Source organism: Sceloporus occidentalis, unplaced genomic scaffold (genome assembly GCF_023333645.1).
Source record: "Sceloporus occidentalis isolate IW3139 unplaced genomic scaffold, rSceOcc1.0.p SCAF_62, whole genome shotgun sequence".
Taxonomy (NCBI): domain Eukaryota; kingdom Metazoa; phylum Chordata; class Lepidosauria; order Squamata; family Phrynosomatidae; genus Sceloporus; species Sceloporus occidentalis.
In genome coordinates, this window is record NW_028317042.1 from 3,623,447 (window position 1) to 3,767,625 (window position 144,179).

Below are 144,179 nucleotides of genomic sequence, written 5' to 3' on the forward strand. Positions count from 1 at the left end.
GCCTACCCGCGTACGATTTTTGTGTGGTCTCACATTGTCACGAGGAAGGTTTGGAGGGGTGCCAATTCCTGGGAGGGAATCGAGAGGGCCAGGCGGCAAGTTAATAAGACTATCTCACGTTTTGTTGTTTTTCAAGGGGGTCTCGTGGTGAGGCATGTTGATTTGGAGGGCGATTTGTCGGGTCTCTTTCGTTGTGATGGCGTCCACTTATCGGAGGTGGGTTTAGATTTATGGAATCTGGCTATTCAGTCAGGGATAGAGCGGGCCTTGGAGGTTTTGGGGGGCCAGTAACGGTGCAAGGGGTCGCACGTTACAGGCTGTGGCGGTTGGTGTTTACATTTTGGTCATTGTTAATATGTGGTTGGCTGGTTCGGTGCTTGAGACAACTATCTAAGGTATGGTTGTACTCGTGGTGCACATGCCTCAGGGCGGAAGTGCAGAACACTCCCTGGGCGCCTTGCTCAGGTGATACGTTGGGTGACGTGTGGTTGCTGGGCTTTGGACGCCGGCAGCCTCTACAGGTGACGTGGTTTGTTACGCCCTTACCAGCCCTATAGATATACGGTGTTATATGGTTGGCTTGTAGCCAAGAATTTGTGGTTTATAACGTTTAAGAAATATGATAATGAGTGTCACGGTTGGGGATAATACCGGGATTTTGACCGTGGCCAAATTTATCCAAAATCGAACAATAAAGCAATTTTAATTACATACATTGTCTATGTGTCTTATTTGGGGAATGGGGCCGAAGTTGACGATACTAAGGTCATGTGCTTTGTTAATTCCCTTTAAGTATTTAAAGGTTTTTATTCACACCTTCTCTTTCCAGCTGCTAAGTGTGGGCCCGAGCCCAGTGCCTGGCTTAGCCTTGCTTACGACGCACATGTCCCTCAACACTTCAGGTGTCCAAATTGGGTATCTCTAGTAGTGGCAAAATGCATGGCTACACCAAGGAGGGGCATCACAAGTGAGCTTCAGAGCTTGAGAGTCTCATGAAAGGGTCACATGGGAGCTGCACTGGAGGTCTACTGTGGGATAGTGCATGAAAATCAAGACTGTTACACAAAAACAAGGGCAGGTGGGAGGTGTGGAAGAGTGGAGTACAAACTGGAGCTGAGCCAGGTCAAACACCTCTTGTTAAATTTTTGATCTTTTGGACTTTCCGTACGCAGCTGGCAAAGCTAGTAAGGTTGCTAGGTTCAATATTCCTAGTTCCTTTACTACAATAAGGTCTAGACAATATTTAATGGACACTCGGAGCACAACAAACCTAAAAGATGAAACCCTCTGTAATTTTTTAGGCACAATATGTTTAAGAAAATCATGTGATTTAACATGAATCAGAGACGTAGTCTGTAGACCACAGATGGTTGCTGTGGCAACAGAATTTGTGATGGTTCTTATAACCATGACAGCAATAGAATGCCCTTCAAACTTGATGCTCCCAGCAGAAATGAAAAAAACAACCCGTTTTAGCCCAGAAACCAAATACTATTTCTATCTACTCATTTTAATTGTACAATTGCAATCAGAAGCCATTCTGTAAACAAGCACATCCTTTTCAACTACAAAAACATCTTCTGTATGAGCTCTCCACTGGTTTCCGCTGATTGTATTATGAACTTTTAAATATTTCTTTTAGGCTTCAAAAGACAGTGGAGCAGAATTTCTCAAAATCATATCAGAACAGGTTTCAAAAATTTGTGCAAGTAGCTTATTGTGGAATTGCTGAACTGGCAAATGTCCAGGGTATTGGGGCTTGTAGATGCTCAGCAGGCACAGTGCCGCCTCTGGGTGAGATTGAGTAGAGGCATGCATGGTGACACACTGCACTCATGTCGCTGAGCGTTGCAATGGAAAGATATGTGATGTACAGACTTACCTTTTACAATATTTTCCGCTATGTTCCAGGGTTACTGCTTGAGGGAAGATGACGCCCTACTTATTGTTTGTACTTATTACTTCTCAAGGTCCTTATCTCTTTGAGAGCCCCCCCCAGCCCATATTGTTCGGCTGCTCTGTATCCATTTATATATCCATATCCAAATAAATGGCATCAGTACCTGACTATGGATGTTGAGGGGGCCCGGCACTTTAAGGCCAGTGGCTGTCAGATGACATAAGTGTGGGTGCTGGCTGGATATGCTTGGCTGCATGCTTATGCAGCATGTTGCCAGTCATCTCCAGCCAGTGAATGCCAGCGAGTGGCCCACTGGGCATTAACATGGTGTACTGGATGCCAGTCCGGACCTCAGTCGCACACAGTTGTATGAAGGCCAATATATAGCCACCGATGGCGTTTATATGACCACTAGTCTTTCTGTACACATTTTAAATTCGTTTTCCATTCATGCTACTTCCTGGCCAATGAAAAGGCACAGTATTAATCTATGTACATTTTTTTTTACTTAATATCAATTGTACATTTGGAAAAGTAGACAATCAAAAACAACCGATTTGTATAAAAACATCCAATATAGAACCAACACATACCCTGACTTGGCTATTTAAACCCCAAATTCCCCTTGCTTTTTCATATTGAAATGCATGTTGTCTGCATGCATATGACTTTGTGACATTGCATGATATACATCGGATTAGCATGTATGTCTGTTCATATTTGTGCTAACATGTTGGTAGACCTTGCTTGTGATTCAGCACATTACAATGTCGGGCATTGAACGTGCCCCCAGGCAGACGCTCGGAGCTCTGGGGATACAACATTGCTAGCAGGTTGTTGTATGAGATTGGCGCGTGTAATAATATGTTGTAGTTCAGTTCACATACCGCCCCAAGGGCCTGTCACACACACACCAGTAAAGAAATATTTTACCCCAGTGACCTCTTTAAAGCATAGTGAAGCATGGAGTTTATTAAAGAACACCAAACAGTTATAATACAAACAGGCTCTTAATGTGTCCAGAGCCAGAATACACCATGAACTTAAAGAGTAAGGTATATCTCTACACCTAGTGCTTTAGGCTCAACTAAGTTTATTCAATAACAAGACATACATATCATATAAAAGGTAATAACCAAATATATACAGACATAACATGCGTGTACAGTCAATAATATTAAAAACAGCACACCTTAGACATTAAAACACTCCAACTCCCCAACACTCCAACTCCCCAACACCCCAACTCCCCAAAACTCCAACTCCCCAACACTCCAACACTCCAACACTCCAACTTCAACACTTCAACTTCAACACTCCAACTCCAACACTCCAACTCCAACACTCCAACTCCAACACTCCAACTTCAACACTCCAACTTCAACACTCCAACAATCTTCCATATATTGATGTGAAACTTAGTACAAAGAAACAACAGTAATTATGACAACAGCAAAAACAAGAAATAATTTCAGTGGCGCAAAAATGTGGTAGGAATGACTAGTAGGAGTGTAGATAAAAATGGGCTGAGGGGACCAGGAAAGAAAAAACAGAACTGGGAATTAGTCCTCGTCCTACTCTGGCTGGTGTTCACTTACAAACATGATAACACTCAAGTAAAACCAGGGTGTATTCCAATAGTAAGAAATTGAGTTTTCCCACCTGTGCCATTTCAAACTCCTCCAGAAGAGGGCTAGGGACAAGGAAAAGCAAGACATGGAGTTTCCTGCAAAGCTGTTTGCAGTGTGTCTTTGTGTCCTACCCACACAAAGGAGACTATCAATAAAGTTGGTACCCTTGCCACCTTTAGAGGGGTCCTTCTACACAAACTAGTCACTTTTGGAGGCCCACATGAAGCAGAAAACTGTCCTGGTGATGGCTTGACTTACTGTAGTCAATGGGGGCCACATGCTGCCGCATGGAAGGAATCACATTAAGCAGAACCAGAACTTTCAATTTTTAACACAATAAAATAGAACTTATAACACAATATGCAATATTGGTAATGGCTAATATATCTATTACTATAGATTACTATAAAATCTGCACCCACATACCCCTTATTCTTGTCAGCTGTGTAACCTTGAGTTTCTTTATAGTCCTTCTGGATCCTTAGCAATGGATGGATGGAATTCATTCTCTTTACCAATAAGACCTAATGGATAAGGTCTTCTTTAATTACACATCATGCGAGCAAAACCTCCATCTCCTGCTTTAGCATTATTCGTTTTATGATGTCTTCTGGACGCTTTGATTAGCATTACAATATAAAGCTAGACAATGTCAAGGAAATTCATTGACTCCCACTTGGTCTCTTGATAAAGGTTGGTTATTATCACATTCACCCTTTTATATTCTTTTGTTCCTGAGAGTCACATATATGGGATATTCATTTTAAACAACGCTGCATAGTATCAGTTATGTGTTTTCTTTCCACTGGTCTGTGACAAATAAATCCAGCATAACAGTTAAAGCGAGTTAAATCAGTGTTACTGTTAAAGTTATGTATATATATTTTACACGCTTTCTATCTATTACCATAACGCAGCGATCATTCCAGCCATCAAATGATTTCAAGCAGCTAATCAGTGTTGCGAAAATGAGACCACAGAAGAAAAAAATTATTTTTTTGTTCACCTTTAATATAAGCATGCTTGCAACACTGCAGTGTCATTTTAGTTAAAACAATCCATATTTTAAGGGTTTTGTTTGTCAATCAGTGTAATTGTTTTGGAGAAGTTTAGTTTAAGGGTTTACAGCAGGGATAAGAGCTGTGCCTTTGTTTTGAAGAATTGAATAGTATTGGATCAATCTCCTGTGCTGAATTCATCCCCATCTTCTCCTTACCCCAGTGATGTATTTACCTTGGGGGGCTGCACCAGGCCTGATACAGGGCAGTGCTCCCTGCTGCCCCCTCCACGCCTATCTTTTTCCCTGTGGAGCTAAGGAGATAAATTATGTAAATAGAATGGCTGGGGAGATCAAAGAGCAAATCAGCCCATTGAGCCCAAGTGGACAATCTGCCCCTGGTTTTGCGATGGGAGGACTGGTAACTACCCTAGACATCACTGGCTCACCCACCCAACATTGTATCCTGTAACCAACTTGTAAATGTTGCCAACATTTTTGAAGGATGTTACAATGATACATTTTAAAGTGTCCAAGATATAATTGAATAAAAGGTTGGAGGATGACATTAATAAAAACATGACAATGCAAATTACAAAGCAAACATATAAGTGACTAGCACACCAAATCAAGCCAAATGGACTTCTGTAGATCCCTCACTCATTCATTGATACTAGATACCTTAAAATACCAAAAACAGACCCAACTTGAGAGGCGTATGGTACAAAATGAAAAGAATAATTGTTTAAACTGAAGAACACCCCTATTTTCATATTTAAATAATTAAGTAGACCCCAAGGAAATATTTCTTGTTCCAAAAATTCTCTCAGTGAATGAACTAAAAATGCATTTGGCCCAGCACAGGTCACATTGATAAATAATCTTAGGACCATCAACTCAATGAGCCATTAATGAATTAAATGTTAAATGCTTTCCCAGAACGTCTGTCTTTTTGTTTGTTTGTTTTATTTGTAATGGAATGCTTTTATTGAAAATTAGGCAGAACACGGTACAGCTGAACTGCAATAAAACAACCTTGTAAAACAGCTTACGAATTTGTCTCTTCATCTGTTTCCATTTCATTGCATATGATACACTTTGTATATCACAACCACATTACAAAAGGATTTGAAACATATGAAGAATATGACTGAATCCTTAAAATTCTATAATATCAAAGTATCGTAGGAAACAAACAAAAAAAACCATATTATTAAAAACCGAAACAGAAATAGTCAACATCTCGCCTATGATTTAATTGTCACCTGATAAATCTCTTGGCACTCATAATTAGCTTAGAACTGAGGTAGGTAGAAACCAAGGCCGTATGCAGGAATTGAATCGGACCTTTCATGACACATTTTCTTAGCATTACTCCTATCATTATATAGTGATCCAGACAAAGACAGTGGTACAGTATAACTCGTCATTATATAGTTCACCACACACCTGCTAAAACCAGTCCAGATTCAATTTCATAATATCGTATGGCTTCTCAGTCACCTATGATGCAATATAGCTGTCGAGTCAACGAATGCTTAAGCTGGGTTTGATCCAAGCACTTGGTTGAGTGGAGAAATGTGAACTGGCTAAATCACCTCCTCCTGTTTTGTATTTTAGTCTTCTGAATACTCAATGACTGTTTGGTTGAGGCTACGCACTGGCAAACTCACCCACCTGGTAAACAACTCGCCTAGGTGCAGGTGAGTTGTGCTGGGCTCAGCCAAACTTTAGGTTTATAATTTATAATGATTTATAATGGAAGGACCCATAAAAATAACAGATGCCAGATCTTTTATTAACTGCAAAGTACCTGCAATAATGACAATGATACTAACATGATTGTGAAATTGACTCAACGGGCTGCATACCAAAACAGTTGGAGATACTAAACAAACTTAGATCCCAGAACCTTCTAATCTTTGAGCAAGCGACTTCTTGAAGACAGTTTTTTCTACTTTTTAAAGTTTGATATGTCATCTGATGACATGTCTTATTTGAATAAGACTGTTCCAAAAATTCTTGCTCTGCCTGTCTAGTCTGATATAAATCTACTTCAAATAATTACATGATGCTCAACAGCAGATATTATTATCTTTAATACTTATTTTTATTATCTTTTTAGATCATTTTGTCTGCAAGAAATTAACAATATTTTGTTTATAATAGTACAAGAGAAATGATTCCCTTGTGCATTTTTTCCGTCCCTTGTTACCATGGCACTTTGTAATACTAACACAATTCCACGTAATAGTTCCATTATATCTCTGACATTCATGTCTCATTCTGCAATGCAGTAAAATCCGCTCCCAAAGGGAAATCGTCTTGCAATGCATATTAACACTTTCATCACACATCAGTGGTCTCCAGTGGAAAAGGGTGATTAGCTGTTGCAGGATGAATGAGTTTCTTCTTAGTTTGATGGAATACGGTGGCACCAGATTGTTCCTGCCAGCACAATCATCTGTTCCATTTATGTTCAGTGGCTTGGAACATTGAAGGATTTGTAGGTGCTGAGCCACATGCTTGATGCCTCAGGTTACCTTTCTTGTAATCTAAGGTATTTGGAATAGAATGGGCCTCTTGGTCTTACTTGTATATTCAGAGCTGGAAGCCACAAATATTCAGTGCATGAAACGCAACAGTCTGTGTCTGTATTGACAAAAGATATCAAACATTGCTATGTTGGCTTCATGTGCAAATTATTGTCTGAATGTGTTTATTTGCATATAATGCTGGTTGTTGATGTTGTGTTTTTTTTGTTGAGGATATCAAGCAAACTATGAAGGATACCTGGAACTGAGGCACTGGTGTATGTCCCCTTCAGCGTACATTTGGGGCAATGCTATGTTTCCAACTTTCTGGGGACAGTTTGGGGGTGTCCCTTTTCTATTCCAGCATGACTGTGCCCCAGCGCACAAAGCAAGCTCCATAAAGACATGGTTGGATGAGGTTGGTTTGGAAGAACTTGACTGACCGCACAGAGCCCTGACCTCAACCCTATCAAACACCTTAGGGATGAACTGGAATGGAGTTTGTGAGCCAGACCTTCTCGTCCAACGTCAGTGCCTGATCTCACAAATGAATGGACAAGAAATCCCACAGAAACACAACAGAAGCTCTTATAGCTGCAAAGGGGGGACCAAATTCATATTAATGTCTATGTATTTAGAATGCGAAGTCCCTGTCAGTGTAAAGGTCAGGTGTCCATATAGTGTATGTTAGGTTGAGGGGACTGTACTGGACATTCTTATTAGACTTGGGCACCAGGGGGCTCTTCGTGTTCGTCTTTGTACTCGTCTTCGGAGAAAAAAACCCCTTCGTATTCCGCGAATATTCGCCCGTTCCTGTCTTCTTTTCGGGCGAATATTCGTGGACATTCATCGTGCTCGTTTCATATTCATTTTCTCCTGGCTGCGTAGCAGGGGTTAATACGGGGTTAAGAACCCATCGGAGAAGCAGCAGCAGCAGATGCGTTCGCGCCGTGAAGGTACGTGTGTGCGACTCTATTGGTCGCCGGAAGGGGGCTCGTCTGGCATCAACAAATGAATTGCAGGACTGCAGAATGCACGTCATTCGTTGATGGCAGGAGAGCCCCTTGCCGAAACGACCAATAGAGTTGCACACACGTACCGAGGTGTACTGTACACAAAATGACCTAGACAAATGCTCCAAGGAACTTGGCCTCCTTTTTATCATACACAGTCACACATCCATAGATGTTTCATAAAAGAATAGGGATTATTTTACATTTTTAAATTGATTTTGGACCACTTGTAATACATGCCTAACATTTGCTACCTATTTATAATGGCATACTTTGCAACAACCCAACTTTTACTGGACAGGACTGGAAAAAAGCAGGACTGTCCACAAAAATGTTGGGTGTGTTGGCAGGTAAGCGAATGGAAAAATGTTGAACAAGAACTAAAAATTAGCTTAGGGTTAATGTACGGTTATTTTTAAGATTATTAGCAGTGCACTGTTTTGGTTAAAGATATATTATGTCTAAATAATAAATTAATTTTAATTTTAATGGGTTTATTGAATTTTATTTTAAAGTTATATTTATTATTATTATTTACTTTATTATATTTATTTAATGTTGTAGTGCTACCCTACCCAGCTATACCTATGTGCACTAGCATACCTAGTTTAGCTAAATTTGATGGGACAGGAAAAAAGCAGGACTGTCCCTGAAAAAGTTGGGTCTGTTGTCAGCTATGTGGATGGAAAAATGTTATAGGGTGAAGTGTGAGTTATAGCGTTAATGCTAGTGAGTGTAGAAGTGAAGGCCAGGACAAATAACAGGAGGAAAGGTCCTTGTGATTTGTGAATTTTACATGTGTGTGTGTTATGTGTGTAATGTGTTATGTCACTGTGTTATATGTGTTATGTGTGTTATGTGTGTTGTCACTGTGTGTTATATGTGTTATTGTGTATGTTATGTTTGGTAGGTTGTGTATCAGATGGAAAAAAATGAAATGGAAATGGAAAAGGAAATGGAAAAGGCGAATGAGTGGGCAATTGGTGACCCACTCACCTGTTTCACCCCAGGGCAAAGCATCCAAACAACTGTCAGTCCTAGACGTTTGGCAGCGGACTTCCAGAGCTCAGACACAAGGCCCTAGCGTAAGCTGGCCACTCCAGCGGAGGTAGCAGGCGTTGCCACACCGCAAACAGACGCAGCCAGGGGGGAGAAACTACCCTTACCATTAGGGACATTTTGGGCATGACTCCAGCCAGGAAACGAACTGGCAAAGAAGAGATGCTGGCACCACCACCACCACCAGCAGCAGCAGCAGCATTGGGAAAGGCGAATGAGTGGGCAATTGGCGACCCGCTCACCTGTTCCACCCCAGGGCAAAGCATCCAAACACTGTCAGTCCTTGGCGTTTGGGAGCGGACTTCCAGAGCTCAGACACAAGGCCCTAGCGTAAATTGGCTACACCGGCGGAGGTAGCAGACATTGCTATACCGCAAACAGACACAGCCAGGGGGAGAAACTACCTTGAACATTTTGGACATTTGAGGCATGGCACTAGCCAGGAAGCGAACTGGCAGAGAAGAAACGCTGGCACCACAACCAGCGGTGAAAGAAAAGAAAGAGAAAGAAAATTAACTTTCCAAGCTAAGAGCTGGGTAACCCAACTTGGGCAGATTGAATTTAAGAAAGGCAATCTGCTCCATCAGATGAGGTGCCATGCGTGAGCGCTGTGGACTCAGTATGTTTCCAGTCATAGAAAACACGCGCTCACTTTGAACAGTGGTTGGCGGACATGATAGAAGCTGCTGCGCAACCCATGAGAGTGAAGGCCACACACTCTTCTTTTCATCCCAGTAGCTAAGAGGATCAACATTAGGTGCAGAAGGAACTTCACAGAGGTAAAGTTTGACCATTTCAGCAGCACTACTCTCCTTTCTGCTGCTAGCTCTGTCAGATGGTCCAACTATACAACCAAGTGCCTCTTCCCAAAACGCAGCTGCTCCACTCAGCTGTGTTGTTGTGCTGCTTGTGGCACTGCTGCTGATGCTGCTGCTAGGAGTAGCAGACCACATAATCTCTTCCTCCTCCTGCACCTCTCCCTCCTCGGACAGCATTCCCATTTTACGCTGCCAGTCATGCACCTTGTTGACCAATTGCTCCCGGTAGCTACTGAGAACATTGTATTTCAAAGCTAGCTTTCCCTTAATTCTTGGATCGCAAAGGCACGCTAGCATCATTTCGGGACACTCTTCCATGCGTTTGCGAAGTTGTACTTTTAGCAGATCCTTCAGCTTCCTGACTATGGCTGCTACGTCAGGATGTAGAGTGCCACCTTGAACAGCCTCATGGTTTTCAAGGAACACATCCATCTTGCTGCCTAGATGGGAGAACACTGGGATTACCTGGGCCAGACTGGCAGGGTTTGATCTTAAATTTTCAGTGGCATCCCTGAATGGTTTAAGGACTGCCACTAGCTGGGCGATCACTGTCCAATATCCCTATTCAATGGAGATGTAATCCCAATATTATGCTCTGAGGCAAGATTATGAATTGCCCTCTGCTGCTCCAAAATCCTCTCCAGCATGTCTAACGTGGAGTTCCACCGTGTACTGACATCCTGACGTAGGCAGTGTACGGGAAGACCTGACCTCTCTTGCTCTTCCCTCAAAAGTTGGCTAGCCTTAACACTATGGTGAAAGTGCCCAGCAATCTTTCTGCAGCGGGACAGAACTACTGCTGCCACATTAGTTCCTTCTGACATTGCTGCCTTCACTACAAGATGGCTGATGTGGGCTGCACAGCGCACACCAACAATATGACCATCTCGCAGCGCTTTCACCATATTGGCACCTCCGTCAGTTACCACAAAACCAACTTCAACATTGGTGCCTGCCTCTGCTCCCACCCAAAGGCTAAACATTTTCCTCATCGCATGCAGAATATTTTGGGAAGTGTGCTTTTCATTCATCACTTCTGCATGGAGAAGGAATGATCGGTAGCCTGCTGCAGCAGCTTCCTTGGGCACACCGGGCTGCCACCAGTGTGCTGTCAAAGAAAGAAAGGCATGCTGCCCACTAGGTGCACTCAACAAATCTGTTGTGAAATGAACAGACTGACCAGCAGCCTTGGAAAGCTCCTCTTTCACTGCTGCAACACAGGACCGATACAATGAGGGGACAATGTTCCTTCTGAAAGTGGAACGTGACGGACTGTATATTGTGGAGCCACAGCAGCCATCAATTGTTTGAAAAGCTCCCCTTCGATCATAGAGAAGGATGGCCCTCCAACAGCAATGAACTGACCAATCAGTCGCGTTACTTTATTGGCCTGCTGTTTGGGCATTGACCTTTTGGATTGGAATGCCACAAATTGTTCAAGGGTGGGCTGGACATGCAGTGCTCCAACCTGCCTTGGTTTCTGGCTGCCAGCACTAGCTGCTACTGCTGCTATTTGCTCAGAAGCAGCTGTTGGGGTTTTTCCACGGCCACCAGCTATGCTGTCTGCACTAAGTTTTACTTCTGCATCTTTCCCCAATAGCACAGCGTTGTGTTGAGTGCTGAGGTGATGCTTCATGCTAGCACTGGTAAAATGGCCAGACACTTTCCCTCTGCTTATTAGCTTCCCACAATGTTTGCACATAGCGCCCTTCTTCAACATTTTCAAAGTGCTCCCAAATTGGGGCGCGCATAGCCTTGGATTGTGCCTTGGGTGCTGCTCCTACTGCTCGGGGTGGATGAACAGAGGCAGAACTAGTGGTGGTGGGACTGGTGGTAACAGTACTGGCCATAGTGCGACTGTTAATTGCTTTAACTTTAGATTTGGTAGGTTTTGCTGCTGCTGGTGGTTGTGATGGTGATGATCGTAGCGGAGAAGGTGGAGGCTCAGAGGAAAATTGTGCACTAGTCATTTGGACACTGCTCCCTGAGGAATCTGATTCCTGACCACTCATCTCCTCTACTTCCTCTGGCTCATAGTCTAGTTCTTAATTAGCCAGATCGAATGGAATTCCTGCTAGGCTGGAGCTAAGACTGATATCATCGTGAGACTCGTGACTAGTAGTAGTGCGAGCAGGAAGAACAGACTCTGCACTTGGCCTCTCAGTCTCAGGCTCCTCTGCTACCTCGCTAGGTGGAGTTCCACTATGTGTAGCCCTCTCTCTAACTGTCTTTACAAAAATATTGTAAGGACTTGGTGGCTTGCTAGAGGTACTAGGAGGACATGGCGTGGCGGTACCGGTGGGAACAGTAGGCACAGCACTAGTGGTGGTAGAGGCGGTAGAGGTGGGGGTGGTGGTGGTTGTGGTGGTGGTGGTTTTCCCTACGAAGGAATGAGATCGCTTTGGTTTGGGACCCCTCTGAGTCTTGCTGCTAATTTGGCTCTGCTTGGTACCTTGCATGCTGCTTGTGGATGGGGAAAATGCTGCTTGGGACAAAAGCCACTTCTTTTTACTCACTGGGCTAGTAGAAGTACTAGTTGTGCTACCCTTTAACTTTGAACGTGCTTCTGGTGCTTTAGGCTTTCCGTAAAAAACCATAGAGCTTGTGGGCCTAGCTGCACTACTACTGCCTGCTTTTGGTGCCTTTCCTTTACTTGATGATCCTTCAAGCAATGCTTCCCCAAATGATAAGCAAGAGCTTGGCCTACTTGGCCGACTAGACCGACGCAAAGGCTGCATCTTAGAACTGGTGGTGGTGCTGGTGGTGGTAGATGGAGCTTGTCCCTCCTTAGTCCCAAAAGGAGGATCCATTTCAAATTTTGTGTTGTGTGTGTAGTGTAGTGTTTAAAAACACTTATAGATTATGAATTAGAAAGAATTACTTATATATATTATAGATTATTAATTAGAATTTATTATATTATGTTATATAATAAATATTGGAAGAATTACTTATTATGGATTATAGATAGAAGAATATAGATTATGAATTAGAATTTAGAATTACTTAGATTATAGATTATGAATTAGAATTTATATTATATAATCTATTATAGATAAGATTAAGAAGATTAAAGATTAGAATTATTTTAGTACTACAGATAGTAGCTTAAGGCTTTGCTTAGTACAGTTGTTGTCGTCACACAGTCAATTTTTCTTGAAAAGAAATTAGAAATAAAATAAAATGTCACAGCAAAACAGTTAGCTTCACTGCTTGCTGAAACACACAGCACTTATGCGGCTGCACTCACTAGCCCAACAAGTTCACTTCACTGATGGACTGAGGTGAGCAAAACAAATGAAATAAAATGAAATATTATTAATTAAGAAAAGTTGACTTGGTCTCTTGCTGTTGCTAAAACAAAGCACAAACTATAGAGCTGCAGCACCAGTACTAATAAGATTAGCTGAACTATAAGCTAGTAGTAATTAATTATTAATTTTATTTATAGCTAATTTAATTAACTATTAAGATAAGAATTTTTGAATTATTGATATTAATGATTTTAGATTAGACACTAGTAGATGTCTTGAATGTCTACAGTACACTCTACACTAGTATACTATTACTAATACTATACTAACTATAGTATATATAACTGACAAATATATATATAATTTTATTTGTATTCAATTATTAATAATATATTCTATTAAATTATTTATAAATTCTATTATTTAATTTATTTAAGCAGGACAGGCAGTAGGCACTAGTGCCAGCCCAGGGCAAGGGTACCCCAGTGCCAGTGAGGCACTGAGTGCACTGTCAACTAAACAGCACTACACAGTTGATGACAAATTAAATAAAAACATTATTAAATTAATCAAATTATTATTATTAAATATTAATTCAGTAGAACTGAAGTGAGGATGAAGTACACTGTGAGAAATGGCAGGCTGAGGCTTACCAGTCTCACACAGAACAGAACAATCTCTCTGTAACGCTCGGATGCAGAATGGATCTCTCAGGCAAGCTCTGGACCCTTAGCGTGACGTCACAAGAGTGAGCTGATTGGAGAGACGAGGATCAGCTCACTCCTGTTTGAAATTTTGGCGGCTGCGCGGCAAAAACGTTTCTTCGTGGTTGTGAGTCTTCGTCTTCTCCTACGTTTTGCCGGCACTGTATTCTCTTCGGCGCGTCTTTGGCATGAACAAAAAAACGGCCTCTTCGTGCTCGTTTACATGTTCGCCCGAAGACGAATGCGCAAGTCTAGTTCTTATATCAGATTAATCCAGTGTCAATGCCATATATTTTTAATATATAAACTACTAATTCAATTTAGGGTTCAATTTGACTTGTAAATATTTGGCCTAATTTTACTCCAGACTTGATCAGCGCCAGAAGACTCAAATGGCCCTACAGGTTACATTTTATAAGAGCACTCTTTGACATTTTGTCTTTTTTCTCTCTTGCTTTTGACATAAAGGTAAGCTTTATCCAGGCTCATCTTTCTAGAGACCTGCTTCATATGCGTAATGCATTACTTAATAGTTATTAATTACCTGTGATTGACTTACATAATTTATTGGAAAGGAAGTAATGAATTGCTCAGGAGCAGTTGGCCTGCAATGAAACCACTAGACACCATTTTGTATTTCTGGATAGAAACTGGTGCTGAAGAATGTTTTGTTTGTGAGGTTTTGATCAACAGAGACCACCTGCTTTCCATCATTGCATATGGTTTGTGACCTGTCTCGGCATTGGGGATATACATTTGCAGGAAACAGGCTTATCGGCTATGGTTTGTGCGCTCCTCATTGAATCCACAGCAGGATGGATATCCAAACAGTTGTTTCACACAAACGTCTGGCACAGTGATTTCATACCTAACAAACATGTACGAAACAGAACAGACTGTACCTTCAGGATTATTGTAAATCAGGAGACTATTAATATAAGTAAGAAATTAAAAAAGGGAAAAGCTTGGAAAAAATGGAAATATGTGAAGTGATTATTGTCATTATTTTGTAAATCTTCCAAAATGCATAATAGCCCTATCCTACACCACCCACCATTGTATTACTTTTCTATCCTGGTCCACGATTTGTAGGAAACATCCTATTTTGTCCCTAATTTTTGCCTGCACCCAAGAATGAAAAGCTTAACCCATTAATGTGCAACAGCACAGATCTCCATCCATGTTTAATCTCTTGACCCCAGTACTTAGCACTGGCGCATATATTTCCACACACACTGTTACACTGACACACACTTACACACACACATTCATGCTAGCACACATTCTAAACACATTTACATATATACTCATGCTAACCCACACACATATACTCTCATGTAAACACACACCCTCTAACACACAATTACACATACACACTCATGCTAACACACCAGGGGCAGGCTGGCCTGAGTGCAATTGGAATGAAATATAGTTGTTTTGGTATGAAACAGATACTAATACTTGATCAGCGATAAGTGATAACTCATGTATAGAGGAGGGCTGGCACTTTCTGGTCTGGGGGCAGGTAAAGACCATTCCTTACCCTCTGTCTTACTCTTTCATTCATCCTCCCTCTCCTCACCTCTTTACCACCCTTGAGTATTCATTCTAGCTGCTCGCAGCTATACTTCTACTGCGGGGTTCCCCAAGTTCCTGCCTCTTGCGAATGGGCTAATCCCAATCTGACAGGCCCTTTTTTTTAAGTGGGGGGGTTGACCCTCTCCCCCCCTGGGCCAGACTACCCCTGTTTATTGTTTTTTATATACTGTCTGTGGACTATGGCTCTCATATCGTCAAACCGGCCTACTACATCACATAAACAGGCATGAAGATTTAAGAAGACATGGCTGTGTTTTGTTATACTTTGCCTGTAACCAAAGGCATGCCTGCTGCCTTAAACTACAACTCTAATCATGCTCAGCGATGCCTTTATAATAGGAGCCGTAGTCTGCAGGCTTAAACATTCCCGAGGCTGCTTGTTTGTAATTCTAATAGCGTTCATCAGCCGAGGGCTGCCCTTTATCCCACGCAGGAAATAGTAAAATTATTTTACATAGAAATGTGTTTTGTGCAAATATGAGGTTAATTAACTGCCTTTTACTAGAAAACCAGAATTCACTGTTCTTAGACCTTGACATTTCACAGTCGGTAACGTAGATGCCTCTTCTTCGGTGGTCCAGAGGGGTTGCCTGGCAACAGATGCTTCAAATATCACTGCAGTGTATTCTATAATCCTAGCTGACTGGATTTTACACCTAAATCATTATTCGGTGAAAGAAGCAGGAAAACGAAAGTCTATCTTCCATGTAAGGTTTATTAGTTTTTTAAAAAAAGGAGTTTTTTTAATATTTAATCTCATTTTTCTTTTTATGATTCAGACCTTGTTGCTTCATTTTTAGGGGCCCGCCAAGACTTGAATGTCATTTGAAGCCTGTCACTTCAAATATTTAAAAATGCCATTTACAAATATCTGTCATTAGATATGTCTGTAAAAGCGGAGTCCTATTATTTGATACAATCCTTAAAGGACTGTCTTCAAATAAATGACAACATATACGATCAGTGATACTTTGATGAAAAAAGTAGCTGAACGTTGCAACATCATTAGGTAATGTGAGTTGCAAAAAGGGCTGAATAAGCCCTGCGTGATGTACAGTTAAAAAACCTCCCAACATTACCAATGCATTGTTCAGGGCCAACTCTTGCAGGAGAATCTAATTGGGGATGGCCCTTCATAATGCTTAGTGAAGTCAGGGAGTTCAAATGTTTAAACAAACCCTCAAATGAGCAGATTAACCACTTGCCCAGCATAGCACTATCCTGTTGCCCTCTCTTACCCTGTGCCGCTTTGCCTCTTTGCGCATGTTCCTCTATGACTGGCTAGCAGTCCTTGCGCAGGTTGCACAGAGCACAGATCTCCGCTCCTGGGTGACACAGATAGCAGTTGGGTGACAAGTTTGTTACCTAGACTAAGGGTTACCAGGTTTGGCCTAAAATTGGCCCCAAACGGCTAGTGAATAAATCTGTGCCTCTCGGTGTGCACGTTTGTTGAGGTGAAGATTAGGTTGACCATCTTCACTGTTTATTCTTTCCACATGAAATGAGTCATTGGAACGGAGCCCTGGGCCTTTTATATCTTCTGCATGGGTGCCCAAACACAAGTGTTTAATACCCTTTAAACTTTTTAAAAGCTTGGCTTACATTATTTTATTTTAACAAAAACATTTACAATTTTCTTCCTGTGTGGCCTTCATTCCTCTGCTTTTGTTTGCTGTCGCTCAATTTAACCTTGAATTAAAGAACTTATTTGTGTTACTTTGACCCCTCTACGTCATCACTTTGGACTCAGCGGTTAGCAAGACATTCTGCATCAAATAAATATTGTTTACAAATCTGCCTTTAAACACGATTTCACAAAGTACAGCCTCCAATAGTTTATTCATATAGGAAGCTGGCTAGTATTAAAACACAGATGTTTAATGGTATGGTCCACATGTCCATGATGGGATTTTGTTTCCTGTTAAATATAATTTGTAATAAAAAAAATAGCTGTTTTTTTTTTTCTGGAACACTGGGGGTCATGACAAAAACATGGAACAGTACAACAGACCTGCAAGCCCCCAGCTGACATTTCTAAACAGCTTCTGCCTATGGCCCAACCACTTTTTGGAACATCTGGATCAGATGGCTAGCAAGACAAGTAAACAGTATAGATTCTCAATTAACAAAATACACTGCACATTCTTTAAAAGAAGATTCGCTGAACTAATACAAATGTATGTTCCAGAATCCACTGTCCCAAAGGAGTGGCAATGGTCCGTTAAAACATGGCTCTCTTCCGGGATGCGTTGAGGTACATTTTCAGACTGTGTCTACAAAGGGCATACCACCTTTAAAATTCAAAATACTTTTATCATGTTTAATGCTATTTTACTTCATAAGTATCAAAAAGAAGAAAAAGCTGCATTTGCTTATTATTGACACCTTCCCATTTTTTTTTCTTTTTCTATGGAAAGCATACAAATATCTATACACCCCACCAGCAGAAATTGATGCTAGTGGTCAGATCAGGAGATTGCTGCTTCTGCTCTTCTTGTGACATATCGGATTCAAATGACCTACTGCAATACACATGCGTGCATCAAAATCAGTTTCTCTTGATATAAACATCCCCTTGCTATTCCGCGACCACAATGTATAGAAAACCATTTGTCCTCTATAGATTCTATGTAGTTGACAACCGTACTACTTGATATATTTTTTCCAAAACAGTAAAAACAAACTCTATTTAAAAGTGGAGCTTCATTTTGTACTGTTATTTGCTGATTTTTTAGTTCATAACATGGTTGTATCACCAAGAGAATGAATTACCTTTCATGAAACAGGTAAAAAGCATTGGAGTCCAGCGCTTCAAGAGATCTTCAGCAGGTCATCAAAGGAACAGAGCTAATGTCTTTTAAACCCAAACTGCATAGGTCTGCTGATAGCCTAACCTCCCTCTTTCCATGTCTGCTGAAACATTAGCGTTTTGTCCGCCTGGCTAAGCATTATGGGTGGCGTAGTCCACAAATAGCTCTAGTATCCAACACTGTCTCAGACGCATACATTCAAACAAGGTCAGCACTTAGGGTTCTAATCAAGGGAAGGCTGGTATCTGTTGGCCCCTTGCCCCCTCAGTAACTAACCTATGCACTGGCACACATTTTCACACACTCTTACATTTACACACACATACACACTCATGCTAACACCAACTTACTCATGTAACACACACACACAATCACTCTCACACACTCATACTAACACACACTCCCCCCAACACAAACTTACACACCCATGCTAACACACACTCACTCTAACATATATGTATATTAACTCCCTCACTCACTTCCTTACCTTTTTCGGAGCCTTTTTGTAATAGCTGCTTGCTTTATGTCATCCAGCTGCATTTCTGCCTTCACAGTTGGACCCATCCAAATCACACCGGCCATATTTAAAGAATTTTAGATCTAACTGTGGAGCAAATACCCCTTGGCCCAAGGCTGACCCGCCCCTGGTTCTAACTCCCTAGAAGCTTTGCTGGAAAGTTGAACATTTCATTGATTGTTCATTGCCATGTCCTCTTAGGGACCTCTTGAACATGTTACTAATGGCAGTGATGTCACAATGACATCACTTAGTTCACTTTATTGGTTTTTTTTTATTATTGTTTATTGTATTATTTTAGTGATTGTTTTTATTTTTATTTTTTTAAATCACTAACAATTTTTTTTTCTACGTTTCGTTTTTCAGCATGGGAGAAAAGCGAGCAAACATGGTTTCTCACTCGCCTCCCTGCGATACCCCTGTACCGATCACACTATGATCTGTGCCTCATCGGAGTGATCGGATATGGACAGACCCTGCAGGGGATATCCTGTCCTCCGATGACCTTCTGGGTGACGCCAGCACTGATCGCGTGATCGGGCATTTAAAAATATAACAGTTTTCCGGCATTCGCGCCGGAAGCTGTTACATGAGATCAGCCCACAGAAAGCCAGCGATGCTGGCTTCTGCTGACAGGGGGGAGTCCAGGCTGCCAAGCCTAATCTCCCGAGTAGCGGCAGGGACGGCCGCTGCAAGAAGGTCAGTATGTACCGGTACGTCCATATGGGGTTTCTTTAGATGTGTTTTTTTTACGTACCGGTACGTCCATAGGGGACAGAAGGGGTTACTGATGTTCTATGGACCTTAACAAACCTTGCCACGGACACCGGTATCTTTGACACTTTGCCTATCCATGGAGCCCTGTAACAGTTAAATCAGTGAGATCTGTGAACATAACCCCTAGTTGTCTTGGCCCCCTCACACTTGCCTAATAGTACTTAAATAAATGTTATACCAGCACACACACCAGCTCAGTATTTACCTATATGGTAGGCCAGGCCCTGCATTCAAACCATACACATTTGCACTCCAGATTATCAAGGCAGTGCTTCTGAATCTTTTGTTTCTACCAAGTACCCAAGTACATGATTTTTGCCAACCAAGTAGCCCGACTGTAAAGCACCTACCCCTTGTATAACTATCAATGATGAAAACAGTACTAACATTTTAGTAAAAGGGTACACGTACAAAAGATTGAGAAACACTGTATTAAAAAAACAGCTCTATGAAGCCCGTTAGTGAAAGAGATCACGTCCTTTTTATATCAGTTCAAAGAAAAAATAAAACAAAAGAAGTAGTCAAGAAGCAAATATTTCCAGCAGAGAGTAACCATCTCCCCACCAACGCAACCTAAAAAATGAAAAGATGCTTCTGTATGATCAAACATATTCTCGCTTAGCACTTTTTGACATCAGAGTTTAAACAAATACAGCCTTGTGAAGAAAATATCCAGGTATCAAAGAGGAATAATGGAATGAAACGCCTGAAGGGGTTAAACGTGAAGTCCACTTTTGGGATTAAAAACCAAGTGTATCTCCACACAGCTGTTTTTAAGAAAGAGTATTAAAAATACAAATTACAAGTGAACACTCGTGTTGTCCTGTCCCACACCAAGTCTCATTCTTAAGTCACTGAACAGACACAATCCCTCTCCCATTTCTTGAGACACACAGGACAGTTCAACTGTCAGATGGCTGCAATTCTCCCCCAGGTTTTTTGTTTTTTTTTAGGAGTTCTTAGAAAGAATATGCTTCCACTCCACACCGTCAGAATAACTTTTTTAACAGAGAATCAAAAGTAAAATAATCTTTCTTTGTTACAAGCTCCACATCTGAACAGGAACCGATAATATAAGCAAGAAAACAAAATGAAACAGTCCAAAACATGAACTTCTAAACTGTTAATTTTTCAGAGACATTAACGTTCTTCCGAGAATGGAGCTAAAAACAAAAACAGAAATTGGGAAGGGGAACAAAAAAGTGGCGGTCTAACTTGATAGGATGTTTAAGGTTTGTGTAGGCACAACCCTTACATTAGTCCTTGTATTCTTTTGATGTTGGTGTCATTCCGGCAGTCGACAGCAAAGTCTGAGTTTGCTCATGTTGAAATACACCTGTCACCGCGTCAAGTAGCTTTCATATTGCTGTTTTAAAAGCAACCACTTTAACAATTATTTCAACTGATTTTGAGTTCCATATGTTGTGTGTAGAAACCAAAACAGCACGCCTCATGGCTTATGATCAAACTTCCCAACCCATGGAAACTTTTGTCTTGGACTTTCTTGACATTTCATGCTACTTCCAAATGTCTTTTTGTTCCACACAGAATGTGATTCTGTTCCTGGTGGGTTCAGGTCTACTTCACAAAATATTTTGTCATGATTGTAATGAGCAATGAGCTGTCAAAATCGTATTTTTGTCTTTTTTTTTTTGCTTACTTCCGTATTCCCTGTAGAATGGCGACTGTTTCCTGTCATAATCTGACTTACTATTTTATATTGTCAATCTGTTTCTCCTAATTGGAAAGAGGAACATATCCTTGTATGAAGGTACGAAAGTTCTCTTTTCAGAATGATTCAGCTAGGCCGTCATATTTGTGTGTGTGCCGCGCTTTCAAATTTATACAGCTAACGCAGGAAAAAAGTGGAAAGAAATTAGACAAAAACAAGTGTCTCAAATAAACTGGTGAAAATAATATCCCTAACAATTGATTATACTAAGAGTTGGTGAGCTGAAGATATGTGGGATCAGAGTCTATTGTTAACATTCAAATGTCCAGCCCACAGGGTAGGATCTCCTTTTCTTCCCGAAATCAGCTCTTTATTGCAATTACTGACTCATAGTTTTGTTGCTGGAGGCAAAAGGACAATAAAAGAAAAACAGATCTTTGAGTGGCTGCAAAAAGTCCTTAGGATGCTGTCCTTTTTAATTTTATTTTTTTTGGCACTGGAAAGGGAGAGTGTCATTCCTTCACTAAGCAAAGTGAATTCTGCTGGTATTATAATCCAGTGGCTCCCAGGGCCATCCCTGCACTGTGGCTCATACATGGAATTGTCTGCATGGATTTGGGGAAATCATGGCTGACCACTCGACCGTTTTCACCGCTTCCTCCTGCCGTGGAAGGCCTGGGTAAAGTTCCCATCCGTACAGTTTCTGTAACCGTTTGCTGTGGAATCAAACAGAAACCCTTTTGAGAAGAACAGGGGCGTTCAACCCCTGTCCCTTACGTCAGACGGTATTTTTTTTCTTTACACATTGACCTAGATTTAGAAAAAGACTAAGCTAAGTCTGCGAGCAGAAAAGAAACGAAATTGCCATTTGATATGCTATCAGGTGGAGAAATAGTTTTGACAGTTTGATAATTATTAGCAGACAGCCAATTGTCTGTAGAATTGATTTTATTTAAAAGGATTAGTAAAATAGTTAGGATTTGCCTAACTGTTGAGAAGACCTTTGGGGAACATCCTTATTTAGAAGATAACCTTGAAGATGCAAAGTGCCTAAAATTTAGCTTTTTCCAGCATATCATGTAAATATATACGCTATATATTTATTTACTGTATAGCTTGGTTTACTTCAATGTGTTTGCATGGTGATATAAAATGATTATTGAATACCATGTTAAATGGTAGACATAAATCATATATAAGATTATTCCAATTAATAAACAGTCAGGATGGGGCAGAAAAGATGTGGGTGGGTAGGGAAGCACGTGAATAATTCTTGCACGATCTTGCCCCTTTACAAAACAGAAATACAATAATAAAAATGTTTGAAATAAATAGTGGCTTACATTTTATTTAGACATATTTGGGTATGATTTATGGAACAACACATAGGGGTTTATTCACAAAAAGGACTGTGTGTGTAGAAGAGTTGTGACTTCAGTACTCTCATCTCACTATTCATTATGAGGGTCCACAAGTGATCTTCTGGTGCAACACTCTCCTCCAAACACTCTTTTAGTGAATAAACCTATTATGGTGACTATTTCTGATTAGTCTCTACCTATTTCTGCTGAAACCCTTATTTGCACAGGATACACTGCCATGTGTACTGTCTCTGTGACTCTGTAGGGCATGATACCTTGGTGACTATGACTACACAAATATACTTAATGGGATGAACATCTTATAGAAGATCTACATTTTTAAATGGTAATATAAATATTTGTAAGGTTATAGATAGAAGTAACGAAATGTCCGCCAGATTAGATGCCACCTTCATCTTCTTTGATTCGCTCCTGGACTTGTAGCAAAACTCGATAAGAGCAACCAACATGGCCAACCCTAGACCTCCGATCAAGATGTAGAAGACTCCTGCCACATTACTCAAACTCAAAGCGCTTGTCTTGTCCTGGAATCAACCGAAAAAAAAGAAGAAAAGGAGTAGACAGAAAGAGAAAGAAAAAACATGTTATGAAATGTAGAGGTGAACAGTCCATTTCCCCAAACTGTCTGATCCTTCCACATCCACGATTTTTCATAAAACACACATACAATAGAAAACATCTCGCAGGCCCATGTCAACTACTTCCCTTCTACTTATTTTGCAGGTTGCAATTAAGAGGTTAAACCTTTTTGAAGTTGTCCAAAAAAAATAATAATTCTCAGAGATAATCTGGAGAGCAGGGTTCCGCTTAGCTAAGAAGTGATGGGAGGCTTTTCTATGGATGAAAACTTTAAATGCTGTATGACACTGTTAAAAACGTGTCAGCAGAATGCAAGCTCTTAAATCACTTGGAATTAAAAATCTGTTGAGCAAAGCAAAAAGAAAAACCTTTTTTCTGATGGTCTTGGTAAAACTGCCACAACTAATATCTGATTCCAATTGAGGTTGAGATTTGGGAATTTAATTATCCTTAGGATAAAGTTGCCTATGGCCCTGGTATTACGGTATGTTTGATCCATGTTGGTTACTCTTAGTAGGAAATAATGTAGTCTGTTGCTTGTCAAGACTTTACAGCTCTATTGAAATTTTGCCATGTTCCTCAGATTCTGGATGATTACCAGGTTTGAAGAAATGCACTGATGGTCCAGTGGTTTCATCCACCAGTCAACTTTCCAAAAAAGTTAAAAAAAATAATAGAATATTGGTGAATATTTGGTGTATTTTATGGAGCTATTGGAATCCTATAAGGAATAGTGGCGTCTCCTCACCAACATGTAACTTTAAGTTTGAACCTGTATTTAGAGTATATACATACTTCAAAAAGGTTTGTCAACCGCCAGACACAGCACACATAAATTCTAAATGCCGTGACCCCATTCTAAATAACTGATCCCATGAAATCCTTACACCCCACCCTGTATCACAATGCACTCTACATCCCACACCGTGTGGTCATCTGAACCCGCTTGCCTTGGAAGAACTGCTTCAGATCATAGGCATGCACCACAAAGCCGACAAAAAAGAGGAATAAACGCTTTCCGCCCGCTTCTGTATTTAAGAGCCCCACTAATATAATTAAACTAAAAAAATAGGTTGACGTGTATTGTTGGGTGTGATAAATGTGTTCTCTCTCCCCCTCTCTATCTCTCTCCTTTGTATGAAACCATATGTAATGACAGATCTTGGTTGTATATATATTTTGGTTCGTCTTATACTGTTAAATCTTGTAAATTAACTTTTCTGTTGCCCAAATGTAAAGTAAAGCCGAAAAAAATGTTTTGTGGTGGACTGAGGTTTACAGTTGAACTTCACAAGTTCTCATAATGACGTGTTATAATAATTCACTATTCATTATGAAGCTAAGAGACAGAAAAGAAGAATAAAAGCTAACCCCCCCTCTCCTGTATTTAAGGCCCTACTAAAATAATTTCATTAAAACATACTTTAAAGTGTATTGAGTTTCTTACATAAATATAAAAAAATGGGGTACACATGACCTAAAAACTTAATACATTTATATATGAGATTTTCTTTGTGCTAGTCCTCATAGAATTCAAGCTTTAGCGACCATTTATTGACAGTTTTAGTTAAGGGCTACTATTCAAAATCTCAATAAATTAAAGACTGACCAACTTAAGGTCCAAGTTGACTGGCAACTTTGACAAAAACAAAAACCCAATGCAAACTCCACAGGAGTAGAGTCTATATCAACAGGGTTTGACACCATCCCGATACAATTTTTCCAAAAATTCCAATCTCGAAGGCTATTGACTCAACTTGACAGCATCTTAATATTTGGTGAACAGATGACTTGGTGATTGAGTTTGGTTTGACAAGTGCTGTCAAATTAGCTCTGTAACTCAACTGTCAACATGGACTTTAGTGCCCAATGGCATGTATGTGTCCAATTGAGGTAACTATGTCTCCATTCTCTATATGAAGGATATCTTTTTGAGTATAATTTAGGAATTATGGTAATTTTAGAACATGACTGATTAAAAATATCTGAAATACAGGCTTACTCTGCTATCCGAAAGCAGAGTGTTCGTATGAAACCCTAAAAGCAAAAATGCTCTTCGGATTTCTTTTGATTCCCGAAAATAGGTACCAATGTAGGTCTTTTGTAGAAGCTAAGTGGCAAATTTTCAATAAATGGGGGATACCTCTACCTAGCTGCATGTGTTTTATCAGAACATGAAATAAGGATATGAAGGTTATTTGTACACAGTGTAGATATGTGGGTATTTAGATGATATGTTTAAGTATATGCTGCAAGAATAACCCCAGCATAAAGGTATCTAAATTCTCATTGGCTCTTTCTGCGTTTTGTGTAGTTATAAAGGACATTTAGGTCAAAAATTTCAAGGCATGACCCCCCTGAACTTCACACATAATGTGTTTTTAGGATACATAAGGTATTGCTTAGTAATGGCCAATGATAATTGTTTTTTGATGTGGGAATTTGAGGAATTCTATTGCAGTTGGACATCCCTTTTGTTGAGTGATCACTGAGGTCCACTAGAAATAGCCACAACCAGGTTGGGAGAGCTATTTGCGAGAGCGAGGTTTAAATCATTGACATATCTCCATTTCTTAATGCACACATCACAGCAGAGCGCCCTCTATATTATTATTATTAATTGTTTTATATAGCGCCATCAAATTCCGTAGCACTGATATCTGATATCTAATATAACAGTTTATCTTAGTCTGCCAATTAACATTTTATAATACCTTTTGAATGTATGGACGCTGGGTACATTTTTTACACTATAAAAAAAAAATAATAATGATAATGTATATTTGGGGACGCTACTGCATGCATTAAGTCACTTAACTTTTGAGTTACGTTTTGAGCTCAGTTGACTTTTGAGCTAAATCTTATAAGAAAATCAGAAGTACCCTACAAAAAGCTCTACAGGATCAGTGTGGCCACCAAGTTGGGTGTATGCCTCATGAACTAGTGAGATGAGAGTTGAAGATTTCAGATTTATAATCTGAGATGTCGCTTTCTATGATAGTATACTGTTACTATGACTTGCTGGAACAGATGTCTTAATAATAACAAATGCATGTTATTTGTGTACATTGTGGTTGAGTTATTTTATAACCAGGGTGTCAGTCTTTGAATAGGCCGTAATGTTTCTTGGAATATTAAATGTTTGGTAATAAATTGAAAAATGGGCTGCATTCCCCCAGAACAGATTGTATTGCAGCTGTTCCATTCTAGAGGGTGGGATATGAGAACATAACAGCTCCCAGGGAATAAATGAATGCATAGTTTCAAGGCGTGAGTTGAACATTTAAATTGACATTGGAATAGCTTGGGAGTGGTTAAAACTGTAAAATAACAAGACTTTCCATAAATTAGACCTGTCACCAAACAAACCCCCAAAATCTGTAATGTTAACCTATCAAGCAAAAGAACTCACAAAGTTTGCCTTCATGAAAGGTGGGCTGGCCGTCACGCCTCAACCCTGCCCACTTCTGCTAAGGTGGGTGGTCCTATCTCTGTCCACTCCCAGCACTTACCCTGCCTATGACCCCACCTCTACATATAGCCACACCCAAAGTGAATGAATTAACCTTAAAAAATCTGTATGTTCTGTCTCTGTCCTGTCTCTTGAATCTAACGTTCACTTTTGTGTGTCTGACCAATCTTCTGGCAAGAAGTCCACTTCAAACAAGGTTTAGGAAAAGTAAGACCCTTCGTCTTTTGTTAAACTATGAATGGACTGGCTGAGGTCTATAGCAGTTTCTGTCCAGGAACTGCTAGTTATAGATCGATTCGTTGGTACACAAAATGAATGACTCCAGTTTGTCACCGCTCGAAGATCTCAGTCTGTTTTATAAACATTTCGCTATTGAACAGAGCTCACAAAAAATGGATATCTCAACAACAAATCAATATTTTGAAAGTGATGGAACAAGTAACAGTTCTCTGTGCTCTATTCCATGAAATACGATTTACAGATCGTACAGATTTACGATTGTGTACTTCCCTTTTGATGAGTGTTTTTTCCCTGGAATCCTAGCTTTTTGTGTACTTTTGGGTACTTTTTTCATATTTCGTCAAATATTTTGGATTAATCTGGTGTCCTTTTTCTCCTTACCACATTTAGACTTAGTAGTGATGTCACTGTACATATGATTGCTGAGGGCTTTATTGGTATTAGGTTAAGATTATGTTAGCATCACAAACAACATTCCAAAAACATGTACAGATATGGAAAACATACTACATTATATAAGGCTGTGTTTAAATGCAACAAGTTTATCACGCTTCATAATATGTACTTTCACTGGTTGTGATTTCAGACATTCTCATCACTTATTGTTTTAGTCACATAATTCATGTGTTTGTATCAGTGGATGACATTTGTGTTAAAAAAATGTTTTTTTTTTTTACAGAAGAATTTTAAAAAGGTCATTCTAAAATCTAAAATGTGCAAAAAGAAACCAATGAGAATAGCAAATAGAAAAAAAAAATAGAACAAGAAATCAATAAAAAAATAAAAATAAATAATATGTTCAAAAATTCCCTGCTGTGGCAAAGGACATGTGTAAACCCTGTTAACCAATCAGAAGGCCCCTGTAGCATCATGTGATTCAAGGCGGGTACTCTGTGAGTGGGATGACTAACCTTACTTCCGGAGTCTTTGCTTCCACATTCCCCTTTATCGTACCACCATTTGCTTTTCAGCTTGTCTAAGACGCCTTGCTCACTGAGTTTCAATACCGCTAGGTTTACAGCACCTCTTCAAACCAGGGGATATAACATAAATAACATTACCAATGTTATTTTATGTTATTCAGCAGCATAGCAACATTTCATTGAGGCATTCATTGACGTATGCGTGTACCATGACAAAGTGATACGCTTCAATACTCCATCGAGCTCCCCCACCCTAACCCTCTCATTCCCTCCATCCCCTAGCACCCCTTTCTTTCCCCTCTCTTCCAGCCAAGCCAGATGAGTATTAACTATATCACTTTGAGTAACCAGCAACACCCGCCCCTGCCAGTTTTCGTGTTGCACCCGGTGTCTCAGAAGCCAATAGTTTCCATTTTGTTTGATTTCTAGTCTCCCCTTTATGGCCTTTTTTTTGGGGGGGGGGGGGTTGTGACCGTTTCTGGGATGGGCAAATACTAGGTTTTGTCAAGAGTGCAGTTCATAATGGGAAATCCACTAATGACTATTGGAAAATAATATAATTTTACATTATATACAGTATTTATATCTTATGGCTTTTGAGTCTTCTGTTCTCAGTATGTTTATGTTATCCATATGGTGAATGTATAACCATTTTAGATAAATCCTAATACCCTGTTTAATTACCGACCATTACCCTCCACCACACTTTTCTTTTCACTTTATCTTTGTATATATTTTTTAAATTAAATCTAGGTTTTTTTCGGAGTTGTTAGTCTTGTTGATATCGCCTAGCACCCATGTCGCCATCTGTATAAATTGTATGTTAAGCCTGTGAAGCTTGGGGTCTCTTTAAGAATTGAGGTTCATGGAGCCGGGGCTTTGGCAATCAAGGTGTACAGGGCAGTTGCTGGTTACTATCCATGCTGTTTTTTACCCGCTAGTTTGTTCTTACTGGGGCTGACCTTGGAATCACCTCCCCCGCTGCCGCATTCTCCCTTGTCGTACCACCATTTGTTTTTCAATTTGTCCAAAAGCCCCTGCTCGTTCAGTTTTAACACTGCCAGGTTTACTGGATTTCTTTAAAAATGAATAGATAACACTCGATAAGTTACAGCTTGAGAAATCACTCATGAGGTCATGAGACAAAGGATAGGTGAACCAGCTGCAAGCCTCATCCTTAACCACATGCACCCATCCCAGGTTGATGGAGATCCAACACCTTCAGCTTTGAACAGAAACACATTTTTGTTGACTACTAAACAAGGCCGGTATCTCTAGTTGACTATTAAGCTTCTTAGAATACAAACCTTCTTATTTTTATTTCTTACTGGGAATTCATTATAAAAATTAAGAAATTATTTGCTTAATTAACACTTATGGTATCTTACTGGCTTCAAAGGTGTCATTTGTCACAAAGTTTACAGGGTTAAAAGGTTAATTTACCATTCCTGTGAATTATGAAATTACAAATATAGGTGAAATAAGATCAGGAGCTAGAAATTTATTTTTGCGTTTCTACAAAGCAAAATGATATGGGGTGTACTCTTTAAAAAGAGTAATCACGTAAAAGAAAGGCTTCATTTACATTTAAATGTTCGTTCTTTGGCGTGTCACTTAATAAAAACGAAATAGAAAAGCCATAATAAAATAGGCTATTATCATTTTCTCAGTAATACATTAATATAATGGGCTGTTAAATCACTGAGCTGTTAAATAATTTTAATAACGGGATATTGTGTAGGAATCCTAAAAGGATTAAAATGCTGCTGTAGGAACCCCAGGTCAGATGTGACCATCCAGTCTGCCAAAAAGGTGCCCAACTGAGACATCTAAGGCACTCTAGGCCGTATGGCTTTCACTAATGGCTTACAAATGGTAATCACTAATCTTGGCAGGGGGTCAGAATGCTTTGGTAGCCCACCTATAATGCATTGAGCTGGAAAGAGGTGGACAGCACCGTGGACAGACTTTGTCCCAGGACCTACCAGTAACAATACCCTACTTCTTCTTCACCCACAAGTTGGGGTATGAGTAGCTGTTATTACTAAGAAGTTGATTTTTCTATTTTAAAATTCTTTTTTACTATTAGTAATAAAATCATTGGACCTAATATTTTATTTTATTTACTTTTTGTTCAACTTTTGGTACACTCTTAGGCTCTTATTTAGAAGCTGTTTTGTGAAGGATCAATGGTGCCAAAGAGACACTGAATGGATGGAGGTTTAGAAAACAAAATAAGATTTTGTTTATCATTATTATTTAAAAACTGCATTTGGAATCAGGATGGACCTTGCAGTGGAAAAGGAATCAGATGAGAGGTTCTCGCTGGACAACATTAAATGTCAACAGCAATCCTGATTTTTATCCCATCATTAGACCACTGTTTTTTTCCCTGATCTCTGGCAGCGGGGGCTGGGGTGAGGTTTATTTTTTTGAGAAGAAGATGGGGGGGGGGAATATAAATTAAAACTGGATCACCAATCCTTCTGAGTGATTCTCTAAAGACAAATAACACACATAGATAGACAAAAACCTTTAGCAGCGACAATGCAACAAGTGATGCTTTTGAGAGAATGATGCAGGAAAGAATGATTCTGGCTCTGCATATTTTAAAATAAATACATTCTGCTAAGTGTGTCCAAAATGTTGCTGGAAAACACAATAATATCTACCAAAATTCACATATAGTGTCTTTCCACTGGGTAAAAAAGTGATTAAGTATTTTCAGTCCTTATACCTTTTCAGCAAATATAAGATTATAGAATTATCTGCACACTAAATTTACCAAAACTGCAAACATTTTGACTTTTAATTACAAAATATATCTCCATGAAACAATAAAATGCTCACCCTATTTTAGATGATGAGATGGGCTGTAGATTTATCTATTATTGTGTGAACTATGTTTCTTTCTTTCCTACAAATAATTGGAAGTGAGACTAGCAGACACGGTTATAATGCTTACGCTGTAATGCCAACAGACATTTCAAGGATAAGCCTTCGTAAGAGATTTAAAAATAACTTCATGACCGAAGATTTTTTTTACAGTGCGTCAAACACCTAAGCTTACATTATCCAGGTCAAACGGAAGATGTCTAAAGTATATATTGGTTTTCAAAACCAAAGCGTGTTCAATGCTAAACCCTTTGAATGCCAGGCGATTGACATAAGTATTTGATTTCAAATGTATATGATGCCTCTGAATTAAGGGGGTCTGATGTCATCCTAGACATTCTTGGAAGGGTCTGTGTTTCTGTTGGTGGCTATGTCATCATCGGAGCTGTAAGCAATACTATTTTCTTTCTTTCTCCTATCTTTAGATTGTACTTTTTGTTCTTGTGTTGGTAAAATTGATTTGGAGATATCCTGTGTAAGCGTAAAATAACAGAACTGTATTACTCACCCCATTCGCTGTTTTATAAAACGTTGTGCTATGGGATATGTATATGTTAACATGTATGATGTTAAACATCTGGGTAAGGTGACTGGCCATGCTGAGACAAGGACATTTGGTATGTATGCGTGGCTAAGATGTGTAACGTAAATATTTTAGTGTATGAAATTTGGTTCAGTGTACTATTCTGATTAGGCTGAGAGTGCTATGTGTGACTGAGTGGTCTGAGTGTGTTTTGGTTGAAGTTAGCGCGGCTGAGAGTTGTCAGTATGCTTGAGTTTGCATCAGCAATCGGCATACCTGGGAACTTCTGGGCTCCGGCTACCCGGAGCCTTCCCTTGCGGGATGCGGCCAAGACTGCACACTGACGTCAGTGGGTGGTCCCGCTGACGTTGGTGGGAGTTCCTGCTGACGTTGGGGCGTTCCTGCTGACGGCAGCGAGAAACACCCCCATTTAAAGGAAAAATGGGCGGGGAGCGGGGCGTGTCAAGACCCCGCTCCCACGACCCAGAGGATTCGGGTCTTGACCCGGAGAAGCAGTGCTCACCCGGCAATCTCCTGGTCAAACCCGGAGAGTTCCCAGGTATGGCAATCGGTATGAGCAATAGTTAGGCGGTTGTGAGTTATGATAAAGATAGTGATGTGATGTAATAAGACACTTGGGGCTGGTGTTCAATTATTTCCGGGGCTATTGTTTTATTTCCTTCCAGCCCTGGATGTAATATAACAATACGGTTGGAAGACTTGCAAGAATTTATCAACTGCTGCCAGCCATATCAAGCATAGCATGACTCCAGTGAAGACGTTCCTAATTTAGCTTGAAAGGGGGATAATAATCCTTTCCAAGAGATTTCTCTGCGGATTTACATCCAATTTATGTTTAAGTTAACCATCATGTATGTATGTCTCTCGACACATTATGGCTTATTTAGAGAAGTTCAATTTAAATTGAAGAGATACCCAAAGAGGCTTAATTTATTTTTAAACATGGGTTGGCTTTTCTGATACCATTTAATTTGCACAAACCTTATTCTTATACTATGAAGGATGTCCTTGTCTGTTTAAAGTGTAGCTGTTGTTCCTCTAAAAACTAATTTGAATACCTGGGCTCCGGCTCCCCACAGACCTCCTTCTTCAGGGGGACTGATTATATATGAGTGTGTGAGGCCGATCAGCTATGTGGGCGGGACTGATGCAGTTTATGGGTGGAGCTGATGACATTTGTGGGCAGGGCTAGCTCCAAAGGCTTAAAATTTGTATTGGGCGGTGGTAGAAATTGGCTGACAGTGAGTTGTGTCTAAATGCATCTCCTGTGACCGAGATTTTGTGCCGTGATCCAGAGACTTAGAGACTCCGGGCAAAACCTGGAGCTTTTCCACTCTGTCTGCTGGAGGACCTTAATTGGATCTTAAATTATTGTGATTACTTAATTTTATTAATAGTGCCAACATTAACAGGTATACTAATCGATAATGCTTTTAAACAATTTATAGCCTGTTCTGCAATTTTTTTTATTGAAAAGTCCAATTGCCTACAACTACTCCTTGGGCATCAGGCATTTATAGTGGATTAGAATGTCAGCTTCTTTGAGTCCCACCTTCTCTTTAGGTGGTGCCTCTGTTATGTATACCATCTTTTCAAATCTGACAAATGAAAGCTTTTGTGTTGTTGTAACCCCAGAGTAGATTTTGACCATACATATGCAGAGCCAGGTATGAAATAGAGAGCAGCAGAAGAAAAACAATATGCAATTATTAGGAAAGGATGTAGAATGGGACATCAGAAGAGGCGACATACAACCCCCACAAGAAAACATGAAGTTCATGGAAAACAATAAGACCTACCTTGGGCAGGAAAAATAAACAAAAACATATCAATGGTCCTTGGAACCTATGGACCACAAGTCCTAGGATGATTTGGAAGATGAAGTTATAGACCATAGCTGTGTGAATTGCAGAGGTCCCCTAATCACTACTTTCATTCATGGTGAATATCTATTTTTCTTCTAGGAAAGTTTGGATTGATTTGCCCCATTACAGGCAAAAAAATAAGTAAATAAATAAATAAATAACTGTGGCTGATATATGATAAGCCCAGTGATGTTTATAATATATTTAAATGTCAATAGCAGTTTTGGTGTCACAGACTAAACAGCATTATTTAAATATATTATTTTCTACATACAGCTAATGGGAACTTGGTGCATAATATTGTTAAGGAATAATATCTGGCCATGTGATTTAAAAAACAACAGCTGTCAACAGCTATAAACGGATACTATGAAACGTGTCCTCAAGGCTTACATGGGACATATTTTGTTCCTAAAGACACAAGCTGCAGAAGTCCTCTTTTTACAGTGATTGTTGCAAAAAGCATATTCAATAAATCTGTGCTCGCCAAGATTCCACGTTTACTCTGATAAGGACTTACAGGGCCTCGATGGGTTTCCAAGGGGAATGACACCGAAAATATGAGTGGAATGAGGACACAATAAATGAAATATTCAGGAGAAGATTTCTCAATGTACCCCAAGTCTACAGCCAAAGAGCAATACCAATGCACAGGAAAGCAAAGCTTAGGTAACATACCTCAGGGGAGACCCCTTAGGGGTTGCAATGCCATATCCCTTGGAGTCCAAATTACCTCCCACCTTCATTGTGTCACACGGTTTTCTCTGTTCAATGTACTCATTCATGGTGGACTCCAAGAGGTATGCGTATTTGCCCTTGGACTTTCTCACTCTGTTCATTCCATCCTCAGTTGTCTTTACAAAAACCGAGGGCTCAGCTGACCGCATGTAAGTCCACATCTTTTCAAAGACAGCAATTTTAGATCTCTAGGGAACGAAACAGAAATATTAACACCACATGAGAAAATCAAATGCGTCCATGAAACACTCAAAAAATAACATACAAATATTTGGTTAATATTTGTTTTCAAAGTTCTGCCTGCGCCTCTAAATCGATAAAAGCTTTAACCTATATCGGTACAATGTTGGTTTTTTAGGCTCTTTTATTACCAGGGCTCATGGGAAGTACTTTATTCATTATTCTCTGCCTGGTTCCATCCAATCCCCACTAAAAAAAAGAGCCATCCCCATCCCCAAGCACAGCTAGCCCTGACTCCCTGGGTAGTGCCAACCTTCCCAGCTCCTATAATGAGCAGAGGAAAGGGAGAGTTCTGGGTTAGCAATCCCAGGAGGTTGAGGGCATGCCTACATCTGGAAGTTCTACACCTGACCAGCATTATTCTGATTAAATGTAATGTTATCTCATTACTATTGTACGCCATTACTTGCGTTTTTTGTCCACAGTTTGGGGCAACTCTGACCCAGTTTAAAGAAACACTAAGAAGTTTTGGCAACCGTAACTTTCTAAGACCTGAGTACTTTGATTATCTTCATTTAAACCTAGCGGATATCCTCTATTTCTCTAATTGCATCAAGAAGGACCTCACGTGATCATATTCTATGGTCATCTGCCCAAGTGGGAATGTTGAATGTGAACCAAAAGATTTGTATCTACTGATGAACTTGGTTTTACCATTTTTATTTGATCGTAAATGTATTAGCCACTGCTGTAAAGAAAACGGATCCCAATGCGAAGAACTGACTCAGCTTCATTAAAATGTACTCATTTAATATATTCACTGTCATTCTTTCCTTAGCAGTCGCTTGAAGAAAAATGCTGAAGCACAGGTAACAAATTGGGCAAACTCTGATATATTGGTAACATGAAACGTTGTAGGAATGGTTTTACTGTCAATTTCATGGTAAAGAGACATCACGAGCACTTTGATGTATATATGAATAATTGATAACGAGAAGTAAGATCACAAGACACTGAAAGATTATGCAAACAGTTTTAAGAACATAAGAAAGAAAATGCATTTCTTGGATTCTGGTTATGAAATCTTAAAATTGGAAACTGAACATGGATTTTTTTTTTAACCTGACAATTCTGTAAAATGAAAAGAAGAACTAAAAAAAATATTAGGTTGATTCCAGATATGACTACACTTTACACGATACAAAAGTGAAGTAGATTTGAGGCTCAACAGTCAAGAGTTCCAGTAGGAAGTAAAAGTTATTTTCCACCTTTTGTTTTAAATATATGACCATTCTCATTGCTGTAGACTAGCAGCTAAAACTTCTTGATTGTTTCTCCTTCCTGCGTTATTGAGATGATGCCTGCCCTTTCTTAAAAGCTCACAGTGTGCCTCTATGCAGGGGCAGATCTAGGGTATTTGGCACCCGGGACAGATCCTGTATTTGGCACCCCCCCCCTGTTGGTCCTTTGCCCCCCGGGTAACCCCCGGGTGTTTTTACTCACACATATTTGCAAAGACTTACACACTCATGCCAACACACAGGCACACACATACTCACTAACACACACTTACACATTCATGCTCACACTCAAATCCATACACACACTTACACAAACACATTGATCCACACACACTTACACATACACACCCATGCTCACACATATATACACTCTCACAACTCCAACACTGTGCAAGCAGCTTACATGATTCTCTTCCCTGGGCTGGTCCAAAATTGTTCACAAATGATTGGTCCGACCTGGACCGGCCCCTTGTGAACAATTGTGGACTAGCCCAGGGGGCAATTGTGGCACCTCTCTGATGAGAGGATCCCCCCTAAGTACGCCACTGCCTCTATGATTTCTCTATAATGTATTCTGTCATGCACAGCAAGACCCAAGTCCCTTGTAATTGAGGAAGTAGATGGAGCACAGTTACAATTACATGACCATCTAAGTTCAAACAAAAGACCATTACATTTATATGACGATACAGTCCTTACAAACGTTCTACCTTAAAAAACTCTTTGGTGGATCCTGAATCTAGAGTCCCATATGCAATCTCTGTTTGTTTGGCCAGATCATCAGCGCTCTCTATCGGAGACACCATCCTCTCGACAGTCAGGAAGGCAGCTAAGTTAGCCGTGTAAGATGAGATGATGATCAGGGTAAAAAACCACCAGACACCACCAACGATACGTCCTGAGAGAGACCTAAATAAACATTAGACATGTTAGAAATATCTGTTCTACAGCCATGCTGTATGCTTTTTAAGGTAAATGGCAGAAGAATATCCTGGTTTAAGTTCAGGAGGCGGCCAGTCCTCTGCCACCAAATCACAGGCAGATTTCCTTATTGGACAATTACGCTCCTTATCGGGCTACTGCTCAATAAATGGTTTACAAGGAAGATCTCAGATCTCCTTAACCAGCAAATTTACACCATGGGGGACTGTGCTGAAGCTTAGGGTAGAGGACAAGATTCTGTTACATAACGATGCAAAAAAAAAAGAAGAACCTGTGCAACTTTTTTAATAAGATAAGTGCTGTACAACAGACTCTAAGGGCCAAACGAAGGTAGTTTGCAAGAATCTTTAATTTGACCGACCAATCAGCCATAACATTAGGACTACCTGCCTAATATTGTGTAGGTTACATTACATTTATTTATTAAGCACCGGCAGATTCCACAGCGCAGTTACAGTCAGCAGAACAATTTATAAACACATACAATAACAAATTGGTGCAAGGGAGAAGAGGGCCCTGCAGATCGTGAGAGGAGCGAAGGGGGCATTTTTTGGATAGGAGGATAGAGATGAGGGGGTGCAGAATTGTTGAGGGCTCTATAGGCCAGGGTCAGAAGTTTATTATATGCAAAACAAGTGAGATTATCCGCGATAATAAAAATAGGATTAATCAGATCCATTGTCTTTTTGGGGTCTGAAGTACATTTTCCACCTTTTTGAGACACAAATGGAAATCCCCCAGTGTGGAATTTTGCCCATGTTTTGGAATTTGATGGACAGGTCATTCATACACGTGTTTCACACACACACACAGATATATATATATATATATATATATATACTGTATTTTTATATATGTACGCATACATAGACAGTATAAATATATATATATATATATATATATATATATATATATATATATATATATATGTACTAGGCAAAATAAAATAAAAGCATTAACATCCCATTGGGTATTTTCCAAGTTTAAGCATGTACCTTATACATTCATACTGCTGTATATATCTTTATAAGAAAGTTCTATTATAGAAAGATAATATTAAAGAAAACTAAAATAGAATAACATCAACAGTAACAGAATAAATTTGAGAATATTTAGCAGAACCTAGACGTGACAAAGATGCTGTCCTAATGATATGTAAAACAAATTAATCCTCATTCCAGAATATATTATGTTGTCAACTTTCATCTCCTTCAAGAACATATTTTAGGCAGATCAGGTTAATTCCAAGCGAAACTGAGACATATTTTGTCATTGAAACATGTTATTCATAAGGTATGCAAAATATTCTGTCCATGAAGCGGTATACCCACTTCATGATTAATTCATGCCAATAAAAAATGTATGAGTGAATCTGACATAACAATACAAAACAAAAATTGAGCTGGCAATATATAGATTTTTATTCAACATTTGATTAAAGAGGAATCAAAACATATTCTATTTTGTATGCAATATTATTTCATATTATGTCTACATTCATTTTTTTGGGGGGGTATGTAGGCTCTGGTGTGATCCAAGCAAGTTTCTTAAAGTGTGGTAACCTTTTTTTACATACATATATATATATATATATATATATATATATATATACTATATATATATACATTCACATATGGTTTTTCACACATACCTTCTCCATTTTGGCTTCATATTTGTTGAATGCTGTTCTAAGTAAGCGGCATTGATGTTACACATTGACTTAATAAAATCACATGATGTTCACATAACATGGCATATCATTATAACGCTTGTCCACCAACTTCCTGTATACTTTGGCCGTGCCACTTGTTTTCATCAGCTGCAATTATTATTATTTATTGTTTTATATAGCGCCATCAAATTCCGTAGCGTTGTACAATGGGTAGATGGGACATAACGACTCAAACGTGCTTACAATCTAGAGGGTGTTGAGATATAAGTAAATGAGTAGAATATGATGGACTGGACTGTGTGACCTTGAGTGTCTGCTCAGAGTTTACTTTGAGTCTTAGGTCAGAAAGCATACACGTGATTGGCTGCAGCTAATCACACTGATTTTTTTAGATGGAGCTCCTCTCCCATTAACTAGAATGAGTGTTCTACTGAGCATGTACAAGAAGCATACTAGGGTACACTCCCTGTGTTCAGTTGATGCAGTGGAGGAATTGAGTCAGTCTCATTTTCTAACTCCATCAAATACATGGAGTGAAATTCAATGGAATCCATCCAAAATATTTTCCAAAATACACTTAATATTGAAATAGGGAATGTTCCTTCATTCTCGCAGTTCACCCTTGTGTGTACACAGTTTAATAATGTATACTTAATCTTAGATATATCTAATTTCCTTACGTATATTCCTCAACTGTCTAATGCTGTTTCAACACAAAATCTCTCATCAGGAGGTGACCTTTAAAATATATATAAATCCAGCAAGCCTGCGGCTCTCTCAGTTTCATAGCTCCATATTCTTCTCAGTTGGGTGAGATTTAATTAACACTTTGCCCCCTAAAATAGGAACACAGCAACGTTGGTTTTTTTGTATGCATGTTTATGCAGGCAGGTAGGGACTGGATACTTTTACATGCTGCGTTTAACCTTTGCTTGCACTGTGTTTTCTGGAATACAAACGATCTATGTTCTCTTAAGAAATACAACCATAAGAGAAAAAAAAAACGTACAGAGTTCAATATCTCCTGCAGGGTGCATAGACTCTGCATCGGGGAGTATTCGCACAAACATTTTTAACAGTCTCTGTGGGAGTTCACGGGGAAGGTAATTTGCCGCAGTCCTGCTAGGTCAACATATAGCTAGCAATTAAAATTAAGTTGAATTTATGCTAAAGCTTTAGAATGCTGCTGTAACATGGTTTACTATAAGGGTGGAATGACCGAATTGATCTGTTTTTAGGGGACAATCCCTTAACATCTGGTCCCGGTTTCTATTGGTCCCTGGAATTGTCCCCTAAAAACCTCTTATGGACAGTGTACTGCCCCAAACAGCATCACCTTAAAAAACTGCATAGTATAGTACATGCAGTCATGACTTTGTTAACAAAGAACTCATCTTACGAGCTGAAACTGTCCCCTGAAACCTCGCATTTTCCACCAATTTTGGCAAATAAGGCAGCCAATCACCCGCAGAAAAGCACCACCATTAAAGTCAACTGGGGAGCCCCAAATGTGCATGGATGCAATGGTTTTCATTAGACCACATGGAAGTATTTCGAGAGTAAGAGCTGGAGCTGTCTAGCAATGGGGACTCTTGTGTGCGTGATGTTAAGCAGAAGATGCCTTCACACACATCTCATGTAAGCCAAGGAACTGAGAGGCAGAAAGACAGATTTACTATATGGAGAGGATTCTTATGAATCTGAGCAAACAAATAAAAACAAAACTCCAACTCCATCCAACTGGTCATGAGATGGGAGATGAGGGGGAAAGCATAGCTACACTCCATGCCTCCTCAAATGGCACAGGGAGTAGAACATTAGTCTATAAAGCCATTCAAGTTATTGCAAGCAGATCTTTTTTTAACTTCTTTCAAACTCACCTTGGTGAAATATCACATCCTTGCTGCATGAATGCTCCCAATGAAAACCATAGACTATTAAAAATGCCAAATTCATTAGTGTGGTCAGTGCTGCCTTGGTCTCTTCCTTCCTCATATTCCTCATTGTGCCATTCATAAGGACTAAACCGGCTCACCAGAAAAAGTACCACGCTCACTCCAATGTAGGCAAATACGATGCACATCCAAATTTCATAGGCTAGAGGGTCAAGAAAAGAAAACACTCCAGGCTTGGATTTCATAGGCTTCTTGATCATGATGGAGATACCCAGACTCATGAATGGTTTGGAGAAGTCAATAACCTCTTCCCGGACCAGTGTGATTGTCAGTGGTGCAACAGCCAAATCGGCTCTCTAGAAGCACAACGGGAGTGAGATAGAGAATTAATAAATTATTTGTCAACAGTTTTTGTGTATACATGTTTATATGAAGATTTCAGTGTTACTTTGTCCTTTTTGGTATAAGTAAATTTATTTATTAAACAGCTTGTTGCGGAACTAGCATAAAAGTAAGCAATATCTCTTCACCCCACCATTAAAATGACTGCCTGAACCAATCAACAACCAGCAATGTAATAACTAGGAGATATAACAAATAAATACAATGGGGAAAGATTTTTAGCCCTGTTTTCTACAAAAAATGGCTGGTATATAAATACCTCTCAAAATAGTGCTATCAAGATTCCAGATAATGGCTTTATGTACCACAAAGTATTTACATTTATTCCCCGAAAAAGCTAGTGGTTAATCATCACACTGTTCAATTAACAGCTTCCGTTAACCTTCCAATTTGGATAGGCTATGGAAACATCGCAGCGCAACCCAGTTCACCGCGAAAGGAACCTCTAGTAGCCCTTAGGCTCACTGTCAAAGATGAGTGCTGAAATCCTTCACCCACTGAGACAGAACATGTGAGAATGGGAAAGGTTACCAAAATGGCTGCAGGCCGCAACCCAGGAACCATAGGGAGGTTGCCATGGTTACCAGGCTGCCACCGAGGGAGGCAAAGCTACAACATGTCCATAGCCGTAGGGGGCAAGAGGAAAAGAAATGGAGGGGGGGGGGACGTGCACAGTAGAATTCACAAAAAAAGAGATCAAGCCAGACAGCACTGTATAAACTCCAATTGGTTATGTAAACCTATTTAATAAATAAAGCACAACGTTTCTCTTAATGCTCTCCTTTTGGGAATTTGCAGAGGAAAAATGCTGGAGGAAGGCAAAGCACATAGTTTTACTTTAACCGCTTCTCTGCTTTAAGGATGCCCTACAGAAATAACGTGGGAAAGTTATCCTTCTACGATAACTGTATTGCTGTCACATATTTTTCCATTCTACCCAATAGCCAAAAATTGAATTTTAAAGTGTTTTGAAGACCAGCACTGGTGTTGGGACCGTATTCAGCTCTCAGTTACCCATTATTATCTCTCTCTGTTTTGTTCTCCTGAGAAATCCCGGTGAGACTATAGAGTCCGACAATTTCGAGATGTCAGATTATCAAGTGGAAATTTGGAGCAAGCAGAACAGAAATTAAGAATGTCAAGTGCCTTATCTGACTAGGGAGCTTAACAGGTGTTAGGTATTAAATGTCGGGTGGATAGTTGGCCAGACCATCGGATGTCAGCACTGAGAATCTATATATATATATATATATATATATATATATATATATATATATATATATATATACTTAAATGTTATTTTTTGCCTTTAACTGTCTGACTTCCAGACATAACCTCTTTGGTTCTGAGTTTCGTAAAGAAGTTTCTATATCCTGCTGCTGCCATAAACCTGAATTTATTTCCTTTTCACAAACAGTTCCAAAATAAAACATATATCTTAGACATTTAAACCCGAAAAGGCCCATTTCTCACACAAGAAACTACCAAAATCTGAATCCACTCCCTTGTGATATCCCATCTGAAGTATTGCAACTTCCTACTAACCGGTCTCCCTCGCCTGCTTTTCACTGCTCCAATCTGTCCTCAAAACACTGTAGCTAGATTAATCTTCCTCCATCACCTCTGCTCCTCTGTGCCATTTGCTCTATTGGCTCCCCATACCTTCCAGAATAAAATTCAAACTCCTGATCTACAGAGTCCTTAATAACTCCGCACCCCCTATATCTCTCTCCTCTTAACCATATACACCCCTAACCATCCTCTTGGTTCCTCTAAAGACCTGTGTCTCTCTTCTACTATGATGACCTCTTCCCATTCACTTCACGAACGCTGTACTACTGCTCTGGAATTCCCTACCCTGCAGACTTTCTCCCTTGTATGCAGATTTCATTCTAATCAAATCATCTGAATGATCAACAATCTCAACAGATTATCCTCGATTCAATCAACTCATCCCAAGCCGTCCTCTCCTCCGATTTCACTTCCCCCTCATCCACCGACTAGATTGTTAGCTTGCGGGAGCAGAGCCCTCTTTGGCTTTTTTTGTGTTAAAATGTATTATTATATATATAATGCAATTATATCTAAAATGTGTAATCTACCTAAAATCTTATCTAATGCAGCTGCCTCTGGATTAACCTAGTGAGACATGGTGTTTAATGCATATACCAGATCATTACGTCTGAGAATGTCTAAATTATACAGGTAGTCATTGTTCTGAGGACATACCCCATATACCAGCTCTCCAACCATGCCGTTCCAGCCTTTTGTATCCGAATCTCGAGCGCCATACTTTCCGTCCTTCACTAACTCCAGCTTGTATTTGTATCCCACGTGTTTGGCTATCTCTGCCGCCAACTCTACGCAGTATCCCTCAAACCTATCGTTGCCAACAAGTTCGTCTGCATTCTTTTTGTACATAACGTATGGAGATTCCTATAAGACAGGAATAATGGCAGAAGGAGAAAAGAAAAAAACAAAACACATGCAACATGTACATTTGCACAACAACAACAAAAATAATGTAATAGTTACAAAAAAACTATAAGTCAACCATTTCTTTATATGCCATAAATTACGTTTAAATGTATTTTATGTGAGATAGTAAAACATTTACTAGAAAAGTATACAAACCAGTATAGTGGTAACAATGTACGTCTTGTTTAGGACCCCTATGGTGTCATTTCCACTTTGGGAGTCTGTTGCTAATGGGATAAGTTTATCATCTTCATTCCAGTTTGCAATCTGTTAATTAGAAAAGACATGTTATTGTGAGCAGCAATATGCTATGCTATCCTGAGCTTAGTTAAAGTCTGTTGTAAGTTAAAACATTTTTAATCTTAAAATATTTTTCTGCTATTAACTTATTGATTTAATTGTAACAGTGATCAATATTCTAATGATGAATCATTATCTTAAGTATGTCGTTCCACTTAGACAAAACATTGAGGTCTGAACAAATAAACGTGTTTGTTGCTTAAGAAAGTGAAACAGATACAGAAATATTTAACCCCTTAATGACAAAGCCCGTACATGTACGGACTCAAAATGCATTGTTTTCAATGGGTTTAGGGACCGCCCATTGTCGTTAAGGGGTTAAAAAGTTTTTTTTCATTGGTTATGGCAACAAAATATCTGGACCAGTCCTTGTGTCACATAACAAACATTGCATGAAAAATTATTGAAGCAAAATTGTACATTGCACTTGTCTAAGAAGTGTTTGTCTGCAGAGTAGGTGGGACAGCACCTTTAACTCAAGTTCATTTTATACCGAGTGATTAGTATCTGTATTTAAATAACGCCAAATACACCTAAAGTACAAAGAGTGCCTTAAAAATGTGTACTATTAAAATTATGCTTAAATGTTACTGTTGATGAAAAACTTAAAAAGAAATCATACATTTAGCCACAGATAACCTGGTATTGTTTTCTAGTAAATCTAAATAAGTAGTTAATTCATTGATTCAATTGTTTTTGCATTTTAAAAAGCCGTGGCTAGCAAAAGCCCAGGAAACTGGATGAAGCCCAGTGAACCATCTTAAATATTGCAAGCACAGACCCTTCATAATGCATAGTGAAGTCTTAACACAATTAATTTCACCCAAATTCACGCACCATGCATAATGCTGCAGATTACAATTATTTTATGATAAACATGAAATGCTTCAAGAGGAATGCAAAGGACATGTATTCTGAACATGTGTGTTGGACAATACTTATCACGGCCAGTGCCATAGTAACACCTCTTCCCTGGAAGCAAAATACACCAGATACATTGAAAGTAATACAACATGAAAGTCTTATTGTGTAAGCAGCTTCCCATCATACTAGATTACCATCTCTTTCATCGGGAAGCAATCTGTGCCTGAATCATGTGATAAGAGGGCTCTTAGTGAGATGCATAGGACGATGGCATGAGCGAAGGATGGTTGGCTGGTCATCTCGTCTAAACTAATGTTGGAGAACAGGTGATATAGAAAAATGAATAGACTTACTAGACTGCTATCAAGTTGCACTTCCAATGCTGAACCACCACCCCCAAAGCTTAAAGAATTGTTGAGGAGGAACAGCTGAACAGACTCATTTTTCTGGAAAGCTAGTTTTAAGACAATCAAATTCTCCAAAAGTAGGTCTTGGAAACTTAATCTTTAAGTGAGGTCTGAGGACTGTCTTTGAGGAATTTTAATTCAACGTTCCCTTACAATTTTTTCACACACTTTCATCTCTAGGTCAACTCAGTCTATATTATTATTGTTTTTTAATGTGGTTATTTTTTGTAACTGATAAATATACTGTATTTTTCATTGTTTTATTACAATGACGAGTGTAGAGATTATTTTTTTAAGTAAAATACAAAATTTTCTTCTTGGATATATTAAATGTAGGCGTATGAAAAACTATGTATATCCAGAATTTCAAGTAATGTTACATATTGAGAATTCAACAGGTCAAACATTCACAGGGAAGTTTTTCAAGGCAGTGTTTCTTGAAATTTTGTAGGGAACAAAACATGATTCCATTTACAAACAGCATGGTGTCACTTTCTGATGGTCTTGACATCTCACACTTCTACTAACCTACCTGATGGATGCCATCATGTTTTAACTCCAATATATGGAGCGTGTAGTTCGTCCGCCGACCCTTCTCATTGAATTGAACATTTCCTGAAAGTCCTTCCAATCGGACCTTTTCAAAGTCACAACAGAAAAAAAAATTACTATGCTATACAGAACTGAACAAATCATCTACAATATGTGCTGTTTTGTATGTCCATACAGTTGAAATGTAATTATAACATCCCATGGCCACTAGGTCCACCTGCACCCAAGACCTAAGCCCACTGACCTGTGTGCCTAATTATTTGCAACTAATGTAATCCAAATGACTGGTATTTATTCAGTATGTATCATGTTATAAAAGCAATAAAAATCAATAATGGACAGAAGTTTGTTTTTACAAGGTTATAGATTCACCGTAATGATACCTTAAGTTGAACTGATAATTTGCTCTTCTATTGGGACCTGGCTTGACACAAATGTATGGCTTTGATGTACCTGTAGAGCTAACAAAAGCTAACCTGCTGCAGAGCTCTCTGAATGTCAATGCCTTGTCCCCAAGGAACAGCCGGGTTGGCTAAACAATCGCCAGCATTCCCGCGGCGTGAGATGTCTATCCGCTGTCTCCTTAGGTTCTGGAAAGCCTCGGCCATTACACGCACTCCATCATAGGTCAGAGCAGAGGTGTACTGTATGAGCGAGAAACAGAGGGGAATTTAGAAAACACTCCTGTAAGAAGACGACAAAGCAAATGAAATACTGTAACGGGCAATCTGATTTTATATTTTGCATTCCTGAAGGACAAAAAATGGAGACCATAATAAACCTTCTTAAACCTTAATTTTTAAAAATCCTATCAGTGGTAGTCAACAGGTTAGCATTAAACAATTAGAACAGTTGATTTAGGAGATCATTTTTGGGGGTGCTGTAGGAAGACAGTAGGTTGGCTAAATGTTAGCGTCTACCCAGTTCTCTTTTGCTGTATATATACACTTTCCATTGTGCATTTGTGCATAGAAGACCCCATCGTGTATTTACAACCCCATGGTACTCGGTAGGATAAAAGGCCCAAGTATACCATTTGTATGGCTTATTGTAAAATTACATAAATACATTTCACTATTTATGAGACTTTTAAGACAATTACTGTTGTGATGTCTCCATAAAGCACACTAACCAGCCTCTATGGTAATCAACTCTCAGAACATACTAGTTATTATATACCATTAAAGACATAAGTACAGCATTCAATCCCTGGCATGTATTCCTGTGCTGTGTCGTGCAGCGTTAATGGAAAATATTACAGATGAAACACTTTTAGAATATGAATGCCCTCAATTTAAACAGTGGGGTGTTTTAGATATATATTTGTAAGCGCGGAGAGGCATTATCTGGGAGGTAACGCAGCAAAGAATATATTAAAATAGATGTCTCCAATGCAGATACCAGCTGACCAAAGAGCTTGCAATGTACCTTAAATGTCAGGTATACAGAAATAAAACAAGCTTATATATAAAATATCCAGAACAGTCCAGAGGGAGAGTAATCAGACAGAGGGGCCACATGATTGATAGGCTACAGGTAGCTCTCCCTGGTTATCCTTTCTATTCTTCTGTCCTTCTTTGTCAACCCAAGTGGCCAGAGTAACAGCGTATCCAGTTAGTGGATTGTGGTCGGAGCATTGAGGCCTCCCTTGAGGGGGTATATAAAAGACGAGCTATCAGGGATCACCCTTCTGTTCTGAGAAATTTACACAATGTTCCCCTGTTATGTTCCATTAGTGTAGCTGTTGGTTATGTTGCTTGTGTCCTCTTGATTGCGTTTGAGTGCTGCATGGGACACATCTTTGTTGGTTAAAGTTTATGTTCATGTTTGATGGAATTTGTTCATAAAAGTGATGTGTGGCCAGCAAGGCAATGTGTTAGGTTAAGTTGCCAGTTCTCTAATAATATCTGTGGAATGTTTAACAATATGCCATGATCATTATTATTGTGTTCAACCCTTTAAGTCCCCTTAGGAGGTACCTGTATGTTCGTAAAACTTGTGGCAAGAAGCTCATAAGGACCTATGGCATTGCTGGCTTCCTGCCGAACGATCGCATGTAAAGGTGCTCGCTGTGAGCGCCGGTACATTTTCATTTAAGAAATGTCTGATCTCGCGATCAGGCATTCCCATCTGGTAGGTGTCACTCTCCGAAAGTTCATTTGATGAGAGGAGAGCCTCAGCACGGTTTTTGTAGACTGTGCTGGGCTCTACCTGTGCTCCCCCTGCTGGCTGATTGCAATTATTGCAATCTCCAATGCAGGGCAATACTGCCTGTCAGCACAAACAGATTTGCAGAAGAGGGAGAAAAATTAGGGCAAAAATGAAATATAAATGAAATAAATAAAAAGTTGAAACCAATAAAAAAATTGCCTCTTAGCCCTTCCTCTATAAGTAAAAATATATTTAAATAATCACTACGCCTAAACCCCTTAAATCTAAAGTATTAAAAAAAGAAATTATATTAAGTAATATAAAAAAACATGTTAGCAAGATTGCAAAAATTAGATATTTTATTTCTATTTTAATATAGGTGTTTTTATCTATTATAATGTTTTATTTATTTCTATGATTGTAAAAGAATACCTTACTATACAAAACAATGTATAATTTGTGTGGGTTCATCAAATGTGGGAATGCAAGGAAATCATCAACCTGTTTTTAACAGGATCAACAATAATTATTGCAAATTTTATCTTATAATACTTTATTTTGGTTCAAGCAACCTTTGCAATGGTAATACGAGGAGAAGGTAGAGAACTCCAGGACAGGAAACTGATAAACCGGTTGTGCGAAGGATTTCAGTTTCCTGGAGATCTAACAGTCCTTTGCTTTTAAATCATATATATCTCAAAAACTTTACTTTAGAGAAAAAAAAGAACATCCTCATTAAACACTAAACTTGAGGATTCAGCAGCCAAAAGCATGTGGTGATGAGGATATCTATGAGGTTATAACTAATTAAACAGCAATGATTATTTTGGCTCTGCATATGCCGGTGGGAGTTAATGCAAAATGTTTGATCTTGGTAGTTGACATGGTTTGATTTTCGTAGATTTAATGCACTCAGATTGATCGAGGAGAGAAGACAATAATAAAATAATGATTATTGATCACAATGACACATTATTGAGTGGTGGGCAGATTTCCAGTAAGGCAGCTGGCAACAAAACCATAAGGTTCAGGGATGTTATCATGCAAGTGTACCTTTTCCTCAAGCCACACACTTCATTGATATTCAACTGGGTTTACTATTGTTCCATACAAAAAAATATCCTTCATCCATCTAGCATTGCCTTTTGGATTTAATTTATGTTAATGTCCTTACTTGTGCATAATTATGGCTAACAATGTAATTAGTTTATTCTTGACAGGCCTGTCTATTTGAAATACTTCAAATGCTATAAAAAATGCGTTCAGATCCAGAATGGCTTGAAATACTATATTCAATTAAACTATGCAAGATTTACAGGGATTTCTGGAATATTTATGTTGCATTGTTACACCAATACATACAAGACAAAGGAAACCGGTTGGAAACCACCAGCCCCGTAAGTATAGGGTATAATTAAGCATTTATGGCATACTTGATTTGGAAGTTGCACTAAAGTTTAATAAAAGCATTTCATTTCTTGCCTTTGGTTTCTTCCAATCCACCCGAGGCTGTTCCCGACCATCATAGTTTTTCCATTGCTGCATGACTTGGGCCACCATGGGGTCTGAGTAGTTCACCAGCTGAAACCCTGTCACGTTGGCTCCTGCTTCTCTGAACTTATCAAGTTCAATGTCCATGAAACCCTGAGGGTAAAACAAGCATCCTGATCAGAGACGCACACAATGTATTCATTCATTACGTATACCATTAATAATGCCTTATGAGGTTACGATTTATATTCAAGTCTGTTTGTGTATGAGGATCCAGGGAAGAGAGCTCCAACCAAGAGCAAACATAACGGTAGTTAGGCATACTGTTTGAACTCCATGTGACCAATAGGAGAAATGACAGGATGGATACAAAGTATTCTCATTAAGAGTGTTGGAATGTAGACACAGTTTTATATTTACAGGAATAAAACTAGATATATTTTCTCTTTTCTGATTAAAGCTAACAAACACAAGTATGATGTTTAGTATTTTATAAATTATAATAACAGCTGAATGGGAATGTCACTTATGCTCATTGCTTCTTCCTGTACAGCTCATACAATGTGGATTTTTTTTTAAAACAAAATCCATTATAGTTGTTTAGATTTAAAATCTTCCTTTGTCTTTTCTTTCTCCTGTAACAAAGCCTGCAATTACTCAGCAGCTGCTAAGATACATATAGAACGCTGCGGAATCACATTGTGTGTGGGTTCCTCTGGCAACAAAGTAGGTAATTCAGTCACTAAACACAGAGTAACAATGGATCCATTTAAGCAATGACCAAGCAAACAATTTCCATCCATACAGTCCGCCCCTGCAAATTCTAGTTCACTTACCAGGTTTGCAAGAATATAATGATATCCAACAATATTTTTTTCCATCTTGACTATCTGAAATGAAGAGGAATCTAGTTAACATCAGGTCGGATCTGTTCCACAGCACCCTTCCAGCACCTTCATGAGTGTGAATATTTTGACATGTGAGGTATCATTGACCTCTGAGGTCAGACAACACTTTGGACGGATCTAGCCATGTGTTCAAGGGTAGACTAGTTTGTGGGAGCCCTGTATTAGAAACATTTGGCAAAAAAGTGCTTGCATTCTTGTCTTGGTCGATGTTGGGAGAAACTGTCAAGTCTACTGATTCAGAATTACACTAATTTTAATTAGTAAGATGCAGAGATGAAGACTAACGCGGATATTTAGCTTTTGGATAGTCCTAGGTCACAAATCCCTGTGTTAGCCTCAGATAGCCAAGATATCGGTTGCTGAAACACCTCTCAGGAATAAAATGGTCGTCAATTGCTTGCGTATAATTTGCATTCAATCCGATTAGGGAACTTTGTTACAAAACTTCCATTGAAACTCTGAGTCATACTTCTGGAGCAGCTGGTGGCTTTACTGCAATTACCCTCTCTGGTGGACAAGTAATTTGAAAAGTGGCCAAGTCATCTTGCACTATTCTCTCCCATCGACCAAATCAGCATACTCCTGAGAGCAAATTATATTGCAAGTTTTAGCAATTTGTGGTGCAAAGTCTAAGATAATCTGCCAGAGAAAAACCATGGGAAATCTGTATTTATCCGCATTAAGCCATTGAAAATTGTGATCCGTAACTAAAAGGACAAACGCATGGGTGATATGTGTAACGTAGAAGGATAAATTGCTTGCCCTCCCAAGGTTGCAGCTATGAATGCTATTTAGAAATAGCAGTTTTGGTGCAAAGTTTGACAAGCTGTCTTATCACCAGGACAACAAATGGCATGGTCCAATCAGAAGGAGCATACCACTTGTAGAAACAGTGATAACACTTAAAAAAAAACAAAAAAAACCTATACACTAATATTGCCGCTCATAAATTACCTTGGATCTATTCATCAGAGACATTATATGAAAAGAAGGTATCTGAGTTTAATTTGCCTCTAAATGAAAAAATTGGAGATAAGTTCAATAAAGGACACAATGCACTTACATAAATAACTAATATGGGCCTGTTTGCAGTTATATGTATTTGTTTTTTTAAAAACATGAAATATTACAATTTTCTAACAATCCATTTCCATATTTTTATGGAAACTATCATAATATCATCTGTATTTTTTTAATATCTTAGAAATCTCTCCCATAATGCCTTTCAATAGAAAGTATAATTTAACAGATCTTCTGGTGTTTCCTCTAGTGTGGACTACTTGAAAACCCCCATGACCAGAAGGAAATGAGCCTGTGGTGGCTAATGTTAACACCACCTGGGTGAGTATGGCGTTCAGTCGTTCCGACTCGCAGTCTATCACCACCTGGCGATCCTTGCTCTTATCTAGGTCCTGAAAGAGTAGGCGATAACCCTCCTCTGTGGTGGTAAGAATATTCACAGCTGTCACTTGCCAATTTTTCTCTGCTGCTGTGTCCAGTACTTTCTGAAGAACAGATAATCCTAGTAACAGAGGGATTAAAGACACATATACACTATTATACAACATGTACTGTTATAATGATATATAAAAAAATATAAAAAAAATCGGTATGTAAATGGAATGAACTGGATTTACCCAACTGGCAGTAATTTTGTAAAACACTTACTAAGTAGCAACTCCAAATATTGGTGGCAGGGCCTGACTGGGGATGACGAGTTGGCGCTGGCACCTTAATTGACCTTACATTTTTATGCTCATTCAGCCAAGCATATGAGTATGGAACATTGTCAACCAGTGGCCCCCGGGCAATGCCAGGTCTAATTGGTGGCTTATTTTACCCTTTTACTTTAGAGGAGCAGTCATATTCCATATTAGCCATAATCTTAAAAGGGAAGTCACAAAGTACAGTAAATATTTTCTTGAAGCCATAAATATAGTACTGTAATGTTGGTTAGTTTTGCTTTATCTGCAGACCCATAGGCTTCCATTGTTGTTATTATTATTAATTGATTTGTATAGCACATCATATTCCGCAAAACAATATGGGTGACTTTTCCTGCTCAAACACCACCTAGATTCTTTATGGTCATACATGGGAACCCTCTGAATTTCGGCCAGAGGCTCCAGCTGAAGCGCTGCTTCTCAGGATCAATCCAAGGAAACTCCAGGTCGTGGGAGAGGCACTCGCCCCAGACTTCAGTGGAACCACCTAACGACACCAGTGGGACCTCCTATCCGCTTCCCGCAAGGGGGCTCTGGGCAGCTGGAGCCAGAGAGTTCGCAGGACTAATGAAGAGTCCTTTCATTAGTCAGAGTATCCAGCTGGGTGATTAACATAGAGCAATTCTATTTTTGTAAACAATCTTTAGCGCTGAAGGCTCACATGCAGTCTAAAACCAATGCAGGAAGAATCTAGAAAGCGTTTTACAACCTCATGCAACAGGTGAACGGAGGATTCCAAGGTAATCTTCACAGAGGGATCATGGGATATGAAGGGAAAAATATCAATACAAATCTGTTTTTAAAAGCAGAAAATAGTAATAATAATACAAGAGATATTCAGGATTACAGTACTGGATTGAATTATGGTTTTATATCTGATGTGACAGTTTAATAGGTTTCGAAGATTTAGCAATGATAAAATTGTAAGAAAGATCCTACGAGTACATGTAAAAATCCTCACGTACAAAAGATAACAATAGAGATTATTTCATACCCCCCAACATTTCAGGTGTCCAAATCAGGACCCCTGGTAGATGTCAAGAGATGGAGGTGTGGCTATACCAGGAAGTAGGTGGGGCAGGAAGAGTGAGACCACCTTCCTTGCTTAGTGGAACTGTCACCTTGTGCTACTGGTGTCGCACGGAGGTCACGTGGGAGCTGCAATCAAGGTCTGTGCTGCACATTCCTCTATTGATTTATCACCTTTTGGGCCAGTCAGGGGAGATCAGAAGATCTTCTCATCTGGTCATGGTCCTGACTGCTGGCAAAAGCAGGACAGTGGGGCAGCTACTTAGGGTAGTGAGACAGTGTCCAAAAATCAATACTGTTGGGAGGTTTGTTATTTAGTATCTCAGTAGGGCACCTCTATCTAACATCTCACAGCTGTCACTGACAACTTTGTTTTTATAAAATCCCATTTTAAATAAGTTAACCGCTAGAGAATATCATTTCAGTTCTATGATCTAATGAATAGTCCATTGGGACCAGGTCATATATGGGCTACAGTGCTTTTTTTCTTTCTTCTGTCTCGAGAACAGCTAGAACTTTAGTAAAACTACAAGGCCATTGGGTGGCCAACCTTAAGCACATAATGGACACGAGTCATATGCCCAGGGCTGGCCCGACAATGGAGCCGAGTGGGGCAACCGAGCCCCAAGCCCTTTTTTTTTTTTTAAAGCGAAAGAGAGAGAAAGGGGTGCCGAGTGGTTTTCGCTTACCAAGCTGTCAGTACCCGCTCGGCGCCCCTCTCTCTCTCCTCTTCGGCGAGTCTCCCTGTTCGGTCTCGGTGCCGGCTTGTAATGCTGAGTGCCAGAAGATTACCTCATTTCCGGCGCTCAGCATTACAAGCCGGCACCGAGACCGAACAGGGAGACTCTGAAAGGTAAGTACAGGGGGAGGGTAAGGGTAGATAATGGGGGGGGGTAAAGGTAGATAATGGGGGGGCGGCAGGGATGGAGGGAGAGGAAGGGTAGATATGGGGGCGGGCGGCATTTTAAAATTCGCCCCAGGCGGCATTTTGCCTTGGGCTGGCCCTGCATATTCCCTAGCACAGATGCAATCCACCTTGCAGATGTGCATGTGTAATACACATCTAAGGGCTGTGCACAGAAAAAATAAGGGAAAAATGAGACCCCTATTATCCAGTCGATCATTTTTCAATTATCAAAACATACAATATCCCCCCCCTTACCTCGGTCTGCATCATAAATGTAAACAAACTTTTTCCATTTATAATACTCGATAACACTAATGAGAGCATCTTGGAGTTCCGGCCTTAGCTGCAGGACGAACTGATTGGAAGTGGCTACAGGGAAGCTGGGGGTGACGAAGCAAACGTGGAGAGCACCACAGAAAGAGGTCAGCATGTTGACTGTCTTCCGGTCATAGAAACCAAAAATGGAGTAAACCCCTTTGGAAAACTGTGAACAAACTGGTAGAAAAAAAAGATCAGAGTTAGATCAAATAAACTGAAATACTGCAAAATTGATACCAGTACGTAGCATGCTGATAGGGATGGGGTTTTAACATTTGGAATAGTCATTTGTCTCTAACGCTTATTCATTTAGTAGGAACCTTAAAAGGTACTTTCCCACATAAGGAAAACAGTAACTAGGCTCTAGTTTGTTAAGCAAATAGACATAAGTAGATCTGTTTCCCCCCCGAAGGTTTACTCACATAGAAAAATAAGCGTTCCTGTTTATATGGCACCAACCATATCAGTGCCGACTCTGGTGTCACATGGCAGTTGACTATTCCCAGCCAAAATGGTACTAATGGTACATTTAGGTTTTTTTTAAAGTTTAAATGTAACTTTGGAATCTGCCCAGTTGAATTTCCAATCTGCCCAGTTAAATACCCTGCCTATAGAAATTCCTATTAGATGCATCACTGTGATGATAATGTACCAATATTTCCTGCCATTAAAGTACCATATTGAGTCATAAAAGCACACAGATTGGACGTGATGTACCATGCTAAAGTTAATGAAAAGGTATGTAGCTTAAACTGACAATGTGAACAAAAATGTGAACAATTGTGTTCTTAATGTGTAAAAATATGCGCTCTCAGCAGCAAAGCTCAGTTATCACAATACAACTTACTACAGATTGTATGTAAATGAAATATTAAGTATGTAGAATAAAATATTTGGTGTTGGGGTTCAGAAAAAACCTATAAAACAGTCAATAGTTTATCCCTCCTATAGGGTATGGCATTCATTGTGCATTTGATCCATACATTATAACTACAATCAACACATTTATGGTAAAGAACTGTCTGATGTATCGACTCCTTCAAGCGACAACCTAATTTGCATCACTTTTAAACATACCAGATCATCCTCACATTCGTCCTAGCACCTTACATTAACAGATATCCCCTTTCATGTTTACATGAGTGAATGACTAGTCAAGTTTCAGCTTGATTAATCAGCAGCCCCTGTAGCGATGTGAAGAGGTTAACAGACCAATTACCAATGGAAACATCGCAAAAAAACTCAACTGCAATTTATTAATTAACGTTCTGATTCATAATATGACTACTTAGAGCTTCCTCGCTATAATCACTGACTTAATTCCCCTTTAAAAGTTACATGTGAATTCTATAGCTCTACCAGCTCAGAGAAGGTTCCCAATGTTCTGCAAGCCATACTAGCTGCGTGAAGCTAAGTGCATTATAATGATAGGGTTGCGTCCCCCCGTCCGTTAAAGGTGGGAAAGAATGCTTACAACTTGCAAAAGGTATCAAAGGCTTTCTGAAAGACCGAAAGGATGGTAATTTTGCAAAGACAGTTTGACGCCTGAGTTCCCTGTATGCTGTTTGATGGCTTTTGATGTAGTGTTCTGGGCTCTCTGCAGGTCACAAAGAGCTCTCCGTCCACCCTCCAAAAAAACATTGCAGCTGTACTGAAGCATTTTTAATTCCTTTCTGGAGTGACTTTGAGGAAGGATATTGTTAAAGGGATGGTAAAATCTTTTAATGGAGAGCTTAGAAGTTATAAATCTGAAGCTGATCCTCCATGTTAACCGTTCCAAACAGTTGAGACTAAAAACTAGTTAAAAAGTAACTATGTACCCCCAAATAGTTTTTATTGATACAATATTTAACACATATTGTCAAGGCAGATATATTCATTCCACATATGTCCAATACACAAGATACTAGCAAAGCACGGCATTTCCGACCACCTCGTAAGGTAATTCTTAATACACGTCTTACATCAATATTGTTTTTTCCATTCCTATATAAGTTAGTATCAAGAGGAACGATTAGCAGGGCAGGCAGAAGCTGCCAAATAAATCAAGGACTTGTGGAAATATCTGCATAAAAGATTGCCCCCATTTTTATCTATAAAGTAACTATGCATTTAATCTACGATCACCACACTGGCCATTTTTCCCAAAACCTGCTGGGTACCACTGCCGGTCAGCAACATGTGAAATGTATGTATTCTGGAAAAAAAGGCTGATGTGATGAACTTCATGATTATGACTGGCAGACTGTAATACCCAACCTTTGAGGAGATACTGAATGTTTACACCTCACAGGAACATTAAAACCAGCATCTTAACGGAGCCCCTATTGCTTCTTAGTCTTTAAGTTGTGTACCTGTGAGAGAGGGAAAGCTTGATCCTCTGGCAGTAATGTTAGATCCATCTGGGGGGCTCACTACTTTGATGTTTTGGGTTAGGGGTGTACCTAGTACACACTGTGATTGGGCTGCTAAGGGCTCCATAGATACACATCTGCACTTGCTTTTTCCACAATGTCCTGTCCTATGGCTAGTTGATGGTCTGGGGTAGGGATGGAAGGGGCAAAATACCTCTTCTGGGAGTGTGGAACCATCACCATCACCACTTTTGTGGTTAAAGAATGACACAGCAAGCTTTTAACTTATCTTAATGGAGCCCCTACCGCAGTATAACCCTCAAAAGCCCCCAGGTCCTAGCACTTGTCATGAAGGTTTAGTTTTCCTGATCATTATAACCTTCCAGACTTTAATTGTGCAGCCTATATTATTTACAGATTTCTATATCATGTGTTTATTTCTTCTTCCTCAGACTTTGCAGAATAACTGCATTCTGAGATATGACATATTGCCTTTCTCTGCAGCAGTGCGGAACTAAACACGGCCGACAGATGGTTTGGTATCCAGATGTTTGGAAAGCAGAAAATAGACAAAGAATAAGAAACAAAATCAAAGTACTGTTTTTTTGTGTTTGTTTATGGGCACTTCGGGATGCGTGATGTGTTTGTTGATCATTTTGGAGCGTGACAATATGATATGAAACAATGGAATGCATGTTCAAAGAGCAGGGGCATCTGTAATCAGTAGCGTAAAAATAGGGGGTAGTAGAATCGGGCCTGCAATCCATTTTTGGTAGATATGTTTGGAGCATGGAAATAAATTACTCCACCACTATAGACTTTTGTCTGATCCCTGTGTTTGAGGCACAAGATGTCAATTAAATGGTCAATGTCAACCATGTCCCACCAGGCCCAGACTGAACCAAAGAGTACAAAATGTCACTGTCATGGCATCATAGTTATGACTGCCTAAGCACACTGGCAATGCATATTTCCATAATCTCTTCAACAGAGAAAAAGTAGAGCAATTTGAGCTTGTCTTTCAGACTTCTACTAAACAAAGAGCCACCTGCGGTTGTCTGAGGAGCTCATTTGTTTTTTTCTCTAAAGATCGACTGCACTGTAATCAATGCGTTTAACTGCCTCGTTCTGTGGGGGTGATGGTTAAAAAGTGAATCTGGTGCAAATTTGCAGAAGTGGTAATATCACCATGGCAACTAATGCAATACTCAGTTGTATGTATATTAGTTGCCATGGCAACACAACCCTCTTTTTAAAGACTCCACCAGAATCACATTTTGCATTTTTCTTTTTTCTCTTGTACATCGCCGAGAGGCAACCTTAATGGTCGCCTCTTCTCTAAGTACTTAAACATGTATTGGTTTCTGAGGTTTAGAAGGAACTTCAATTCTTCTTGGTTTTAATCCTCAAAGCTGCATCAAAGAGTCAGTAATTTTCTCACTGCAATCTTTGTACCCTCTATGCTTGGCTAATTTCTGCTTCCCCAGGCAAGTATCATCACTTTAATTTATATTATCAATTAACAATTATATAATGAGTCCATTCTTATCTGGGGTGCCTGCAGTCAGTTTCTTCTGGATATTTGCCTGGACAAATTAAGCAAATTAACCTATTTCGCCTGTAGTTTTAACAGCTTCATTTCTCAGCAGTAGATGTGTTGTTGCGATAAGCTGTGTTTAACCCCTTAGTATCTGCGTTAACAGAGCAGCTTTTCAGTACTTGGTGTAAGGTCCTAATATGTAGTGGTTAGGAGTCACTCGACAACTGAATCATAGAGAAAACCACTGCTTGTTCATCTCTCCCCTTGCCGGCATAGAATATTTCATGTGGTTACAATATCATAGAGCATTATTCCTAACCCCATAGGAGTTCATGGTACATCTCTGTCCATATTAAATATTTTCCATTTGTAACCATTATTTTTCAATTATCATTTGCTTTACGCAACCACAAATACATTTTTGCTAGAATTCCTACAAATTGTCTTTAAGAACGTAGCAGAGGCCCTTTCATTATCCCTATAATGATGAGGTTATTTCTTATTTTTCAGCTGGCGCTCAATACAGTGTAAGCCACAGGGGTTTATTCAGTAAATTGTGAGTTTTTACGAGAGCCAAACATTTTAGCTCTCTGATATCATTGCGCAGAAGGGGCTGCATACATATAGCGATGGTGTAACATTAAAAAATAAGACCATCTAGTCTGCCCTATGTACAGTATAGCTCTTTGCCTATCCCAAGCCATGTTAAATCTCTCCTGCAAGAAGGACTGATCTAGCTCCAACTGAAACACAGCAAAAGATGATGTTCCACCTATTCTAATTAAACACTTTTGAAGCAAAATGTCACATTAGAAACATTATTCCTAATGCCATATGTCTAAACCTTTAAGTACAAAGAGGTATGAGATGAACTCAAGCAACATAATAGCTTGGCAGAGTCTCAAATTTTTGCCATTACGGAGGAAAAATCTCCACTGACATATTAGTGGGAACCAAAATCTAAATCTAAATCTAAATGTCCTCTTAATGGAGAAACCAACAAACTGAGCCATACAATGAGGTGCAGGTGTTATCCATCTAGGCAAGGAGGGCCACATTTGGAAATACGAAATGAAAAATAGGTATGAAATCACTTCTGCCCTACAGCGTGACCCCACTAAGAGCATCTTAAGTCCTAGTTCACATACCATTACAGAAGAAAACTCACCATTGGCATTTCAGCTTAATACTGCCCTCAAAGACAGTTCAGAGGCAAAGCGTAAGGCATATTTTTCTGCATCAAGTAACCAACAACCATAGACATACATTTCAGTCTTCTTAGGCAGGACCAATGGAGTGCAAATAAATTCCCTTAAAGCACAAGTGAGCAAGGAGGTTCATGTCTTGTCATCATTCTTACACATGGGGTGGACCCCAAAGATCCCTAAAGGTACAAAGAGGTATGAGAGCAACTTCAATAAGAATGGATAGATTCTTAATAGCATGCCTAGGTGTATCCCTAATAAACTCTGAAGTCACTCAAGTTCTAGCTCACTTATGTAATTACAGAGGAAAAACCTCCATCGACATTTGTCTCCATTGTTGGTTCCATCATGCAGTAGCCTCTCTTCTGCACTGTCCTTGAAGGAGAATCAGACTGATATGTCAATGGAGGTTTTTCCACTTTAATGTCACAAATGAGTTAAACCTGGAGATTCTCCCAAGTGGGAATGCACCATGGGCAGGATTTTAAGACACTGTCTGTTCTACACTCTTTGTATGAAATCCCTTCCTTTTATCAGCAATTCAAGTTGTAGACCTCCATAATCATGTGGCCCTCGGATGAAACAAACAACACCCCATTGATAAAGCTTATGGGGCTGAAATATGTTGGAAACTGGCTTTCCTGGACTGTCCTTGGGGGGGGGGGGGTTAGAAAGTTATGCTGATGGAGTAGTTTCCTCTTTAAGGGAACTGGGGAGATAAAAACTCCTGAGTGGGGATGCATTATAGGACAGGGAATCAAGTTGGCGAATGCTCTTGGTTGAGATAGTCTTACACCTTAATATATGTATTGTCCAAATCTTTTCCTAAATTATGTTTTATACATGTAAACATTTGCCTAGTCATTTGCCGGGAACACTTAATTGTCTTTTACACAAAAGGAAGCATTGAGAGGCTGTTTCTATGGTAACTTAAAAAACACTTTTTTATGTTCTTTAATCTTCACAGGAAAGAATTAAGAGACAACATTAATAGAGAAAGTGGCATATTTAAAAAAAGTTTGTTAATAGCTTCACAACTTTTTTAATTACAACATACAAACGAAAGAATTTAAATAAACCTTGAAACCCTGCCCTTATCCTTAAAGTCTTCTTCCAACTATTATCAGTTCCATTGTTTGTATGTTGTACTACAGCGCAAAGACCACCTTTTGAATCAAATCCCTCTCACGCAGATTCTTGCACAAGTACCTTTGATGATAAAAGCCATCAATATCTCTAGCGTTCAACATCTCCATTAACTTCTTGTGCCAGATGCTAAAGATCCTGCCATCCTGGATAAATGGCCTCACTTCAGATATCCCCTGATCCGTAACATAACATGAACACTATGTGAAGTGACATGGAATATAAACACACTTCGTTTTCCAGCTGTCTCTTTAAAAAGCGTTCGCTAACAAGGTCATAAATATTTATGTCCCGCATGTCCCTGGAGTCCTATCAATCCGGCGCTTCATGATTAATAATAGATTAAACACTTAGACTGGCTTCCATGGAACACCTTCGCTTTGTGATCTCCTGCGAAGAACTGGAACACAAGTGACAGTCATAACAATTACATGACCTATCTCCGTGCCTGATCACCGGGCCAAGTAACGAGCGGACAACTAAAATCAGACAACAAAAATCTACTGAGGTCTCTCCAGATGTTCACATTACGTTAAAAATCGGTGATAAATGGAGAGCATGCCGTTTTTGCTTTTTATCAATAATAATTAGAATATTTTGTGGATGAATGACAGATGATGACTATCTATCCATCTCATCGGCAAGCTGAAAAATAACAGCATCTCTGTTATTAAATGCATTGTAAATATATTTTAAAAATCTGGTAAAAATCACTTAAATTGTGATATTTATTGTGTTTTTAAATAGATTTTAAGCTTGCGGGTATCGGTTAGTCTTAGTCTGTCAGTTCTAGTTTTGTCTGAACTGCTGTGTAAATTGTTGGCGCTATATAAATAAAAGATAATAATAATAATAATAATAATAGATAAGGTACCAGGACCTACTAAATTATATATTAGACATAATATTATTTTGGGGTTTATTGTGTAAGAGGCATCAATGAGAGATGTGAGTAGCAGCAGCCAATCACACATAATTACTGCTACAAGAGCGCTACTATTCCCTCTTTTCACCCCTCTTTTGTTTTATTACCCATATAATTCCTTTAGATTGTAAACTCTTGAGCGAGGTCCGCATAAGCCCACCATTCTTGCCAGGAACTTTGTATTAAAGTACCGTAAAGCTAGATGGCAAGCTCACGGGCAGGGTCCTCAACTCCTGTTGTGACTGCGTGTGTAAATGTATATTTGTTAAGTTTGTGTCCAAAAACCCATTAAAATTGTACATTGCTATGTAATATGTTGGTGCTTAATAAACGCTAATAATAATAATAATAATAATTAATATCCTATCTGAATACTGATGTTGAGAATATATGCAATTGGCTGCCCAAAACTCTGAACTAGCTGTCAGGGAGGAGGTTAATATAACAGAAATCTCATTTTCTAACTACTATAACAAAAAATTCCCTGCACCTATTTGCATGCAGTTAAATGCACTGGAGTCCATGCAAAATTGAAAAAAATGCATTAAAAATACAAAATGCTAGGGACTAGACTTTAGATCTTTACACCATGTCCAGGGTCCCTGGGTTCCCAGGGTCTCCGGCTCAGGTGCTTCATTCTCCATGGCCATACCCACTCCCAATCCACTAAAGGTTCTATGGGGATAGCCCCGCCCATATGCAGGTTGCACTTCGTCCATTTGCATTTAGCCCCGCCCCCTTCACAAATCCACTCCCACAGAAGAGGAAGAGCTTTGGGCCACCTACTCTGTGACATTCCCATGTATGTACTATGATGAGACTCAAAGTATTTGCCCCCAAAATTAGCAGAGGCATGTCTCTGAACACTCAAGGTTCCTCTCGGAAGTTAGATAAAAATGATGTCCGCAGAGCCTGCTTTGGAGACCTTTAAAATTGGTTCAAACTTTAATAATTTTATTGTATTTTGCAGACTAAATAGGCAAGCAGGGGTAATGATTTCAGTTTAAAAAACTATGATTTCCATTTTCACTACTTTCCATTTTTATCTTTACCAAAATCCTATTTCACAAATCTGCCCTGTCGTGTTTTTTCCCCACGACTATATATCTGACATCCAAACACACACAGCTACACTACATTATCAAATCCTTTGTTCGAACATTTGGATGTAACTGTCTGAAAGCTGCATCTGATGTGCCACTCTTGTCAAGATTTAAAAAAAAAAATAAAAAAAAAATCAAGCTGTTTCCCTGGACTTGATGTACTCAGAATGGTTATGAGTCAAGAAAAGGGATTCTAAACATGCCAACAGCTCTTAAACTTATGCCTGCAAGGTCCTAAATCATATGGTGACCATATTCATTTTAGTGGAACCCTCTTAAATTAATGAACTCTTATTCATACTAAGAAGAACACTTTAAATTATACAAAGCTACATAGATAATATAGATATTAAATATTAAGCCCATTCATATCCTTCATTTATGACTCACACGCATGGTCAAAGTTTGAGGATGAGTATTTTTTTGTAACTTTTGGGTACTACCCATGTTGCATATCCACTGAATACCCCACTGAACATGAGATAACAAGAGTAAGATTCGTATGTTGCAATACGAATTAGAAAAACCATCAGACCCCCTTCTGTGCCTCTGCTTAATGGAATAGTTGAGATGTTCATTAATGACATCTAGCGTTGGGTTGTGATGTCATATGCCTGCGCTCTGCAATGAAGTCATGTAGGGGCACTGCCCTGGGCTGGTCCTCGGCAAATGACCACGGTAGATGATTTGCCAGTCATGTATAAGTAACACAGCACTCCATCCTTTCTCATGAAATAATAATTAAGAAAATAAAATTTTAAGAGTAGAATACTTCTTTAATGTGTTGAAAACAAAGTAAGTGGAACACTAGAGAGAGCACCTTTACCTACATTCTTTACCGGCCCCAGACTTCACTTTTGAATTGTACTATAAAATACTATTATCCATATAGTAAATATGTAAATTAGAATAGTAAAATGTGTAATCTATATTTAAGCAGAGTGGGGCTACATATTAACATATAGAAATATGGATGAATAAATTATCATTTCTGTGTATGTTATACTGGTATCTGTTCTAATACAGGCTTATGGTTGCATAGAAATTTGGAGGTCAGATATACTATAATTTTAGTCCAAAATATTTCAAGATCCTGCCACATACAGTTATTTTCTAGGAAAGTCGAGATACAAATGTAATTGCGGTGACATTGCCATCAAACACTACTGCGAGAGATGCTTTTCCAATTCCTTTTTCTTATATTTTTCACGTAATGAAAAAATATAGCAACTGAAATGAGCTCCGAATTATATACCGTCATCAAAGTCACGAAAGAAAGTCCAAAAAATACGGTTTATTTTAATGTTTACGTTTTCTGTAATCTAGAATACCTTACTGTAGCTTCTATGGAAGGCAATTTACTAAGGTGTTTTTTTGCCTTGGGTTTCTGGCAGAGATTTGTTAGAGTTTCTTCCCAGAGGTCAGTATCTTGGTAGTACTATGATTTAATATGGTTGTGTTTATCCATAATAGCTATGAGCTATTGTCTTTGGCGGATCAGTAACGCGGTACTGTAACCGATGCGTTAGCTCATTCAGAATTGCTCGGGGCTCAAAGAGCCCAGGTTTTTGCTACCAAGTAAAGTTAATTAAAACTCAGGACATTAATGATTGGCTTGGCTCAGAGTGACAGGAGAGAAAGATTGCGAAAGAACTAGCCGAAATTTTCCTCCCTCCGCTTTCATAATTGGGTCTTGTGTCTTCGCCTCTACAAGGCAACTTTAGTGCAACTCTACAATCTGTCAACCTGAATCCCCATTAGGGGGCAGTATCACAAACTCAAAAAGAAAACATTTCTATATATTGACGTATTAGCGATAATGAATAAAACTTGGTAAACATGGCAAATCACCAAGAATGGTTAGGTGCAATGCTTAACCCCTTAAGGGTAATGGGCGGTCCCTAAACCCATTGAAAACAATGCATTTTGAGCCCATACATGTACGGGCTTTGTCATTAAGGGGTTAAAATTGTGCATGCTGTATTTTCGATACAGATACTTCTGTTTTGGATGTGTTACCATAACGTGAGATTTCACTATAGTTTTACCAAAGGGCAGGGCAGCACATGGAGTACGTACCTTTGACGTGGGAATGTCTAGGCTCAATAACGAAGCTGATGGCAAATTCAGGAGCTCTAAGCTTTCCAAGTTCAGACTGACCATGCAGCTCTCCTCTGAATTGGTGAGAATGCTGCTGAATTCAGATGTCAAGTTGAGGGTGATTTGAGACCTTACTGCATTTATGTCCAACAGTTACCTAGGAGTCTGTTGACTTGATCCCCAAGGAGGACTTTTGCTAAACTATAATGACCTGTCCTAGAGCCTTAAATATAGAGTTATGATGTTTTTGAACATTTTCATTGGAAAAGTAGTAATCTTTTGGGCAAATCGTAACCTGACTATTTTCCATATAGCTATTTGCAAAGATGACCACAGGCATTTGATAACCAACAGGCCCAGCCAGGCCAACAAACACACTGAGCAAAAGCCGGTGGCCCATAGGGCCACGGGACTTATCAATACTGCTGCTCCATCAGCAGGTCAGGTCTTGCAAAAATACATGATGGCCATATCCAGTCGATGGTCACACGTGTCATTTAGCTGGCCTTGATATCCAATATTATTAAGCTGTATTATAAATACCACATGCAGTTTGCATACATCAGTACCTGGAACAGCTAGTTTTAGGTACATTTGTAAAACATTACAGTTTTCAGCGTTTAACTAAAACGCAGCTAAATAATTAAGGTTGAAGTGAGGTGAGCCAAACATTTCTCATATTAGCGGATGTATTACAATAGTGATGGGAAGTCTTCATGATACAAATGATTAAATTCAACTTTAAACTGTAACGTATCGGGGCACGTTAGATAATTATGACTTTGCACATCCTCACATTGTGATAAGTGTGAAATATGAGCTCACCACATTAAGACCACCTTGATTTTAATCACAAATCCTCTACAGAAAAATACGGGCTGTGCCTATGCAGGGTGATTAATCCAATTAAATTCGTAAATTGCTATAAGTAACACAGAAACTGTTAATTTCAGAGAAAATAAATGCGGAATAATGGATATTAGGCTGGTACTTTGGTTGTGTAGAAAAAATCTGAGCTTTATACATTTCTTTATAAACATAGAAACAGATATTAAGATGGATGGACACATAGGTGGTTAAAAGTAATTATTACACATTCTTATACTCATTTAGATTTTCCCTGCAAATGACATCATTAGAAGTTGTTTTTCTCTTTTATTTACAGTTCTGTCTCATTCATACCAATGACACCACGCAAATCTGCATGCTAGAAAATATAAATGCTAATTCAGGATTAGCAGTCGTATTGAAATCAATAGGAGCTCCTGCTGTGCGTACTCACAGGGGTCTGAACTGGCGGTAAGTATAGCACATGTCGGTAGCTTCCTACATAGAACATACACACACACTGGCCACTTTATTAGGTACACCTGGTCAATTGCTTGTTAACACAAATAGCCAATCAGCCAATCACATGGCAGCAACTCAATGCATTTAGGCACGTAGACGTGGTCAAGACAACATGCTTAAATTCAAACCGAGCATCAGAATGGGGAAGAAAGGGGATTTAAGTGACTTTGAATGTGGCATGGTTGTTGGTGCCAGATGGTCTGGTCTGAGTATTTCAGAAACTGCTGATCTATTGGGACTTTCACGCACAATTATCTCTAGGGTTTACAGAGAATGGTCCGAAAAAGAGAGAATATCCAGTGGGCGGCAGTTGTGTGGACGAAAATGGTGTGGGGGAGATTTTCTTGGTATACTTTGGGCCCCTTAGTACCAATTGAGCATTGTTTAAATGCGACAGCCTACCTGAGTATTGTTGCTCACCATGTCCATCCTTTTATGACCACAGTGTACCCATCTTCTGATGGTTACTTCCAGCAGGATAAAGCACCATGTCAAAAAACTCACATCATCTCAAACTGGTTCCTTGAACATGAAAATGAGTTCACTGCACTCCAACAGCCTCCACAGTCACCTGATCTCAATCCGTTAGAGCACCTTTGGGATGTGGTGGAACAGGAGACTCGCATCATGGATGTACAGCCGACAAATCTGCAGCAACTGTGTAATGACATCATGTCCTATGGACCAAAATCTCTGAGGAATTTTTCCAGCACCTTGTAGAAAGTATGCCACAAAGAACGAAGGTAGTTCTAAAGGCAAAAGGGGTCCAACCTGGTACTAGCAAGGTGTACCTATTAAAGTGGCCAGTGAGTGTAGGTGGGGGGCAGTGGAAGGGCAAATTCTGCAAAAATCCCCCATGTATTTACAAAAGCAACACCTCTAACAGCTAGCTTATTCATGTAATGGCTGAAGATGGCCTTTAATGAATGTCCCCTGAGCAGCACCTAAGCCTCTTTGAGAGGCTTTCATGCCAATAGGATCCCATCCACCAATTCATGGGAAGGTTCAATAGAGGAATTTAATTACTATAAAGACAGAATAGATCGATCCGGATTTCTATCGAACTTCTTATGTAAAATGCCTAAACTTAATTCTTCAAGCTGTCTCTACCAAGTTTCTCTCTGAGTCTTCTTTCTGAGTTTTCATATACAGTTTAAAGGTGCAGTCCAACTCTGACAAAAAACACATTACATTCTAGCATTTTTTTCCACCACTCCCAAGCAGATCTGTCATTTTATTACCCCCCCCTAAAGTTTAATGCTTTAAGAAAAAAAAAACAAGGCAACAACCTATCACTGTCTGCTTTTGTGTCACATGACAATTAAATGTGCCGAGGACAAACTATGAATGTGGCAAAATGTCACTTTTTCTGGAGTGGTATCTTACCTAAAACTGCACTCGTATGAAGGGGGCTGTTATAGTCCCAAATTAAAACACCCTAAAATATATTAATATTATCTGAAAACTCATGTTGCCCATTGTAACCAAAGAGGAAAAAATAACAAGTTCTCTAAAACTGGGAGCTTTAAGATACAATCCCCATCAATCATAGATGTGTGGTTAAGGCGGTCAAAGGGGCTTACAGTCCTAAAACCAGGAAAACAGTTAATAATTTGATTATCTATGATCTACAGCTCCCGACCTTTAAAATATCTACCATGTTTGTTTAATCAATGAGAAAAGCAATCAATCGTGTAAATAGCTCTTGTTTCTTTTTATGATTCCCAATGTACCGCTTAGATTGCAAGATTATTAGAACAGGGATTGTCTACCCTCAATGTACTACTTGTACCATTACATAAAATTATCGTCAGGTGCGGCAATTTTATTGCACTGTATAGATTGCACTATGAGCGCTGGAGTCAAATATTTATAGAATGTAGACAATAACTGGTTCAACCATTCTTTGGTATTAAGTTATCTTTTACCCTTTAAATATAAAAAATACGTCAATGTTTTATGTTAAAAAAGTCAAATATTAATGCATGTGCATAAAAAGTCATCACGTATCGAGCACAAGTCTCCGGCCATAAACATAATCTCATCAATTATACCTAACCGTTTCTTGTCTGTGTTTTAGTGCTTGATATCGCTGCGGGGATATAATTATGAGCTGAGAATGCACAGAACCGCCTGCATGTCATAAGAATAGCAACTCTCGGTGTTCCATGATATTGGCAGAGGGCATCCGTTTTTATGATCCTTGTATCTTCTGCATAATGGACAAGGTCAAGCTATAGCCCACCACTGCTAGAAAGAATAACGTATTTCTCAATTGACAGCATATTAGCTACCAAGATCAAAACGTCCACAGGGATGAGCTGACACCAGAAGATTGAAAGCCTCAGTTAAAGCAGACAAGTATTAACTACCGCCTGAGTGTCAACAAATTAATATTTTGTTCTCAACCCCGAGTATCACATTTGATGCACTCCTTGAGTTGGTGTTCCAAGTATATGAACTTTTCCTTCTGCTGCAGCTGGTACATTGAATTGACCCAGACGCTCAGATGGTCAATGAAGAGATGAAGTTTGTTGTTGATTACAGAAGAAAGACCGGAGAATACTAGGAGGACCAGGGCATTCAATGGTTGCGTTTGCTTCCAGTGTTTTTTTTTTTTCCCTCCAGAAATAAAAGGACACAGAGCTAATTAGCTGAAATCAAACCACACATTAGCCTTGGACCTAGGATTACAGGACAAACCTAATTCAACAGGAGTCTGTTCTCTGTTACAATTTAACTTTTTGCTTTATTGGTTTTTTTTTTACAAACAGAAAAAAATCCACCTTTAATAATTATAAAGGGAAACCGAGAATGGAAAAGATAAACTATATTTAAAGTATTACATGCATTAAATAAATAATAATTTACCTTATATAATAGAAGAGTTTTTTTCTTGCGTTTCATTTTTTTATTAAATTGTATAAAATACCCATAAAGCAGGTTTAATATAAGACATCAGTGACGTATTCTAGCCTAGGCCGGCAGGTCAGCTCAGCAGTACCTCTGCTGCCAAAGCTGGGGCAGATCACCCTCTTTGGTGATCAGGTCTTCTAGTATACCGCTGCTCAGTGGGCCAGTTACAGGGGAGGTCTTTGATCTCTTGGCCCATTTACACTACGGAGGCTGTGCCGACTCATCACAACCCCATAGACACAAAGCGCAGGGATATGATGGTCCTAGGGCAGCGCAGAAGATAAATGCATCCCTGTAAGGCATGGAAAAATCCTCTTTTTCACAAATAAAATGTAATATATTGTAGAAAAAAAATTTAACGTTTTTTTTAAAGAACGGCTCATACTCATGCAAGCTAATCACAGAGAGCAGCTCCTGGTTTTCATATAGTATGTATGTGTATTTAAACCAATTAATCACTCTTTTTTAGCAAATGTATGCATGCCTTAAAATCATGACAATAGTTAAGGCAGGCACTACAGGTGCATGGCATGTAAAGTCATGTAATTTCAAAAAGAGGTCAAGCTGCAGTGAAGAAAGAGATCCATGCAACATAATTACATTGTGTATATGTGTATACGTGTATGGTGTTACAGTAAGTGAGTGCATGTGTAAGTGTATGGTGTTAGAGTGAATGTGTGTTTCTGTACAACATTAGAGTGTGTAGGTGTTAGCATGTGTGTGTTTGTTAGTGCATAGTATGTTAGTTTATGGTGATATCATGGGTGTGTTAATGTATGGGAGATAGTGTGAGTGTATATGTGTAAGTTTATGGTGTTGGACTGGGTGGGTATTAGATTTTTTTGGTGGTAGGTTGTGTGTGTCTTTTTGTTACAGGGTGGAGGGGGTAAAATAATAAAGCCCCCATGTGCTACTAACCCTAGAATTATGCCTGCTGGACAAAATACAGTATCCATGAATCATCCAGGTCATAGTTCTCCCTTGAAACCAACCAATTTATACTGTGGAGGTCTTCGCACTGTAGCATCTTCTATGACATAATGCAGAGCACCAGGATTTGTAACTTACAGATTCGCAAAAAAAAAACAGCTTCCGAGACACCTGTTCCGGCACTGCACAAATAAGGTGTGTTTTTAATATACACATATTGTTAATTGACATAAACGGTCATCATTAAATATGCTTCTTAGTACAATGATCTGTGAAATGGAGGGTTTAGGGAAAGTCACTGTTCTGCTCTAATGAATGCAGGTGCGCTCTGTGTGCCCATGATACATGCCTATAGAGAATGAATTGAATTGTGTGATTTGAATTCCATACTTAAAATGTACCCATGGTTTTAATAAGAAAAAGCTGTGGGGAAAGAATACAAGCTAATCTTGCCATTTAGCCTTGCAGATTTGGGTAGCCAGGGGTGAACAGCTGATTAATAGGCCTGGCTTGGACACGCTGCTCAAACTTATTGAGGATATGTGCATAGAAACATTATTAATAGCTAATTTCCCAGTCCATTACGCGTCCTTTATTTTCTCTCTGCATATACATACACACTGCAGAGCTAAATTTTCTTGTTTTTGTAAAAAAAAAAGCTATTTTTTATCATTAAAATAACTTAAAATGGATCAGAAATCCAGTATAGACATTGTTATAAAAATATCTAAACTAAATGTACCGTTCTTAAAAAGTCCCAGAGGAGTATTACATGGTTTATTTACTAAATACGGAGCCGGCCCTGAGACTTTTCAAATATTAACCCTTTAATAGCCCACCATGACGATTCTATGTAGTGAATCACCAAATTTGTTACCCAAATGGCTCTAATGTCGATCCTTATGGAAACCTTGACTTGTCGTTATTTAAACATGCACTAAATTGAGTCACCTGTATTTAACCCCTTAATGACAAAGCCCGTACATGTACAGGCTCAAAATGCATTGTTTTGGGACCACCAATTGTCCTTAAGGGGTTAACTATACCATACCGGAAGTAAATACCGTATGTAATCACATAAGTGTAGAATAGGAAGAAGTCGGCTCCAGACTATGTGACTCTGGGAATATATCCCTTCATCCTGAGACCCTGAGATTGGGGCATAAACACTGAGATTTCCCAGGTGTGTTAAGCATCGATTTATGGATTTATGGTTACAATGATTATGAGAATGAATCACTTATGCTTAAACAACACAGAATATATACTGTGTATATATGTATGTATACAGAATACAGGATATGTACAGATAAAGCAATTGCCCTGGGGTATGACTATATGGCAGAAAGTTTCACATATTGAAAATCGAATTCAGTATCTGAATATTGTATAAAAGAAATATACACTATTTATGTCCTTTTCTGTTTTGTCAGCTCTCCGCTTCCAAGGGTTGAGTTAAAGAGCACATATTGCCGGCATCCATGTGTTTCTATTCAAACGCTGCCAGATAAATTCGAGTTTCATTTGAATAAATTGGAGTTTTGCTTCCCACACAAGGCTCCCTGACTGAATAAACCATGTAGAGTCGGCATCAGCGAAGGAGACCATACTGAGAGGCAAAATCCATGTGACATTTCTGCTTCTATAACATAAGTGCAGCTTACTGCGCAAGATACTGTTTAATTCTTAATGCGTACCTCAACCTAAATTCCCTTTTCAAACTTTTCTTTGCAGTCTTGTTATACATATTTCCATATTCACTTATCTGGTGAGTCATTCTGTACGTTCATAAAGCAGAACTCTGCAAACCATCGGCTCGAGAGGTACGATGTTTGGCAGTGAACAGGTGTCAACTGCGCCAAACTCGAAACGAGACAGAGTAGACAGCTAGGCTACAGTCTTTGGTCCCAACCTCAACTTGAGGGTTTTTGACACCCTTTGATTATGCCATTACCAGGAGATCTGAGGAGGTTTGGTCTTAATATGCCTTCTTCTACTGGCCCAACACATGACTTTTGTCCTCCTTTGGCGAGGGAAGGCTCCAGAAGTCGATCAAGAGCGCTGGTGGCCAAAATGCCTGCTCCTGTCTCCCCAACAGAATTAGGGTTAATCTCTGCTAACCCTCAGCCCCTCTTTCACAGCCACCCATGGAGTGGTCAATCTCCAGGCAGAGTTCCGACGTGCTTTTAAGTCATGACAATCTTTTCCCACAACAATCTTCCGTGCTCTAGACTCCACAGGAATGAGACTTTGACCTCAAAATCTACTGCTTGACTAGTGATATGATGCTGACAAACAAAGATAAGGGGAAACAAACAAGAAGAAATGGAAATAAATGAGAAAAAACTTGTTTTATATTCATAACTATGGCACATGGTGTGTTTTTAATCAAGAAAGATGAAGTTCAACTAATTAATTAGTTATGTATTATTTGTACTGCATCAACAGTTTAGCTGAAGCTTAAACTGTAGAAAATTAGTTTAAGGAGTGACAAGAATAATTAAAGAATTACTTTGAAGTAAAGTATTGAAAGTCATTTAAAGACCAGAGACATCAACCCTTCACCCATCCATCCATCCATCCATCCACCTCTCTGTCTGTCTCATATGCGATATGTATAAATATTTTGAGACTTAAAATAAATCCTCTATATCTGCTAACACAACCCATGATAAAATCCTACTAAAGCAGACTAAGCATGTACCGAATGTTATCTTTTTTTAGGATTACAACAGTTGGGGAATGAGAGTGGATTAATGGTGTATCTGGGCACGTCCTACGCATTTCCCTTTCCCCCATATATATCCACTCCTTCTCTGTCTATGTCTAACCATGCTTTCCCTTTTTTTAAGTGTAACTTAGCATTTTCATTGTTTTTACACCCATCTCAAGGTAAATGGACAGATTTCACTGTTGCTGATCTCTGTCATCAGCTAATTTAATATAAAATTCATGCATTTCTATCAATTTGAATCAATATAAATGTTCTGTGAATTAACTAATCCTTTGTAAAAAAAATAAACATTATCAGCCAAACCTAAATTTACACATAACCACATTGTAACATACAATGTTAAAGACTAAACATATGCAACTGTGTCTTTAGAGATTTTTGACAGCATTAAATTTATGAAATATTTCCAGCTTCCGCCCGCAGACCCCCTACCAATCTCCCTGAAGCCCATTTTCCATACTTAGGACCTATGCTAGCATTTGAAGCATACATGAGAACATGGATTGAAGTTGTAAGATTCCATGAAGCATGACCTGCACTATATTTAGCTAAGGCAGTATTTTTTGGATAATGCATCAATTTTAGACTATAATTCATACATATTTAGCAGTCATTTTAAAGGGATTTTGTTGCACATAAAAAAAGCCTAGCATTATGCGGTAAAATGATTCCTTGGTAGTCATGACAGCCGTGTGTTTACTTTTTCCACTCTTTTGGAGCGGTTTCAGCTGAGTCTGATAATAATACTGTATGATATTCCCTGCAATCACAGTGCAGTTCTGGCTTTGTTTGCTACAAAATTATCAGCGGCGCTAAAACAAGAAGAGGAGGTAACAACATAGCCACACCCCTACCCTTATAAGGAGATCTCGCCTAGAGGGGTTTACTCTTACTGGAAATAAGCTTTCATATGATGTCATATTTACTACAACTAAGCTCTCCATTAAAATTATGATATTTAAAATTTAAAGAACTCAAGCATATCATAATTTAAAGCACCACAGGCCTGCTCATTCATTAAATTATCCCAATACACCCTACTAGACCCAAAGGATACCACAGTAAATTTGCACCTAGTATTCTTTTAAGCCTTTTAATTTTTTCCATGATATTGGGCTCTCTCATAAAGGACAAGAAACACAGTACTAAAATATGTAAGGACACATGCCACCTGAATGGACTTATCCAGAGATATGTATCTACAAATATACTTCTTTTCTTGTTAACAGTTGTTTTACTTTACAAAGTGCCATGTGATTGGTCGATGTCAAAATGTCAACAGGAAGCCATTGGCCACATGGGGCTTAAATTACCAACACGGAAAATCTGGATGAACGCCTAGAAACATAACAAGAGTTCTCGCCATTATGCGGCGTTGTTGCCCGAAAACAAACGTGCCAAAAACGTAACAAACATTTCGCTATCTCTATAGTAATTTCCCTCCATCACTTTCTCTACTTTATACCACCAGAATTTTTTTCTCTCACGCTTGTCCTTACTCCCTGCCAAAATTGTCCGCATTTTTTGTACCTCCAATGAATTTTTCCTCTTTTTCCACATGTATCCCCTATCATCTTCCCCATATTTCTGATTCCTGTTGTACACAAGCGTCTCTGTCTGCAGCGGCCACCTTTCCCCCCCCACCATTCATTGCAACATTTTATGATAATCATTGCTGATTAATCATTATATAAGTTCTTCTTCGTACCACATTGTACCACACATGGGTCTCATAAAAATATAATAATAAAAGCTTTGTTTTTTTATAGTCTATACCTAGAAAATCCACAATTTATCATTTTTTATTGTCTTTTATGTTTGCTGTTAAAACCACTTTAGATGATAGATGTCCTTCAGTCCCTTCAGGGGTAGGTCAAATACATTTGCAGTTTATCATACGTGTTCATCGGGATAATGATGATTTGCCAGTAACCAGTCTTCATCGAGATTCCGCATCTGTATTTGGCTATGATCACAAACCTGCTCATTATAGCCGGATCTGTCTATTGGAACCTCTCAATACTATGTGATGGACAACCTTTGGCCTTAAAGAGCCATCAGTAACCTCTAGACTGCGGACAGAGGTTGCTCTTTGATTTATTGTAACTTGGTAGGCAAAGCATAAAGATGCATCATCACAATGATATGTTGTAAGAAGTTAGCAGATGGTACAAGAAAAGGTATTATTTGTAATAGTTTCTGGATTTACAAGTCTTACTTGGACAGATTTTGAACTATAATGAAATATCTTTGTACCTAGGACAAGGATTTTCTTTTGAAATTTCCGCACCCCATTAACACATCGACCGCGGCGGCTACATGCTCACATTTATGCATTTATTATTTTTTAAACTGGTGGAATCACTAAGGAATCCCGAGAAGCTAAACACAATTAGTCTGGTTTATTTCACAGATCCTACGAACAGAGCAATGCAGATCGGGTTAAAAAGGAGGTTTTTATTACAATTTAATTTATGGTGTATTTCAATGATGCTTTCCGTTTAACAGACTCCTGCAGATCTGCTCAATACCACACAACATTTATGGTGTCCAAATCAGGATACCTCCTTGTGGGAGTGGCAAGAGGCTGGGCAGGATGAACCCCAGCAGTGGGTGGGGCCAAGGGCGTGTCAATCAAGCCCACCCTCTCCCTAGAATCTCCTTGAAGCTCTCAGCTGCAGAATGCCAGGAGGTGACAACATAGGAACTACAAGCAGACATGCCCATTAACTTTACATGTCGCAGGAGATTAAACAATCTTCCCAACTGGCCCGTGATCCCGGAACAGTGCCCGAAAATCAGGACTGTCCCTCAAAAAACTAGGACAACCCCACATGTCGAGAAAAAAATGGATGTGTATGGACTGTGAGTTCGTATAATTTATATCTTCTTAACCTCTGCATTTCTTTGCTGTTTCCATTCATAAGAAGATGTACAACAAAAGGCAGAAATAAATTATAAATAAAACTGAAAGAAAACTACATAAAAATATGAAAACATATGGAAGAAAGGTGTCTAGGGTTGTGCACAAAAAACCCTCTATTCAACACAAGGCGGCAAAAACACATAAAAAATAAGCCAGATGCACAGTGTTTTGAATATGAGATAACACTCCTCAAAAGACCAAGCATTTCAAAGGCATTATTATAATCCAGGAGAGCATATGGAGATGGAGGACACAATGACAAGAAGAACGGAAAATGAAATAAAATTAGATCAGTGGCTCTCCTATTTAGCCATGAAAGTCTGCAATAAGCTAGAATTAAAGGCTTTTCCTACTTGAGCACAGATGGACAGTCAAAGTTACCCTGGCAGTGATACAGCAAGGACAAGATTTAGAGGGAATCTTTGACAGATCACGAGTTAGATTATACTGTAATCAAAGCCCTGAAAATCCAATCAGCTATGGTAACATATCCTTTGTGAGTACTCTTTGCTAGGATCTACTGAGTATGGGGACAAGCCTTAATTTTATGTTGAGACAGGCAGTGCAAGCAGTCCTGATCAAAGTTATATATTGATATCAACAATGTTTGCTATCTAAGTAGAGTATAGCTGTCATTGCCATAAAGCATTGCTGGCCCCTTCTTTACATTGGAGGTGAAGGAATCCAAGAAAGAGGACATGACTTTAAACACTAAACAACCCAAATAAATTTAACATACAAATCTTTAGAGATGAGCCCATGAATATAAAGAAAATATAAAGAACATTGAGATATGGGATTTACAGTCAAATGTGGATTATAAGAATCAAATTGTTCATTTTAAACCCATGATCCATTCTTTTTCTTAGCTACATCCATATCTAGGAAATGTACTAATGAAAAAAGAAAAAGATTATTAGATGCCATGGCACGAGATAATTTAATGGAATGTCTGCTTTATATCACTTTAATGACAGGAGCTTACATATTATTAAGCAGAATTTCCCCCTAGCATTCTGAAGTTAGGGACGTTATTGGTTCTTTTAATCTGCTCACTAGAGAAAAAGCTATGCCGAGGCAACGTACTCTGCCATCATTTATCTCCCCCGCCTGCCCGAGCTAAGCAAGGACGTTGTAACTGCCTTAAGATGAAAAAATGAGAACAAAACATGAAGAAGAAGCATATGATAAAGGTAATGCTTGAAGTGAAAACTGGAAGTCTTGGTTAGATCAACTGTTAATAAACAACTCATGGTTCTTCACCAGGAAGTAACACAGAACATGATGGCAGATAAAAACCATTCAGCCCAGTTTCCCTTCCATACAGACTTAAACCTTACTCAGTGCTTGGTCTTTAGGACAGCCTTATGCCTATTCTATGCCTATATTAAATGTTTCTATCCCACCCCTACTATTTCTATCCTATTTGTTGTAATTAATGTCCCGGGCCAAGGAGTCCTTAAGGGGCAGCACACCCAGAGCAGATACCTGTTTGCTCTGTAAGATGTGAACTGTAGCCAGTAGCGTACCTAGCGGGGGGTGGGGGGGGGGGGGGTTAGGTCCGCACCGGGTGCCGCTCATCAGTTATGTCCGCCGCTGGAGGAGCAGGCTCGGTTGGGAGATCATGGATCTCCCTTTAACCGGCTTAAAATCACTCAAGGGAGCGATGCGCGCTCAACTCCTGCTGTGCGCCGAGGTTTGTTGTCAAATCCCGGCGCACAGGGGCGAGCTGGGCAGGGTAGCGTACCTGGTGGGGGACGGTCCGTCGGGGTGCCGCTCACTGAGGGGTGCTGGCATGTCTCCAAAAACGATGCGCGCGCCAACTGTGTCTGTGCGCCGGGACTTGATGTCAAATCCCGGCGCACAACACTGAAGCCACGCCCACCGTCTTCCGCGCACCGGAAGGACAGGACACAGAAGAAGATGAGGAAGAATGAAAAGTGACAGTGACAGAGGAAAGGTAGGAAAATAGCGGATTATTAAGTGTGAGAGTGATGGGTGTTATGCTGAATGTTTGTGAATGAGGGTTTCAGATAGCATGGATGTGTAAGTGTGGGGGGATAGCATGGCATAAGGAGGCTGTAATCACATTCTTATCATGCCCAGATTCCATCATGTACTGGCTGCCTAGGCATGATAGGAGTGTGATTGCTGCTATGTTATGTTTTTTTGTCCATTTTTGGTGTGTTAACAACACTTTTATTTAAAGTAAATTACACACCAAAATTGGACAGAAAAATTCAATAACACTATTTATATATATATATATATATATAATTGCAAACAGCAATCATACTCCTATCATGCTAAGTCAGCCAGCACATGCTGTTTTTGTTTTTTTTCAGTTTTGGCCAAGTGAATGCTGAATTTTCAGTTTTGGTCCAGAATTTTCATTTCGGTACATCTCTACTATATACTAAGCCAGTCACTGACATGGTAGGCCTACACCACATCAATGTTTGGCTTAGTATATAGTGATAGGGGTTGTACTGCAGTATTGTCTGGCTCAATGTGTAGGCACACATTGACGGTGGTACAGCATAATCCCTAAGTCTATAATGAAAACAATTATGCTGTACCACTTTTAACATGTATCCGAAATTTATTGGATTTCTTAAGGCATCAAAACTCATTTTTGTAGCATAAAATAACTATTTAATACTTAATTTTGTTTTAATATTTAGATTGGTGTTTGCAGTCCCTCACCTTTTAAATACCAAAAGCAGATTGTGGAACAGGAATTTTGTGGAAGTCAGCAAATAAATAATCTTTACAAAATCATTATCCTGATAAATAAAATTTAGATTTCAGAGGAAACACAAGATTCACAATACAGCGAGTGATTTTTTGTTTTCTTACTGCTTCTTGACTGTTCTTAAATTTGTATCATCCAGTAAACAGCGATTTTCCCTGCGACTATAGCCACAAGCGTGCATCCATATTTAATCAGCCTCTCTGTCTATTTCATCTCATTCAATTATCAAATGCTAAGCCGCGATGCCACTTAGTACAGCTACAGCGATACATATTTAATCAGCTCCTCCAAACAGAGCTCACAAGCTGCTCCTCTTATTAATGCTGCTTGCTACAATATTATCCTGACATTTCCTTCTGTCCAATAGGGGGTGCTGTGGGGTACAGAAGAGGGACACATATAACATGCGTTAAAAGATGAAAAAGGTTTTTTTAGGGGGTATACGATTGCCCATGCCGTGCCTGAAAGAGTGACTGGTACAGCTTTTAGCATTACTGAAATCATTTATTAAAACTACCTGTTGCTTGTACATTTTTTTTTGCAATTAGAGAACATTTTCTTCAACGCCCACAGCTTGGTGGGGGTTTTATGTAAAAAGTCATTTCTTTGCAAAAAGCGGTTTTATCACCATGGCAACCTATGAAATCATCAAGTTTACAGGAACATTCAGTTGGTTGCTATGGTGATAAGAACACTTTTCACTGGAATCCATTTTATACTATTTTGCCCCTTTCTGACAATAAGGCCACAATGGATCACAATGCATCTGTCCTTAATAACATTTTGCCCCATATTTGTTATGGAGTACCTATTTTATGCCTATGTCCCCCTACAAACAACTGTAATTATATATTTCTTTATTTAATGCATGTGAGCACCTGAGTTAATACAATAATGATTTCTAAGATAATCGAACCAGCTCTCTGCTTGAACACAGTTTACTTTAAATTAGACTTATAGGGCCAGTCTGCTTTAGCTTAATATAAACAGGGACCTTTCATGTCAGATAATACCATGATTGAATCCATTGCTGAAAATAAACTATTTCATGTATAAATATTGGTTTAATTTAATGTTCTGTTTTTAGGTCACACTAATTTTTTTCCCCATGATCCCTCACTAGAGATCGCGTTGGGATTCCTGACTTGTGTTGAACTGGACCTTCATGGGCTTCTATTTGTAGAGATTGTTTATAGCTCTGTAAAGCCATTATTTTTTTTACATCAAAGGAACAATTTATAGACCTTCTGACTAAGATCAAGTAAGTACCCGTGAGAGATGGTAAGCTGGGTCCTCTGGTCTTAAGGCCAAGCTTGTTTTAGGAAACCCAAGGTTTGGAGCTCCCGGGTTTGATTCACCAAGAATGCTCGACACATGTTTGTTGTTTTGTTGTAGCACATCTTCACAGCACTGTCTGGGCAGAAAAGAGCATCATTGCACCTTGTACCCTTCCACTTTTTTATTTCAACTCCCTCACTTACAATGCCCTGGCCTATGGCTGGTGGTGGAACATCCGTCTTGGCCCTAGAAGAGCCATTCTCCCCTGTCTTCAATCAAGGAAGCAACACATGGGCTACATATGCCCTATGGACAATGTAGCTCCAGAAGAAGATAGGTGGACATTAGGATTGGGTTTTTAATGTGACAGCTTTCTTTTAATTAAATTTTGGAATGATTGGCTCAAATATTGACAACATATTAACACCATACCTTATCACCTATGGTATAGTCTCAGGGTATAGCTTAAGGTGCTGTTGCACATAATTTAACACTATTTCTAATTTAAGAAGTTTTATGCGTTCCGAAATATCACAATAAAATGCAATCACAAAGAGAAACAACTTGAGAGGCAATAACCAAATAATAGGCTTTCAGCATGTTATCCTAAATTAACATATGGACCCTATAGTCATCCTCTGCTATATTACTGAAAAAGTCCATAGCTGTAAGTAAAAATTATCCGCCTGCTTGACAGGAACCTATAGGAGAATCTCATCCTAAATTCAATTTCATCTAATTTCCCAATGTTAACCATTAACCGCACCCCGTAGTGAAAAACTAAAGCTAAAACGAGAAGAAAAATGGAAAATAGCCAAAAATATTATTAGTAATCTGTAAATGTAAGTAGAATGCTACAACACATTATAACACTTTTTATAACTAAATTCAGCACTGGGAACATCATTGCTGAATCCCCGAACCATCTTCAGAAATAAATCTGGTACATTTTAGCCTCATCATATTTCAGGGAACGCTTAATAGTCATGTGACACAACAGCAGACACTGATAGGTTGTTGCCGCAGAAGCTGAAAACGCTGCTTGAATGTTTCTGGGTTGTTGTTTTGCTGTTAAATCGTAAGAGGAAAGTGACAGATCTGCTAAGGTCTGTTGGCGTAACATGTCACATAGCTCATTTGGAACTGTACATTTAAGAAATACGACTGCAGTCTCGGAGACTCGGGAGATAATGACACATTCACACAGGACAGGGACACGATGGCATTTGAGAACAATCAGAAAACTGGGGCAGGATCGAGGTGGCGCGACTGAGTTGTGTTAATACAGAGCTAGGAAAAGGATTTCACAGTCGAGATAAAGGTGCTGTGATAATGTATGGTGTGTGGGCGCAGGTTAACAGAAGAAATGGCCGGGAAGTAATACCAGGCGTTCCTATAACACAACGGCACAAGAATTGTATGTATTTATGGAAAAAGGAAAAAAAATAGAAAAAAAATAAACCCAGTGTTTCTTCCGATCAAGCAGAAAACTAGGGTTGGGAATAACAGGCACAGATCACTGAACATTCATAATTTCCTTCACTGTCTGATTAACTCTTCACCATGAAAAATCCCCCCTCTATCCAGAGCTAGGTCTGTGGACGTGGCTTCAAAAAGCCAAAAACAAACAAACAAACAAACAAAAAACGAATCCATAATTCCATAAATGTATCTTTTTAATGATACATAGTACTTTAAGCTTATTTCATAGTTATTTTGGTTTAATTGCTTGGAGCATCTTCTACTCTATGGTCAGAAGATGCAGAATGTAAAAGTTGCCATGGAAACAGGGTCATCATCCAACAATGATGGCATTTGTTTTATGCTCTGTGTCCCTATATGACCCTTCACGACACGCTAACACTAAGATTCGCATCTTCAACTCTCAGAAGCTCAGAATGTCGTCGGTGGCAAATGAGAAAATTGGATTTAACCAGGTTGTCAACGATGCAAAACCCTTTAGAGGAAAATAAAAAGTGTGGACTGATGCATGAGTCACCTTCTCGGTATCAACGGTCAATGGCACTGAACATAAGTCAAGAGATTTATAGAGAAAATACAGAACTATCACATGATATATCTCCAGGCTTTTAACTTATAGCATGATTGTGTGTTTTGTGTAGATTTGCGTTACATTTTCCTCATAACACACACAAAAGAACTGAAATTATTTGCTCATAGCCCCTTGCATTTGCCATAAAGATCCGAGAAATGAAGTTGGTCCTCTGGCTTTGGCTACTCTCCACCCCAGTTGCCTACTCAAAGCTCCCTTTGAAACATATTGGAGGAAGACAACACCTCTGGACACAGTTATCTGCCACTTTCCGATCGGCTCTGTCCCTTCAGAATAGGGTGGCCACGTCAGCCATTATCTCCACAACATGTATTTCCAGTACATACATTTCACATGTTGCCATGAAATGTGCTCCCCTGCAGTATGTGAGGCTGAATAATTGATTCTCTCCCATGAGTTTATTTTTCCCACTCACTGCAGGGTAGCACGTTTAATGGCAACATGTGAAATGCACGTACTGGAAATACATGCCGTGGAGATAATGGCTGACGCGGTCCTCCAACGACAAGAGTATCAAATGCTTCATAGTCCATCATGGTTGGGGAACATTCAGCACATAGTGATAAAATGAATGGAAAATGAGGCTCAATCCCTAAAATCTAAAAATCTTAATGGAGGAACTGCAACTTCCATGATCCACCATCATCGGACCACACTTCCCACAATCCTTTGCTATCTCTCCAGTTGAAGAAGATCTGGATGCACCCATCACTTATCTCTAGAATGCTGCAATTCTCTTAAATAAATGTGCACATACAAAGCCTAGAGGTGTGGGTAGATTTCAGAACTGCTTTATTGATAAAAAAAAAGCTTATCCTGTCTAAGGCAGTACAGATAAGGGGATGAAGACATCGCCGAGCCTTTCTATTCATTACCTGTCACTTCTAGGTTAGTGAGGTGAAAATTTAAGGATGCGGGGGGAAAAGCTTCCTACAGTAATAAACCATGGCTAGATGGCGATACAGACAAATGAGAGGCTATAGCTAAACAGGTCATGTCATCACGTCCATGCTAATGCTTGTTTGCTTACTTAACCATATGAGTTCTGGGGGTAGGAGCACATATGCTTGGGGAAAGCTTTTCTTTTCATTAGCCATTTGCTATTTCAGTTTCCGATGCGATAAAATATATATTTACTACAGAACACATTAGGGAGGGTAGAGTCCAATAGGAATCATCAGTTTTTTACTGATTATTTTTTTAACAGAATAAAGCTGTTACTGACGGCAGAATTCTGATATTTTGTGCATATGAATGTCCGGTAAACTCAAGCAATTCGTTATTCCCACACAATATATATATATATATATATAATATATATATATATATATATATATATATATATATATATATATATATAATATATATACGGTATATATATATCAGGGCTTTTTCTAAAACCTTGTTCATATATGTAAGACATTATTTTTTATGAATAACATTTAAAACAATGGGATCAAAACACATTTATTCACATGTGTACAGCTATATAAATTAGACATAGCCAGTATAAATGGAAAACAATATATTTGTTAACTCTTCATGATTTGGGTCAGCTTAAAATGGTGTAATAAAATAATATATATATATTTTTTTTTAAACCTGGGCCTTCAGAGCCTGGGAAACAGTCCAGCTCGTGATCACCATACCGCCGGCAGCGACGTGGGACCAGGTACATCACTGGGCCTTCAGGGACTTCTTTTTATGACATACGTGGTATGTCTGGTCATGGAGGGTTCACATTACACGCAATAAATATAATTTTAGGATGGTATCTCTTTAGGTGGAGCATTGTTCGTAAATATGAAATATTGCTCATAAGCATGTACTCGAAAGGATTAGGAAAATCTAAATAAAAAGAGATGCAGCTGGTCAAGAAAGAAGTCATCTTAACAACTGGCATTTCTTTTCTGGCTTTTGGCTCCTGATTCTTCAAATTAGTGCTCCATTCATCCATTGATAGGAATTGTAGTTTATTAGTCTGTATGTAAGTGACCAAAAAAGATTTCAACAAAATGGCCATTAACTGATGTTTTTTCTCCTTCTTCTCTCGTGCCAGCTCAGCGTCTCTCTTTCCCTTTGTTGTGATAAAGACATTTTCGGTCTAATCAGTTTAACTGTAATCGGCCCCTTGGACACGCTACTGGGAAATAAATGATCTCTACCCCCCTACCCAAATACTGATTAGCAGGGAACTCGCAGGTGCGTTCATTATCTCTAGAAATGGAGGTGGGAAGGGACCTGAAACCTCCAGACGGGTCTAGAAAATAAAGTTCTTTAGAAATTTCTCCAGGTTAATTATTACACTGTCTAATACATTTATTTAGATAATCAGAAAGAAATTCTCATTCTCACACAGTTTGTTCTTTGTACCCCTTATTTGTAGAACTGAAGTAGAAACAGTTAAAAATTCGAAGCCCCTTAAATATGAAAGAGAAATTGCTGTCATCAATGAATTCATTTATTAAAACTACCCATAGAATGCACTTTTTTTGTTCTTTTCTGATGCAAAGTTTTAAATCTGGTCTTATCGCCGTAACAACCCACAGAAACCAATTAACTCTCACTACTCAGTGGGCCATTCAGTGTGTTGCTATGGTGACAAGTCCACTTAAAAAATATCCCTCAAACGACATTTGGTTAACATTTGCATTCTTTGTGAAAGGGTGTATGTTGAAAAGGGGATAGACTAGAAATATAAGCGGGTGTGTAAGTGGTTAAGCATGCGCACTGGAGTTTTTTGTATCATTAAAGATGCTGTTCCACCGAAACGGCTGAATTTAAAATAATTGGAACTAATCAATTCCAGTAACAAACCAAAAAAAATATTGAATTGCATAAAATATTCCCAAATTAAAAGACTACCGGTATATTTTTTCAGGGACTCTTAAGTGTCAATGACCCAAATGCAAGGACTGATTACATCACATGCCCCTTAACTTTGTACAAACCACTAATAAGGTGACAGTGTCCCCATTTACCAGGATACTTTTTAAAACAGGTTTAATGGGATATAAATATTTCACCATCCAAGCTGTTTTTTATTGAAAACTACCCTTAACAATAATAAATGTGATCACGAACTGGCTACAGATTATATTCCACAAAATAAACATAAAAACAGATTTTGCCTACAATTTGTTGGAATCATAGAAATAATCAAAAATGTCCCTAGATTTTAATAAAAAAAATTCAGCTTAACCTTAAAGGCAGTTTAAAGTTAAACTAAAATATAAATAACACAGTAAGGTATTTGTAAATATATATATATATATATATATATATATATATATATATATATATATATATATATATATATATAGCGTCTATGTTCCAAGATGCAGTTTTCCATGGTTTGGCTTCTGTATTACATAAGTGGCAATGTGCCTGTTGACTTGGCCACTTAAGTTAATTGGCTATTGTCTGTCAGTCTTGGGCAGATGGACCTGTTAGGATGACCTTGGTCTCCATCAATAAGGCTTCTCAGGTCAGGGTTCAAGAAGAGAAAGCCGTGTATCCACAGTTCTGTGAGACCTAATTTTGACTCGTTATAGAATGAGACAATACGAGCCCTTTCTGATTCACCTTTTGCCAGCACTGTATTAAAGAGTGCCAGGTCTATTACCGTGAATGCAGAACAATTAGAGGGGTTTGTGCCAAACCATTTGCATTATGTCTAGGAACACAGTGCTGCCAAACGTGGTATGCTATTTCTAGGAACACTGGAACAAACACCCTTAAATACACCATTGCTATTTACCCATAAGCAACAAAAGTCTTGGAAAGCATAAGTTGCCGTGTAATTTATATTGCTATGTTTTTGAACCTTTGTAGAATATGTTGGCATTTCATAAGCACTTGAATAAAATTTCCAACAGCAGTGCTAATTTCAATGTTAATATCCTGCAGTAGGCTGAAACGATAGCGTCACCCCTGGAAATATCACGCCAGAATATATAACGGTTACACCGTCACCTTTGGGAAAGACAGGAGAAGCTAATGAACAGTCAGACCCACAGTAGAATCCAACAGTGACAGACAGGTGTCTGCTGAGCCACAATATATGGTGCCTCTGTATAGCAAAGGGTTAATGATACTGTAATCAGTAAACTGACTGAGGGTGATGGTAGGTGGAGTTCATTAAGAAACAGACTGTCTAACATTGATAGGCTGAGCGTGATGGTATGTGTGGTCCAACAATGTGTGGTGATGCAGTGTAATGTTGTATCACCAGCACATTATAGCGCTAAACTCTGTCACCGCGCAAGTTGTGAAACAATTCGTCTTTAGGTTTCCTATTAACACACCAGCAGTCCAAAGGAAACAGTGGTTTTTTTTTTCAATTATTCACTTCCATCCTTAAATTCCCACTGAGATGTTGGGTATTAAGAGACGAAAATAATGAGGTTAGATGACTTATTACTTTGCAATATTCAAGTGAAACAAACGATCGGGAAAAATAAGTAGTTGGGAGGGAGACACGTCTGTAGACAATCCGCAACTTCAATAATGTTATTTCTTTTTACAGCTTTTATAGCTTCATGGACACATATCGGGCACCAGTCTAAGTAACCAGTAGTTACAAAGGGTTTCACAATGGGACACCGGAACATTCACAGCTCCATCAATATGCAGACAGCATCATAGCAGAGAACTTCCCAGGGTAGCCTACCTGGAGCTCTCCCTCTTCTGGTCGATGTTGGCCTAGCCATGCCTAGGGGAGCGGCTAGCCCCACCAAGCCTTGCGTTAAGAGGGATGTGGTCATGGTCAAACCCCACTCCCCTGCCTGGAGAGAGAAAACACTGACCCAGAGACTCTAGATAACTGGGCTTCAACCGAAGACTCCAGATCAAAGAGTTCCCAGGTATGAACATCAGGCAGAGATCTGTGTCTTTGGCTCTTTCCTCAGCATCAAGCTCCAGGCCAAGGCTTGGCTTGGCCATCGTTACCCATGGCATGATGATAACTTGACTAGCACTTTGTATTCTAAAATACCCACCAACAACCTTATTTTGAACCCAAGTCCAAGCACCTTGAGTTATTGCTTTGATGTCTCTTCTACTCTAGCAATCTGATGAAAAATAACTAATTCTGCAGCAATGCATCTGCAACGAACTATGTATTCTGCACAATGCTTTGCATGTCCACTAATGTGTCTTACAGCACTGAATACAAGAGCGTGGTACACACTGTTTTACATGTGCTTCAAGGTTACCGTGATGGGTAGCTGGAGAGATGTACTGTATGTTTGTACATCTCGTGTTGATATTTTTGTATCAGGACAGACTTCTCCATAGTAAAAACGGACATCTTCCTAAAAACCCTTTGGATACCATTGCTATTAATTTTGCAGATTGTGTATAATACATCATTTAACCAGAGGAGTGATGTTCAAGAAACGTCTATAAAAATATACATTATGCAGAACTTTTCTAGATAACTATATGTTAGCTCCATGATGTCATACCAGAAGAAGCGTTTTCTGGATATTTAGTGAATGCACACCTTTACTGGTGGGGAAATGAGACTACGTTTCAAAGAGACAGTAGATTTGAAGAATCAAAAAACTTTGGCTCTTACAATCTGTCCAGCAATGGGCTGTCAAGCAGAGATGCTGTACAGTGTAATTAAATATACGTATATGTCTTTTAGATTCCAATTCTTTTTTTCTGTTGAAGAATTCTGTGTAACTAGGGATTCAGAACCGATAAATAAGGCGTAAACAATGAGAGGTTGTGTCAAATTCTATGTTTGTCGGCTTTGTCTTGTCTCTTTTGTCCTAAAGTGAAATAAATAAATCTCAATTGTAGCGTGACTGTCTTAACAAGATTCTTAAATTTGACATGCAGCAGCATTTGATTAAATGGATTACGAAGGAAATACATCTCATCTGTGATCAATGCTGCCTCAAACCTGATGAAGGATGCACTTTCTTCTGAATAAGCAACCAGTTTCATAAGTCGAAGGGAGTTTTATTTATGAGAAAAACTGATTTCTCTAAGGCTCACGCTTTTATTTTAAATCTATATTAAAGGTAAGAATATTCTTTCCTTCTAATTGGTTAGCCATTTAATTATCTTTCATTTAAAGATCCCAAATCCTGGTATGAGCCAAGTTGGCTCAGATGAGCCCTCTTGGCAAATTGGTACTTCTGGGCTTTCATGTGGACACTTAAGAGGTCCTTCCTTATGTTGGCTAAACTGGTGCCTCCTAAATGGGGAGGGATTCCATTAGGTATCAAGACTTTAGCCTAAAACACTAGTTGTGTCTATAATATTAATTAGACCAGCTGCCTAACTCTTGCCCTGCAGCAGTATGGGGTGGTTGGTCTACTGTATCCATTTGGGCCTCATTCCACCAGAGGTGCCCTCCACCAATGGATGACTTTGTGATTGGACATAGTTAATTAACATTTCTCATTGATTAGGAAAAAGTTCATAAAATGGAGAAAAATTCCATGAACTGTAGAGGAAAAAAGAATGAATGCATATAACACTAATTTTACAACAATTTATTGCTCAATTCTTTTGTTTCTTTAAGAGGTCATAATTTAAAACTAGACAAAGGCTTAAATGAAATGTAAGGGAGTTTTACTTTACTGAGAGGGTGGTAGATAAGTGGAACAGCTTCCTGGCAGTAGTAGAGTCTAATACAGTGGAGTAGTTTAAACATGCATGGGATTGGCTATTTGTGCCACATGGTTCTTATCTGCTGTTTTTTTAGCAGAGGCTTCTTTTTTGCAGCCACTCTAGATATGTCTGTCCCCTCGGACTGCCGCGTTCTGATGTAGCCTCTCTGCTCGTGATTACAGTATTAATTTATTGGTATAGTTACTTCATTGGGTAACTGGACATCGCTTTCATAATTACACAATCAAATATCATATCACAACATGTGAAGAGCGTTCAGCACATAACTGTCAGTCACACGGCTTATTGTTTCTAAGTGACTTTACACACGCAGTATGGTTATAATTGGTCTCCGGGCTATATCCAAATCCTCTGAGTCTTCTCCCGTATGAGTGACAAGCGGTGGGGGAGGAAGGCCCTGTCCTCTTTTTATGATCACTTAAGCAGTCTTTTCAGCGAGGAACGGAACCATTATTTCTGTAATTCCGACACCTCTTTTATTATACGTCTCCAACGTGTCTTTATGCGTCGGACAAAGGGTGTTTTTTTTTCCAGAGCATTGTAAGGGTCGAATTATTCTTTACTATTTTATACATTATGTTCTCATAAAAAAAAAAAAAAAAACTAAAAAAGCCAAAGTTTCTTAAAATGAAATAAATACCACAAAAAATAAGGTTACTTTTTTTAAAAATAAATATATCTATACCACCACTTAGTCATATACATTACAACAATTACAGAAACCAGGCTACTGGGAACAAACATCTTGGCCTTTTAAAAAGATCCCATATGAGGCACATGATTTTTTGTTTTTAGCATGATATATCAGCTAAGGTAAATAGATTCTTTTGACTTTACAGGACTGCTCTCTAGTCCCATTCAGACACGCATACAGAGACAGTTTAATGTCACAGGCAGCCTTTCCAAGAAGAACGTTGTTAAAGTACTCGCTCAAAGAAAAATATTTTTTTCCTATGGGACTTCAACTTTAAGGTTTCAGCCTTCGCATTTTTCGGCCTGTACTTCAACAATGCAGGTGTAATATAACACATAGTAAAGTCATTCAGAATCATCAGCTAAAGAATTGAGCCTCCTCTACTCACTGGAATAGTTCATACACACACACTGCATCCATTCTGACGCACTTTCACCCACACACTGCAGCCACTGTGACTAACTCTCACCCACACACTGTTGCCATTCAAACTCTGCAGCAGTCCTGATGCACACATCATTCATACTATAAAAAGGAAACACAGTAACACAGCCATTGCTTAATACCCTTACTTACACATTTTCCCCTAAATACCCCATCAACCGTAACTGCCCCTAAATTAACCCTAAACACCCCATCAACCATAAGTGCCCCTGAATTAACCCTAAACACCCCATCAACCATAAGTGCCCCTGAATTAACCCTAAAGACCCCATCAACCATAACTGCCCCTACATTAACCCTAAACATCCCAGCAGCCGTAACTGCCCATAATTTAACCCTAAAGACCCCATTAAACATAACTGCACCTACATTAACCCTAAAGACTCCATTAACCATAACTCCCCCTAGATTAACCCTAAACAACCCATTAACCATAACTGCCCCTAAATTAACCCTAAAGTCCCCATGCGATAGGCATAGGCAGGCTACATCAGGGGACAGGAGGCTTCATGGCACGTGAACCCCAAAGCACAAAGGGAAAAAAAAGATGCAAAATTCATAAAAAATCAATTTTAATCTAATTTAGATTAAAACTGATTTTTGATGAAGTTTGCAATTTTTTCCCCCTTTTGCGCTTGGGGGTTCACGTGTGCATGTGCTCCTATGAAGGAGCCTCCACTGCATTTACAGGTATTACTATGCCAGCAAACTGATCATAAAACCTTGTTAATAGGATACTTTTCAAACAATCCATGGGAATGACTGGGTTAAACTAATCAATTTAAAGCTAATCTGTCACTTTTTCCCAAATAATACATTGCACAGTTTCTTCCAGTAATAACCCCTACGTAACTGTAGATATAATATAGTTTTATATATTTGGAAAGGTATCTTCCTTTTTGCAGAATCTCTATGATTATTCCTCCCAATTAGCCTATGTTGTTAAATTGCTGATTTTGCTGATTGATCCAGACAGCCTTTGTAAGCATTAGTGAGGACAGAGAGACATCTTCAAGATAGGACATTGATTAGATAATGTTGACCATTCTGAGACACGAATCCCAGCATTAAATTTTTTTTTAACAAAAAGCATAAGCTAGAGGTAGTTTTAATAAATAGAAACTATTGGTGGCAGTTCTCCTTTTAAATTTGTTTTAATCCAAACAATTCCAGTGATAACTGCTATATGTGTCATCAGAATGTCTGTTATAACCTACTGTGTGTTGAACACTTCAAAGTGATAGTATGTTTTGATAATGGTTTCTATTTGTCTAAAATATTATTACCTCCTGTAACTCTTCATTTTATGTGCGATAACTGCTTCTAGTCGCTATGTCACAAATCCTACATATTATATGGTTCTAGTCATTCCTAAACTCATGCAGTTGTGCATTTAGATTCTTACAAATTTTAACAAAATTTTCAAATCCCAAACAAAACAAACAAAAAGGAAGCTGAAAGCTCTGAATGTTTGTATTTATTTTCCAAACTCTCTCTCTGTCACCATCTCACACTTTCTCAATGTCTCCCTATATTCTTGGTGTCTGGCTCTTCTTCTCTCAGTGATTCACTGCGTCACCCTGGCCTCCTGGAGCACTTCTGCATTAGGACCGAGCCTTGATGTGCACCATGGGGACAACCTTCATAGAGGTTGTAGGAAAGAGTGGGAGAAAGTGACATGGCACAAGTAAGCGTTCGTCTGAATTGACCAAAAACAAAACAGTTTTGGTCGAACTTTACAAGCCTAGTGGATGAAAATATACAGTACATGTATATTGGAAAAGCACCATTTGTATAACCTGTACATGTCACATAATTTAATATTAAGCTTCATGACCCGGAGTATCCAGGTGAAGCTCCAGTTCCGCGGGTCAGTTTGTTCTCGAAGCAGGTGACCGGTGTTTGGCCATGCCTACGCCTGATCACTTCCCATCAGCAGCTAGCCCCACCACTTCAAACTACTTTCCCAGAAGAGGGAAAACTCAAGATAGCCTACACTGGAAAGTTCCCAAGTATGCCTATGCATAGGCCACAAGGTATAATGGTTAATAGTTGTACATGAATCAATGGTCAGGTAGAAACAAAAAAATATTCTGAATTTCCACATTATTCTATCAAGATCACAGAAAATGTCAAAAGTGTCCACTCCATGAAATTGTTTTTTCCTATAATCATATAATAACCCAATAGTTTGCATTCACATAAGACCTAAACCTGAATTAAAACAAATAACAATTGTGTCCTTTAGTCCTAGACTCCAACTTTTCCAAAACAACCCTCCGAAATTCTAAAAAAACAAAAATTAAATGTATTGCTGCGTGAACATACAAGAGTGAATCGGAAAGTCTATGCACTTGAAATTGATTGCATTCTGTTTGTCAGTGTGTATTTTTGAAGATGTGTGTGGGTGTTTGGAGCAAAGAAAAAAATTAACGATTTTATTTACTTAAAGAACAGAGAACTACAGAATTTCCAGATAAATTCAAAACAAAAAACAATTGTCAACTTTGGTTTTATATTAAGCCTTTAATATGTATGGGTTCATACGAGTTGTTGGATTTGGTACGGGAAAAGGACATTTTATGCATGAATGTAACAAAAAAAGTAAAGCCCATTTAAGAGAAGACTTAATCATTCTGTCTTCTATCATCACAAAGCTTGCAGTTTAAATGTGAAAATTCTGCATTGTCCAAGTATCTAGAACTTATACAAGTTAGATTTCTGTAAATTTCAACAGGGGCCAAACCCAAGTCAATGGAAACGTATGGAAAATGTACGCTAATGTCCCCTAAATTAAGATAGTTATCACTAAATGAAACTCACTTGTGTCTGATCTACTGGAGGACCTTGAAGATACAACATTCTAGGATTGGTTGTTGTTAAACTACACTGAAATTCAAATTTTCCCAACTTTTCATCTAAACCCAAAAGTACATTTAGCCAAAAAAGGACTCTAATTTGCTATTTTTTTGTATTCAAGACTGTTTGTTGAGTAGTAATTCAGACAATGAAATATAAGAGAAATTCAAGAGAAAAATTCAAGAGAAAAAAATAGGTAGAAGAGTTGATTGGTTGTCATAAACCATCAAGTTCTCGTTTTGTTTGACTTGATGTTTCAAGATAGAATCATTAGTAATTTAATTTAACTTTATGAAATATTAGACTATGAATGTGTTTTATACTCACTTATACACATATATATATATATATATATATATATATATATATATATATATATATATATTATACACTACATAATGAGTAATAATGCTCCGATGGATTTGCTTTATAATTATTGGTTCCCACTAGGGCAAAAAGTTTTAGAGCCGGTCAACCTCTTCACACAATATGTGATAAAAAGAAAGTAGTTTTGGTTCAAGATTTACATTAGATATGGTGTGAAGGCATCCCACGACGACAAGACTTTCCATATCTGCTAGCTATAAATTGACACATATTGATTTTTTTGTTGCTACGAGTAGTGGAAATGTTATTTCCTCTCAAAATATTGTATCGTCTCCCGTCTCATATAATCTGATTTCTCTATTGCAGATTATGTATAAAGATTACCAAGATTGGATTTAGCGAGGCAAGGGAAATTAAAGGGATAACTCCAGTCAATCTCAAATCACAATGTACATTATTTAGGCCATCATCCTGAGTAAGGGAGGTAAAATGATCTAGGTAGTATACTTTAAATATCGTATTAGTGTTATGTTCACCCTTAAGGACAATAGGCGGTCCCCAAACCCACTGAAAACATTGCATTTTGAGCCCGTACATGTATGGGCTTTGTCATTAAGGGTTTAAAGAGAACAAGAGGTCCTCCATTCAGACAAAATGAATTTTTACTTAAAAAATGGTTCTTTACAATCATAATAATAATAATGTGAATTCCACTTTTCCACCCGTAGACATTGTGCTATCAGATTCGATAGGATGCCTTTCAATATGGGCTTGATTACATTCTAGCAAAAAAAGACTATACAGGGATATAATTGGCTATAATGACATGGTTAGTTATAGCTTGTTGATCTGGTGGGAAATCCAATGCCATTTTGGAAGATTAACCCATCCAAATCCAAATTCTACAAAACCAAATGGAAACAAACTTGACCCTGCATTTCAAGGTGTTTACCACTATCTCACCGGAATGGACCACCATGTAATGGATGCATCTATTGTTAGCCTTTCATTGCTTTAGTAGCAAGGAATAGCACCGTTAAATCCCAAAACAAATTCAACATTGGGACTATTTGGTTTGCAAGCATTAAAGAGAACCAGTATCATAAGTGGTTGATGACATGAGTCCTTCTGAAGGACACGGAGCGCCAGGATATGACCGCGGAGGGGGCAGCTGGGGTAAATACATCACTGTGGATATGTTCTTGCCCACCATAAACACACACTCACTTTTTGCACATCTTAGCATCGGCTGGAATAGAAACACTAGACAGAAGCAGAAATTGGAATGAGATGATGTTCACCCACTGCCCTGTCTGGGCCATAGCTCTTCTGCCCAGAACTTTTAAACCAACCTCATCCCTTCTCCAAGGTCCAATAATTCAATGAGAAACACAGGGGCTGTCAACATACATTTGATCTGACATCTGTGGGAGGTGAGTAAAATGTCCTACAAGTTTCCCAACAACACAAACCCAAGTTTGTATTGTAACTATTTGTTCTAGACCTCAGAGTCTCCAGCTCATTTGGAACATTCTTGGCCATGCACAATTAGGCTGAAATTCTACAAAAAGGCCTCAACCATGGATTAAATCAATGTTGTTTATCATAATACGTGAGCAATCTGCTGAATCCTCATAATACATTAAAAAACAACAAAAACCTCACAAAACTTTATTGTATTTAACCATTTGTAGGAATGTTATCTGACCATTAGCCTAAATGCACCGATAGATTTTACATGTATGAATATCTAAACCGTCATAGTCATTTGTATGTTTAAACAAACAAGGAATTCATAAAAGGGCTGCTTTGGGCTGCTTTGCTTCCATACCGCAGAAGGGGCCACAAATAACATGAACTCATTTTAAGCTCCTCCGGGCATTTCTATCCAATAAAATTATTTCTGTCATGTGCCCCAAGCACCCTCTAATTATCCATTGAAAGAGGCCGTAAGATTACCCTGGATGTTTGTCATGAGCACAGCGGTAATGTTCTAGTTTATAAATAAATCTCCCTATAAAAACCATGTGGGGGAGTTTATAGAGAGGACTTTATCATTGTAAGCCAGCCACGCAGAACCGTGTCTTTTGCATGTTATAAACCAGTCCAATAAATCGCAACAAAGAAACATCACACAAACTTTTGAACCTTTTGTCTCTCGAACGACTGAACTGGGCAGACACGTTACCCGCCTGCCAGCCGCTACCGGTGATATCTGGCTCTTCCAGAAGCCAACTAAATTCCCGGCAACAACCAAAAATAAGGAATTTATTATTCAGTAGTACGAGCTGTTCCATTGGTGCCTACATCATATAGAGGGATAAAAGCATTTCATAATTCTGCTGTGAGAATTCGATGACTTTTATATATTTGAAACTTAATTTCCACCTTGAAATTAAAGCGACAATACACATTTTTGACGATAAAACCACCAATAATGGGATCTGGTCAACTTTCTGTTTTATTGTATAGTATTTAAGATTTTGTTTTTTCTTTTTTTAGAAATTGAGATTTACTAGTTGCTACTAGTTTTCTACACCTAGAAATTAAGCTGTTTCTGCCTAAAATATACAGATTACAGACTCCCAAACTCCTTGATGAAATTAAGCTCTATGTTATAGACTTATCAGCTGGGTCATGGTGGGTTACAACCATACCTGGGAATTGCCGGGTGAGCACTGCTGGTTCAAGACCCGAATCCTCTGGGTCGCAGGAGGGGGGTCTTGACACGCACCGCTCCCCACCCATTTTTCTTTTAAATGGAGGTGGTTCCCGCTGCCGTCAGCTGTAACTCCCCCGACGTCAGCTGGAAGCCCCCAACGTCAGCGGGAATGCCCCTTACGTCAGTGGGAACTCCCATTAACGCCAGCGGGACCGCCCCCAGTAGTCAGCGGGCAGTCCCGGCCGTGTCCCGCAAGGGAAGGCTCTGGGTAGCCGGAGCCCAGAAGTTCCCAGGTATGTTTACAACTAGTTCCATTTATGAACAATCTGGTTCCTCTAAGAGCTTATGGGCTTTGCTTTGGCAGTAGTAAAGGTCTGATGATGACCCATGATGCCATCTCTAAATATTAAGGACAGACCTAATCAGAATTCATAGATACATTCGATTTATGCAGTTTTATTACTTTGAGAATCACCGGCTACTACATTGAACTGCGGTACCTCAAAACCTGCATCCATCGCAAGCACTGAAGTCAAACACGATGTAAATTACAATACCTATCAACCCTTCAATCCTAAATGTTCATCAAGTAATTGTATCAGATGAGAAACATGAGAGACACGTATTCACTAAGGCTGCGCCAGCGAGTTTCTCATGCATACAGGGTTTAGCTGGCCCTTCAAGTGAATTACAGATGGTTTTTATTACGCAAGGCAAGTTCACTGGGTTTAGCTCTTCATATCATAATGCATAATGAACTCATTGGGTTGAAACTACAACTTCCCTACAAACTCTCGCTTTAGTAAATAAACCCCAGAGAGTCCCTATATACCTATCTCAATAATAAAGAAGCTTCTTCTTTTATGCTGACCTCTTTTTTTTGTGCGTTACAAATGAAAGAACGATTCCGCACATTCTCACCTTAAAGCTTTTAGTAAAAGTAGATTCATTATTCAAACCTCCCTACCGAGCGTGAGCTCTTTAATACAGACACACTGCCGACATCCTATTCACTTCAATTTTACCTTCTTTGCAGTCATCGCATAGAGGGGTTCAGCCGAATCCACTCTATACGTTTGGTGCTTTTCGCCCCCCCCCCCCAAGGTCTATAACTTATACGAAATGCTTTTGGCCGAATGCACCTCCTGCACACCGCGAGCATTCTAGCCACAAAAGAGCTCCAGGGTGCCATCCCGGCCCATTGATTTCAGTGGATGCCCTTTTTATGCCAGTGAAGCATGGACAGTAGAGGAGGCAGTATGCTGCAGCGCTGAAGTTGCAGTGTTTCCACCAGGTGCCTTTTTTTCTTATTACAGGTAAAAATGAAGTTATTAAAGTAAGAATATGCATTCTTTATTGGTGGGGCTCCATGGGACCCTTAGGTTGTCCCTTTAAGTAGTAGAAAAGATTTGAGGATATTTTGTGCATCTCAAGGAATCTGAGAAGATGGGGCTTCATGTGGAACAGCTAGCGTAATCTACTTCCCTGTCCGAGGGTCTCTCGCTTCTTCTCACCCACCCTTACAGGGCTGCCTCAACCAACCATCAATCAGTAATTTAACATTAAGGGGAAAGGTAAATTAATAATGGGGATTATTAACACCAACACCAGGATCCCAACAGTTGGGATGGCCAGTTCTATGGTTTACAAATACAGTGCGTTTTTAATACATATTAAATACATTTTAATACATATATTATTTTAATATGTAAACAGCATTTCATAGGTTTATATTTAGTGTACCCACTTGTAAAAAGTACAATTTGGAAAACGCGTCGGATCTGCTTTAAGTGAAATGTCTAGATACCAAAAATATAATAATTCAGATATATTTCTTTGTTGACCCTGTGCATTATAATTCCGCTGTTCAAGATCATGTGTAGCATAAAATGATTATTTAACAGTAAAATGGAGGTGGATGTAAAAAAAATAAATTAAAAAAAAATACAATTGCAAGTATTTTTTTCCCTTAGCCAGGAACTGGAACATTAGACATTTTATTTTTTTCTTTTCGGAGTCACACGATAATTTTAATTTGTAATATTGACTAATCTACAGAAGTTAATTCTCCTACTTTAAGGAATCTATATTTTTTGAACAATTGTCTGAAAACAGTAACAATGAAATGTGAGGCAGAGAGAAAAAAAACAACTTGAAAAAAAGTCAATAAGTAAGAAAAAAAAACACTTGGTAGGAATGTGGGGGGGTGCAGAATAAAAGAAGGGGCAAATCAATAGATCAAAATCCTTTCTCCCCTGGAGCCGAGTTATTTCTAAAGCTATTTGCATATCCACTGTACTAAGAATCAATAACTCATACAGGAAAAGACTAGGTTAAGTGCCTTTTATAAGCACAGTATTCATTACGACTTTCACAGGTGTTTTATTTTATACGGGATTATTTTAATTGAAACAATATTTGCATAATATGATTACACCCTTAATGTGTATTTATGTTCCCGGTGTATTATTATAAGCCATTTACGTAAATGGGGTGGAGGCGATTCAATTGAGGTTTGCTTAGTATCGTCCCCTTGGTCAATTAACTACTTTATAGCTCCTGAAAAAGGTGACCCCATTTTTAACAGTGTTTTAAAGGGACAGTCTAATGTCCCTGACACCCCTATTACAGAAGAATGTATATTAAAGTATTGTATTAAAGATTGTACCGTATTTCCCCAAATATAAGATGCTCTTTTGTATAAGACCCACCTTAATTTTGGGGGCCGCAATTAAAAAAAAAAATATATTACATAAAGTTATTGTACTGACTGCCTGGGCATGGTACGAGTGTGATTGATGTTAGCTGCTATCAATTGTTAGTAATCGCACTCCTATCACGCTCAGGCAGCCAGTACATGCACCTTACTTTCCGCCTCCCTGTGCCCCCTACACACGGATTCATGCTAACACACACACACATTTACTTCCCCACCTTACCTTAACTGCAGATCTTCTGCTGCCCCTCTCAGACTTCCGTGGGGGCCGCTGTTTCCCCTCTGCCTTGCTCGAGCAGCAACAGGAACTCAGCGGAGCCATGTGATGCGATGTACATTAACGTGACTCCGCTGGGTTCCTGTGCAGCCGCGACGGAGCATGAGACGCTGCTGAGCAAAACAGGTAAGCAGCCGGTCCCCTTTCCAGTAAAAAAAAAATTAAAAAAAAGCTACCACTACTGTATAAGACGTACCCAATTTTTAGACCCCAAATTTTTCTAAAAAAGGTGTGTCTTATACATGGGAAATACGGTATATTGATATGCATTCTATGAAATGGAGAAGAAAATAAAACACCCGCCATGCTGCAAAATGTTCTCTACAATCCAAAACTTCTTGTTTCTGATTGGCTGCTTGAACCTGCCATTTAGTGGCAGGAAAGTGCTCTGATTCTGGCAGTATGAGAACATTTCATACATATGCACAGCTAGAGCATACAGCATTTAACAGAGCCAGCACTGGAGCTCACTTAAATAAAAGTACCCTCCCGTCATAGTGTCATGAACTGAAAAACAGAAAAAAAACTGACAGATCTTTAAATAAAATGCAGAAAAAATATGAATTTAAAGCTCATAGCAACATAAAGCTAGCACACCAGCCATGGAACCAGAAGAACCTGCAGTGCAATGTTGATGCCTCAAGCATTGGGAACGAGGTGTTTGCCCTCTAATGACCTTGTGCCAAAATCCATATTGTGTCTTTTATATATGACTTCTCCCAAAAGTATTTTTCTGTATCTGTTTACCTTACGAATCCCAAGCGATGCCCTTCTATTAATATTTCTGATGGTTAACAAAGGGTTCTTTTTTTGTAGCTTAGCTGTGACTTTTCAAAATACATCAACAGTTTGTCTAAAAGTCACAAACTACCAAACAACAAAATTGTTTATGTCCTCATGAGCAGGGACAGATCACAAAGTAGCATACCTGGGAACTTCTGGGTTCCGGCTGCCCTGAGCCTTCCCTTGTGGGACGTGGCCAGGACTGCACACTGACATCAGTGGGCGGTTCCGCCGATGTCGGTGGGTGGTCTCACTGACATAAATGGGCGTTCCCACTGACATTGGGGGCGTTCCCGCTGACATCGGGGCATTCCCGCTGATGGCAGCAGGAAACACCCCCATTTAAAGGAAAAATGGGCGGGGTGAATCCTCCACAACCCAGAGGATTCACCCGGTCAAACCCGCAGAGTTCCCAGTATGCAAAGTAGACCCGGCACTTTAAGGCCCTCAGCTGCCTGATGCTGCTGATGGATGGGAATTTTATGCTCACGTAGCGTGCGACTGGACATATTCATACGCAAGAGCAGCAGATCCGGTGAATATGGGTGCAAGATTGCCAGACCAGGCCTGCTTGTGTGGACATATTTGCACTTTCAAAGCTAGGCAAAGCCCCAACTAGACATGAAAGGGCTATAAAATGATCAGAACCCACGTGGAGGATGTGCAAAAGGGAGTAAATAAAATGATTAAGCAAACTATACTCATTTTAAAAGTAGGGAGATAAGTAGGTAAGAGAGATAACATAAGAACAGGATGTTGATCAGATAATGCAGGCTCTGCCACAGGCTGCCTCTCATCTGGGCTGTAACACAATCTGTAGGTTGTGTTTATTACAAAAAAATGTATATGCTAAATGCTGCATCTTTAACACTTGCAATCATTATGCATCATTTATTAGGTATTCTAACCATAAATTATTTCCGCATTTACCTTCCTGGCTAAAATTAAAACATCTCTTGGTTTTAAATACAAGTAGGCAAGGCTTAATGTGCAATTTGGCTGCTGAGCGTTCTGCTCGTGTCTTTTTGAAGGACAACATACAAAATAAAAATGACAGATATGCTATTGTGTTTTCCATTGGAGCCATTTTACATTAGCTCACTCTGCGGAGAGGAACGGGGATAGGTTTTTATACATGCAGAGAGGCATAGTTACTTAAATTAGAGGCCAAAAAACGCTAGACAATGAATTTGATTTAATTAAAAATACACAGGGCCGTTATTAATATTGATTGGAGACCTTCCTTCTGACCCTTGGGACTCTTGTACCCTCCTTCACTGTACCACACCTCTCTTTCCTCCCCATGTAGTTCAGGTATAGATCAAATAAACAACACAAGGAAACCCAACATTGCAGGTATAGATCAACCAAATAAGACTTACAAACCCTGTCCCTGGGCTAGACCACTCCTGGTCGCAGATGTTGTTCGGGCTCAAGGGCCATCTGCTTTGGGCCCCCAGGAAGGAATGGACCTGAGGCAACTGCCTCTTTTGCCCCGTGTTAAAGGCAGCCCTGAAAATACGGCATATCCCCAGTAGTTTACATTGAATCTATTGACTAGACACCGAAAGGCACAATCGATCAATACTCTAGAAAGAGTGGCACAAGTATTTCTTGTCAAATATAAGTGCAACGTGTTCCTTGGCAGGTTGCAAAACACGAGGTTATTTATATAAAGCAATTCTAATGCAAAGATTAAAAGAAAGTCTTATCAGTATAGCAACTGTGAATGCTGATTGGACCATTCTGCGATAAGATTAGGTACAATAAAGTAACAATTTTATATTTTTTTATATACTATACTTTGTTTAAAAGGCTGCCTGGGGCCCTGGAGAGTTCCATTAATTTCTACCTGAAACCTCTGTTTTCTGGTAGGTAAAGGCTTGACGAATTTGCTTTTTGTAATGGAGGTTAGAGCCAAAAATGTAGGCGTCAGATTACTAGCGTGAGGCTATGTGACAGCAGGTTATGTGACCCAGCAGAGCCAGTGCCCCATAAACATACCTGAGAACTGCCCAGGTCCCTCCCTCTTTGGGGAGTAACTTTACAAGGGGGCGAGGTTAATTTCCCATAAGCCCCAGATAGCTTAGAACAGGGGTGTCCAACCTGCGGCCCTCCAGCTGCTGCAGGACTACATCTCCCATAATGCTCTTTCAGCTAAGGGGCTGGCTGAGGAATATGGGAGATGTAGTCCTGCAGCAGCTGGAGGGCCTCAGGTTGGACACCCCTGGCTTTGAACTATATGGGAGTGGGAGGGTAATAGGGTGGCGAGTAGGCATTGCTAGACGCTGCTTTCACACCCTAGAGAAGGGTGTGAGCAGGAGGACCCTGAGACCCTGGGAAGCGGAGAGTTCCCAGGTTTACACATAAAGATGTAAAACTTTCTTTTATACAGAACAGGTTAGGGTTTTTTCACCGATGTGAAGATAGGCAAAGAAATAGAAACTCCAGCCACCGGTAAGCAATCCCTCAGTGCCAGAATGACCAGTTTGGCGAGCTCTATTCTAATTATCGCATTTGTTGGGTACTGTTTTACCCTCTGGATAGAAGGAGTGGCATTTGGCTCTGCCCACCCACCACCTGGTTCTACCCCACCTGCCCCTTCTCACTATCTCCCCCCCCTCTGCCCCTTCTCACTATCTCCCCCCCGCCCCTTCTCACTACCCCCCTGCCCCTTCTAACCTACCTTGTTGCCGGAGTCCTGTGGTGGGAGCGGAAGGCATCCGTCTTCCCGCTCTGCCGGCATTTCATGTTGAGCGCTGGGATGGGATGTCATATTCCGGCGCTCAACATGAAAAGCGGCACCGCGACAGAGTCACAGGGACTTAAATTAAAGTATCATTTTTTATTTTTATTTTTTTAACTTTATTAAACATGAAGGATGTTAAATAAAGTTTAAAAAAAAACAACAAAAAAACCCTCGATGTTTTAATTTAAGTCCCGGGCAGGCGCCCCTGCTGCCATGGCGCCCTGTGCAGTCGCACAGGTCGCACACCCCTAAGGCCGGCCCTGCTAGTACGTGTCCCGGAAATAACAATGTTCTTTTAAAAAAAAACGACAAACACTTTGATTTATCATATTTTTCACAGCAAGGTAAACTAATTCTGTCCTAAAAGGATGATTCATGTTTACTATACAGTATATCAAAGTTTAATAAGTAAATATTTTGGAGTAATATCAAACGGAAACATTTTTCATGTGATAATAAAAATAAATGACTATTTAAATTTACCCGAAAACCAAGTGATATGCAGTTTCACCACATCCATAATCGCATTGCATCTCTATTGATATGAATGACATTTCACAACAGCGAGTATTATGCTGGTTTATAATATCTCACTGCCAGGCTTCACTCCTAAGAAACGTACCGCATTAGACAAATATTTCATCCCCACGCTGGAAATGTAATAATATTCCTACTGACTGTGCTAATAACTGCTGTTTCAGTGATTAGCAAACAGAAATTAGTATAAGGTCGCCATTATATTAACCCTTTGCATGTCAGATAATGCAAAAGGTTAAGAGGCATGGAACATCTATTAATGAGCACTCTATTATTTATATATATGTATATATATATATATATATATATATATATATATATATATATATATATATGTATGTATATATTCTAGTCTGTTGACATAAAAGATCCTGGATTTCCATTAAAAAAAGACTAGGCATATGTCTTGGAGCCCCCTTTTTGGGGAAGCCCCAAGAGGTAGATCATTGCGGCAGTTTGTCCATTCACACTCCACACTGACCATGTCCCACTCCTACCAACAATGCTCAAGGTTCCATCGAGTGCTCATCTACAAAGTTTTCTTAGGATAAAAGGACGCTGAGATGGGTCCCATCAGACTTAGCACCTAGGGGCTCCTGGGCTGTAAATCTAGCCTTTAGTGAGTGAATGAATTGAGCAGCACCACAATAATCACCGTAACACAATAACATGATTTATGCAAGGTTCCACCAGGACCATCTGCCACTTACAGGTGTAGGTCATTTCAAAACTGTCACTGATGTTCACAATATCGATTTGAGGGAGCAGTTTAGGAGGTTCCACCAACTGGGACAAAGCGAAGCGGAAGGCGGCATGTTCCTGGGATTGCTGATTTGGGAAGAGACCCCCTGAAATTAGAAAAAAAAGAAGAAGAAGAGCATGAGAAACAAATTGAAATCTGGCAATGTGTCAACAGCGAAGAGATTGCATACAGTATGTCACCCACAAAGTGATGGCTGTTGAGTTATTCCTACAGCAAATGATGTTTCTTGCTCTCCCACACGACTGAAACGGATGGCAGAATCATTGCGATGACAAACAGGGAACATACGGATATTCTATCTCTGCGAGCACATTATGGATTGTCAAGAACAGTAGGGGAAAAAATCATTATAAAGATGGTTTTATGTATTTGTCAATCATTTTTTTTTCTATAATAGGCATACAACATGAACGATTTTTATTTCCATTATATAACATATTTTAACAGAATAAATTACATCGGAACGTAACGGTTGCATCGTACATTTCACTCCAAATGTATTTCCATCGATTGCACGGGAGGCCGTCGTCTAAAACTAGAGGTTAAGAGGTTTAAATGTGATGAGGGTGGGGTGATGGATGAGTAGAACACCCACCCCAGCAGAGGAGGTAGACATTATCACAATAAGGGACATTAAGCATGTATGTCATAGATATAAGTTATCCGAAAAATAAGACACGGAAAAAGACGGGAAAATACATATTTTATTTTCAGCAGATAGAAAAATGTGCTGGGTTTAAGGGTCTGCCTAACACATTCTATGTTCTATTTTTCTATTTACTTACCTAAAATAAGATCAAAAAAATGATTAGGAGTTGCATATATTTACACTACCGTTCAAAAGTTCGGGGTCACTTTTTGAAAGAAAAGCACATTTTCCCATTAAAATAACACAAAATGGATCAGAAATCCAGCGCAGACGGTGTTAATGTTGTTAATGACTTTTGTAGCTGGAAACAGCTGATTTTTAATGAAATACCATCATAGCCGTACAGAGGTCCTATCACTCCCATCACTCCTGTGTTCCAATGGCACGTTGTATTATATAATCCAAGTTCAAATCACTGATTGTTAGAAAAACCTTACGTAATCATTTTAAACTGCTAAAAAATTACAGCATTCAAATTTTGAACAATAGTGTATAAATGCAGAAAGCTGAGTATATTTAAAGTCAACCAACACAGAGGCTGGGAGCCTGGTGGCCTGGTGGGCCTGATGGGCCACCACCATAGCAAGAAAGATTTATCTCAATGTATGTAATGTATGCATCTGTTCATTAACCACCATCATTGTCTTAATTCAATTCACAATGTTCACAACAACATATGGCGCACTGTTGCGCATACAATTGGCAGGCGTTTACACTAGAAGGATCTGAACCACTTTGGGGGGGAAACGATTTCATTCCAAACCAAGTACCATGTATGTGGAGCCTCCATACTGTAAATGTTGATTTTCTTCCACTACAACTCTTTTCTAAACGTTTTAAAGCGACATAATGTGGGATGAAGATAGATTATAATGTCCCTTTAACGTTACCAAACTCAAAAACAATGTATTCTCATAAAAATGGGATTTCAGATTAAAGAAAGCAGAGTTTAATATGCTCTGAAGTGACTCTCTGCCTGCTTGTGATTATATGAGTTGCATAGATACCGCTTTTGGTGGCGGTGGGTTTTTTTTATAGAGATTTTTTTATTTATTTTTTTACAGTTAATGAATACTAAACACAAATATTTTTGTAGAAAAAAATTCAAGATTTCCAATTTGCAAATCTGAGAGTTATGTTACAACCAGGTTAATGTCTGGCTTTAAATGCAGACAGAGTTTATGGAAATCAGTGATATTGTCCCTTTAACTTTTCTGAGCATAGGCGCCAAATTTGCATTAAATATCCATTTAAAACATTTATTGTCTGTTCGTGGCGACATGAATACAAATTCTGAACTCCCCTTGAAGTGCAACAGTTATGTTTAAACATCAGTAATAATCGGCCCCCTAATAATCCGCACAAAACCCTGAAAACATTAGAAAGCACTTCCCAGAGGCCTGTAGGCATCGGAGCAGAAAAAGAACTGGCTGACAGCTACAAAGGGAAAAACAAGATTTGAAATTGTAATTCGGGAGTCGTTTGCTTCAATATAAAGCAAACATAAATCCTGGAAGATGGGAATAATTTTGCTTTTGTTTTTTACCCAAAGGGAATCGATGATGTCACGGAACCTGAGTTCAGAACATTTCATGTGTCAACAAGAAGCAAGCAAACAGGGAAGTCATTTAGCTGCTGTTTTAATCCCACGGCTAGCCCAGGGCGGTGAAAGAATAACAACTGGAGCCCTGAGCTACTTGGTAGAGGAGCCCACCAGCTCTGGCACCATTAGCAAGGGTCCAACAAGGATACTTATAATGTATCCAGGGTGTGATGGTACCACAGTGTCCTACAGCCCTAAACGTCATAGTAATGTATACTTCAGTAAGAGATTCTTCGTTCTGAGCCTTCCTCTGCTAAATATCAACAGGTCCCAAAGTTACAAAAGTATCTCTGTAAAGCCCCGGCCAACCATGCTTAATGAAAAGTATTCCTCTTAGGACATTTTGGGACTTAGGTTAGTAATGTTTTCCAAAGGGATTTTTCCATCCAGATGACTATTAACGGGCCTCATATATTTCCTTTAGTACAAATTGGCTCTGATATCCATCTACAAAGATCTCAACCCCCAATATCTGCTATAAATGGGGCACCAGACTACTAGTTATGTTTTTCTTTTGGTGGATGTTTTCTAATGGAATTGTCCATTTCCTTCTGAACCATCTGCCAACTTTCAAATTAATGACTTTAGGCCATTGTGCGTAGATTTTAATGAAGTTATTTCTGCGCAGCTGGTAATGGTGGCAAAACTTGTTGGAAAGAGTTCTATAAAATAAGTAATTCTAAATAGTAAATTCTGGGGGTCCTCATTACCATCCTGCCTGTAAGACGCATGATTAAACAGATGACTCTTATCGTTACTATACAGATGACTAAAGGCTCTATGCATTGTCTGGGCCCTAATGACTAATGGTTTGAAGGCTACCTGATGGACTTTATTTAAGAGAAATGGAACATGAAGGGACTGTACAAGAGATATGCGTTCCACAAATTGTCTCATCCTTGGGGGGGGGTTTAAAACAAAAAGAAACTAAAAATCTAATTCTTCTTTTTGTGATATCCCTGCGCAGTTCAAGGTGTCTTCTCCACAATGGCCTCTGTCTGTTGTCCCAGGTGGTCATCTGTTGTCTCTTGCTTCTTTTCTTTTGCTCTTTTGGTTAAAGCTCTCCCAGTGATCATCTTCTCCTTGTGACATGATTAATGGCCTCTCTTGAGGCACGTGTGCACCTGGGCAGTCTGTTCTGAAGACCTCTCACCTGATCCATCTCCATGTCCTCTTTAATTCTCTTGCTCCGTTTTCATTCCTTGTCACCTATTTTACAATATGACCTCTCCCAATCCGGCATGCTCCCATTCAGCATTTCATACAAACGTGGAATTTGACAGCAGATAAGAACCGTTTGTCTGTCTTTTCCATGATATAAGGACTCAAACCTTTATGTTCTTGGTTTCTTTTCAGATTCAGGCTAGCCATTTGTCTATCTCATGCATGTTTTCATTGCCTCGTTGTATTAGCCTCTACCACGTCTGTCGGGAGGCCGTTCTTTTATCTACCACCCTCTCATTAAAATTAAATTCCATGTGCTATTTCGCATTTTTACATGTTGAAAAGAAAAAAAAATCCTTACATAAAAACACTTTCTATGATTACTTCCCAATCCCAAAGGTTTACATTTAGTATATTGTCTGAAAAACAAGCTACTGCTCACATAATAGACATTTTGACTTGAATCAATAATTTGCTTTCATTTACACAATGGCGTATGCATCTCTCACAGCTGTCCATTATGGATGATGTAGGTCTACGGCAGCTGTTTAGCTACCCCCTACAATCCAAAAACAGACTTTCCTGAGACCTTTAGAACAAATAGCTATTCTATTTCATATTTCCCAACAGCCCTTGATTTGGAGGAATTGCCCCCAATTAAGGGCTTCCCATTCGAGTAGCACAAAAATAATTAAAATGGATGCAAATACGATGATCAGTTATTTGGAGCAGTGGAATCAAAACCAACATGTTGAAATCCCTCACTCTTTAGCTAGACATGATATAAAAGAGTTAAGCCTATCAATAGGGGGTGCTACCTCATAAGCAACCGCTTAGGGTCACCTTTCATCTATGGAACGCCATAAGAGGACGGAGTGGGGAGACCAATGAAAGAGTCCCGGGGGCTGATCCCCTGTTGAGTAGTTTTGGTTTAAAGGGACGGTGTAATGTATCTCCTGCGGGGCATTTAGCTGGGAGAGGAGAAAAGGGGCAAGTGGATGGTTGGAGTGTCCCTTTAAGGAACTCTAACCAAACCGTACACACTGTTGAAACCGTCAGTGCTTAAAATATTGTGCACGTGCTTAAATTTCAAATTTTCACCTTTATCATCTACTTTAGCAGAGACAGCTTCTGTAATTTTATCAACACCTCGCTGTTAAAGAGGAAAGCTGATACCCTGTAATTTACACAACGATTAAGCAGATTTGCCACCCTACTCTCCCAAAAAGGCATCCTGCCTCCTTTGTCTATACCCTACCCTGGTTATCCCATGCCTCACACTGGATCATCGACTTTCTGCAGACTTTGCGCTTGTCGACTGCTCTTTTTATTCCCTGATGGTATTTGCAGCAGCAGGGTTTGGTCAGAAGGATACTTGGTAGGTCGATCCTCAGTAAATCAAGACAGTTGGCACATATGGTGTATTTACAGGTGCTTCTAGACTATTATGCAAAATGTCTGCAGGACTTGAGTTCAGGCCTCTTCTCGATGTCTGACGTCATGGAATGCCTCTTGTAAATCTGCAGATATGGGTTCGCACATGTTAACCAATGCATGCACACGCTTATAACGCTGGCCGTTGGTGAACCCAGCATCATGGATGTTATAAGAAGGCACAAGAACATTGAAAACAGGATTATCCGGCATCTCTCTCAAAAAACATAGATATAATAGAAAATCAATTAAAATCCAACTTTACATTTTCAATTATTATCCAACTAAAAAAACATCATTATTATGATTTTATACATCTATAGGTAATGAAAGCCACTGGTGATTTCCAGAATGGCAACCCAGGAAGGTGATGAACACTAAAGACCATGCATCACGTGGCTGGGTTTGTGACATTATGGGGCTTTATCTGTATGATTAAAGAATCCCACATTCCCATTAAATTGGATATCTGCCAGGTCAGCCGACAGCCGGGTCTTAAGACCCCAGCGCCCCGGCAAATTCATGATTTCATAATACTGGGTACTGGGCAAAAATCAGTAGACTTGGTCCTTTTCTGTCCTAGAGAACCAGCCCTGATGATACCCATATAGCTATTTATTTTGCTGGCTCACGGGAATTAACTTCCAACACTTGTTCGGAGATCAGTCACCATATTGCTCTCTGAGGCCGAAGTCTTACAAGTGAAATGGAAATTGGAGAGAACAAACAGTCCCGTGGTTCTTTTCCGTCACATCATCATCTTCTATTTGATCATTTGTTAGTAATAAATATTTATACAAACTGGGCTTTTCACCCCGAAGAAAGCAGATTCCTATTAAATATTTGTATATATTTTTGACAAAATTTTTCTAAACATATACATGTTTCAGGTATATTGAAACTAACGTATAACAGCCTTTGTAAGAAAGCAAAAAAAGAGATGTTATATTTTAACATATTCATAAAGAACCGTACACAGTTCTAAATATGGAATGTCAGATTGGTTTCCATGGTGACTGCACCATATTTGGAACTTTGAGCTATAATTGCCCTTAATAGATCAAACTCAAGGCTCCTTAGAACAAACAAAAAGGAGCCTTTAATGTTTTTTTCAAACCAGTTTATCACAATTTTAAAGAAAACGCAATCTGTCCATATGATTTGTATACAATTGGCCAATCTGTCAATGGCAGACAAATATAATCAATAAAAAAATCAATAATGACCCAGAATTCACCGAAAATCTGTAATCTCACTGGACTGTAACTAAAAGGAAAAAAAGTCATTCCTTATGTTCCTTCCATCTTGAATACCCTGATTTAACTTGACGGGGTCCTTTTATTACCCCCAAAACCCGACCAGACGCAACACTGAAATGGGGCATTTTATGTATTTGCCTTTAACATGGAAAATATATATTTTTTATACCACGGCGAAATCCAATGGCATCAACAAAACCACGGTTACTTGATCAAGACATCGGTAAACATGCTATGATGAATACCAAAAAGTGAATTAACATACAAGGGATAACTAACTTCTGAAACGCAATGAAATCATTCAGGGCAAATTATCTAAATGGCGTCTATTAGAACAGTGTTTTCATGTTCCATGTACCCAACGACTATGCAGGAAAATAAATGTAAAACCAATAAAACACTAAAGAAAAATTCTATTTACAAAAATACACAAAAGGTTAAGGTTTTATACGGTATAGAAATTCTAATCCTGCAGGGTGGCTTTACTGAGATACTTAGGAGGGCGATCTATGAGACGCAAATGGGAGAGAAAAAAAAAGGGAGAGTGTTTTTTATATGTTTTCCCTACCAAGAGCAATTCTCTGAGATTCTGCTCACAGGTGGCCGGGAGCAAAAACCCCGTAAGATAGGAAGCCAAGCAAAGAGAATGAGTCTGATGCAGCGTGACTAGCAGTAGAAAGGGAAAGCCAGGGGATTGCAAAGCAGCTAATGCAGGATAAAATGTCTCAGACAAAGGAATAATATATATATATATATATTCAGTATTGTGTTTGGAAAAAAAAAGCAACAGTGCATTTATTTTATCTTGTTGCATACTGTTGCAGACTGTGATAAAATATAATATAAATCACTTATTAATAATAATAATAATAATGATTTAAAACCCTTCCTATTGCAAAAACTAGCTGCTATTGTCTAGATATATACATATATATATATATGTATGTATGTGTACGTGTATATATATATATATATATATATATATATATATATATAGATAGATATATAGATCCTGGTGAAAAACCTAACACAAAAAAATCAGGATTCAGGTAAGAGCTGATTTAAAAATGCATACCTACAAATGCCGTGAGGCTCACACTTTTGGCACTGCGCAGGTTAAACATAAGTATATAATCGCAAGTGTTAGCCATGGCTATACTGCCTGATTCATTCCAGCAGCACGCAAAGGGTTACACTGCCCAATACACAACCTCAGGTTCTACAGAAGCAATGCACTGTAGGCCCCTCGGTGGGAGGCAAGGGGTTAACGGGCAACCACAAAGGGGAAAGAGTGTAGGCTCAAAAAGCCCAGCTTTCTGCACGTCTTTTAATATTTTAAAATAACTAAGAGTCTGAACACAATGTTCCAGACAACAGATGGTATCAAAGCAATTATATCACTTCCTGTATTATCACACTTCCAAGATATCGGTACTAATATATATATATATATATATATATATATATATATATATATATGTATATGTAAGTTTGTGAGCAGGGCCCTCTTTACCTGATGTACTGGTTTGTCTTAGTCTGTCAGTTCTAGTTTTGTCAGATCCTTTCAATGTATGGAATGTAAGTAGCAATGCGTAAACTGTTGACGCTACATAAATAAAATATGATAATAATAAACATAATAATAATAATAATAATAATGTTACCTTTGTCTTATCTTTCTGTGTCTCCTGCACATGCAACATGTTCCCCATGCTTCCCCTATATATGTAACTATATCATGGGGAGTCATGTGGCTGTACAGTAACGCTCCACTGGCTTTATAGGCATCTAATGGCATCATTTATCAGGCCAGTGATATGGGTCACATCTGCTTATGATGCTTGTATTGGTTTTGATTGCCTTCTTCAGCCTTAAAGATTTTTCTTAGTATTAAGAAAAAAAGATCTTATAATAGAAAATGACAAGAATGTGTAAGGAGACAATTGTCCCCACACTTGGCCAGGTGGTGACCCTGTATGTGGCAATCATTTGTGGGTGCTGGGAGTAATGGAGAGGGTGGAAGTGTGTGGTAGGGTGGAAGTGTGTGGTAGGGTGGGGAGGGGGGGTGCAATCAGCACTGAGCAGCCACAATGATTTGCCTGCGCAAAGTGAATGTAATAGAATTTCAGGGATTAGATGTGCATGGATGTGTGTGCAATGGCTGTGTGCTTCAATCTAGATTCATAAGGGTAGCAAGGCGAGTCTAAAACATGGGTAGTTTCGGATAGACAAGGGATGCAGGGGGTCCCAGGGTCAGATACAAACTTTGGGTCAGGAAGATGCTCTTCTCTACATCAACGTCACTAGATCAAGCAAAATCAGCCTCTCATAATAATGACATCCTATTTATATATTGATATGTAGATATGTAAATGCACACTCATATAATAATACCCCCCCCCTAACGATTTGTGTTTAACCCCTTCGGTGCCAGATTGCAGAGTAGCCCATTGCTAGCTGGTCCACCCGACTTTGAAATGGTTACATTTTAAATAGATCACTTGCTGCCTCTGAAATGCAAATGCTCCAAATTGTATTTAGGTCCCCATCCCCCCCACCCCAAGCTAGCGGATGGGGGTCTCCCAATACATGACCTCCCATTATCAGGTAATGGGTTTTAATACCCCTCTACAACCCCCCCCCCCCACACACACACAGCAACCCCCCTCTCAATAACCGATTTACTACCCATCCCTATTACCCCAAGCTCAAAACTGCAAAAAGATGAACTTACCGATTTGGATATGGTTGGGAAAATTTACCCCAAGCACTGCCCCTAAAAAGCTGGTGCAGATAAAGGCAAAGATGTACTGCATATTTCCTTTTGCATTGGCGAAGAAAAAAAAGCAGCCCTACTTCCCAACAAAGATCTTGGGGACTTCTCCCCCCACCACCACCTCCTCTCTCTCTCTTGTAGTCTTCTTGCAATGCACCCCTGCCTTGATTGCTCTTCTTCAGGGTACAAGGGGTGGGAAGGGGGGCAGAGGGGAGGAGGTGAGTGCTTGTTGCAGAATTCTTAGGATATTTTATATGTATCCCCCTCCTGAATGCTCTTCTTCTTTATGTTTCCTCTCCAGCCTGTGTTTGGTGTCTTCTGCTATTTGGATGCCTTTCCTTTCCCCATCCAGTACTTAAAATGCAGCCTTAACATCAACTGACAGAAGGATTAACTGAGCACAGAGAGGAAGAGAAAGCCCTCCTCATTCACACACACAGACACACACTCACACATACATTGCACTCTCTCTGCACTCCATCATGCTAATCGCCCTTTATTACTGTAGCCAAGCAACTGCATCACACTGCCTCTCACATTCCCCCATCCCTTATCCATCCTCCTGATAGGAGCCAATGCTCTGTGACTGTGGGGGTAATCTCCATCCTTCTATCCTGTATGCACCCACCCTCATTATTCCCATGCAGGGTTAACAATGTGGGCATCCTCTGTCACAGTGTCACAATGTAACCCCTCCCTTATATAAGGTGTATAGTCTCCATTATGAGATAAAGACTTATCTGTGCCTCATGATCAGGGAAGCATTGCATGTTTTTGCAATCAGCTGTTCCTGTTGCAAGCAAGAAATTGGTTTTCAGTGTATTTTTCTTGCCTGCATTGGCTTTTATATATATATATATATATATATATATATATATATATATATATATATATATATATATGTATATATGCATGTGGGGTGAGTGTGTGCACACACACACACATTATATAATATACATTGCTTGCTTTAGAGTGGCATTTAGGCTTATTGGTTCTATTTTGTATTTACTTTATTTATTTATTATTTATTTTTATTTAATAGCTTAATGTTATAAGTTTTTCCTTGCCTATTATCATTTGGATGTATGCGCTTTAATATGTTTACCTGCTGATCTGTCACTGGGCTAAGAATAAATTACAAAGTGTATTTGCACAGTGAATCTTGTGATCAGTCAATGTGTCTAATAGCTGGACAAGTGGGTTATGTTTCCTGATGAACAGATTTTCTTGAAAGACATTTAATGAGATGGCGTGTCCTGTTTTATATTTGTTTTATTAAGTGAGTGATGACATCAGGCATAAGTTATATTCTACAGCGGTCGTTCTTAACCTTTTTCCAAGCATGTACTACTTCATCATGAAATACTATTATTAATATTATTATTATTATTTGCTAATACTAACATGTCCTTATTTTTATAGTTTTTTTATATTTATATGTAAGAACCCAAAATAAACCGAAATTAATGAATGGAACACTACTTTCAGGAATCACCTTTTTTACAATTTTTTTTAACTATACCTAAGATTTTCTATTAACGTAGGAAATTCAGATCATGTCTGTATTATAGTTACCAGCTGCAAAATATACAATTTTTTGTAAGCGCTACTGTTTTTGTTAGAATTGGTATTATTATTTATTTTTAATTCAAATATTATTTTTATTTTATATTGTTTATGCTTCATGTCAAAATGTTAGTCAAACAATCAAGTGAATAAATGATATTGATATATTTGCAGGTCTGTGCTTATGTGTTAACTGTCCACATTACCATAATGTTCTAGATGGTAAGAAAATAATCATCTCAACATTTTATGGAGCAATGACATTTCTTTTCAGATTCAAATTAGTTAGCAATATTATTACTATGACAATTATGATCACTAATCATATATATTAACTGTTCTATAATAAAAATAATAATAATAAAAATTCTAAAATAACACATAGACTAGAAATCCAAACACATAGTCTGTAAATCCATGGAAATTAAACACACACACATATATATATATATATATATATATATATATATATATATATATATATATATATATATAGCGAGAGGAATGGATATTTATATATATATATATATATATATATATTGAGAAAGATTATATATACAAATATAAATATATATATATATATATATATATAAATATATATATATATATACACACTTATAGACATATGTTGGTTAAACCAGACTATTTAAGCCCAAATCCAATTAAGAAATATACATACATACAATTAATCCTGATTGCATAGTGATGACATTGTACTGTGCACAGAAGCTCTCAAGAACCTTATGGTCTTACCCTGTATTCACAATCTAATGTTGATTTTCTGAGACAATTGGAAATAATTATACTTGACTAAAGCCACAAGCGGCTGACAGAGGAATTGACCCAAGCTTTCCTACTTTAGACTCCTGGGAAAAGAAACCTATTTACTAACACAAATGCTGCTTTAACCCAACACTCTTATACTGACCAGACGTCTGTCTTTGTTTAAGGGCTTGATTGAGTATGCTTGCCTTAAATTGTTGTTTACAGTAGATCTAATTTGCCATGTAGTTAAATTACTATTTATGTTCTTGTACAATTTTTCATAGTATGTTGAAAAGACCTTGTCAGTGATGGCTCAACAATTGTTGTGGGTGCAAAAGCTGGAGTACCAAACCGTAGTTCATGGTGTAAAAGACACACTTTATGCATTTATTCATATGCATTTGCCCCTTTCCAGCAAACACATTCCCTTGCACATGATATGCTTACTTTCAATCAGCCCCAGCACTGGCTGGGCAAACATTGCAGCCGGGGGGGGGGGGGGGGGTCTATTCACAGAAACCAATCCCATCAATTTCAATGGGTCATATCACATAGAAGGGTAGCTGAAGCTTCAGGGCTGCAGCTTCACCCTTGAGTAGGTGCTGTATTTATTTTCATTTCTGAAAAAAATATACATTAAAGTACTCGCTTTAAGACAACAATTGGAAAAAAATATGTTGCAATATAGTAACTACTCCATATGTACCACAAATGTATTTTTTTTTTTGAAGACTCACATTTCACATAATCATAGTTATTTTCCTCAGTTCTGGATTGTTCAAGCTCTTCCAATCGACTTGGTATAGTTATTTTAGGAAGATCAACATTATTAAACAAATTCCAATCATCACGTGAGCAAAATCACAAGGAAAGCTACTTTCACACAAATCAACCTATATTTTTTATTTGCTTTGCTTTGGATCATAATTAAATATGGGAGATCAGCTTCTTTGAGATTCACCTTTACACTTTTTTTTGGTTAAAGTTATATTTTGGACAGTGAACTTGTTAAAAATGTGTTAATGAGAATGAGATAACAGAACTCAATTTTAATGTAAATTCCTGTGTTCCCCACCATTTTGATCCATTGTTCTACCAAGCCTATGAAGTACAGTTGCTTTAGTTATCATGAGTTATGGTCCTTGTAGAAACATACAGCTTTCTTCTGTGGCCACTGTCCACCCTCCACTTAGCTGAAATCAATTACAAAGAAATATTGTTCTACTTGTATGGGAGAAGAAGGATTGTCAACCTTAATCTGTGTCATTTAACTCAGAAGTCCAGTCCCATTTCTGTATGCCTATACTTCCCACGGTACTAGAAATTCAAAAGGAACTTGAAACTAGAGAAATTGAATTGGTTGAAAAAAACCTAAAGCGAAACGCGTTTAGTCTGACAGTGTTGATAAAAGACTCAACGTTGGTTAGCGATATCCAAACAGCACTGGAGCTAACCAAAAATATCTGGAAATAACGAAACATGTTTCCGATGCAGACCCCTGGGTATTTCTCAGATCCTAAATATTTTTGGTGGACTGCTCTTTAAAAAGTGAGTGTCCACTTGGGAGTTGGCCTTTTTCTTTTAGATATTACACTATAATATGTTTCTGTTTGCTCTTTTCTTTTGCATTTGCTGAATGCACCACTTCCTGTATCATATTGGAATTATTAAATAAGCTCCTGTATTTTATTTTGCGTGGTTACAGCCTACCACTTTTATATTTCTCCATTCCCTTGAGATGAACGGAATGGCTTCTTAAAAGGCTGTAGTTTCTTAAGAAAGTTACAAAGGGTGAAGAGATTCTGGAAAAAAGGAAGTGTGTTCTCCAATGTGAATAAAAAGTCCTTGAAATCCCATATATACACGGAGGACATAGAGAAGATGTTAATGTGCAGATTGTCTGAAGAACCTAGATGATTTTTTAGATTGTTCCATGGGCATCGTGTGCAGCCCCTGGGAAGAATAAGAATTTTGGGAAGACTACAAAAGGTATACTAACATAAGCTATATATATAATCTGGTTTCATCAGTGATTTAGATGATTAAGCCAACTAGGTCTAGGATGGCAGTGCCTCGGCCACAAAATCAGGTGGCAGATAACCCTCTTGGGGAATCAGGTTCCCCGGCGTGCTGCTGCTCAATAGACCTGTCAGAAGCAAGATCTCTGACCTCTCCAACCGGACTATTTACACTCCAAGCTGGCACAGCCTCCATAGATTGTCATAGAACTTGGCGCTCATCGGTCAGGTGTGTAAGGGACGGTTGGCAGCACTGCCTAGGGGCAGGACTAAGGAAGTGGCCATGTTACAGAAAGTGCCTAGGTTTGATGAAATGTTAAAACTGGTAATCAGCATTTTAGTCACGTTGAACCATTGCTAAAGCTAGTCTTAGGTAAACAGTGTGCAGTTGCGTCATCAAAAAAGACAGCCACCTGGCAGGGTCAGCCATGACTACTAGAGACAGGGCTTCAATGAGACTTTTTATGTCACTCAATGCAACTAAGCCACAAATTTACTATAATAAATGTATACATAATAATTTAATTGATAAACATAGTTTCTGCTCTTTTGATACATATTGTTGTAACTTTTAGGACCGTACACAGTGGTACCAAGCAAATATTCTGGGAGCCTAGAAAAGAGGACTTCTTTTACAATCATTTCTGATTACCCATTGCACAGCACCGAGGAATATGATGGAGCTATACAAATTAATAACTATATAAAATAATAGAAACTTTTTAGATGCAATATAAGGAAGTTTTACTTTACTGTGAAGGTGGTAGATATATTGAGCAGCATTACAGCAGAAGTAGTAGAGACTTATACAGTGGGGGAACTTAAACATGCATTGGATAGGCATCTAAGTCAAGACCAAGGACTGATTAAGGTCTGAGTCTTTACATCAGGAACAATTAACACTCGTTGGGCTGAATGGGTCTGATCTGCAATGAAATTCTATGTTTCAATCTATATTTTCCATGCATTTGCATTACAAATTTAGACCATAAGATGGTCTATCCTGCTGCTAATGCAACTCCACCAACAAAGAACACAGCTAGTTACACTATATTTAGGATTTGTTTAGAATACTGCAAAATAATAGCCGGTTCCAGCTTCATGGGTTACTTGCTGGAGCTAAGAATGTGTTTCATATTGGGAAGTTAGCTGTTCATGTGACAGTAAGTGTCAGAAACATGGCTTTTGTACAAATACAATTACTTTATACAAGCTGGGAAAACATCTAAAAATAGGTAGTATTGTGTTTTATTCTCTTAGCTTGTTCATTTTCTATTGACTATGTTACTTTTCGTTTGGAATGTGTGGGCTTATCAGGGGTGGGCAGGTCAGCTACTGTTAGGTAGCCATAATTTCTATGTTTTGGGCCACCAAGATTTTGTGGGAATGATGTGGAATATGATTTCTTGAATATTCACCAAAGAAAAACAAAAAAGGTATACATAGAAAACAAATCCACTATTTATGTAATTGAGCAAGACTTTTAGAAGATAAAGGAAAAAACATATATATATATATATATATATATATATATATATATATATAAATCATCGTGACTTTTTGGGCTGTAGAACACTGTGATACATTCCTACTCATCAAACATTCTGACCTTCTATAAAAGAGGTGACTCCTAAGAATGGACATGTCATTCCTCTGATGTGAAAAATATCCCCAGCATTTCATGTTTTCAAATCAAAGCAGTGTTTGTTAGTGTGGCTAGTGCAAGAAGTGGGCAAGACCTGTATGTGGAGGCAGGGTGAGAGCTACAATGGAGTCCTGTCCCTGGCATAGCTACAGCAGTCGCAGTTGCGATGGGGCTCATGCCCCTAGGGGGTCTGGTGCGACCCTTGTGACCTCTTGTTCCTGTCTCCTCGTGTACATTCAAAATAGTTTAGAAAGGGCCCTTCCGACCTAGACTGCACTCCAGGTCAGAAGGGCCCTTTGTAAACTATTTTGAACCTGTAAGGGAAGACAGAACCGTATAGGTGTCTCGTTACCTCATGTTACCCCCGAGGTGAAACCGCACAGTGAGCGAGCAGCCAGACAGGAAGCTGCAGGAGCAGTGAGAGGTAAGTAGGGGCGGAAGGCTGTTTGTATGTATGTATGTATATATGATTGTAGGCATGGACGTGTAATTGGGTTTGTGTGTGAGCATGGAATTGTGTGTATGTGAGCATGGATGTGTAACTGTGTGAGCAGGGATGTGTAATTGTGTGTGTGAGAGAGCATGGATATGTAATTGTGTGTGTATGTGAGTATGGATGTGTAATTGTGTGTGAGCATGGACTTGCAATTGTGTGTGTCAGACTGGGTGTGTATGTATGTGTAGGTGTTTGTGTGTGAGCATGAGTGTGTAAGTGGGGTGAGATGGAGTGTGTGCTAGAATGAATGTGTACGTGTGTGTTAGTATGAATATGCATGTATAATCTGTGTAAGTGTGTTTTCATAATTGTGACAAAGTGTATGTTTAAAATGGAGCAAAGAAAGCTCAGACAAGTTGTTTGGGGGCAATGATGGGACAGACCAGCTCTTGGGGGGGGTATTTGCACCAGGGCCCTGTGGATTCTAGTTACACCCCTGAGCCCTGTACTGCGACAGCCTAGACACCCATTGATTTTTCAGCTCTATGAGCTGTTCATAGGAGATCAGAGGATCTCCCCAACCTGCCCTTTGTCCTAATTACTGGAAAACTGGGACTGTCCCAGTAAAACCAGGACTGTTGGGACTGCCTGGATAGTTCCCAGGTGTTGTCTGCTTGTGACCCATTGCTGCCGAGCCAAGTAGGGCAAACAATAAGGACATGACAATGTCTTCAGTAGGTTGCTCTTTATTGATATCACTGCTTGAATAGTTACAACTAACTACATGAACACTTCATAAAACCAAAGCGAGCCACTCAATACTCTATGAAGTATTCCAACCATTTTATTATTTGTTTTTAAATTCACAACCAGAGCCAGCCACGAACTGGTAGGAATACGATGCACTGGGGTGTGGAGTAAAATTATTTAAATGGTGTCCACAAAGATTGATGTCTGGATACACTTTATCTGTTATTGATTGCTGTTGTCTGTACATGAGCCATGAAGTATCAAAGTGTCTGGACTATGTGACAGCATGTCAAGAAATACCCGTCAGGCTGCTATAATAACATATATTATTCTACGAACTTTGGGCTAGAGACATTTTAAATTGTGTCATGAATTTAAAAGAATTACAAATATGAGATACCAACATTGTGTCACCCCTTAAAAGTTCATATTAATAGGAGAATAGTCTTTTAAAATGTTTTTTTATTAAAAGGTTTAAGTTAGTTTGAGCATGTATGCACATTTATGGAGGGATTGACAAGAGCTTTTACCTATTCCAATTTCGTAGATGGCACATTTTTAATAATGGGTTAAGAAGTATGAATTTAAGTAGAATATGAACAATTTAAAGTGAGGAATTATATATATATATATATATATAACATACTTATTTTAGAGGAGCCCTTCAACATTATTGAGATGTGCAATGCATTTCTTCTTAACCTCCACTAGTTGTTTTTAAAATTGTGAAAACCTACAAAGCTTTTATCATATTAGAATGTGAGAATAATGAAGGCATTTTCTCATTTAAAATCAGATTTACATAAATACCTAAAGTAACATTTTTTACATGGACCAGGGATGAACTCTTAGGTTATTGATAAATCTGGGAATGAATATAGATTTAAAATTATAAATTTGTCAGACTTTTTATGAGCGCTTTAATGCATCTCATAGTATTAATTATAGGTACAGAATGCTCCGCTGTGTTACATATAATATTTTTATTAATTATGGGATCCGAATGTATATTTTTCCTTCGTGATGGTTTTATTTAAAGGAATTTTATGTATGCATAGAGCATGTTAAAAAAAAATGGCGCACAATACCAGGAAGACCAATTAAATGAGAGCTATGATCATGCTGAACCTTACATGCTGAAAGTGTTAGGAGAACACCGTGGGCATTAGCTATTAACCACCAGGTACTAGTAAAACCTGAAGAAGCACATCTGATAATCCAAGTGGAATGACAGTTGTGTTACCAATATGTAAAACTTTAATTAAAAAATAACCTATGGGAAAAACACAGAAAATCCTTTAAAATGAAAAAAAAAAAACCCTTTAAATTTATTTTTCTATTTTATTTTAAGGGGCAAAATGCTGCCAAGTAAGACGCATGTTTCAACAGTAGATTATTTCAGTTAAAAATAAATGAACAAACCAACCCTTCAGCCTCAAATTATGATTTTCTATACTAATCATCTAACATCCTCAGTGGGAAAATGACTGAACAAATTTAAGTCAATAAACACTTGCCCTGGCTGGTGTTCTCACCCAGAATATTAAACAATGACCACTAATTATTTCGTAGCCAGAGCGTACCTCGTTATATATTCCATTGCAGAATTCATATGGGATCATGAGAGAGCGCAAGAAAGTGTAAGAGAAAGCGAGAAAGTGTGAGAGAGCATGAGAGAGGGTGACCAACAACAGATTTCGTTTCCGAATGGAAAAAGCCCTCTGAATCTTTTCTGAACCGAAAAAGGCAAGAAACGACATTCGTTGTCTGAAAACAAATGGACCAAAAATGAAAGAAGAAATTTGGTTCATTTGCACTTTAAATATTCTCAGGAGTTTGAGTTTCACAATGAGTTAAATATATTTGAAAAGAGGTTCAAACCATTTATGTTTAACAATGTTTTCAAGATAGTATATTGTGAGTAGGCTCCTTATGTCGGAGATGATTCTTTAGTATTATTAATGTAGATGTAAATGTTATAATTGCTCAAAGATAAAGTACAAGGTTCTTGGTATGCTCCTGACAGTCGTGCAGAGCAAGATAAACCTAAGTTGCAATAAAAGTATTTATCCACTCAGCTCAAAGACAGTAGAATTAGACTGAACATGTGTTTATTTGTGGGATTGTGCACCATGACAGATTGATAGCGCTATATAAAACAACAAATAATAATAATAATTGCCCTCAAACTTCCACATCCTGGATAGTCCTAAATACAGCGTGTTCTTGCTGCTGGCTGTCCAGGCAAATCAGGTACTATGTATGGGAGAAAAGTGTTGAGCGGAACACCCAATGACATCACAACTCTGCCAGGATAAAGGTTGTAAGTATGACAATTTGATGACTGAAAACATGGTTCCATACCTCCTATTAAGGGCATACAAGGTACTAACATAGTACAATGTCAATATATATTATATATATATATAATATATATATATATATATATATAAAATGACAAATTACATATTCACAAGTTATGTGTTGATTATAATGACTTCAGCACAAAATAACTTTCCACAAATATTCCAAAATTTGGAGTGTTTTCTTAATGCTTCAGAGTTTGGGAGTTTGGTTTTACCTAGTCATAAAAAAACTAGTCATAAAATTGACCATGGGGCCGGAGAAAAATACAATTATCTTAAACTAGAGCAATGTGCTGTAATGGGCCCAGTGTATTAATGCAGTTCTGCTGTTTCCCCCCCCCAAATCCTACATTTTAAACAAATACTTAAAAAAGCAATATACCTATTATTATATATGCATACCTGGGAACTTCCATCCAGCATGCCGGAGGTCTTCCTCTTCTGGGCAGGTATCAGAAGAACGCAGGCAGGGAGCAGGCAGAATGTGGGCACGAAGTTAGTTTGAACAAAAACCTCTCACCCTAGAAAAGAAGAAACTAAACCCGAGATCCAGGGAGGCAGGGCTTCACCCGGAGACTCGGGGTCTGCATGAAAGTAGCCATCTTAACTAAAGAGGGTCCACCAGCACCCATTATTGTAGGGATGAAATAAAAGAAATGAATACCATAACAAACCCTTGAAATGATTAATATATAGCTTTTCTGTATAATAATGATTGACCATGTGAAAATGCAGAAGTTGTAATTACAGCAACTAGAAAATGGCTGTTGATCAGATATTTTACACGTTTTGTTAACATAAATTGGTTAAACCTTGTTCTTCAAGAATAATTTCCATTTAATATGCTAATTGTAACATATGGTGCAGAATTTATCATCAGAAATGACATCTTAAGCATTGCATACATTACACTGTACAAACAACAAATTGAGATTGTGTTTTGTTGTGTAATTGCTGAAAATATAATGAATGATATAACTGGTCAAACAGTAAGTTTGTGATTTGAATTTTACATTTTTGCTCATCATAAAATAAAACTCTGATTTATTTACCTTGTACTTACAGCAACCCTCAAGTGTTAAGTGTTCACTTATTTATCTTGGTACTTCCACGTGTTCATACGCTCCCCTCATCAGCCCGGCATGGGGGTTTGATGTCACCATCAAGGGGGTCACCCACTCAGTGACGTATCTTGGCCTAGGGTGGAAGGTACGTGGGAGCGGCAGTCGCCTTGCTGCAAAATTGGGGGGGGGGAGCAGGTTTCCTTCTTGGGTTTATGCTCAGTGGGCCTGTTCCAAGGGAGATTTCTGATCTCCCCAACTGACCCGTTTACGCCATGTTCCATGCAACACATGACATCATGTCAGAGCACCAATTAGTAAAGATGGCGGGTGCGGAGAAGGCAGGTGGGGTCGCTGCTTTAGGTCAGTACTAGGGCAGCTCCAAAGGTAAAAGCACTGCTGCACTCCATACTTTATATGTCACCTATTTTGCAAAATCAAACTTAGCAGATATTGGCAATAAAGGCTATTTGAATAATGGAAATAACTGGTGCTGTAAAAAAAAAACAATTCATGAACTGGATTACTCTCAAGGGTCTCGTAAAAATGTATATCAACTGAAGACTTCAAGGAATCATTTGCCTCTAAGGAGTACTTTGAAATAACATTTATTAACATTCATTTTCACTTAAAGTTAACAAATGTCATTCACTGGTTTTACCACCTGATTCAAACTGTCTGTCTACAGAGACCTCAATGTAATATGATTTAGAAGAGTCTGGAGTCAAAACTGGCTTTGTAAGAAGAAATTCATCATTTTATAAAAATATATCACTTGGGTATATCATAGCATTTACAGTGATTAAGCTAACTTAGGGCTCTAAGATTCCTTTTAGGAGGTCTTCAAACTTGGGACACATGATCATACATGACAGCATACGTGGCCCCATCACTACAAACACGTGCTATTGACGTATCTCACTTACTTGCTGTCCTAACTCTTGTCTCGACGTCCAATATTGCCGTTATATACTTGGCGGTTTTCATAGGGTTGGCATGGGGGTTGCCATGTTCTTTGAAAATTAGACAACAATGAACTGTGCATGCTGCAGGGCTCTCTTTAACCCCTTAATGCATTGTTTTGAATGGGTTTAGGGACCGCCCATTGTCCTTAAGGGGCTAAATGTACTGTTCTATCTACTCTGCTGAACTTTTGTAACTAAATGCATTAGAAACATTATTCTTAGTACAGCTGAATTGCTAAACTCTTCCAATAAATAATTTTATCCTGTAAAATATTGTCTGGGAACCAGGGCCGGCCCGACAATGGAGCCGAGTGGGGCAACCGCTCCAGGCGGCACTTTAGAAGGGGCGGCACTTTGCCGCCACAAGCCCCTTTTTTTTTTTTTTTTTTTTTAAAGCGAAAGAGAGAGAAAGGGGCGCAGAGTGGTTTTCGCTTACCACGCTGTCAGTACCCGCTCGGCGCCCCTCTCTCTCTCCTCTGCGGCGAGTTTCCCGTTTCGGTCTCGGTGCCGGCTTGTAATGCTGAGTGCCGGAAGATTACCTCATTTCCGGCGCTCAGCATTACAAGCCGGCACCGAGACCGAACAGGGAGACTCGCCGCAGGACTGCTGAAAGGTAAGTACAAGGGGGGGGGGGTTAAGGGTAGATAATAGGGAGGGAGAGGAAGGGTAGATAATAGGGAGGGAGAGGAAGGGTAGATAATGGGGGGGGCGGCAGGGACGGAGGGAGAGGAAGGGTAGATAAGGGGGGGGGCCCAGGCGGCATTTTGCCTTGGGCCGGCCCTGCTGGGGACATGTAATTGCCATGTGACACCAAATCAGTCACAGATAGGCTGTTGCCATAACAACCCAAAAAAGCTTCATAAATGTTACTATTACTATTATTATTATTAGTAGTAGTACTAATATTATACCTTGGGAGCAGCAATTTTAACTTCCTCTTATCATAATCCGCACGATTACTCAACCTCATTTAATCTCCCCTTTTATGTTGTTTATCTGGTGGTTTTGATTGGTTCATATAGTCTTCGTTAGGATGGGATGAGGATAAGAAAGTTCAGGACAGGAAATTGGTTAGAAAATGCTGGCTTTGCCACAGACTGTCGCCAACCTCAATGCTGTTTTTTTTTTTTAAATTAATGTATTTGGTTACTATCCTAAAAGCCTTTTAGGTTATGTTTAAAGGAGGAGCTGATTATTCTCTAAAACAGTTACAGTTACAATTCATAGTATAGAAAAGGAAAAAAAGCAGCAAAAAGGAAGGAGTTCCACCAAAAGTCTAATTCCTAAAATATTTACTAAAAAGATAAAGAAATATGTCCTGCGGTATCTTTAAATGCGGTATGAAATAAAAATATTACAAATATATGCAAATAAATAAGTTTCTGCAAATAAATAAATAATACAAATAAGTAATAAATATATGCAAATAAATTTGTACTAATATATCAATAAATATATATAAGTCCAAATATAACATATGATATCATAAATGCTTGTCATTACGCCACTGCTTAATACACATATATCCGGATATACACAAGCAAGTCAGGACTACAAGTAAGAAAGGCGATATAATTGCTCCATATAAACAGAACAAGTCTTGCAATAAAGTATTTTTTAAATAAAGTATTTTTTTTTACATTTTTACACTGTGACATCTTCCTTATGTTTTCTTTTTCATTTTCTTTGTGGTTAATAACCCTAGGAGGAAAACATCAATTGGATCTTCAAAATAACCTTTGTTGCTCTTTTTTGGACAAATTCTTTTGGGCGATTTTCATAAACTGAATAGGATTATATTGATGAACTTAAGTATCTATTTATTCTAGTTATCCTTTTATTTATTATTTATTTGTATATTGACTTATTTATTTCAAATAATATATAACTACTACACATTTTGCACACAAGCATTTATCATATATTATATTCAAATATACATATTTTTTTATATATTAGTAAAAATTTATTTGCACATTTTGGTTATGTATTTGTATTTATTTGTACAAACATATTTATTTGTAGTATATTTATTGCATACTGCACTAAGATAATCACAGGACACAATTCATAGTATGCCAAATAACCAGTGCTGACAAGCTTCTTTTAATCTTCAGCTACAATATATATCTATAATAATAGTATAATTATTGCATTCAACTAACGCATGCCATTCTTACATCTCTGATAAAATCCTCGGAACACATATGATGAAGAGATAGAATTATAGGAATAATGTATATTTTTCCTTTCATAATGTTACCTTTGAGAGTATAATTAAGGTGGACGATGACGGGTAGACCATGGGGCATTTGGCTGGCGTGCAAGATGGCCACTTTGAGGCTAGGAATAATCATACAATTTAACATCATAAAGAGTTGTCAGAATCTACTTTCTAGGTTTTACCTGATTTTTGGAAAATTTTACCTAATGTAATAATGTTAATTATATTGATCAAAACCAAAACATATATAATTAATTCCAAATAGTTAAACTAAACGGAAAAAATTTAGATAAAAACCTGGGTATGCCAGTTTAAACCATAGGACCTAACCATGCTAATTTTTAAATAAGGAATATCCTAGCAGGAAAATGAAAACAGAATTAGACAGCAGATAAGAACCATTCGGCCCATCTTGTCTGCCCATTTTTCCCAAAGTAGAGATTCAGACCCTAACCTGTCCTAAGCCTCTGATCCTCTAGTTTTAGATTATGACCTCTTGTTCTAACATTTCTCCTCTGAAATAAACTTCCCACCTGGAAGCTGTGAGACTGTACTGGGAATGAAAAGTAGCCCTGGTAATATTTAGACTCCATCCCCATATATTTTATTGCATGGTTAAGCTGTTGTGCCCACATGCCACACTCCTTATACATACCTATCTGAGTCACACTATTAACCAACCAAATAGGTATAAATCAAAGCTTGTATTAATTGTTTTCTTAATGATAACCAAATACCACTTTATTATTAAAATCACAGGAACCAAAGTGACCCAAATAAGTACCTTTGGAACAGCCCCCTGGCCTCTTGACTTCACAAGCAGCATGTCCAGGCCCGGACTGGGACAAAAAATAGGCCCGTGCATTTAAGCCTGAGCAGCCCATATTTATTTATTTATTTATTGTTAAAGCCCACCCTTCTTGTACCATCTTTGCATTTACTCATTCACACAAATCATTAACACATTCATTAATGCAGTCTCACAAATCCTTCAAGCAATTCATCCACACATGAATTCATTAATTGTCATACGCATTCACACAATTCATCCACACATCTATTAATTCATTCATTCTCATACGCATTCACACTACCCCCTCTCCCCATCTTATCTGCCCCTTCTCACTATGTTCCCCCTTTTCACTATGTACCACTTTTCACTATGTACCCCCTCTCCCCATTTCTCACTATCTAACCCCCCTCTGCCCCTTCTCACTGCACCCCCCTCCCTCACCCTACTTACCTTGTTGCCGGAGCAAGCAGCAACTGCGGCGGGGCCTGCGGCAGGACCGGACTAACTGGGCCTATGCGGCCTCTACGGCTGCATTAACGCAGGGCATAAGGGGTCCCTGCCCCTTAAGCCCGCCGCAACTGCGACCGGGTCCGCCACTCTAAGGGGTCGGGAAGCCCCCACGAGGGCTGGCCTTAGGGGTCTGTGGCCGCACAGGGCTTACATGGAGGATGTTAAATAAAGTTAAAAAAAAAACCCCGATGTTTTAATTTAAACCCTGTGCGGCCGCACACCCGTGAGGCCGGCCCTGGTGGGGGCTTCCCGACCCCTTAGAGTGGCGGACCCGGTCGCAGTTGCGGTGGGCTTAAGGGGCAGGTGCCCCTTATGCCCTGCGTTAATGCGGCCGTAGAGGCCGCATAGGCCCAGTCAGTTCGGTCCTGACTAGGCCTATTTTAAGGTAGGGGCCTGGAGCTGGAGCTCCATCAGCCCCTAAGTCAATCCGGCCCGGCCCACCAGTCCGGGCCTGAGCATGTCTGTGCCATCTTTGCCCCTAAGCAGCTTGTCTATGCCATCTTTGCCCTGAAACAGGTTGTCAGTGGCCCCAAACAGCCTGTCTGGCATTTTTACCCCCTGAACAACCTGTTTGTTCTATCTTTGCCTATCTGTGCCATCTTTGTCCCCAAACAGCCTGTACATTACATTTTTGCCCCATACAGCCTGTCCAATTTCTGCCCTAACCAATTTCAGCCCCTCAACCAGGTTGTCTGTGCTATTTTTGCCTCCAAAGAGCATGCATGTGCCATTTACACCCCCAAACAGCCTGTCTAGCCCATTCTGCAACCCAAACAGCCTGCTTGTGTGATCTTTGCCCCCCAAACACTTATACAGCCATGCTAGCACACACTTACACATCCAGATGGTAACACACTTATACAATCATTTATTCATTCATTCACCTAATTATTTACACATTAATTTACCCATTAATTTACAAATTCTTTAATTCTCCCTCCTGCACCCCTTTACCTCACCTGCAGTTTTTTTGTGTTGCTCACACAATGCGCAAGCAACCTCTCTTTTACTGCCAAAGGGAAGCTGGAACATGTGGTCATGCAGTAAAAGAAAGGTTGCTCGCAAAACATCCAAGCAACACAGTGGTAATTTGTTGGCCTGCACATGCAGACAATCAGTCGCAGGGGTCACCCGGACTGTGGTTGTTATGTCAGTGCTGCTCGCCTGGCCCTCAGACTGGCCGGCCCACTGAGAAATCAAACCTAGGCATAGATGTTTATCGAGCATCATGGGAGATCCAGCTGGAGATGGGAAATTTGCTCCCTTACTTTGACAATTTGCATGTTTGAGTTTTATGCTCCTTTTAATCATAACTGTCACTAGATAACTGGGTTAATGATAGTCATTGAAAGGGAAAGAGGGATAGGATAATGAAAAAATACATTTTTTATTTTATCCAGAGAGCCAAACCCCTTCCACCTGTTTTCATAATATAACTTCATTACCACATGACACATTGTCTTCTTCTTTTGCATAGGGATCAGGTGTTTTTGTCACACGACTGAAATTGGATTTTCAAATACGGCTCCATTTCTCCTCCTTTTTTCTGTGGGGAGTTTGCCTTACGGGGGGGGTTTCCATCAATTGATGTTTCCTTGAAAACACCCCATCCCTACGCTACTCTCCCTATAATCTGATTCACTTTAATATAATTCACAGGAATTCCCCAGAATAAGTGATTCAAGTGCTGAGGCTTCATGTTTTTTTTTTTTTTACTGATTTTATAAATGCAAAAATCCATCGCCCCCATTTTAACTCTAAGTTAGATGGCAAATTTCACTTTGTAAGTTCAAGTTTTCTCAGAAATCCTTGTTTACCCATGATATATTATGTATTATATATTTTTGGGAACTAAATGAGTCAAAAAACAGTCAAGCGGAAAATACTAACTTCGTAAGAATTCTGTATTAAAAAAAGCAAAAGAAGTCATTTTTGTTTATTAAAATATGTATATAACTAAAGTGATTCAAAATTGAGTTCTGGGGCTAAAAAATTATTTAATCATCACTCCATCCAGAAGGAATATCCAGTCTGTTTCTTTCTATGGAGAACATTGTGGACCTTATAATAGAATAAATAATTTTTATACTGAGATTGGAAACTATTATTTATTATTTATTTATTGAAATGTTATGTTTAAACCTGGTTGAACAGGAAGCAAAGAAGGCTTATTTATTTTATTTTATTTTAATTTATTCTCTATCTTTATTTATTGTATTGGGCAACTCTTCTCTTAATTTACTATAACGGGCTAGAAGGCAAAATTCAGTATTTTTTAAAAACATGGATATTTAGAAATTAGCATTTAAGTCTATGATAAAAAGTAACAGCTTTGCGGGGAACTGGTATAAGCTATCAGCGCTGTTATCCGTGTTGACACTAAGGATGAAAGGTTATGTATTTGAGTTAGTATAGACACGCTTGTTATAAACTCAGCCACAAAGCCCGTCAATGTCATAAACTGGCATTAGCAGTGCAGCGGCGACAAATTCACGAGCCAAGAAGGACTTCTATGTTCTATATCTCCTACTTTGAAGAAAAGTTGTAGTGGAGTACTTTATACCCCTCAATGGCCTGCGGATTCATAGGATCAGTCACGGATTGGGGCTGAAATTACTCTAATTCGAGTTTTGTCTCTCAAAAGACCACCTTACTAGGAACGTTATGGAAAATTGAATTGTGCTATGTCACATGTTACTTGACTGCCTATGGCTGTAGCATTGAGGCCACCACCCTTGCCCCTCACCCTGATCCCTTCCCATTAAAACACCGGACAAATATTTGTGGGACCTGGTGTAGGGCACAGCTTTATTAACATTAAACATCAAATGTCCCCAAAGCAGAACAATTAACTCATAGTAGCCCTTAACCACCTGGCAGCTGCCAAACCCTATGCCCGACAGGCAGTTATAGGGACCTCTTGGTGGAGGTCTGTGGGATGCTGACCTCCGCTGGTGGCCAGTACTTCCACCGGGGCTTCTATGACTGAGCGCCGGCATCACATGACCTTCCAGTGCTCCACCTAGAAGCCCCGGCGGAAGTGCCTGCAGCAGCGGAGGTTGTCTGTGCGCATCCCGCAAACGTTCACTGTCTGCTGGATGCGCACAGACAACCTCCGGTGCTGCAGGTACTTCCGCCAGAGCTTCTACGGTGGAGCACCAGAAGGCCATGTGATGCCGGCGCTCCGTCATAGAAGCCTCCAGAAGAAGTGCCGGCAGCATCAGAGGCTGCCAGAGAGGAGGAGCATTTGCTCTGAAAAAACCTTGTCTTATAATGGAGCAAATATGTTACAGCTAAGCCTCTTACGCTCTGGTTTTAGATTATAGCCTCATTTTACCTCATTTGAAATAAATTTCCATTCCGTACTTTGTAAAATTTTTCTTTGATCTGTACATGACATTGACAAAAAACCTACTTTTGAGTTCCAATAAACTTGCTTTATCTGCAGACCTAGAGGCTTGCCAGTGTTGTCAGTTGAAATATTGTGGGTGACTTTCTCTGCTCAGGCACCACACTGAGATAATTCTTGACGGCAATGCCAATGAAGACCATTCCTCCACAGTGTTTCATTACTGTGTGATTAAGACTGAGCCATTCTAATGAGTGAATGTGTTTGCCTAGTAGAATGGACTAAAAAAGTGAAGCTAGAACACATACAAGTTGCTAAATACGCAGCTGCCTGAAAACCTTATATGATCTGGTACTAGTAATAAAAATGTGGTGGAAGTTTCCTTTTAAAATTTTATTAACAAATAAGAAAACTAGGATGCTCTGCTTCACCGATGCCAAAGTGGACACTAGATTTTTTTTTGGGATTGTTTATGAAAAAAAAGTATTGTAAAAAGTATTGTAAATTGTGTACCATCTCACAATGCTATTGTCATTAATATTTTTTCGTTCTCTTTTATTTTCCTAATGAACATGTTTCTTTATGTTTGAGAAAAACAATGCATTTGCAAACATGATTCACATACAGATAATTTGCACTTGAGTATGCTTCTTATGTAAAGAGAAGCTATTTTTGCACAGTATCTATTAGCAGATGTGTTTCGATAATTTAGGTTTTTATTGTGATATGAACATGAACATGCAGCTGTTTACAAAATTGGAAAAAATAAGATAATAACCAATGCTCTATTTTTGGTGGGACTAAGATCAGGAGAAAAGAAGTAGAGAAAACCCATGTTGATTTTCTGAAGGTGTTAATGTTGATGATGACCAAGGCATAGCTGGCAAAGAAGGAATATTTTTGAAGAAAATGACACATCTAGAACTATGTATATAAAAGCAATTCAGGTGCAGAACTTCAAAAGTGCTCTGATCACAGGGATGGGATGTCCATGTTGATTGTCCCATTTTATTGAAAGGATTATTACAAATATATTACAATATATATATACATTAATCCATTTGAGGTTCGGGAGATGTATTGGTGATATTTCATACAATTTCTTGGTTTCGGCTTTCCTTAAATTTCTGTATTACTGTATTACTTCAACACCTGGAGACTGTTGCTTAAGGGTTGCAGCTGTGGTTCCAGATACACAAGGAAAGTCATTAAGGTTGATTATTCCTACCATTCACTATCCTATTCCCTATACTGGTTTTTCTCACCTTTTTTACACATATTTGTTCTAGAGTATCCAGGTATTAAAGCTCCAGGCAGGTCATTACATGTATGTGGTGGGGACTCCCTTCCAGACTCCACTCTTGTACCTCAACTACTCCCTTCTCCAGTCATGATTGGACCCAGCAGCCAAGCTTTGGCTCTCTTGATTCTCATTTCGATTGAGAGTAGGGCTCCTGGGCAAGTAGAATGGTTAGGCCTATCTTTAAGCATAGCTGCCAACAGTCCCACATTTAGCAGCATAATCTCAACAACCAGACTGCCCTGACAAAGATGGGGTGTGTTTTGGTTAGTCCAGAGTAAGATGTCACATTTGGTGGTCATTCCATTTATCAGACCCTGCATGGCCTTGTTCTAAAAAGTGGAGGAGTGTGAGCAGGGGATTAGTTGTCTTAAACTACACCTCCACTTAAGCATTTTGGGCCTTGTGGGTAGCCCTCAGCACTTACTTGATTAATGCCTGGACACTATACAAATTTAGACAAAAATGATACATTTTAATTTTTATAGATTTTCTTAAAATGATTGTAGGATGGTGTCATTGAAGTACTACTAAATGAGAGTAATTGCTGGTACATTCCCCACCAATTGTAATGAATGAAAGGCTTCTACTTCAAATGACAACCTTCCAGACAGAATGTGACTTAAAATTACCAAATTTAATATCGAATTATATTTGCAAATCTGTTCTAGTTAATAAATAGTGCATTCTGTACCATTCCAACATCCATTTCATTTCCATTTAAGTAAAAAAGTAATATTTTTTTTAATATTTTTTTTCTATTTTTTGCATTTATATTTTATATTACACAGCAGGCAAAAAAAAAACCCATTGTAATATCCTACAAATCCTTGTACTGGATTAGGCTCTAATCTAATAGAATTCTATTTTTTGTGATTAGTTATCAGTCTGTAAATTGGTAAATAATGTATTTTTATCATGTAATTAAGTTTTGTGCTCATCTTTATGCGCTTGCATAGCACAGGAAAATTTATATGAGGCAAAAACAGAATTTACATTGATTTAGTATTAAATAATTTAGACAGATTATTCATTGATTCTTCTCTCTTGCTATGCCAATATAACCCTTTGTGTTCCAGAGTAGTCTGTGGTATACCCGTTTACTGGACTCCCCCATTTCGTAAAACGCTTAAAACTAAAAGTGACACTGTCATCATACCTACTGACTCTTCCTCTTTAGATGACACAGTCCCTTTTTGAGACCCAAATCTATCCCTCTTTACTAGGATATATGTATACATATTATACATAGAGACACCAGATATTAAATTGTGAAAATAAAATATATTATATCTGTTTCTACGCACTATAATCCATTTAAGAAATTATTTTTGGTCATAAAGTCACATTATGTTCAAGTTACAATATCATAATATTTAGAGAGCTGGAGATAATTTTGTTTTCTGTAGAAATGAAAGATCCATTTGTCTCCTTGCCTTATTTTGTATTATTTATTACCAGTCTGAACAGATTCATGCTGAAATCTAGAAGTGGTTTGAGTTTTATATGTAATATACAGTATATACACTGTAATAGAGATGTACAAGTGGGCCAAAAACGATTCAGACGCATTTTTCGGTTAGTTATTGGGCAATGAATTACATTCCCTGCCCATTCGGTGAAGAAAGAAGAGAAGAGAAGGGAGAAGATAAAAGATAAAGAAGACGTGGAAGCAGAAGTGGTCGGCAGAAGTGGTCAGGGAAAGAGAGAGCATGAGATAGAGTGAATAAGAATGTGAGTGTGAGAGAGTGAGATTGTGAGTGAATGCGGGCCCACATATTTCGGAACCTTTTGCTTTGTTTTCATCTGATTCGTGGGGGATCTGGCCTCGTTTATGTGGCTTCGAACGAATCGCCAAATTTACCAGTACATTTGCAATTCGTACGAATCCAAATGCATAAGTCTATAATCTAATATATAATTTGAAGTATTGTGTTTCTATTTGAATGTTGCTCTTTTACTCCAATACACTAATGTTTAGAAACGCACTGTGCACTTTTCAGGGTATTTAAGAAAACTAAGATTCCAAAACTAGTTTTAAACCAATGAGTGATGCCTCAGTCAATCATTACGTTCATTTCCCTTTAATAAACCATTTTTTAAACATATGCACTAAAACGCTGGTTAGTCTGTAATGGACTAATATGTTTATCGAGAAATAGAGCAGTGGTTATGTTTCTAATCAACACTCTTTCTTCCCATAACTTCCAGTGGATGCACTTGCTTTGCTGAAGTTTGGCATTTTGTCCCCAGATTGGCTTCCCTTTTGTGATCTATGCATACTGGATTGAATCAGCACTGCCAAGTAGCAGTATATTGTGTTCTGCTGTGCCTAGAGCCTGCAGCTTCCTCTCGTTAGCACTGATTGTTCAGGAATGGGAGCAATCAGCAACTCCAAATGACTCTAATTATATGAAACAGCCGTACCAACTCCAGCAGGTGTTTGGGTGCGCAGGACTCCGCAGCAATTAACCCCTTCACCTTGGGATTTACGACCTTGCCACCCTAAGTGCATATTTGGCACATATATTATTGGGCTGGAGGTGGCTTTTTAGCACCAGGCTACAACACAATTTGGACAGAAATGATAATCCTGAACATATCAGGTTTTATTCCTAGAACACAGGTCAAGAATATAGATGATGAAACTGATGATAAATGATGAAACTGTTTATTTTTAAAATGATATTTTCTTGGATAGTGAAGTGGGTCATGTTGCATGATTTGTATACGTATTTTAGATCATTTAAATAACTATTTTTGGACTAGTATATCAGTGGCTGCATTGATAATATTTATTAACTTAACCTCAATAAATCCTTCTTTAGGGAAAGGTCTGTTGTGCAAAGAAACCATATTTTCTGTGTGTAGGAAAATAGAAACATAAGGTGGATTTATAAAGATGTGACAAAAACCAGAAAAGATTTGTAAAATTGCAATCATATCTTGAATTTCACAAAGAATTTCCATGTGAAAACCTATCTTGGGGAGCATGGCCGGCCCTGCCATGGAGCAGAGTGGGGCAATTTCCCCAGGCGGCACTTTTGAAGAGGTGTATTGCAAGTCTTTTAGGAAACCCTTCTAATTTTAATAAGCTTTATACAGGACCATCCTAGCTATTTTTGGAACTAAAGCTTATTGTGTTGCCAATAAGTAAATACGTAATTAGTAAATAAACCCTTGTATAGTTCAGATCCACCCTTGGGTCTTACTCCAAATAATGCACACTCATTACACTAGTTGGTTGCATTTGGAAGGTCCAGTGGTTGAGAATGGAAATCATATGTGCTATAGGGTCACGTATTTACATTTTTGATTTTCATAAACAGGAGATATATAAAGCATAACTGCTTTGGCTTTGATCCACAGTCTCCAAGTAGAGCACTGCTTTACTGGGTCTTCAGGTCACTTTCCTCCTTCTCCAGGCAGGGGAGCCGTGTTCCGTCATGCTCACTCAATAGCCACTTGACCTCCTAGTTCCAGTGCATTTAAGACTGCCTGGGGCTAGCCCTGCTTGTATGAATGGCTAACCCAACATCCACTCATGGCCACTTGTAAAGCCACTAACCTAGAAAAGGGTAGCCTACCCTAGAATATTCCCAGCTATAATAGAAAGTAGGGCTCATGGCGTTACAGTCCTTCCTGATGAAGTCACATTTAGTTGGGAACATCTAGGCTGTACATCGTCATAATTTTATTAAAAATATTGATGTATTTGCATACCTATACAGCTGTGTCTCGTAAGATACAAACTTTGACTGACAGAGTCCTGATTGTCTTCTGCACAACATCTGCATTAATTAAGGAAATCCTAAAAGTAGATGCATAAAAGAAACCTAGAGGTGCTTTGAATGTCACTGCAATCAATAGATATCTCACAAATCTCATATTTAAATAATCTTTTGTTTCTACTTTGTACTTCGGTAATTAAAAGCATTAGAGCTTTTAGCACTTCCTCCTGTTCTTTTATTATTATAAAAGGTGAGGACATTTCTTTAATTTCAGGTTAGTAATTAAACATTCCGTTGTAACATTTAATGGTTTCTTTAATGACACCATTAGGCAGTAAAATAAGCCTTGATGCAGCATCACACAACACAACTTAGCAAGAACTAAATGGTTATATCACATTAATGCTGATTTTGAAAAGTAGTAATTACCTTTCTCAGTAATATTTTTAAGGAAAAGTCAAGCAAATATATTGAGGATTATTTTATAAAGATATCAAAGTCAGAAGTTGAGTCAGGAAGAACATTCCGTTAGTTGATATGGTGATAAGAATATTTTTCCAAATCATTATTTTGTGTATAATCTTTACTATTTCTTTAAAAATACAAATATAAGCTGAGAGAGAAATGAGAGATGATAGACAAGAGGATAGAGAGGAGAAACAAAGGAAAGGCAGAAAAAAAGGAAACGAAATGAGAGGGGGAGAAAGGCAAGAGGAAAAATACAAGAAAGAAGAGAAAAGAAATTAAGGAGAGGAGAGGAGAGAAAAGTCATAAAAAAGAGGGGGGAAAGTAGATGGGAAGTAGAAATGGCAGAGGAAAAAAGAGAGGAATGGAGAGGGAAATAAGGAGAAATGAGCAAAAGGAGAGGAAATAAGAACAAATTAAAAAAAGGAAGAATAAAAAAGAGATAAGAGAGGAAAACAATTTAACTGAATGAGAGTGGTGACATTTAAACCCATCAGCAGCTGCATCAGAAAAAAAACTGTGCAGTCTACAAATCTCCTGACCACATACACCCCACCATTGCCCAGCATTTTCCAAGACTAAAAGAGGTAAATCTTTTAAAGAACCTCCAGGACTCTCCAGATGAATCCTAGGCAGATGACAATCTGACCTAAGATGGACAAGAAATGTGGTAAAGCAACAACAAGGGAGGTGTCACTATGCTGCACTCTGGCTATATTTGTCCGCACTAAACTGAACGTGCACAGGCAAATATGGGAAAAAACGAAGAGTTAAATAACCCTGAAGGTTACAAAAGTAGGAAGCATGTTTGCGTTCCAGAATACAAAGTAGCAGATCTGGAGTCTTGGGAACCTGTATTTCTCATGCTCAGCATAGCAAGGGAGCCACAAAGGGATGAAAAAGGTTATTTCAGCCTTGAAAGAATAAACAGTGGAGGCTTTTTAATTGATAACTTCTGTACTGCTTAGGCAGCTTTTTCGTGCATAATTGCCTATTTACCCAGCTTTATACTAAGACAAGAACAATGTTTGATAAAAGAGATGCCATCTTTAGATGCTATCCTGAATATGCAGTGGATTGGGAACAGAGCATCAGCACATATTCAGTTTATTGTATCAAACTTAATGCAATCTGTATTAAATGTGTCAGATCTTTACATTAACAATAAATGGTGTTGGTGCTAGGGCTGCTATTATGGGTATAGCTGGTATGGCTATAAAGGGTATAAAGTATCTGAATACCACCAATTTTGGCTCAAAGACCAGGAACCCTTGAACCAGCTTTGATTCAAAGCCTTTTAAGTGCTGGTACACAAATAAAACTTGACTTTAATATTGTGAGACCCTACTCTACTAAAAGAATACTAGAATATTTCTGATCCATCTGTATGATTTAAAGGGACACTTCAGCCACTATGTGCACTTTAATGCACATGATAGTGTAGCTGCCCTCCTCTTCCATGGTCTAACATGAATTACCATTGACCGGATGTTCAAAGAAGCCCATTAGTGGCAGGAAAGGATTCCCATTAAAATCCATGGGACTGCTTTCCACGCATGTGCACAGAGGTCTGAACAGACCCACCGCCAGCAGTGTTTGTGAGCCAGCGCTGGAGCTAACTGGTGGTAAGTATATTATGTGCAGGGACATGTGTTAGGCTAAACATATCTCTTGCACGGGAAATAGATGGAGGTGGGGGAAGAGGCAAATGCACGGTGTGGGGGATCTACAGGACCCCTTTAACTGGAACTGAAACATCTGTTCTAGAATCTAGCCAGACATATGCACAGTCTTTCTATGTGCGGCTACCAATTCCAAGTATTTTTTGACCTTTGACTTGTAATACTGACCAGGAAATGTACATTGAATGTTGTAAATTAATACAGAAAAACTTAAATAAGGTTCAAAGCCAGGGTCTGATTAATGGTGGCACTAACAGAGCAAGCACTCCAGGGCATTCTGATTGGTCCATACCTCTCACCTGTCCCATAAAGGGGCATTCCGATTGGGTCCTGTCACGTGCAGCAATCATCCTCCCTCACTGACACTGCCAGTGGAAGTGAAGGAGGATGATTACCGCATTCGCGGGACCCAAAGTCAAATTCTCAATTAAAGGGTAAACTAATACAATTGCACAAGTTGTTAATCTATTTTTTTCTCAAGTACACATTATAACACATGTATTAAAATATATGTAAGAGTCAAGTAATTATCTTGCAGAGCACAGTCAAAGGCTTATATCAAACAGTCATGCTAGGCCTTTTATTGAAATGATTGCCAAAGTAACAGTCCAAGGACACCACAGTCCATAGTACATGTGATGCCATAGGCCAACTAGGAAATAGAGGTCCCAAGGCATCAGGAAGCCTTTCTGAAAGAGAATCATCATTGGCTTCCTTTTTCCTATTTACAGTCTTAGCAGTTATATTTTACCTGTACTGAGCCAGTGAATCCATGACATATAGGTATTCATCTACCACGCCACATGATACTGAGATGGTTTAATGAAAATAGAGGCAACCTTTAGTTAGGCAGCTTTTAGTCAACATCAAATCCATTCATTCTTGACCTGATCCTGCTCAAAAGATATTTAGTCCAAACTAAAAAAAAAATGCTACAGGCTTCATGTTGTTGAATCATAGCATTACGGGCTGCAAAGCCAGTAGCTTGTAGAGAAAAGAAGCTTAGCAACATTGCTATAGAAACTAATTGGTTTCCCAAAGATAATCATGAAGATTCCAGCATTGAAAAAAAATCACTAACAGATTGTGAAGTGCTAGAGACATCCCCTGATTGTAGATATTAACAGGGGAAGCAAGGGTAACTCCATTAGCATCAATTACTAAAGTCCTCGTGCCATCAGACTCTGTAACTGCAGGCGAAACAGTGTCTTCAGTGGCATTTGTCAGAGGGACCTAAAACGTACATTGTACAAAGGACCTTACCACCCTAAAAAGAAGAATGCATATTAAGTATTTAACAAGGTTAAAAAAACATAAAAGCACTTTCCTTAGGGAGAAGCTGTAGTTCGACTATTTTCGCCACTGATCAGCTACTTGGAGCAGGAAAGCTAGACTGCATCTTTTGGCAATTTTCAGAATGAGGATGTGTACGGTTATTTATGTCAGATCTGTGCTGAAAGCTAATGCAGGAGAACATGTATGGCAGGACTGGTGGCAGGCTTATCCCCCCAATGGCCATGACCGTACCTGGTAACTTCCCAGGATACGCCACCTGGACTTCTCCCTTTTTGGTGGGGGAATGGGCATGGCCAAAAAGCTTCTTCCCTGCCCATGAGAAAGGGGGGGGTGGCTCGGAGAAGCATCTCTTCCCCTCAAGATTCTGGGTCAAACCCAGTGAGTTCCCAGGTATGGCCATTGAGCCCTGATAATATGGAGGGTCTATGAGGCTCATATTTGACCTTTTTTAAAAGCTGATAAGGCCAACCTAACGCTACAAATATTCTTTCATAAATGCAAACTTGCACAACAAAGTGCCAGATATGACTTCTGCATCTTTCCAAGTTTTTAATGACCTCAAAGATTACCTTGTGCTTACATTTCCATTCTAAGGCAGATTTCATATTGCCATTTTCTGCTGTGCAGATGCTATCTGGACTACACTTGGGGTTTTCCCGAGTTATTGCTGTCTCTCCTGCTCCAGTTATTAACAATGTAATAAAGTATTGTGTAGTAATAAGCACGGTGGCTATGTAACTGGCAAGACAATCAAAAGACTAAAACAAAGTCATGCCAAAACGTGTTTTTGAAAGGTCTGTTCCTGTATGTGTCTTCTCCCACCCCACCTTCACTCTGCCTCATTTGGCTTGATGGCCACACAAAGGATTTCTCAGAGTGCTTTTTAGCGCTACCTCTCCTCTCTATTGAGGTAGTGCACCTTTAGCCTCCAACTAGTTGCCGTTTAACCAGTATTATACTGAAGACTGTCCAGCACTTAAGGAGTGTCAATATAGAGTACAGAACATTTTTTTGTTCATCAGACTTCATATTGAAGCTTCTAAGCTGTGTTTATCTCGCGAGACGAGCAATATGCAACCCCTGCAATGCAATTTTCTCCACTGTATCTTAACAGTTTGAAAGCTGGATTGCTCACCTCAGAGGAAACCCTACTTATAATGGGATATGGATTTTTTTAGCCTCAAGCTAAATTTATTTTACAGAAAAAAAAGAGGATAAAAAATACATGCATGTACGTGCACATTGGAAGTATAATTGCAGAGATGAAATTACAGGCATTGTAACTAAGGCATTGTTCCTGCTGTTCTTAGACAGAATAGATTGAAAACAGTGATGGTACCCATTCCATCAAAAATCTCACTCTTTGGTGGTGGGGTGGTAGCAATTGAGCTTTCTAAAGATTACATTTTTATACCAGGTAATCTCACACTGGTATTTCCTTCAATGTAATTGTTCTCTTAACTCTATGCTAACAACTGGTATAAGAACCACAAAATAATAATAATAATAATATTAACCACTTAATAGTTTCTCAAAAAGATTATTTTTAAATGTAGCACTAGTGGTCGGAACCAAATAGTTCTAGTAATGGTCCTCTTAAAAATTATGATTTTTAAGGAGGTTGTTAAGACTGGGTTGGGTATCCAGAATAGAAGTCCAGGGCAGGAGTGGTGGAGATGAGACCCTTCAAGTAGTAACAAGACAAGATACAGTCCAAAGGTCAATAGGCAGGCCACAGACAAACAGGTAACAATCCGTGGGTAGAGGCAGGCAGCAGACAAATAGCATAAACAGGTAACAATCCAAGGCAGACAGTGGTTAAATAGGTAAATAGGGCAAAAAGCACAGGGGTAGAGACACACTGTATCAGGAAGGTAGCACCTGAATATCTGAACATAGGTAACAGTGACACCTATGGCTTTATAGGGCATGTGGGGGTGTCATTCCATGTGGCAACACTAGCACCACCCCTTCGCACCCACCAAACAGAGGAGCTTTAAGACTTGGGTCCGCTTGCCTACCAGTGCCATGTTTCTCTGCTTCGAAGGTGAGTGAACTGGTGCAGGGATCGGTCACGAGACCACACCCAACAGAGGTACCAAAATTCTGAAGTTAGTTACCTGTATTGATGTAGGGATTTCAGTTGTGAAATGCCAGTGAGATGATCACCAAATGGGATACAGGGTTATTTTTAAACCAGTACTGTATGAAGGAGTCCTGTACATACTTGGAAACTCTCAAGAGTTCTCACATGAGAACAGAGAGTGCCGGTTGGCCTCAAGTACAGCTCAAGACTGTTTGAACCTAAGATTGCGGTAAATCTCCTGAAAATCAAATTTTGTTAAGATACGTCTCCCTTTTTGTAAAAACAGATGATAACAGGCTTTGTAATAGTGGGGTGAAGAAAAGGGAGGGGATTCCAAGGAACTCATAACTATGCAAATTTTGCTAATCTTTGGCAAAAATCTTTGCTGAGGAAAATAGTTTCCTTTCAAACTTATACGTTCAGAACAATTCCACTTTTTATGCTAAAAGCTCTTTAAGCCTGAACATTTTTCTCGTTGCCCTGATGAATTAAACATTTCATCTTACCATAAATATATTTTGCTTGATATAGACAAGTGTGAACAATTCTTACTTGATTTTTTAAAAGCTGTGGAGGTGACAGTTTCGACCTTGGACTGGTTAATAAAATGTTCTGATGATCATATTCCTTTGAAAGACATTTTTTTTGTGATACCATGTCATCTTTTTATCACTAACAGAGAGATAAAAGTCAGTGTGATTGCACGCTGACTGGAATGCAACAAGCTTTGTTACCTAAACAACTTGGTGTTAACAGAGTTAAAGCTAATTTAAACAGTGTAGGGTAGATATAGTATTGAAATAAAAAGAGTGAGAGAATGAATGAATTAAGGTGTGGAAGCATTGTGGATGCATTGTGTGAATGAGTGAAAGAATTAATTAATGTGTGTATGAATTTTGTGAATGAATGTTTTGCCCAATCAATGAGGATACGGAATGACAGCACAACACACAGCAATTTGATCAAGCAAAACTTTATTATAGAAGGCTTTCTACAGCCGATAGAAAATAGCTGTCTGTGTAAACTTATATGTATGTATATATATGTGTGTGTGTGTGTAAAACAAGTTAAGCAACCAATCAATATCATAGCAATCAATGCTTTGGTGTCAAATGTCAATACAGTAATACATCACCAAGCCAAGTAGTTATCACTCCTCTAGCTGATTAACTCGCAACTCAGCAGGGACTGGGAAACCCCTCAGAACAGTATTTTCGAGGAGCCACTTGTCTTGGACAGCCGTGCATGTTCTTGCGAACACCACAGGTGAAGATTCAAAGTTTGCGGTCACGGACGTGGGTTTTTATAGCCATTGTGGGGACTTTCCAGAATCTTCCAGGGGCAAGTGTCTTTACGTCGTGGTGGTATCTCTAGGTGGCTTCTGTTATATGACACAGGCTGTCCCTCTATTCTTTGGTGCTGGCCAGGCACTTTAAACAGGGGTCCTTCACCATGTTGTTCATATGTACTTGTGAATTTCCTTATCTATTAGGCACAGCGATCTGTACATGTTGACATCTAATGCCTAAGTAACAAGTTATATACTTAATTAACCCTGTTGTGACCGGACTCACGAGTCATATAAGTAAAATGCATTACACTGAGTAAGAGAATGAATGAATTAATGTGTGGATGAATTGTGTGAATGAGTGCGAGTATGAAGTAAGGTGTGGATGAATTGTCTGAATGAGTGAGAGAAGTAATAATAAGAAAATAAGTGATTGTGTGAATGTATTGTATAAATGAAAGTGTGAATTAGTAAATTACTGTAAAATGTTTGTGTGTATCATAGATGTATAATTGATATGTGGAAAGGCAAACATGGCACAAGCAGGGTGTTTATGGAACAAAGATGGCACAGGTAGCGTGTTTATGCGGCAAAGATGGCACAGGGCGGGCTGTTTGGGGACAAAGATGTTGTATGCTGGGCTGTTTTGGGACAAAATTGACTCATGCTGGGATGTTTGGAGACAAATATGGCACGTCCTATGTGTGTAATTTGGGTGCTGGTCAGGTTCTATGTTGGGAATGTGGATGCCAACATACCATTCCATGCTAGGGAGCATGGAGGGGGGACCAAGGAAATGCTTGCGTAGGGTCCAATTTTTTCAAAAATATAATGACAGCAGGGTCTAATATTTAGATATATTGGCAGCAGGGTCTAATATTAATATATATATTGGTAGCAGGGTCTTATATTAATATTTATTGGCAACAGGGTCTAATGTTTATATATATTGGCAGCAAGGGCGAATATTAATATATATATATATTTATTTCATTTGCATCCCAATATTAAATATTTTATAAATGTAATAATATACAAATGTAGCTTAACCATATTAGCTGCATAAGAAAAAGCAAGAAAGGGTAAACAAATATCAAGTTACATAAAAGTGCTCACAGTAATGGCTGTGGCACACTGTCTGCAATGAGCTTCTGTTGTGGCAACAGTATGGACTAACATCAATTAGAGGTTTCCCTTTGGTATTATCAGGCTTACATTGTTTTTAGGTGGAATCAGCACAGGCTGATTGAACTGTGATCACGAGATATGCTTGGTTAATGCTTAGGTACATTTTAGCAGTTAGCAGTTGTTTTATGGATTTGTGTCCTATGAGTTGAATTGACTTCCTTGTAAGGTGTTAGCATTTAATCAACAAAAGTCTGAGGTTTATATGGGTCATTGAATCAAGTTACTTACCTCTAACTATTATAATTAACCTTTTTCCCATCATATACCAAACCTATTGTTTGTATTCTATTATTTTCAACAGTCTATTGTTCATTTTATTTAGTTTCTATTTTATTTTAAGTACTCAGCTTTATTCTTTCAAATAGGGCGGTATCAAAGGCTTTTATTTAATTAAGAAATATTGTCTATATATTGTCTATAGAATACAAAATGTGTCATCGAAAAAGCCTTGTCAATGACTCAAAGTTACAGTAATTTCCATAAATTTTAGCAACAGTAATTCAGGAAGTCACATAAGAAGTCTTGGTAAACCGTGACCCTTGCCTCCGAATATGAATCAATGGGGAGCCGTGGAGTGGCACAGAATATGTGCTGGGTCCGGGCACATCACAGTAAAAGTCCCAATACTTTTTTAATTTATCAATTAAATGATTGTGTATAAACATAGTTGAAAACATAAAAAATTTGAAGGGAGGGAACCCTTCTATTAACTAAAAGAAGTATCCATCTTCGTCCAGTTGAAATGTTTGGTGGGGTGTAGACCTCCTATTGCCACCGAGCTTCCCTGCTTACTAATTTATAGTTCCAGCATATTAAACAGGCACTGACATACACATAAGATCATATCAGTGTGATAGCTGTATTCATCACTTCTCTTATTATAGTTTTATTTTAATTCTTCCTGGCTTAAGTTATTCAAATTCATAAGCAAATTTTTTTAACTGTTACTCTTCAAACATGACACCAATTGTAACCTTCAGCCATCCATAGTCTGACTATCCATGTTGAAACTGGAGTGAGAAGACACATGTCATGTCTCGCTGGAACACAAAGGTTACATTTTCCAGACTTGGGTGCAAATGTATGCTTTATGTGTTGTTCCTATAGCAAACGCAGGCGACTTCTCTTAACCGCATATAGCAACCTGTAACACAAAAGTGTTCCAAATCCGTGAATCTACCATAAATTACATCAAATTAAAAACCTTTTAGCGGCACTGAAAAGTCTGAGAAAGATGTGACACCATAATAGTTTCTTTATTTCCGTACTCCTGTTTCCAGCTTCCCAATATATAATCCCTGCCTGTTACTTAGCAACCTTAGTTTATTGCTTAGCTATTTATGACCCAATTCTCATTTGTCATAATTTGTTATAATCAGAGCAGATGATAAATAAAATCGGTGGACTATAAAGTGACTAGGCCGCCAATGAGGATTTATCTGCCCGAAGGGTAGAAGAAATAGAAGTAGGATTTGTAGAATCTGTAGATTTTTGCATGGGAGACAACTTAAATACCCTTTTCCATCTTTGTTTACAGAGCATCTGCCACCAATGGATGGTTTAGAAAA

General features: G+C 38.8%; 1 protein-coding gene across 3 annotated transcripts; it reads right to left on the bottom strand.

The window, feature by feature from the left end:
- Positions 1-21,833: 21,833 nt before the first annotated feature.
- Positions 21,834-111,167, bottom strand: LOC149287317 (glutamate receptor 1-like). 3 transcript variants are annotated; one of them, XM_089493059.1, is made up of 16 exons: positions 111,086-111,167; positions 102,190-102,327; positions 53,382-53,621; positions 50,804-50,988; positions 49,395-49,448; positions 48,550-48,711; positions 45,393-45,560; positions 44,897-45,001; positions 42,950-43,060; positions 42,545-42,751; positions 39,899-40,269; positions 36,115-36,313; positions 33,864-34,111; positions 27,870-27,984; positions 23,057-23,191; positions 21,834-22,022 (listed from the first exon to the last, which is right to left on the bottom strand). In XM_089493059.1, exons 1-16 carry the CDS (start codon positions 111,165-111,167, stop codon positions 21,834-21,836), a joined length of 2,709 nt encoding a protein of 902 aa, XP_089349185.1. The 3 variants fall into 3 exon arrangements, with proteins under 3 accessions (XP_089349185.1, XP_089349186.1, XP_089349187.1); XM_089493060.1 differs by lacking the exon at positions 27,870-27,984 and adding an exon at positions 28,844-28,958; XM_089493061.1 differs by lacking the exons at positions 27,870-27,984; positions 45,393-45,560 and adding an exon at positions 28,844-28,958.
- Positions 111,168-144,179: the final 33,012 nt, after the last annotated feature.

Coding starts and splice junctions, on each gene's coding strand:
- LOC149287317 (XM_089493059.1), bottom strand. CDS start 111,167: ATGCAGTACATCTTTGCCTTTATCTGCACCAGCTTTTTAGGGGCAGTG. Junction 48,712..49,394: donor ATTATATTCTTGCAAACCTG/GTAAGTGAACTA, acceptor TTTTACCCTCAG/GGTTTCATGGACATTGAACT. Junction 27,985..33,863: donor CCTAAGGGGTCTCCCCTGAG/GTATGTTACCTA, acceptor CCTGGTTTGAAG/AGGTGCTGTAAACCTAGCGG.